Genomic DNA, 144,179 nt, shown 5'->3' on the forward strand with positions numbered 1-144,179 from the left:
TGCACTGCGGATACCCTTCTCTCCTCTCACCTCACTTCACTCACACACACTGACTAGCATGCATTAGGGAGAGAGATTAACAAGAGCAAGACTCAATTGCACAATGGGAGAGTATGTTGTATTATGAGAGATATTCACTTACATACATAGCCATAAGTATTCACACTCACTTAAACTGTGGCCGACCGAGCACTTTTAGGCTCATAAGAAGTCTACTACTATTACAATGACTACTTTCATAATATATCCATGAAGTACATCACTTAGGACTTCATTCTAACTTGCTACCACACGCTCTTGAAGCGGAAATCGCCATAAATACTCCGTCACACCATTATTACGGGAGCCCGTCCAAGTTATAGCTTTGGATACTATTGCTTCATATCTTGAATGTATGACTCTTTGGTGTATCTACCGTGACTCCTCGATGTAAGATAATGGCGGTAGCTCTTGTTAACCCTAGAATTGGGTTAACAACATGGCAGCTACAAGTTTTTATCTTGCATTGGCTTCTTTCCCCGTCTTTTTTGAGAGAGAACCATCACGACGAACCATCTCTTCTTGTCTCCATCTAGACATTGAGAAATCTCCCTTTGCCCCTTTGGCAAGGAGCATTTTAATGGGACAATAGAGTAAAGATACAACAGAGATAAGTTAGCACTCCCACAATGGAAAGTTATATTTGCGGCGGCTCAAAGACAAGACCCAACATGACACGTTTTGGCAAAGCTCTTGGAGTGAACATATTTGGTACCACTATCGAGGACTAGCCTAGGGATTAGCTCCATTTTTCTATCTATTCCAAGCGATTGAAACTACCCAATATTACTTCAATGTTGATTAGGAGGTCACACTCCAAAAAAGATACGATTCTGGACCCGTTGGATGTGTTTATTTGTGTGTTTGATTTTGATTTAAAGTATCTTTTGCATTAGGGCATCCTATTTCATCTATTAGTAGGACAAAGCCCTAGTTTGTTTTATTTTCATGAAATTGGAGCCTAAGAGACTTAGATTTCATTACTTTTATCCAAGGATTAGCTTAACAGTTATGATTAAGAGTGAAATCCACTTCAAAAATATGAGCATTAAGCTTCATTAGGTTAAATTAAAGTGAGAATGCCAATTTTTGTTCATGCATTTCACATTTTTTCATAATTTATTCATGCATTATTAGAATTGGTAGATTGCAACCATGCTACACCATCAAAAAATAATTAAAAAACTTAAATAGTTACATAGCAAGCATTAATTAAGATTAGGATCATTAATCTCACCCTATCTAGTTCAAAAAATCAAAAACTCGGGTAGGAGACATGAGCCCACAGTCTTGCATAAAAAGACATAAGCGTCGACACATGAGCCACGATTCTAGACACATGAGCCATAAGCTTGGACATGTGAACCTCCATACGTGAGCTTGGGAACATGAGTCTAGAGGTAGGTATTCCTAATATAGTACGAACCAACTATTACTACCATAAAGACTCATATTGACACACCTACCTATATTATGGAAGTTTTTCTTATTAAACAATTTATACGAGCTACAAATTCCAAGGAAAATTCTCGTCCTTCATAATTATTGGAGAATTAAGTACACTTATTATCCTTGTCATAGGCCCAGCTCCTAGATTTATGTGCCACAGGTAGGCTCATATTATACAAGAGAAGTATGGGAGCCGAGTTCATACCAAAAAAGACATGACCATGCACATGTGAGTCTAGAGGCATGAACCTGGATACATGAGCCAAGAGACGTGAACCTATAGGCATGAGTCTACAGACATGAACCTGTATACGCAAACCTGCTGATGTGATCCTACATACATGAGCTTGGAGACGTGAGTCTAGAGGCGTGAACTTGGAAACTGAGCCTCGCAGCAAAAAAAAACAAATTAAGAAATTTAACTTGAAAAAAAGTTCTATGAAATCATTTTAAGACACCAAAAACACCAGGGAGATTTAATGTGAATATGATTTGGTCTAATTTTTTAGAAACGACAATACAGTCAACTATAGCACATCAAATCACACATCCTCAAACCCACCAAGCTTTACATCCCAACAAACGACCATCACTAAGTATAGTGCTCCCCTATTAAGAAGACTAGAATTCTTCGAATCCACCTCCAACGAGGAGCTTTGGTAAGAAATAAGCAAGGAAACACAAACGTGAGTGGCGAAACAACGAAACCCCTCGAAATAGGAGTCCCCACCACTACCATCCGAACTCTGGATTCACCGACGACTGGCTCTGTTAACAATGCCTTAAATTTAATGAACAAGACATTCAACCGCCCTATTTGTGGGTGCAGCTCTACTGAAGGAGGAGGAGGAATAAGCCCTAGAATCTTAAGGTTTTCTCCCACAAGAAGCATTTAAACCATGTCCAACACTATAATGTTTCAAACATTTGGTGTCGGGTTTATTCTAAGCTGACCGAACAATTGCAGTTATCACAAACGGGACATGCCTCTTTTGTTGTATCACCATGGAAAAATGTTCTTTGGTACACACAATAGTAAGTGCACACAATGCAGCAAGAGTTCCACTCTCCACCAGAGCCCATTATAGAAGTGCCTTTACCGTGAAACCCAGTTTCAGCTCTTCTCCATTTAGACGAGGAATAAGGAACTTGGGGAAGAGTAAAGAACCAATGTGAGGGACTACTTCATCACACAAAGGGATCCACACGAGCATTCACAAAATGTGTCCTCAGCGAGACAGCAACCTCAAAGCCAGGCCGACGATAGACTCACGAGTGTCGAACCGCGAAGTCTAAACTTATAAGGCTAGATATCATATGCCTTGAAACAAAGGATTTCACAAACTACCTGCTTACGTTCCACCACCATCGTGAATACGTAGAAAATATGCTTAGGATGGCATTCAAAATAGTAAGATGAGTTGCAATACACAGAGCACCTAGAGGCTTGGAGAGCTAGGAAAAACCAAGCCCATCCACATCTCAAGGATGATGAGACAAATTTGATGGAGCTCGAGATCATATTCAATACCTAAAAAAGTTTTCGTCATACAAAAGCTCGACATCTAGGCATCGTGCATAAAATCGAGCACAATACCTTGTCGCGCCAAGATATCCCGGATCTCCATCTACCCATGCCAATCATTCCATGGGATCCTAACACTCATTCTCCCAATCAATGGGTGTGGATCACTTCTACCAACTAACTCATGTTGAAGGATTCACACTACTTTTAGAGCCAATGAAGACTTGGCATGCAAAACCTCTACAACCTCTATTACTTTTCATATTCAATGTAACCCAACACATCTCACACACACTATTTCTCTCTCTTATATCCGTAAGGTAACATGGCTTCATTGTCTTGGCATGCAAAACCTCTATAACCTCTATTACTATTCATATTCAATGTAACCCAACAGATCTCTCTCTCTCTCTCTCTCTCTCTCTCTCTCTCATCCATAAGGTAACATGACTTCACTCTCTTGACATAACCATAAGAAACTTTGTCATCTTACTCGTTCGAACATGTACTTATCTTTTGTAAGATGACACAAGGACATATAAAGCAGACTTATCTTGAGTTTAGTGTAAAATAGGAAAACTCTAAGGACTTTATGTACGTACTTGCTTAAGAATAGTAATATTGGTCGTACAACTTTTTGGCTTGGTCAGCCTAGTGTGAAAAACTTGTCGCTTGTGCTCTAAATTCACTTTCTTAGCAAAGGAGCATAACAGAGTGAGGACATGATGGACATACTAATGCATTCATAGATTTAAGAAATTATGACCCTCCAATTAAACAAAAAAAGAGTGTGAGATCTACTTTCAAACCTAAAACACCCAACAATCAAAGCTTGTTTGTACCTCACAAAATAGCTCTCTCATCCTTTTCTTTCCCAAAAACATTAACCCTTCTATTAGTAAAAAAGATTACACCGATTACAACCTTTCAGAGATGAATTGGCTGTAAGAAGAGAGCTTGATGTGTGGCGGTGCTGCTGTTTCCTGCAACATGGCTGGCTACTCTTGCAGGGAGACTACATCCAAGGGGGCAGCAGGACTAGGCACACTAGGGGACGGGAATGCCGAATGATGGCACCCTGCTTTGGTCAAGAAAGGACACTTCCAAGTGCAAAGAAAAGCATACAACCGTTCCTCCATAGCCTGGGAGTTGCCCTCAATGGCAGCAAAGAATATGGACAAGATCAGTCCAGAGAGCGCTCTATGACCTCTCCTGAGGTGATGTTGCTGAGGCCTCGATTTGCCCACGGTGCTCATGGCCTCTCCTAAAGTTCTCAACACCATGCCCTCCAGATCTGCCATGCCACTGCATTATTGATCAGCTCCCAGCGAGATAATCAGGAGAAGTCGTGAGAAGCCATAAAAATGCTTAAGCCCTTTATGGGCATGCTTGTGCAAGCAAAAGGAAAACCATCTACAAAAATATGAGCCCGCCTCTTGAGCCTGCAGATCAACAAAATCAATAGAATCATCAGTATCAAAACTCAAATGTTTCAAATGAAGAGAATCTTGATATGTACGAAGATGGTGTCATTTTCAGTCGTGTTAATGCATCACAGTGGTTGAAAACGTTGGGCATAGTATATCCTGCACATGTATGGAATGTAGTGACCAAGGTAAGGTGCATTAGGAACAGTCTTTTATTTGTGAAAATATAAATATCTACTTAAAAAGAATTGAGCATGCAGGAGGTAAGGGCTGGATGGAGACCCACACATGCTGAATGCATGATGGGTACAGTCTGCACAGTAAGGTCTAGGACAAACTAGGCCTTCAATGAAGCGTTCACAAACATATGCCAGGAGGAAAGAGACTGTGGTGCATCTTGCGGCTTGCCAATCACCTTCAAAAACTGGTCATTCACCTCACACAGGCAGAGGAAAGACAATGGAAGAAGTTCATGTTGGGTCTGTAAGCTACTGTGAAGCGTTTCGTTCAACAGTTAACAGAGGCAAGGTGGTGGTACTCTATGGTCCACGTAGTTGCGAAGACCTAATATCACATATGGACTGTTCTGACTTCCTCCACACCATAGGCGCTTCAAAAGAAGCATTGCACCGATAACCCCTTGCTTCCTAGATCTCCACCACGCCAGGATTTTCCCTACGAGATGATCAGCAGCCTCAAGCATGGCAAATTTTGTAGGTACCATGTCATGAGACCACCCTCTATGTGACACCACACCCAGACACATTCCACCTCAGGGTCAGACGACCATTTTTTATCTTAAGGCGATCCATGAGTTTGGATGCCCTCATGTTCGTCACCGGACGAGATCTTCCCTCTCTACCGTGTCTTGATTGTCCATCACTATCTTCTTGGCACACTTCACAATTTCCACCTATTTTTCCTTATGTTTTGTTTACATTGTAGGGGATGCCCTATGCATCTTCCACCACAGTACTCACATATTGTATGACATCGGTCTCATAAGCCACTTCAGCCCCCTCAACGCGTTAATAACCTCTCTTTTCTTGAGCTGCGAATCACAGAGACAAAAATCACAGAAAAAAAAGGGTTTTGATGGCAATTGTTTAATTTCCCCTTTAATCCACCCTGACGGTGACTCCACCCTCCAACAACAGTAACAGCACTAATAACAGAGTGACCAGGCCCAACAAATGGAGTGAAAACCTCAATGGCCTTGTTACTATAAACAGATGGGGATGCCATCAATGGCCTTGTTACTATGGAGAAGCCCAGTGGTGACCCACATTTGGGTGCCTTAGCTAGCGTGAAAGATTCTTTCAGTACAGGAGCATCATGACAATGAAATTGGACGTCTCAAGGCTCTATATGAGAAGGAGATGGAGGAAATCAGAGTCTTCAAGGACAAACACATGGCTGCGATTGAAGGAACCAAGGCATTCCATGCTGATGCCTTCGCCATAATAGCCAAAAGTTGGTCCAAGAAGGTGGAACTACTGTGAGACTACTTGATGGGGTCTCCTGATCTTATGCCACACACCAACACTTATGCATCCCACTACCACCTATTGGGGCTGACTACACATACTTCAGCTTCACCATCTCTTGCACATCCTGGCCACCCACCCCTGAACCCCATCTCCACTCACAAAATCCTAGCCCCCTTTCTTGCAAAACTCTTCAACAGGGCTTTATGTGAAGACCATCCATAATGCAAGAGACCCCACTGATCTCACCAACTACACGACCATTATGATAGGCCAGATGATGGCCAAGATCTATGGGGCAGTTTTGAAGGCTGAGATCAACCTTTTGGCAGAGAGACAGGGGCAAAGAGCCACAGGCCAGGCAAGCTTTAGGAGAAACTACTCATACAGAGACTCAGGGAAGAAGATCTGCCGATTATGCCACACAGAGGTTGAGACAGAGGAGCATTACATATGTTGTTGCCTAGTATACTATGAGATATGCGGGAGATTTCACTGTCTGTTCCATGAGGGATTTGGCCCACTCTCCAAGATCATCAACTTCCCCAACCAGCCTTGCCTATGGCTCTTCCTGCTCGAGCTCCGCAGACACAAGGACACTTTCTTGAGAGAGCTTCGGCCCCAACCACCCCGACCCTCACCCATCAGCCAATCATCACCCCAGCTTCTTCCAGACCCACGAGAAGGACACCCACCCCCATCCAACTGCTTGAGTCGTGGGGGCCTTCTGATCCTTGAAAGAAGGTCTCTATATAAAGCGACTTATAGCAGCTCCTACATTCATGGCGAGTTTTGGCCTCGGGTGTTAAGTTCGCCAAGAACCATAAGCCTTTGTATGCACCTGAGCATAATGGGTCCAGGGATCGGTAAAGGACAAGGGACTAGACAGCCCACCTCCTAGCTTCATCTTTAGTAGACATTTTATCTCTCTCTCTCTCTCTCTCTCTCTCTCTCTCTCTCTCCAAGATCATGGACTTCCCAGAGCAGCAGTGCCTAGGGCTCTTCTTGCTTGAGCTCCATAGACACAAGGACACTTTCTTTAGAGAGCATCGGCCTCAACCACCCCGACCCCTCCCTCACTAGCTTCTTTTGGACCTAGGAGGTGGAGGCCACCCATATAGTGGATCTTGTGGACCCATCTCGCGTTGCTCTGGACCCACCTTGCCTGAGAGGAGTTACCTCGGACTAGGCCTTTGCATTTCAACGTGCCCATCGCCCGCGCCCCCTGGATGTCGGCCACAATCCCCTCATATTCTCCAGATCCAGGACATGCTCCACCGCCATTGAGCTACCTTTCCACATGACGTAGCTGTGGGAGATCTATCGGCCATACTCATTAGCCCCAAGCTTGACATTTTAGAGAGTGGTATACCATCTATTGGGGGATGATGCTCCTCGTGTTCCATGTTCCTAGTATTCCATGATGAGATTCCATGGACAGTTTTGTATCACCCTAGTGAGATAGCTTTGTTTTGTTTCTATTTTATTTTCCGTTCCATGATGAGATATGCCATGGACATTATTGTATCACTTTGGTCTTATAGGCCCATTGAGTACTTAGTAGACGCTTAATCTTAATCTCTCTCTCTCTCTCTCTCTCTCTCTCTCTCTCTCTCTCTCTCTGCGCCATGGCGTGACCCTTAGCCCCACTGCTGATCGCGCCTCGCGCAGGTGGCCATCTTCTCTCTTCGCGCTGCCCACTTAGCTCCACACTGCTCTTCGCCATGTTCTCTCTTTTCGCCCTGCCCCACTTCGCTTCACACTGCTCTTCGCACTACCCACTTCGCTCCGTCTACTCTTTGCTCTTTCCTGCCTCTGTGCGCTGGGCCCTTCCGCCTCCCATATCCCACCTGCCCTTAGATCAGGCCCGCAAGGCAGCAACATAGTCTGAACAGCAGGAGAGCCCTTCAGTCCAAGGGTTACCATGGCAGGAGCATCACCCAAGGGGAAGACTCACGGAACAACCCTGGATGGCCGTACACGTGGTGAGCATGGCGGGAAGTACTCCGTCGTATGGACCTACCTCGAAGCGGCACCGGACAGCAAGCAAAAGAAAGCAATAGAGGTGTTGCGGGACATCTAAAAGACCCACCACGAAAACAACCTCAAGGGGGCCCAAAAGACCACAGAAGACGCCATGGCAACGATGTGCACCAAGCTTGGCGGAGCGGAAAGACGAAGTTTATGAGGAGATGCGAGCGCATTTTGCCTCGTGGAAAGCAGATATTGAAGAGTGCTTGCATGAGTGCAACAAGGTCATTGCGGAGTTGCGGGACGAAGTGGTCACTTACAAGAAGGAGATCGAGCTCCTTGAGGGGGAGGAAGGAGAAATCAAAAAGGTCATGCCTGCACACGTCACTAAGGACCTTGAAGACATCAAAACACATGTAGCAAAGGAGATCAAAACATGGGTGGTGGTGGCCAAGAAGGCCCAAGAGGAGGTGCAAGCCACCGACGAGCAAGGAGTTCATCAATGCGGCCATGGAGGAGGAGAGGAAGAGGAAGATCCGCGCACCTCACGTGCAAGTGGTGGGATGGAAGGAGAAGGATAGCCCATTAGAGAATGCCAAGGGCATTTGCGGGCGTATGGGAGTGGCCGACACCTCTATTATTGTCGGTGAATGAAGAGTAGGGAAAGACATTGCCAAGGAGCGGCCACTTATCCTCAAGTTCGTGGACCTAGAGACACGGTGAGGGTTTCTCTCCAAGAGGAGAGCACTCAAGGTAGACAAAATCTACCTTGAGGACGATCTCACACCAGCCCAAGTAGCACATCGGAGGAAATGTATGCTACAGATTCTAGAGGCCCGCAAGGCAGGCAAGTGGGCGGTTTACCGGATGGTCATGTGATCATCACAGAGAGGCGCCCATGACGGGGCGCAGCCTATGAGACACACCTGAGATTTGCAGTGTGGAACTGCAATGGGGCGATGAGGACAGATGTGGGGATGTAGGAGACTTTCAGAGGCAGAGACATTGTACTTTATACGGAGACACACCAGGGCACCCGCTTACCAAAGGTCAGAGGCTACAGGTGGGATTCCACTTGCCGCCCTCAGGCAAGGTCACGTGGAGGTACTAGAGGATCTGGAGGGGTTGCTGTCCTTTACAAGGAGGAGCTACAGCATGTCGTGCAGGTCATGAGGAGAGATGAGGAGGCCTTTTTCATGTGGATCCGCATACAATCTGATCGGCCACGTGATATTTATGTTGCCATATGCTACTTCATGCCCAAAGGCTCCACCTACGCCACCCATGCAGAGGGCAAGTCACCATACCTCCCACTTTATAGGATGTCATGCACTATTCTAACATTGGAGATGTACTGTTGGCAGGTGACTTCAACGTACGTACGAAACAGCATTTGGTGCCCTTTTTTGAGAGTGATGAGCCCATGTACAGAGATCTAGCACCAGAGGAGTTGGGACTTGACAGGACTTCCCAGGACATGGAGGATTCAGATTATGGAGATCATCTGCTAGAGCTAGGAGGAGCACACGGATTGGCTATACTCATGGCCTCGCTCGATGGCCAGGTTCAGGAGCCTTCACATGCTTTTCACATAAGCATGCACACAGCAGGCGGCCAAGAGCGTGCTCCATGACAGACAGACCCGGTGTGAGTATAGTGCTGGGACCATTATCTCTCATACCGGACATACAGTCTTTTACAGTCTCACCTCACCCCATCATTGTAGCTGGCTGCTGCTGATCATGCATACCTTTCCTTCAGCATTGCATGCCGCTTTGATCCAATGCCACCACCAAGCAGCCCCCAGAGACACCCCCGATACCACTTCACCAGAGAGACGGCATCTGGCTACGGCAACCACTTGTACAGTGCTCTGCAGGACATGTACCGCTGGAGGACTTCACGACACAGTTCGCCTCGACACTCCACACGTCAGCTGCCATGTACTTCCCTCACACTCAGCCATTCATCACAGCTCCAATCAAGAATGTCCCACAGAAAGGCTGGTATGATGATGAATGCCAGGAAACCCGTGGCCGCCTCATCCAAGAGGAAGCACAGGGGATCTGTACACATTGCCAGGCGCGTGACCTTTCGCCGCCTCGTGCGAAGGAAGAAGCAAGCCTACCTGGCGAAGTTGGAGCATGAGTTGTACCATCTTTTCTTGGGACAAGACAGCAAGGAGGCGTGGCAAGTTTTCCAGACACCCAGAGCCCAGACACCTATTACTTCACCGGAGACATGGCATGCTTATGCTACCTCGCTCTACCAGATACCCGGACAGCCACCTCTCCCCTGACCACCAAAGAGCCGACTAACCTCCTCCACCTTCTTCCTAGTCGGCATGATCCGCGACGCCATTGACAGGTTGCAGAATGGTCGAGCCCAGGATCATGATGGATTAGTGGCAGAGCACCTTTCGCATGCGAGGGATGTGCTTGCGCCACTCTTAGCCCACCTGTTCAATCGGGCCCTTTGCGAAGGTTTGCGAAGGTTTCCCCGCCAGTTGGTCAGAAAATACTATAGTACCGATCCTAAAAGCGGGTGATCCTACGGTTCCGAGTAACTATAGGACCATCATGGTTGGCCACGTGCTAGCCAAGCTCTATGGATCGGTACTAGAGCATGAGTTGAGCAAATGGGCAGACACATCAGCATCGGGCACATGGACAGGCGAGGTTCAAGAGGGGATACTCTATCCTGGATCACATCTTCACGCTTCGGGCCATCATCGAGGAGGGCAGAGCTCATGGGAGGAGAGTATATTGTTGCTTTGTGGATTTCCGCAAGGCCTTTGGCACAGTACCACGAGGGAGGCTGATGCAAAGGCTGCAGGACATGGGGGTGCCCGATAAGATGAGATGGGGAGTCTTAGCATTGTATGAGTCAGTCAGAGGCCGGGTCTAGGCTCCGGGAGGGATGTCAGAGGAGATCACCAGCACTATTGGGGTGAAGCAGGGTTGCCCGCTATCACCCACACTCTTTGGGCTATACATTGATGAGATCTCCGACTACATTGATAGACTAGGAGGACCTGGAGTTGGCTTGGGAGGAGTGTTGATCCCTCTGTTGCTCTATGCCGACGGCATTGTACTTATCTCAGCTACACCAGAGGGGCTGCAGAGACACCTGCATGCATTACAGACCTTCTGCTAGGATAGGGACCTTACAATGAACCTTGGGAAGACCAAGGTAATGGTGTTTAACCTCTCAGCAGTGGGCCGACCGGTTGCCTCAGTTCACCTATGGTGGGGAGACAGTACAGAGGTCAAGAGATATGTCTACCTAGGGGTCACTTTTGCTGGACCGCACTTTACGAGAGGGCGGTGGAGGACAAATTGACTAGAGGATATGCTGCACTCGGAGCCCTGGAGAGCCAGCGTGCACACATCCAGTTTCATGAGCCTCGGAAGAAGCTCTGGTTTTTTGACACATTGGTTAAACCAGCCCTTTTGTACAACGCTCCCATCTGGGGGCCGAGTCTCTATCATAGATGGAGGAGTGGATCTACAACAGAGCAGCCAGCCTCAAGTGGAGGGGAGTTTTGTGATTGGTGGGAGCAGATGGAGAGACCACTAGTGATGATGATCTCCCGCATGATCAAGAGTAAATCATCAGTACCACATGAGATAGTCCGGGCAGAGATGGGAACCCCACCAATCGTAGCCGAGGCCCTCTTCCAGACAGTCACTTTCATACATAGGCTATGGAGCCTCTCCAGGAACAGATACTCTAGACTCGCGCTAGAGTCATCCACACAGATGAGGAGCACTACATATGTCGGTGCCCAGTGTACTACGAGATTTGGGGGCGCTTTCACTGCCTCTTCCGAGATGGATTTGGGTCATTGTCCAGAGTGATGGACTACTCAAACCAGCGTTGCCTTGGGCTTTTTCTCCTCAAGCTGCACAGACACGGAGACCACATCCTACGCTCCAAACAAGGGAGATATGTCTAAGACGCAAGCCAGCGCACCCTTACCGACTTCTTCAAAGCAGCAACGACCCCGCGCACCGTTGACCACGAGTCAACTGGGCCCACAGCCACCTCGAGGAGTCAGCCTGGACATAGTTAGAGAGCTATGTAGAGCACGGTGTCCACAACCCGCCTGACCACGATCCCAGCCGAGACATTATCAAAGGATACAAGCGATATTGGCACGACATCTTGCGGCACGACCTCGGCACTTCAGCCTATCTATGTTGGATCAACCTATGCGAGACATTATGGGATGAGTCTATCTCAACTGCTTCCCATAGCCTACCATTTTTCCAGTTCCACACTTTTATCAGATATGCCTTTTTCTGGAAGTTGTATTAGGCCACTAGTTCCTCTTTGGCCACATGTTATAGCTAGTTGTTTTTCAGTTAATGCTTTTCATTTTCTACTCAGGAAATTTAGTTTCCTTGAGTTTTGGATGTATTGGTACTTTTGTCTCATAGGCCACTTTGGCCTCTTGTAGACGTTAATATATCTTTCCTTTCCTTTCTCACTTTTGACCCAGATGCCCCTACTCAATAGACCAAGAAGCGTGCACTGACAATGCATATGCAACAGGTGCCACCCCACCTCCTCCTAGATAAAGAGATCCAAGTGCAGCACTCGAGACCCAGTGGTCCAAGGAGATGCTCCACCCAACAACTTCAGATCCTTTTGAGATGCAAGAGTTCCCCTCACCACAATGGAGAGCCTCCATACAATCATAGATCCACCAGAGATACAAGAGTGCCCCTCCATAGTGGATGATAGAATGTGCAACGGAAGAAGGGAAAGTGGAAACACAGGAGAGAGAGAGAGTGAGAGAGAGAGATGGAGAGGAAACAAAAGTGAGAACCTGCTCTCAATATCATCATCAAAAGGAATACATGTCCCAAGCAAGAGGGGAGAAAACCTCGTATGTGAGGGACTGCAAACAATGCTAAGCAAGCAATGAAGAATGAGGGAGGCAAGCCAGCTATATATATGCCCATATGAAGGCAGCCGACTAGGGAAAAACGTCCTCCGCGACTAGGGAAAAAAGCCCAAGACTCCATAAAATGGGAAATAATATGGAAAAGAGTCAATCTGCTCCAACTCTGTACCAAGAGTAGCCAAATACTGTACAAAAGCATCCTCTGAAAAGGTCAGCATCGCAAGATGTAAAGACTCTGTAGAAAAGATGGGGTCCATCTGCTCAAACTCCGTACCATGAGTTGCCCAATGCTATACATAAGCACACTCCACTAAGGTGGGCATCGCTAGATGAAAGGACTCCACATCCCCCTCTGAAAACTGATGTTATCGGACTGGTACAAGCCCAACTTGATTCTGATCCAAATCCAAGAAACTCTCGAAGTACCACTGTGCCCCAGGCACGGTTAGCAACCACAAATCCAAAGCATCCCACTGGGTCCAAAATTCCATCCTCCAAAACAACAAATCTGCAGAACTGGCAGGGGGAGGGGCATCCTAGAAGCATCACAAAGAGAGGCAAAGGTAGACTCCTCACAATGAGGAAGGGAAGCAAGAATATAAAGTGCAACGATAACAAGATCCTAAGAATCAGCAACAAACAAGTCATCCATTTGAAAAGAATCACACCTCAAAGGCAAAACACTCTCCTTGTTCTGCAAACACTGCAAAGAACACAGGCTCGGACAAAATAAACTCTGCTCAGGATCTCTGAAAAGATCACTGCTCTCCTCCAAAATCTATAAACTCCTGTCACAGAAGAAGGTCTCCACAGATACAAAACAGCTCCCGAAACTGATCCTCAAGTGAAGTAGCTAGAGATGGGTCCCCTCTGAGTGTAGAAAACTCTTGTGGGAAGTAAAACGCAGCCAAAACACTGCTGTCCAACAAAAAACAGCACTCCACCGCCAACAGAAGGCAAGGCACATGAAGAAACCGGGAAACCGTGTAGGCCAGGAACAAAACACAGGTATAGATGCTCCAAAATCAGCAAAACACTAACTGAAATCAGAAATTCAGTATCCTCCTCAAGTACCAAATTTCCTCCAAAGCCAAAATCCAAACAAAACACCCCCTCTGCAAGTGATTTGTGTCCACTGGAGAAGAAAACGCAGCGAAACAAGGGCTACAAACCTGAAAATTCAGGCCAGCCAGTGTCCACACCTTCTATGAGGAAAAACGCTGAAGAGAAGGTACCTTCGGGTCCAACGAATGAAGCCCAAGTGAAGGTAGAGCTACTAGCAGAAATCAGTCCAAAAAAATGCAGCAACCATGGCTGCAAATCTGAAAACGCAGAGGTATTCGGGGCAGTAGAAAGGGCAAATTTTGGAAACACATAAGAAATAGTTACACCCAAGCCTCCAATCAGCAAATCGGCATCAGAAAACCCGTAGGAGAAAAAACGCAGCATATAGGCTGCTGCTGTCCCGCACAGAATAGGCGGCCAGCACTATAGGCTGAAGAAAACGCTGAAAAACTGCTTGTAGAAACCACCTGTAGAAAAACGAAGCACACTAGGTGCTGCTACCCTGGAAATAGGTGTGAAAGGGGTTCTCAGAGGTCAAACTCATGAAGAAAGACCACGGGCTGCTGAGAAGAAGAGCCGAGATGAAACCAGGCGACCAGCAACAACCTGAGAGAAAAAAACGCAGATCTGTCCATCTACAGAAAAACACAGCCAGGAGGGAGAGGAGGGAACATCCAACACTGTAGATCACCGCCACTCTGATTCCATGATAGAATGTGCAGTGGAAGAAGGGAAAGTGGAAACACATGAGAGAGAGTGAGAGAGAGAGATGGAGAGGAAACACAAGTGAAAACCTGCTCTCAATATCATCATCAAAAGGAATACATGTCCCGAGTAAGAAGGGAGAAACCCTCGTATGTGAGGGACTGCAGCAAACAATGCTAAGCAAGCAGTGAAGATGAGGGAAGCAAGCCAGCTATATATATGCCCATATGAAGGCCGTTGACTAGGGAAAAAGGTCCTCCATGACTAGGGAAAAAAGCTCAAGACTCCATAAAATGGGGAATAATATGGGAAAACATATGTGAGGGATGACCAGCCCCTCAAGCTAACATGGTCAGCCTTAAAGGCTAAAATAGGACACCAAACAAGAAGCCAGCAAGAAGGGGATGATGTCTAACAGTGGAGAGCCTCCATAAAATCAAAGATGTCAAGGACCCACTTTGATCCCCTCACACTGTATGATTGTACCACATGCACTTACAAGACTTGTTTTTTCTCTCAGCTCTAATTGGATTTTTATCAGGATTCTGTCACTTCATGGACACATTGTAACAATTTTGGTCTCATAGACCCATTGGTCTTTTGTAGACGTTAACAGAACTTTCTTTCTTTCTCTTTTGAGATTCATGGGAGGTTTTGGTCTCTCCAGAGAGAGGGGTTTGGCCCCCTCAAGCAGGTGGTACACTACATACACCAGAGATGAATGGGCCTTTATTTGCTAGACTTGTATCAGCACTGAGAGGCCTTACTGCGGCTACAAACAGAGATGAATGGGCCTTTATTTGCTAGACTTGTATCAGCACTGAGAGGCCTTACTGAGGCTACAAACAAGACACTAAGCCTAGGAGGATACCACTCAGCCATTCATCACTGACTTTCTCAGACCTCCTCAAGGGAATGTAGCAGATTCTCAGCCCCATCGCCACTCGAGAGGATTGCCATAGGTGGGACACCACCGCCCCTGAAACCCAGACCCCTGGGCACCACATACGTGGAGTTATCTGAGATCAAGCACAGAGCCAAACGTCCCCGTCCTGGAAGACATGGACCCTCTTCCCCACTAGCTTCACATGTGCGAGCTCCTCCAGCGCCATAGAGCTGCTTCACCCCATGTAGTGGACATTGCCTCCGTGTATATCGTCATAGATAAGGATGACATAGGATGAGCACCGTTGGTCGTACCCGACCTTCTCATGGTACAAGTAGGACCCATGTAGTACCCGGTTCTAGTTTTTCTTTGGCAATTTTTTTTATATGCATGTTTATGATCTTCAGTTTACACATGGAACCTTTGTAAAACTTTTTGGTCTCACACCCCCATTGGGTCATTAGTAGACGTTAATAAGATCCCTCTCTCTCTCTCTCTCCCTCTCTCACGAAAGACACGTGTGTATTGCTGATTTGTGGATTTCCACAAAGCATTTGACTCTAGTTTGACTCCGGTTGCCTCCACCCCACCAAAGCCCCCCCCCCCCCCCCCCCCCCCCCCCCCCCCCGATCCGATTGGATAGGACACATGCAGGACCTCCAGTTCTCACATAATATAATATGGGGTGTGATGGCAGTATATGAGGCAGTAATGGGCCGAGTACGTGCACCCGGTGGACTCTCCAGAGATATATGTAGCACTAATGGGGTTAAGTGCGTTTGCCCACTCTAACCTACACTCTTCGGTCTATACATTGATGACATTGCACTTTTTGAAACCTTCAGTTTTTTTAGTGAGGGACAAAACCTTTTGGAAGAAAACCTTCAAAACCTCAAAACATTTCTTATGACAAATGACCTACATTCCCCCTACCTCGACCTCTCAAGCAATGAGATTTACCGGATCATCCAGTTAGATCCACTCAGACTATACATTCTTCAAACATGGGTGTTGCTGTTAAAGATTGGTAAAAAGTGTGAGTTCTTCACAGATCACTTCTTGAGACTCTCCGAGGATGGATTCTGGGAGACATACGAATACACAGGTCACATGCTATGCGTATCGCGATTGGCCAGCTCAGGGTATCCTCCCACGCCTCATAATAGAGGCTGGCAAAGTCCAGAATATCCCACAAGAGGAGAGTACATGCAGAGTATGCACCACAGGTGCAGTAGAGGATGCGGCCCATTATATTTTAGCTGTTCGACGACACAGGGATGTAGTGTTGAGGAAGCATGCTGAGAGATGAGCCCATCCCTAACAGAACACATCTGAGAGAGCCATCACAGATTTCTTTGCGGTACACACATCCGCATCAAAGTCCACCGCCCATGCCACTGCCTCAACTCCAACTTCAAAGCTCACCACCCATACCCACACTCCGGTCCACGCCCCAGAGTTCTTAACGAGAGAGAACGATCCATTCTATGAGCTTGACGCCTTCCTTTCAGTTCTTCCATGGCTTTGTATATCCATGGTACCATTGTATTACTTACTGTCTCATAGACCCTAGAGGTCTTCCATACATGTATCTCTCTCTCTCTCTCTCTCTCTCTCTCTCTCTCTCTCTCTCTGCCGCCCGCTGTTCGCTATTGCTGCCCGCTAGCCCCTCCGCTCACACTGTGCGCCCGCTGTCCATCACCCCCTGTTTCGCCTCGCCCGTTGTGCCCAGCACACCCCGCCATCTCTCTCTTTCCGTCTCTCTGTTCACCACCCGTTGTTCGCTACTACCGCCTAGTAGCCCCTCCGCCTCGCTGCCCTGCTGGCGCTATGCTGGCCGGTCTGCCTGTCCGGTAGCCCCTGTGCCTGGCTTTTCCCAACCACCCTTCCTCATGCCCCCAAGGCAGCAACATAACTCTCTCTCTCTCTCTCTCTCTCCTCCCTGGGCTGCAGAGTAATCTCGAGGAATGGCCCCGAGTCTCCAAGAGAAACTGGAGGCCCTCGAGACGGCAATGAAGGCACTAATCAAGGAGAACAAGAAGACATCCGATTCCAACCTCAATGAGGTGGAGAACAAACTACACCGGCACATCATGGCCCTCGAAGCACGGGTCACGGACCTTGAACAAGAGAACATAGCACTCAAGGAGGAGGTGAGTGCATTGAAAGTGGAACTGGTAGCCGTCAAGAACACCGAGAAGGAAGAAGGGGAGATCAATGACAACACTCTCACGGCCATCAAAGAAGAGATCTCCAAGGAGATCACAAAGGACATGGAGGGAAAACTCGAAGCCAAGCAGTTAGGATGGGTTGAGGTGGTGAAGAAGAACATCCGTAAAGAAGCGAGGGAGGAGACTCAAAGGGAAGAACATCAAATCATTCACACCACCATTGAGGAGGAGAAGACGAGGCATGCCCGCCGCCTCAACATTCGAGTCACAGGTATAGCTGAGACACCCAACTCCACTCCCGAGAAAGATGGACAGCTTCTATGCATGAAGCTAGGCTACAAGGAAGAGGACCCTCTCCCCTTTACCAAAGCATGGAGAGCCGGGAAAGACTCAACACGCAAGCGAGCCCTCATCCTACAGTTTGCAAGAGAGACGGAGAGGGTCACCTTCATGAGGAAGAGGGTCATACTACGAGGCTTAGAGGGAGCTCCTATTTTCTTGGATGATGATCTCACAAGGATGCAGCTAGAGCATAGGAGAGCTAGCATGCCACGAGTCTTACACGCGAGGAGAGAAGGCAAGAAGGCCTTCTATCGAGATGGTCGGGTCATCATTGATGGCCGGCCCATGGATTAGCGGTTTGGGGCCTATGGGACACAGACCAGGCCACTGACAGAGATACACATGGCAGTATGGAACTGTAATGGTTCACTATGGGTGCAGCCTGGACGACTGGAGCATGTTATGGTGAGGAAAGACATCATACTTCTAACAGAGACACATCAGAGCCCAGAGAGAGGGCTACCTCGAGTAGAGGGATTCCAATGGGAGTCAGCATACAGGAGGACCACACGCCAGGGCCGACCAAACCCATGGCACGGTCCAAAATGACTAATAGACCATATCATCTTATCGGGACCATATTAAGCATACATCCTACTTAGCAGAGTGCCAAGTCTACATAAGATATCTCCTTGCCATCTATTTTTGGCCACCAACCAATGTCTAAACTAGGAACTAACGAGTGTCTAGGTACCTACCACACATAGCATAGCTACTCCTGGACCTTATAAAATAGAGCACATCCATCACCAAAAGCAACAACATGAGGATGGAGCATTTGAATAAATTATTTTCCAAAAGTATACACATTAGAATCCCCAAACCTTTACATAAATTAAGTACGATGCACACCATTGTGCCGATCCACAAAACAGGGGATATGCTCGATCCGAGCAACTACAGGACGGTTATGGTTGGCCACGTGTTGGCCAAACTCTATGGTGCAGTGTTGGAGCAAGAGCTTAGGTTATATACTGAGCGAGCAGGTTTACACTCATCAGGGCAGGCAGGCTTCAGGAGAGCTTTCTCTACCATTGACCATGTATTCACTTTGAGATGTATGATTGATCAGCCCAGAGTGAGGAAGAGAAAGCTCTATTATTGCTTTGTGGATTTCCGCAAGGCATTTGACACAGTACCACGAGAGAGGCTCTTTCAGCGCCTACAGTCTCTTGGCATACCAGAATATATGACATGGGGCATCTATGCATTATATGAGCAGGTTTTTGGGCGAGTCAGATGCCCAGGAGGTATGTCCGAGACTATTGCTAGCACCCTTGGTGTGAAGCAAGGATGCCCACTTTCCCCCACGCTATTTGAGTTATACATTGATGAGGTGGCTGACTTCATTACACGAGGAGGCGGAGATGGAGTTGATCTAGCACGTACCTCAGTACATATTATGCTTTATGCTGATGATATTGTATTAGTGTGTGAGTCTTCAGGAGGTCTACTACAGCATCTACATGCACTCGATGATTTCTGCACACAGAGGGGTCTTACTGTGAACCTTGGGAAAACCAAGGTTATGGTCTTTCATACATCGAGACAGGGCAGGAGTCAGCTGACATTCACTCTCGCATAGGACGCCAGGTGGAGGTGGTGACATCATACGTGTACCTAGGGGTTACCTTCTCTGCAGCAACCACACGCTTCACCATTGGTTCAACAGCGAGAGCTAGATTGACACGGGGATATGCAGCATTGGCTATGCTAGAGAGACAGTGCCACCAGGCGCATTTTCAGGAGCCCCGGACGAAGGGGTGACTATTTGACACATTAGTCACACCGGCACTGATGTATAGAGCAGCGGTATGGGCGCCAAGCCTTGCTACCCATTGGTGGACACAGATAGAGAGAGACCACAGGCCCTCATGATGGCACGCATGATACGCAGCAAACTGTTAGTACCTCATGACATTATCCGAGCAGAGTTTGTTGCGCCTCCTATGATGGCAGAGGCCATATTCCAGACTATATGCCTACTAGACAGAATCAGAGAGATGCCACAGGACAGATTGTCATACAGAGCTTTTGAGGCATCTAGACAGCTGGCTGAGGCAGGAGACAGAGGATCATGGTATGCACAGGTCACACATTGGTTCTCACAGCATGGCCTAGACATGGATCATCTACCACCATTCCTATATGACAGGGATGCACCACATATCCGTCTTTCTCATAGTGAGAGGAACAGAGTATTGAGACAGGATCTATGGCAGCTCTATACACGAGAGACATGGATATCGCCTACACAGCCTCTTCCACTGAAGATGCTATACTACAGAGATCACTTCATGAGTATCACTGATGATGGATTTATAGAGAGGCCTAGATACATGGAGGGCTTTTTACCACACGGCTCCCGAGTAGCTATTGGTCAGCTTAGAGTCTCATCACATCGATTGGAGATCGAGACTGGTAGAGCAGCACGGATCCCCCGAGAGGAGAGGGTATGCAGATTGTGCAGAGAGGAGGTGGAGAGTGAGGAGCATTATGTATGCAGAGCATATACAGCCATCAAAGAGAGAGATCCCATTTTATTCAGAGAGCCACATTCCCAACGCCAGATCTTTGAGGCAGCAGACCAACGCATACTGGGGAGATTCATTCTAGACATACAGCGTCACAGAGAGACATCATTACAGGCTCAGACAGCTCTAGAGGGGGGACGACAGAGTCCAAACACAAATTACTACATTTTTTCAGAGATCCACCCCACTCCCAGCCCCTACACAGCAGGGAATTACTCTCCAGAGAGCAGAGACACTCAGAGCCCGCAGGAGACAGAGGACACCTGGCTTTCGGACACCACGCCTATACCACAGAGAGATGACAAAGATCAGAGCTCAGTTTCACAGAGAGGGTGCGGAGCGACTGCCTCGCTTCAGAGTAGACCCAGGCATGTTCTTCAAGGAGCTGTGGACACCCCCTTCATTGATGTATACCATTTTATACCTCCAGTATGGTACAGGATGGAGCTAGCTAGGTTGCATATCATGATTGTATACTCCATGCATATAGCTTTGCATTCTCCTAGTAGTAGAGCTCCATCGCCTCCCCCACTCATTGTACTTATTGCACACCCAGATTCAGCTTTTTAGTTCAATACTTTTTCATTTTGTTGGGATGACAGAGGATACCCCACACAGATACACTGATTTGTCTCATAGACCGAGTTCGGTCTTTTGGAAGACGTTAATAAAATCTCTCTCTCTCTCTCTCTCTCTCTCTCTCTCTCTCTCTCTCTCTCACCTCCATAGCGTACCCCCCCCCCCTCGCTATATTCCAGTTCCAGTTTCATTTTCTAGGTGCCGGTAGTATCATCTTTATTTTTCATTTTCTGGGTTTTTTTATCCAGACATTGTATCAGATCCACCATGATGTAACTTTTGGTCTCATAGGTCATTATGGCCTTTTGAAGACGTTAATATAACATTTCATTTCATTTCATTTCTCTCTCTCTCTCTCTCTCACGCTCACGCTTGACAGAGATCGCCTCCCACGACTAGCCTAGAGTCCTCTATCCAATTATACTGCGGGGAGCGATTGAGACGAGCTGGACTGCCCTCCTCCTCAACAACATGACCACCACCATTACCAACACATGCATGGTACTATGAGGTAGTCGAGTGGTTTCATGCACATGGCATACAGATGGACTGTCTCGCCCCGTTTCAGTACAGCCTGGATTCCCCCTACCTTGATCTCTCGCGCTGCACATACACCAGACATGGGTGTCTCCATCCAAGGTTGCATTCAAACGCCGTTTGGATCTAATCCAAACGTTCGGAATGATTGAAACGTTCACTAACGTTTGGAAACGTTAGTGAACGTGGGTCCTTGGGATTTTGATTAATGTAGGTTAAAAAAACCCACGCACGTCAACATCAAGTTTTTTTTTCCCTGTTTCTTATGTGCGTGCGGCTCTCTCTCTCTCTCTCTCTCTCTCTCTTCGGTGGCGGGCGCTCGTGGGCTGGTCGTGCTACGCTCATTGCCCAAGTCACTCAGAGTCACTCTCTCTCTCTCTCTCTCTCTCTCTCTCTCTCTCTCTCTCTCTCTAATGAAGAGTAGAGGTAGAGCTGTTATTGCAGATTTCAGGACAACCAAACATGGTAGTAATGAAGAGTAGCTGCTAGAGAAATCCTTCATGTTATCTAGGATTCTCCTACGGTCATGTAGGGAATTTGAACTATTTTTAGTTTTATCTCTATTTTCATTTTGTTGCCCCCGAAGTGGAATGTAATCACATGGATGTATCTGAATAGTCCTATAGGTCAGATGTGGCCTCTAAAGGGCGTTAATATAGTTTTCTTTCTTTCTTTCTTTCTCTCTCTCTCCCGCAACTCTCTCTCTCTCTCTCTCTCTCTCTCTCTAATGTGCCATCTGCATTTTTTGTATCACATATAGTTGTTTATCATCCTAGGGTTTTCATTAATCTTTTGCTTGTGCCTAAGTGCACCCCGAAGTGGATTGTAATGACTGTGAGGTACCGGTTTTTGGTCCCATATGCCTTCAAGGCATTCCATGGACGTTAATATGACTTTCTTTCTTTCTTTCTCTCCCGCAAGTCTGTCTCTCTCTCTCTCCCGCAAGTCTGTCTCTCTCTCTCCAACAAGTCTCTCTCTCTCCCCCCCCCCACAAGGCTCTCTCTGTTGCACCTCCCCGGACCCCTACACATAGGCTGAAATTTTATTCGCATTGTGCTTGAATTTTGAAATATAAAGTTTGTATAGTATTAGTAAGTGCTTTAATGTTCATTGATGAATCTTCAAACTTCATATTTCAAAAGTTTTTAAGTAAACTATAAATTTTGTATACATATATACTGGGGTCAACATTCACTACGTTTGGAATCTTTGCAGCACGTTTACGAAACGTATAGTTCACTACGTTTGGAACCACCTTGTCTCCATCAAAGATTGGTAAGAAGTGTGAGTTCTACAGAGATCACTTCTTGAGACTCTACAAGGATGGATTCTTTGAGATCCCGGGATAGTATATCCATGGTACCACTGTATTACTTACGGTCTCATAGACCCTAGAGGTCTTCAATACTGGGACATCTACCACATGCTCATGAGCAAAGATGCAACCACTGCTTGGCGACGACTCACAGAGCCACGCCCCCCCACCCCGATTACTGATCCTCAACGTTGGCAGAGTTATGCAGAAGGGCTTTATGATGTTCCATACCAGCCACTCATCCCTCGCCCCACCGAGACTCCACCGACCTCATCGGTTTTCTTTACTACCAATATGGTATCTCAAGCTATACATAGATTCCAACATGGGAAAGCTGAGGATCACACCAGCTTACAAGGTGAGCATTTCATTTATGCAGCTGACACACTCTCTCCTTTTATTGCTTACCTCTTTAACAGGGCTCTGGTAGAAGGTTTCCCGGCTAAGTCACGATGCACACCATTGTACCGATCCACAAAGCTGGGGACATGTTGGACCCCGGTAATTACAGGACTATCATGATTGGTCATACCTTGGCCAAACTCTATGGGGCTATCTTGGAGGCAGAATTGAGCACACACGCTGAGAGGGAGGGGCTTCGTGCCCCTGGTCAGGCAGGTTTTCGGTGAGCCTTCTCTACGATTGATCACATTTTCACCCTGAGATGCCTGATTGACCAAACTCGGGCACGGAGACAGAGACTCTATTGTTGTTTTGTGGACTTCCGCAAAGCCTTCGACACAGTCCCGAGAGAGCGCCTCTTCCACCGCTTACAGACACTGGGCATACCCCCCGACATGATGTGGGGGATTTACAGATTATATGAGCAAGTGTTTGGACAAGTTAGATGCCCAGGGGGGCTATGAGATATGATTGCCAGCACCATTGGTGTGAAGCAAGGCTGCCCTCTCTCCCCGACACTCTTTGGCTTATACATCGACGAGGTAGCAGACTACACATTACATGGAGGAGGCTCTGGGATTGACATCTCAGGTACGACTGTACACATTCTATTATATGCTCATGATATCATTCTTGTGTCGGATACTCGGACAGGGCTACAAAGGCATCTACAGGCCCTAGATACTTTCTGTGCGGAGCGAGGACTCACGGTGAACCTTGGGAAAACCAAGGTTATGGTCTTTCATACATCAGCAGCAGTCAGATGCCAGACTATCCTTACACTAGCCCGGCGACAGGTAGAGGTGGTGGGCTCATATGTATACCTTGGGGTCACATTTACCAGCTCATCAGGGAGATTCTCTATGGCACAGGCAGCCAGAGACAGAGTGACACGAGGGTACGCAGCAGCAATTTTGGAACGCCACTGTCACCAGGCACACTTCCAAGAGCCCCGTACTAAGGGGTGGCTATTTGATACACTAGTTTCACCAGCATTGATGTATGCAGCAGCAGTATGGGCACCAGGTTTGGCTACATCCTCATGGACACAGATAGAGCGCCCTCAGATTTTGATGCTCTCACGGATGATCCGCAGCAAACCTTCAGTACCACATGATATCCTTCGAGCGGAGTTTGCTGTACCACCTATGTTAGTAGAGGCCATGTTCCAGACTATATCTTTTATACACAGGATGCGGGAGCTCCCACTAAATCGGGTATCTCGGGCTGCTTTTGAGGCATCCAGACAGCTTGCTGAGGAGGGACATACCTGGTCATGGTACTCCCAGGTGGTACAGTGGATATCATCACACAGGATTGATATTGACAGATCACCACCCTTACAGTATGACCTAGCTGCACCACACAGACACCTCTCTCAGACAGAGAGGAATAGAGTCATGAGACATGACATTTGGCAGGGCCACATATAGGAGACTTGGCTATCTCCCAGTCAGCAACTCCCGACGAAGATGCTCTACTACAGAGACCACTTCTTGAGCACCTCCACAGACAGCTTCATCCAGCGACCACGATACTTGGAGGTCCACTTATCACATGGAGCCAGAGTAGCCATTGGGCGACTAAGGGTCTCATCACACCAACTAGAGATCGAGACTGGGAGAGCAGCACGCATCTCTCCAGCAGAGCGCATTTGCAGATTATGCCAGACGGGGGTAGAGACAGAGGAGCATTTTGTTTGCCAATGTGGTGCTTTGCAGGAGATCAGGGCATGCTATCCTGAGGTTTTCAGAGGGACCACATCACTTAGACAGATCTGGGAGAGATCGGACCAGAGACAGCTAGGCAAACTACTACTAGCACTACAGAGACACAGGGAGATCTTACTTCAGACACCCGCACATCATAGCGGAGGAAGACAGTCCCAGTTGACTGACTTCTTCCAGAGATTGGCACCAGTAGCCCAGCCACACACATTGGGAGTGACATCTCAACGAGCGGAGGAGATTCGAGCTAGGTGACAACCCAGACTAGCTAGCTACCAGACACCACGGCTACACCACAGAGAGATCGCGACCATCCGGTCTCGACACCAGCAGCAGGAGGTCTAGGAGCAACTGGCACATTTTCGCTCTAATCCAGGACGCATGTCCAGACATTTACGGCATCCTCAGATCGGATGTATGACATATTGTACCCAGACTATGGGACTGGATGGAGTTAGGAGTAGATAACATATCATACTTGTATCACCCCTTCAGCATATAGAGATGCATTAGTAGCCCTAGTACTCCATCCACACCCTCTCGTTTGTACACCAATATTGAGTCCCCTATGGTCGTGTTGTCATACTTGTACATTTTATTCTCACTCCACATTTTCCTCTTGATGACTTGGAGGAACATCATTGTACTACTTGTTTGTCTCATAGGCCAATTTTGGCCTTTTGCAGATGTTAATATTTCTTTCTTTCTTTCTCTCTCTCTCTCTCTCTCTCTCTCTCTCTCTCTCTCACGCTTGACAGAGATCACCTCCCACGACTAGCACTAGAGTCCTCTATGCAATTATACTGCGGCGAGAGGGAGAGGGAGAGGGAGCGACTGAGACGAGCTGGATTGCCCTCCTCCTCAACAACATGGCCACCACCATTACCAACACATGCATGGTACTCTGAGGTAGTCGAGTGGTTTCATGCACATGGCATATAGATGGACTGTCTCCCCCCATTTCAGTATAGCCTAGATTCCCCCTACCTTGATCTCTCACAACAAAAGATCAACCGGATCATCAAGTTAGATCTACTCAGGCTGCACATACACCAGACACGGGTGTCTCCGTCAGAGATTGGTAAGAAGTGTGAGTTCTACAAAGATCACTTCTTAAGACTCTCCGAGGATGGATTCTTTGAGATCCCGAGATGCATACAGATACACATGTCACATGCTATGTATATCACGATCAGCCAGCTCAGGGTATCCTCCCACCGCCTCAAAGTAGAGACTGGCAGAGCTGAGGATATCCCACATGAGGAGAGGACATGCATAGTATGCACCACAGGAGCAGTAGAGGATGAGGCCCATTATATGTTCAGATGCCCGGCTTACTACAAGATACGGGGGAGATTCCACTGCCTCTTCCGAGAGGGATTCGGACCACTCACACGGAGTACAAAATGTACAAAATATTTTTGAAACGTTTCATAAGTTTCAAAAAGGAACACGTCTTATTACAAATATGATCAACTTATCCAGTAGTGTAAAGTAATCGAATCATACTACCTTACTTAGTGTCAACAAAACTCAATGATGGCTCTTGTGGAATGGACTTTAGCAGCATGGAAGAACCTTGAAAGATCATGATCTGCACCTCTGATCCAAACTTCTGTAACTGTAACAGGCCTCACCACAAACATGTACATAAGACTTTTTCTAACTTGAACAAGCTTGTACATATTATAGGAGAACTTTCTAAATGGCTTCTCCTTTTCTTTGGCAAAACATAAGAGGAAACAAACCTGATCATCATTAAGCTTGGAGAAACCAAACTTCTTTGTCCAGAGGCCTTCTGCCTCCTCTGCAGCAGGCAGGACAAGGTGCTCAACTTGAAGCACGCCAAGAAGCCGCTCAATACTTAACATCAGCATTTGGAAAAAGCCCTGGAAACCATGTTACGAAAAGAAAGCCCGGCTTACTTCCCACTCATATAACAACATACATATATACGTCCATAAGTGTGCGCGTGTGTGTCTATGTGTCTCCATACATACATACATATATGTATATGCATACATCCATAAATGCATATATGTATGCACATACATACAGACTTTTCTTTTCTTTTTTGTAGCACTGCACATACATACATACAGAGACACTCATATAAACATACATGTATACACACATGTGAGCATGCATGCGTACCCACTCCTCTCTCTCTCTCTCTCTCTCTCTCTCTCTCTCTCTTAGAAAACAGGAGGAGGATCAGAGCCATCATTTCCCACCAGCACAGGATTCTCTCCCGCCGGCTCAGCTTTACTACATTGGGTACCATGATGCAACGCCCTATGCGGGATATTCTAGGGTGATGTGAGAGCTTGACGCTCTTTGTATTGGGATCAGCTTTGGCATTTCAGCTCTTGTTCCTATCTTTTAATTTTAGTACCCACAATGATGTATTCCATGGACATGATGTAATCTTTTGGTCTCATAGGTCATTTTGGCCTTTTGTAGACGTTAATATAACTCTCTCTCTCTCTCTCTCTCTCAAAACAGAATTACAACCCCACTACATCAGTTTGGTATTAGAATAGAATTAAGAGAAATAGAATTGATTATTCAAAGACGGCTAGGAAATAACAAATAAAAATACATTAACATTTGAGAATTAAAGAACAAAAACTGTAATGTGTTGTATGAGGATAGATCCACGTTTTGAGGCAAGGCATGGACTTTTAAGGGAGAACCTTCAACTTCCATCCATCCATCACAACAAATACATTAGAACATGTAGGTTGTAAGTGGTAACTGCACATTATGCATGCAAATCTTTGCTTGTTATCCCAGTAACAAAAGATATAAGAGCTATATAAACTCAAGTTAATCAAGTGTATGATGGTAAGTATATCAATAAAATATATGTATTGATACGTAAAGTCTATTATGTATCCTAGATTTAAAATATTAATACATATATGGAAAAGAATGAATTTAGGGTTTTCCTCTATTCATGCTAATTCTCTATTAACCTGCTAATTGCTAAAATTAGGGTTATAGGACAGCACATCAGAGAAACGACAAGCTCTGCAAAAAGTACCCTGTTCATTATCAGCTTGTTAATTTTCGGCATCTTTTTTCTACATTTTTTAAGTGTAATCATGGCTTCTCCACAAATCAGTTGGATATATCTGGGAAGCAGGCAAAGAAGTGGAGGCTAAAAATAATGAACAACAGGAACAAAAATTGAGGCTTGAGAGAGGTAAAGCTCTGAGTTGTTTTCCATCCTGTGTATGCTGTCAAGCACTCGTATTCACTGATGAGCACCCTGTGCATGCCATCTGGCGACCTGTACCAGATTTCTGGCAACCATAGCTACAAGCTATTTGTAATATTTGCTCCATATTTGTAAAGTTAGGCATATTTGGGAAGAAGCAGGCAGAGAGGTAGAGGGTAAAAACAATGAAAAATGGGAATGAGAATTGAGGCATGAGAGAGGTAAAGCTATGGGCTGTTTTCCATCCTGAGTATGCTATCCAGCACTCGTATATGCTGATGAGCACCCTGTGCATGCCATCCGTCTGGCGACCTGTAGCAGCTTTCTAGCAACTTGTACTTAAAGTTGGTAGCTTATATCTGCAATATTTGCTCCGTATTTGCAGCTCAGGTGCCCTATATTTGCTTGTGGGCATTCTATGTTGGTTGTTGGCTCCCTTGTGGATGGGCTACCCTGTAACAACTAGCTGGTATTTGTGGGCTTTCTATATTTCCTGCCTGATACTTGTAAATGTTGGTGGGCCAGTAGTTTTTGATGTGTTGATCAATTGATTGATTATCTGACATCTATTTCAAATTTCCATTGTATTGTTGATCAAGTGATTGATTGAGTCAGGGATACACCACACCCATTACTTGTGCCACCCATACCCCACACGTAGCACCAATCCCCCTCGACATACAAAAGTAGCCACCCCATGCTAACTCTTCACATCAGCCCACTCACTGGCCTTTGTCATGACAAAACTGTTCTTCTTTCCCAAATTAAGCTTGCTCTCGTCGGTGGAGTTTATGCAGTTTCTGCTCTACATGGTTCTGGCACTTTTCCATACATTAAGTTTCAACACATGAAACTTTGATCATCTGTTCTGCCCACTCTTGGCTAACTACAACATTGCCAAAATTGTCTAAGCTTGCTACAGCATTGCCAACACCGTATTGGCTAACTTTTTTCACTACCACAATGTCCTGAAATATGCAGTTTGAGTGCCCTTTAACCATCCCAAGTTCGCCTCGGTTGGCAGAAATTGCGACCCAAATGGGCCTACCTAGCTTGTCTATCAAGATGACAAGATTGCTACAATTCTGTCCGGGTTTTCACCCTAGGGTTCCGCCCACCTCTTCTCAGTCCAATCCAGCTTTGCCCAATCGGGTTAAGAGATAATTTTATTTACATGTACTGATTTATCTAGCATACGTATTAAAATTTATATTTCAATTCATATGCGTGCCACTCCGTGCACTCTCCCAGTCAAAAGTTCCAAAAGGAAGAGTAAAATTGACAGGAAACTGATATACTTACTTACCATCATACACACTTGAAAATTTTAAGTTTATACAGCTCTTATATTTTGATAATTGTACAATTTTCAGTTAACGGGCAAATTTATGTATTAATATTTTTTAATCCAGCACACCTATTAGGAATTACTAAAGTAATATTTATATGTCAATACATATATCACATATACTTATATACTTATGTAGATACTTTATATACACGCATTCAAATACTAATGTATATACTTTATACGCCCACAATTATATACATACATACATTCTCTCTCTCTCTCTCTCTCTCTCTCTCTCTCTCTCTCTCTCTCTCTCTCTCTCTCTCGCTCTCTCTCTCTCTCTCTCTCTCGGCAATCCAACCACAAAGTCCATAGAAATATCCTCCATGGCAGTGACTAAAGCTTACCAATAGCTTTCTTGGTGTCTGGCTTTAACTTCTGTGACATCCTTTGTACTTCTCTATTTTTTTACCAATATTTGGGGACGCTAATATTGGGACATCATGTTGGCATTTATGTGTTAAAGGTTGATCCTTGTAAATGATGTGAGCTTGGGGCCATTTCTTGGTGCAGTGTGTGTCACGGCACGAGGATGTGGTGTATGGGATGCTACATGATGTTATGCAAGTGCTAACATGATTTAATGTAGGTGAAGAGGACTCAGATTGAAGCAATGGATGCGGCTGATAGCTCGGGAAAGCTAGCATGGAAAACACCTCTTAGGATTGTTATTGTGAAAGCTTTGTAAATGATGTAAATATTTAAGCCTAAGGTCTTTGTTTTAGTTGATACACTTTAGTAGTTGTAGTGAGTCGTGCATTTCAAACTTGGAAAGTGTAAGCATGAGGTACAAGTGTACCTACCCATTTAGCACGTAATGAGATGTCTCATATATGATACACTTTCCTCATGCAAATGTACACGACATGCCCAAGCACTATGGGACTCTTAATAATAAAGATTCCAAATGCTCACGCATATTGGGCATATGCGTGGGGGGGGGGGGGATTTAACCCATTGATTGTGTTCATGTTTAATTTTAATCTCTCTTAATCTTGCATGCACGGCTTGTGTTATGGCCACCAACATCTTTCTTTCTCCATTTATGTTTAATTAATTATCTTTATGGGTTATGTGCTGCTTAATCAAATTAGCTTATGCATTTTGGGAATTAAACTTTGGGAAAGATTCACGGGCTGTATCATTGGTATTAGAGCTTGGGGTAGAAGGCTTGATTAAGAGCTTGAGAGAGTTTCATTAATTAATTATTAAGGGAGGATTAATTGTGGCTATAATTAACATCGATTTGGAATCCCCAACCCTCATGGTGGTGGCGGCAGCAAGCAAGGAAGTCTAAGCACAAGAGCAAAGCGCAGATTTTTCATCAGAATAAGAAAAGCAAAGCGAGTCTCTTTGCAGAAAAAAAAAATTTACAGAAATACAAAGCATGTCACAACTTCCGACGGACTTGGCAGAACCATACATTCTGATGCACATCCTACTTCACTGAAGGCCAAAATAAAAAATGACATAACTTCTCCAATGCCGAGCCCTCCCACCAATGCCGAGCCCTCCCACAGTGTCGTGAAATAGGAACATCATGTGCCACCCTTGGCGACCCAAAGTCAATCCTTTAGTACAACCACCCATCTCGAATGGTGTACTTTGAAGCTGCAAGGCTCCTTGAAGTTTGGTACCTCAGCATACATTGCCTTCATCGTCTGCATGAAATCATCACTATGGCAACTCTCCACGGTATGCACTGGATGTGGCCTTCAATTCAACATGCTGGCTACTACCACATTCTTCTTACCAGGCAATTAATCAATCTAAAAGGTAAACTGAGGGAGAAATTGTCAGAATACGCAGCGGAGATGATGACCAGATCTGGGAACGCGAGCAAAACGCAATGCAGAAAATAACAGCACAAGCGAGAGAGAGATAGAGGAGCGTAACTCTGCTCTATATACACAAAGAAGATCCCGGGAATGATACGAGGATGTGGCAAGGGCTGTGGGGCCATTTTATATGGCCCCCAAGTGGTAGTCGGCCTGCTCCAAAGGCAGCCGACTGGACCATATATCCCACGACCAACACAAATCAGCAGTCGGCCAGATATACCTAGTCGGCCAACGTCTGAAAAAGGTCCACGACCTGTCAAAGACAATCGGCCACCTCCAGAACAAACAGATGCAGTCGGCTATCAACAAGGACCTCAGGCCTCCAGAACAAACAGATGCAGTCAACTATCAACAAGGACCTCCTGAGGTGGCCGATTGTCTTTGACAGGTCGTGGACCTTTTTCAGATGCTGGCCGACTAGGTGTATCTGGCCGACTGCTGATTTGTGTTGGTCGTGGGATATATGGTCCAGTTGGCTGCCTTTGGAGCACGCCGACTACCACTTGGGGGCCATGTAAAATGGCCCCACAGCCCTTGCCACATCATTGTATCATTCCCGGGATCTTCTTTGTGTATATAGAGTAGAGTTACACACCTCTATCTCTCTCTCTCGTGCTGTTATTTTCTACATTGCGTTTTGCTCTCGTGTTCCCAGATCTGGTCATCATCTCCGCTGCGTATTCTGACATGGTATCAGAGCCTAGGCTCTAGATAGTTCTTGGGATTCGTGTGAGCAAGAGGGGGACTGTTGTGTTGCTGATTGGTGGACTGTACGGGACTATTTGGGAAGAGGAGAAGCAAGAGGACAGCGGGCTGATTTGCTGGACAGCCACTTGCAGGTGTTAGTTCTTCTTTGTTCCCACCCACCAACCCTTCCTTTTTCAGAGTACATCCCCGCAATGGCAGATCTGTTTGAGATGGCCAAGAGGCATGTGAAGATCCCGGCACTCCCCACGTTCCCCGTGGACCGTTAGTTGGACGGGAACAACTACGGCATATGGAAGGTTATGATGGAATCTGTTCTGGAGTCTTACGACCTCGCTGATTTCGTCGTTGTTGGGGTTCCACGGCCGGAAGTAGAGGAAGGGGAGTTACCGTCGATCCGAAAGGACCGGGAGGCACAGGCACAGATGTGGGATCGTGTCAACGCCAGGGTCCGTTCGTTTATCTTCCTCAATTGCACACCACAGGTAATCAATCATGTAAAGCATATGACGCTGGCCAAAGGTATATGGTAGCATTTGGCCTCTCTTTACAACAGGGTATCGCCCATGAAGAGGATTTCCTTGGAAGTACAGATGCAGGTTATGAGCCCTGCAAAGTCGTCGACGATGCGGGAGCATATTAACAAGCTGCAGGCTCTTCAGCAGGAAGTTCTTCAAGCTAGGAAGGAGATATTATCAGAGGACATGGCCATAACGTTGCTGTCACACTTGCCCTCTCAGTACTCAGCTTTCTACTCGTCTTTGATTACCAGTGGCAGGCTTAGCACCATCACGTGGGAGGAGCTTGTGCCCATGGTCTTGGACTAGGAGGAACGATTCACGAACCCTCCTCAGGGTGGAGGTTTGGAGGCCTTAACTAGCCAACGGTCGAAAGGCCGTAACATGGGCAAAGGGAAGGCTTCATTGGAGAAGTCTTTTGAGAAGAAGTCCGTTAAACCGCGAGAAACTAAAGGCAAAGAGGACCTGTAATGATTGTAGCAAGAAAGGCCACTATTGGAGGCAGTGTCCCAAGCGGAAGACCGAGAAGGGTGAAGATTCCTCAGCAGCAATCATGAAGACTCCGGCTTTTGTGCACCTGGAGGTGATGGCCACCGATGTTTCATTTTCTTCAGGCAGGGAGGAGATTGGAGGATTCTCCGCAGCGGATACTCGGGAGTGGATTCTAGACAGTGGTGCTTCCAGGCACATGACTCCTTCCCGTTCAGATTTACAGAATCTCTGCAAGTATTCTGGTCACATTCTTACTGGGGATACATCCACTATCCCAGTTCACAGTGAGGGCAGGATGGAGATAGTTCCCGATGGCAGAGGGGGGAAGCATTCCTCCCAGGTGTTGTATGTTCCGTCACTTGGTTTTCATTTGTTGTCAGTGCATCAGGTTTGCAAGACTGGCATAATCCAAGGCACCTTCTAGCCATAGATCACACGCTCGAAATCGCCAACCTTCCAACACCCTCCCTCGATTCGAGCTCCGCAAGCCACCGAGGCGCGAGGGGGTCGCCCAAGACCACACACGCCCGGGCTCTGATGCCATGTCATAATGCGCAGCGGAAGACTAACGCACATAGGAGACGCATCACCATCAAGCTCCACGAACACCCCCAACGGGCACTGCAGCATCCCTCCACCGGGCTCCCATCGCCTGGTGAGATGAATCCCAAAACACCGGCCGGAGGAGATGACTATGACAAGGTGCCACTCTATCCTATATATGGCTCTTAACCTTCCCATGCTTCCACTTATGGGATAATCCAAGGCACCTTCTAGCCATAGATCACACGCTCGAAATCGCCAACCTTCCAACAGAAATGCCACCATTGTAACTAGCAGGGAGACAAGTCTTGCTGAGATTGTGTCAGCAAATATCTAAGAGACTAATGATCCGAACGTATGCGGAGCTTTGCGGATATCCACAAAGCAGCAACATACATGCTGTTTCTGTGCCCTCACCTACTCTATGATGCCATGTGTAAGAGAGAGAGAGAGAGAGAGAGAGAGAGAGAGCGAATGAAAGAAAGAAAGTTATATTTACGTCTTACGAAAGGCCCAACGGGCCTATGAGAAAAAATATGATTACAAGTATCCATGGAATTGTTAGAAGTCATCTCCTGTCTTTACCTAGACACCAGGGCCTCTGTTGTGGGTGTGCCTGCCCATTGTAGGTGTTTTCTCATTTTCCTCACTCCCCGTATGTCACGTGCACACCAGTCAGGTGTACAGTGACATGGCTTCATTCTAGCATCATTAGCATCATCAGATTCATCAGGTATTTTTACCAGCATTTATCAGGAATTATTCAGGCATTTTTATGCATTTTTGGGGTAGCCGACTACCATTTATGGTACTTTATTGATATTTTTATGGAGACATGGAACTGGCCGACTGCATGAGTGCTGGCCGACCAGCCCTCTCTCACCCATATAAATACAGGCACCCTCATTCATTCAGTCAACAGGCTCAGCAGGAAGCGCATCATCATCTTCATGCGTTTTCAGCCTGGCATCATCAGCATACAGTAGCAGCATCATCATAGTACCCCTTCAGCCCATGGTGCTCTAACGCATCATCATCAGCAGCATAATCAGTAAACGCAGCCTCCTCTGGAGCATCATGCGTTTCAGCCATCATCATCAGCAGCAGCATTCAACGCATCTCCATCAGCATCTTCATCAGTAAACGCATCATCCTCAGCATCTTCATCAGCAAACGCAGCCAGTTCAGCCCTACAGGTCTGCGTTTCATCATCCATTCAGCATTCAGCTTCTGTTCCAAAGCCTCCCTTCAGTGTTTCCTTCCCAGGAGATGAGGGAAAGAGTGGACAACAGTTCAGCCCGCATTTACAGCATATATTCAGCAGTACAGATCCATTTGGATCTCATTGTAACCGCATTCATTCATTTAATATAGCTGCACTGCATTGACACAAACTTGTCTATCTCTTTGTATATCTGTTTGTCTCTTAAACATCATTAAGTGCAGTTAAGTGTAGACTAAGGTTGTGATTACTACGGTCTCATCCCTCACATGTTACATTGGTATCAGAGCGTTACAGGGTAACCAGCCTTAGAGCATGATTCCATCAGTCATTCAGTCAGTCATCAGTTTTATCGCTTCCGCACAGTTAAACCCAGTTCTGAAAATTTTGCAAGCCACCCTTAGGGATTTTCCCTTAGGTCTGCATCAGTAACCCATCCATCTGCATTCTTGCACAGCATATAGGGTTGCACATGGCTTGCATAGTCATCATCATAGCGTCATCCTAGCAGTCAGTCCTGCATACATGTTACCCATGAACTCTCAGGGAAGAATGACATCCATCATCAAAGGAGCACATAAGTTTTGGCTTCAACTGGCAGCAGGGAGTTTCTCTTCCACAGAAGACGGAAGTTTGCTCCAACATTCGCCTCAGGAGGTTCAGAGCTTCAGGTACGACGGAGATGGTAGGTGAAAGGTTTCCAGGAACAGGTCAGGGGTGACTCAGGTAGTTGCCATCCAGTTCCCACAGTATATAGCGTCTTGGCTCAAGGATTTCACTCCTGCAGACGGCCTCAGTCCCAGCAGAAGACAGAAGGGGGCAGTGGTTCGGAGGAGAAGGATCGCAGACGAGTCGAAGGTTGCCAGGTATCCACCCAGCAACAGTTTAGCAGCGGGGAATGTCATGTGCACACCAGTCAGGTGTACAGTGACATGGCTTCATTCTAGCATCATTAGCATCATCAGATTCATCAGGTATTTTTACCAGCATTTATCAGGAATTATTCAGGCATTTTTATGCATTTTTGGGGCAGCCGACTACCATTTATGGTACTTTATTGATATTTTTATGGAGACATGAACTGGCCGACTGCATGAGTGCTGGCCGACCAGCCCTCTCTCACCCATATAAATACAGGCACCCTCATTCATTCAGTCAACAGGCTCAGCAGGAAGCGCATCATCATCTTCATGCGTTTTCAGCCTGGCATCATCAGCATACAGTAGCAGCATCATCATAGTACCCCTTCAGCCCATGGTGCTCTAACGCATCATCATCAGCAGCATAATCAGTAAACGCAGCCTCCTCTGGAGCATCATGCGTTTCAGCCATCATCATCAGCAGCAGCATTCAACGCATCTCCATCAGCATCTTCATCAGTAAACGCATCATCCTCAGCATCTTCATCAGCAAACGCAGCCAGTTCAGCCCTACAGGTCTGCGTTTCATCATCCATTCAGCATTCAGCTTCTGTTCCAAAGCCTCCCTTCAGTGTTTCCTTCCCAGGAGACAAGGGAAAGAGTGGACAGCAGTTCAGCCCGCATTTACAGCATATATTCAGCAGTACAGATCCATTTGGATCTCATTGTAACCGCATTCATTCATTTAATATAGCTGCACTGCATTGACACAAACTTGTCTATCTCTTTGTATATCTGTTTGTCTCTTAAACATCATTAAGTGCAGTTAAGTGTAGACTAAGGTTGTGTTTACGACGGTCTTAACCCCTCACATGTCACACCGTATTTTTCCCCGGTATTTCCCATTTTTTCTGTGGCTTGGGTGGCAGCCCTGAGGTGGCAGGATGTCTTAGCATGTGGCCGACTGCAGCTGTATGCGTTTACTGATGCTGGTCGATTGTGCAGTACTGGCCGACTGGTTTATTACTAGTCGTGGTGGACATGCTCCTATCGGCTGCCTTTGGAGCAGGCCGACTACTACTTGGGGGCCATATAAAATGGCCCCACACCCCTTGCCACTTCTGTATCTTATCTTCGGGATCTTCTTTGTGTATATAGAGCAGAGTTACACGCCTCTATCTCTCTCCTTCTCTTGTGCTGTTTTTCTGCACTGTGTTTGCTCGTGTTCCCAGATTTGGTCATCATCTCCGCTGCATATTCTGACATGGTAGCAGAGCCCTAGGCTCTTGATAGATCTTGGGAGTTGTGTGAGCAAGAGGGGCACTATTGCTGATTGGTGGACTGTTCGGGACTGTTCGCGAAGAAGAGAAGCAAGAGTATGGCGAGCTGATTTGCTGGACAGCCACTTGCTAGTTAAGTTCTTCTTTGTTCCCACCCACCCACCCTTTTTCAGTTACATCCCCGCAATGGCAGATCTGCTTGAGATGGCTGAGAGACATGTGACTGACACTCCCCACGTTCCCAGTGGACCGTCAATTGGACGGGAACAACTACAGCATATGGAAGGTTATGATGGAATCTGTTCTGGAGTCCTATGACCTTGCTGATTTCATCGTTGTTGGGGTTCCAAGGCCGGAAGTAGGGGAAGGGGAGTTACCGTCGATTCGTAAGGACCGGGAGACACATGCACAGTTGTGGGATCGTGTCAACGCGAGGGTCCGTTCATTTATCTTCCTCAACTGCACACCGCAAGTAATCAATCATGTAAAGCATATGACGTTGGCCAGAGGTATATGGCAGCATTTGGCTTCTCTTTATAACAGGGTATCGCCCATGAAGAGGATTTCCTTGGAAGTACACATGCGGGTTATGAGTCCTGCAAAGTCGTCGACAATGCGGGAGCACATTAACAAGCTGCAGGCTCTTCAACAGGAAGTTCTTCAAGTTGGGAAGGAGATATCATCGAAGGACATGGCCATAACGTTGCAGTCGCATTTGCCCTCTCAGTACTCATCATTCTACTCGTCTTTGATTACCAGTGGCAAGCTCAGCACCATCACATGGGAGGAGCTTGTGCCCATGGCATTGGACCAGGAGGAACGATTCTCGAACCCTCCACAGGGCGGAGGTTCGGAGGCCTTAACTGGCCAATGGTCGAACGGCCGTAACAAGGGCAAAGGGAAGGCCGTGCATCAGGTTTGCAAGACTAGCGTACGGGTGGAGTTTGATGAGCATTTTGTTGCTCTCCGGGACAAGGCAACAGGCCAGGTAGTTTGGGAAGGTGGAGTGGAGAAAGGAGTTTACAAACTTTCAGCACTCTCTCTCCCAGGTCCTCAGTTATGTGATGAGTGGCAGTATGGTAATGGCCACTTAAGTGTGGATACGCTGCAGGTGCAGGTTTTCCAGGACCAGATGGAGGATAGCTTGCTAGTTGATGGCAACAATTGGCAAGAACTTTCCAGTACTGATGTTGGTAGTTCTTGTGTTCGTCAGTCAAAGGAAACTTTATAGGTAACCTATGCTCTGATGTCTCGTAGTATTCGGGACAAGAAACTCCTGTAGATGAAGATGTTCTTTCCACACAGACCTCTTGGAAAGCCAGGCGGGTGGCAGTTGATTACTTGCAGAAGGAGGTGTATCCTCCAGGCTTTGTGGTTCCGGATTCAAAGGGGGTGGTTGACAGGTTTCAGAAGGCCTTGCATGGTCTTCAGCAGGTTTCCAGGACTTGGCTTCCCACCGTAACAGGTGTTGATCCTTGTGAACAGTGTGATGCCTCTTTGACTCAGAAGCAGAATGGTTCATTGATTTGGTTGATGGATACCACATTGGACGGGAGCTTCCTGATGAGGCTGTTGTGCTCATGGTTGCAAATGACTCTTTGGGAGGCAGGATTGCGTATCTTGTGGTTTCTGCAGCATGCGAAGGATCTTGGTCTCTTTTACACAAGAGGGGGTTTGATGGATGGAGTCCAACTCCATGGTTGGAGTGAGTCAGATTGGGGAGGAGATCCAGACACGAGGAGATCTACTTCAGGCCCAGGAGCAGTTTTATGAAGCAGTACGAGGCAGTCATCTTTTGCCTTGTCGTCGACAGAGGCAGAGTACCGGGCTGCTTGTGGTGCTGCTTGTGAGGTGGTGAGGTTGCAGAGGTTGCATGGCAGGATTGGGCTTCCACTGGAGGAACCCACGGTCATGCAGAGGCACTTTGTTCGTGAAAAGTTCGTTGTTGATGACATCTTGCTAGAGTTCTGTTTGACGGAGGACAGTATGGTGGACCTCGTCACGAAGTCGCTATCTCAGGATTTGCTCAGGTGGCACCCCAGCTTCCTGTGGTTGGTTTCACAGCCAGGAGCTGAGAGGGGGTGTTAGAAGTCATCTCCTGTCTTTAGGGCCTCTGTTGTGGGTGTGCCCACCCATTGTAGGTGTTTTCTCATTTTTCCTCACTCCCCGTATTTTTCCCCGGTTTTTCCCATTTTTTCTGTGGCTTGGGTGGCAGCCCTGAGGTGGCAGGATGTCTTAGCATGTGGCCGACTGCAGCTGTATGCGTCTACTGATGCTAGCCGACTGTACACAGTTCTGGCCGACTAGTTTATTACTAGTCGTGGTGGACATGCTCCTATCTCGGCTGCCTTTGGAGCAGGCCGACTACTGCTTGGGGGCCATATAAAATGGCCCCTCACCCCTTGCCACTTTTGTATCTTATCTTCGGGATCTTCTTTGTGTATATAGAGCAGAGTTACACGCCTCTATCTCTCTCCTTCTCTTGTGCTGTTTTTCTACACTGTGTTTGCTCTTGTGTTCCCAGATTTGGTCATCATCTCCGCTGCATATTCTGACAGGAATATCATCATCATGGAAAAGTAAAACGAAACCGAAACCTAGTAACTCAAGCTGAGTCCTAGGTAAATGCACAGAACAAACGCAATAAAGTATACAAGAATGATCATAATGCACTCTATCCCAAATCTATGGAGGGGAGGGGTCCATGGAGGAGACCATAATCGGGCAAGAAAGGATGGCCGAAAGATCTGAAATTGTGAAGGGAGGCTGAGAAGTAGAGGCCTCCATCGTGCATCGGTGACGTGTTAAGGATCACATCAATCTGGGCTTGATGGACTGGTGGTGGTCATGGTCCAGGGGGCCGAGGTCATCTCGCAGCTCGGAGCACTATGGCTCACGATAAGAATGACCCCTATGCTCTTGGATACTATCCTAGTCTGATGAAGTGCCGGATCTGTTGGTGGAGTAGGTACAACATGCTGGGGCTGGAAGAAGCCAGTGATCTTGAGTTGGGCTCAACTAGCTCGTGAGGTCTATGCTCGAGGAGGCTCTCTGTGTCGTCATAGCTCCAGCAAGAACAAGCCCAGGCATCTCTGGTCTGGATAATCCATGATCTGGCTAATAGGACCAAACCCCTCTCTAAAAAGGGAATGGTAACTCCCTCTGATCTCATAGTAGACTGAGCATCAGCATGCATAATGCTCCTCAGACTTCACCTCTCTGCAACATAATCTGCAAATCCTGTCCTCCGTGGGTATCCTCGCTGCTTTGCCTGCCTGGATCTCTAGGATATGGGATGAAACTCCGACCTAGCCAATGGCAATCCTCATGGCATGAGACATAAAGATATCCATGTAGCCTGGACTCTGTATGATCTCATCCTCAGTGAGCCCAAGGATATGATCCCGATAATACTGCATTTTAATGGGCAAGGGACCTGCCGGGTAATCCAAGTGTCCCTAATGTGTGCCTCAAGCAGATCATATCGAAGCACCCAGTTACGGTCCACGTGGGAAATCCTGAGGTATGGTGATTCTGGGTCATACTAGTAAGGAGGGAGCTGGTTAATCTAAAGCCCATGTGCCATAAACCATGTGATAATGGAGCCATACCAAGATTAGTGTGTGCCTCTCGCAGAAATCGCCTGTGAAGACTCCAGGGCTAGGCGAGGGAGTCATGTGGAGCGACTGGCTCGCTTCAGAGCAGACCCGGGCATGTTCTTCAGGGAGTTGTGGACACCCCCTTCATTGATGTATACCATTTTATACCCCCAGTATGGTACAGGATGGAGCTAGCTAGGTTGCATATCATGATTGTATACTCCATGCATATAGCTTTGCATTCTCCTAGTAGTAGAGCTCCATCCCCTCCCCCACTCATTGTACTTATTGCACACCTAGATTCAGCTTTTTAGTTTAGTACTTTTTCATTTTGTTGGGATGACAGAGGATACCCCACACAGGTACACTGATTTGTCTCATAGGCCGAGTTCGGTCTTTTGGAAGACGTTAATAAAATCTTTCTTTCTTTCTTTCTTTCTCTCTCATAAACCATGTGATAACGGAGCCATACCAAGATGAGTGTGTGCCTCTCGCAGAAATCGCCTGTGAAGACTCCAGGGCTAGGCGAGGGAGTCATGTGGAGTCCAACTCTCTCTCTCTCTCTCTCTCTCTCTCTCATTAGAGAGAGAGACCCACCATCTTCAGTGGACATCCCTCACTCCGCCAAATCATGGAGTCCGCAGACCAGGGCAGATTTGGCCAGTTCTTGCTAGAGACACAACACCACAGAGAGACACTGCTATGGACTCATACCACAGGGAGAGGTGGGCGACAGCTCCAGCTCACTGATTTCTTCTAGAGATCTATCCCAGTGCCTACCCTGACATAGGAGGGGGTTACACTTCAGCGCGCTGCTGCGGACCTCCGAGCCAGACGGAGACCGAGAGCACCAGGCTACTAGACTCCCAGACTACATCAGAGGGAGATCACAGAGATACGGGCTCGACATCAGCACCATATCCAGGAGCGGCTAGCTCACTTACACTCGCACCCGGAGATCATGCTCCGAGGTATCTTTGCCTCGCCATCGCCTATGTATCACATATTACACCCCCATTATGGTACTAGTTGGAGCTAGACAGATTTGCATTGCATTCTTGCATACTCTGCGCATATAGGTTGCATATTGAGCCTCTAGCAATAGTGCTCCATCCATCACACACCCCCACTAGCTCAGTACTTTCATAGTTTATTTCATGTTCATTTTGTCCTTTTTTTTCTGGACATCCAGAAGACATGGACAGTTGTACATTGATTTGTCTCATAGGTCGAGTTCGGCCTCTAGTAGACATTAACACAGCTTTCTTTCTTTCTTTCTCTCTCTCTCTCTATATATACATATAGGCAACTGTCTGGAAGAGTGCCTCTATAACCATGGGGGATGCAGCAAACTCTGCTCGAATGATATGATGTATCATGCGGGACAGATGGTTTGCTGCGAATCATCCATGATAGCATGAGGATCAAAGGCCAGTCAATCCGCTTCCAGTCTGCCATGGATAATCCCGGTGCCCAAAACGGGACTGCATACATCATCGCCAGAGTCTATCAATGGGTGATACAAGAAGGCTAGAGATGTCAATAGTCTCCTGTAAGGATGAGGCTGCTTGATGGCAGGCCAGGATCTCCTGAATCCGGGACTGATGAGCTGGGGGTAGTCGGGGTCCGACGAGATGAGGGCGTCTAGCTCTCTGGAGTATGTGTACCCTCTAAGACCATAAATATAAATGAACAAGTCAATAATATTACTATCATATTATAGTTTCTCTTCATAAATAATATTGGCCTGAACCTGAGCGCACATCAGAGATGCCAGCTTTTTCCATATATAGCAGGCAGTGACTATTGAAGCACACGTGCTTTTTCACTCAAAAACAGGCCGTTTTGGAGCTTTTTGAGGGGTGCACATTTGAGATGCTTTTTTGGGACGAAGTATGCCTTTTTTGGGACGAAGTATGCCTTTTTTGGGACGAAGTATGCCTTTTTTGGCATGTGGCCACACTATACACACAGATTTCTGAAGTCGACCAGAGATGGTGCTTTTCAACGCCCTGCAACTGCATGCTTTTGAGTTTCCTTTTGTGGATCTCTTCCCTCATCAACTCTCGCCTGCCATAAGTATTTCACCCCACTATCTACTGCTTATACACTCTCTACAGGTCCTTTTTTTTTTTCCTGAACTGATCCATGGCTGAGTATAGGGACACCTCAAATATGGCCTGATTCACTAGTAAGGAGTGATAGTGTGTGTGAAAATAGGGGATAATATTTCTAATTTAACAGTAAATTCAACTATATTCAGATATTTAATGCATAATGATTAAAATACATGGTAAGTAATTATACAAATTAATATAAAAACCTTAACCACATATGTGTGTGTGCCTTCATGCATACGTGTGCGCGTGCGAGTGTGTGTACATACATACATACATACATGCTTGCATACATCAATAGAAGACCGCAGCAAAATAAACTAAGACATGAAGAACCACAAATCCTTCTAGTAGAGATTCATCATGCACAAAAAGACTCGAAGAAATTTGCCTGCCCACGACTAGCAGCACTCGTTGCCACTAGAGGCATTTCTGCAAAGCCTCGCCCAAAAACTCGAATAATTGCAGTTGATACAACTGTTTCCCTGAAATGAATCCAACAGTTTAGATTACATGATTTTGGTTTCATATGACCCTTGAAACAAAAAGCAAATGGCACATCAGTTTCTTCAAAAATGCTTACTTCCACTTAAGAACAGCACAATACATGCCCCGAAAATCTTGATCCCGGATGCTTCGGCTGGTGAACATGTACGAGCAAGTTGATAAGCCAGCATCAAGAAGAATAGTCAGGCTGGCTACAGAAATCGACTGCCTATGAGACGAGCAGGGAGCTGGATGGGCAATCCCTGACAACAGACGCAACCAGGATGGGCGCCTACTAACAGGCAGGAATATTTGTGTAACCAGCCTTGTTTAATCTGATAGGTGCTTAGAACTTTTACCTGTAAACCATGAGAGCAATCAGATCCCGGCCAGATGTTGCATCTACTATTGGATCGAAGCTCTCCTGCAAATAGCCAAAACCAATAAATGTTTAAATAACACAGAATTAAATCAAAACCATGAGATGCTTCAAGAAACCACCAGGAAGATGCTACCGTAAGTATTGTTGCAGCTTCAGATAAGATTCTTCCGTTCTCAGGATTGCCTCTTCTACCATGAAGCAGCTGCCAAGTAAACTCACAGTCTTGAGGTTTCCGCTCTCCTTGCCATTCTTCAAGTTGTTTCTTCTCAAGCACTACACTGCAGATGCTGCTGTGTACAGGTTCGGGTCCCCTTAACACCAACTCTTCTAGAAACTTGTGGATGCGGGTGCAGTCTGCACCACAAAACCACTCTCCTGCAGGCAGCTCCTACAGCCACACTACTCTTTCAGAGGTGAATACAGCTGTTGCTACTATATCTCCACAGAAATGTATAGAGATACAGCCTTTAGAAGGAAGGTAGCAGCCATCCAGCCTTCAATAATAACTAGCACATGTTGTAAACAAGTGAAGTACCTGCAGATCAGCTATACCCTCCTCCTTCATGCAGCCCACATGGTACTCTCTTTCACACTGCAAAAAGATACATAATCAACAATCTTGTTATAATGTCATAGAAGCTTTAACCACCAGAGTGTATTTACAAGGCCCCCCTTCCAAATGATCACAACACTTACTTGGTCACATAGCAAGATAGTCTTTGCACCAAATCCTGATTTCAGAAAATCCCCATTTCTGGATTTGTAGCAGAACCAATCAAATTCATCAATGTAAAAGTATTATAGTACCACCATAACAGAAACATATAATCTGGTTAGGCTAAGCTCTAAGACTTCAAAAAAAGAAAAACCAAAAAAATTACTTGCAGATTACACAGCCTCCAATAGCGTTTTTGGATGCCTTGACCACACGTTGACACCGATCCGAAAGCTTCTCTCTTGTCAAAATACTGAGAAGCCGCCCACACGCTCGTATGCTCTTCTTGTCTGATTGATTTCTGTCATGCTCAACCTTGTCTTCGCAAAGTGGACAGAACCAGTCACCCTCTGGGATGCTAGAAAGCCCAAGGCACTCTGTAAAACATCACTTAACTGTTAAAAGCATAAACCAAAACAAACCTCTTCATTAGGATTGATGAACGAAGTTACAGAAAATGTTTTGATGGGTAAAAGGTGTCTTCAAATCTCTAATAGCTCTCCTCTTCGTATTGCTAAAGAGGCCATCCCCAAATTCTACTAGCTCTCCCTTTGTTTTCCTCAATCGTCAACATAAGAACTCCATTTGTGCTGATGATCATGTTCAAGATGGATGCTCCACTCTCAGAATAATTTATAGCTGATTTTCTTTGATTGCAAGGTCCCCCTTGTCCACATGCCTTCATGATTTCTTGGCAGGAGTAATGCATGTGTCAACCATGCAGACTCATACTTTCGATACCCGTATTTAAGTACATAACTGTCACATGCACTCTGCACTCAGTGCATGGTGACGAGATCGCTCATCATTAGCACTGCAACATTTGTACATTATTAGAACCCAATAGGATGATATTTGTCGTACGCCGTGACCCCATTGTATATCCTCAGTCCAGGATAAGTCAGGCACGAGCTACGTAGGTCATTCCTCAACCTTAGCGGGTCAGTCAATCAGTCAAGTCCCTTAACCCACTTGGAGAGAATCATTCATGCATGTAGAGTCAATAGAAGCCTTAGGGTTTGCATCAAAAAGCACTCTGCATCCTGCATAATATGCATTCATATGCCTGTGCATCATTTAGAACATCCCAGAAGCCTTAGGGAATTTACTAGGATTTATCTGGTATTTTTCCCATATTTTATGGTATTTATTTAGCATTTAATGTCATTTATAAATTAAATATAAACTTTATTAAATAAATGACCAGCCAACTTGACCAGCCCCTAGTTAGTATAAATAGGCTTGCATAGGGCTTAGACATTCATTCAGTCTTCAGAAGCTAGGTGCCTTCATCCTCAGCCTTAGGAGCATCCACGCCTTCAACCCTAGACTAATCCAGCCCTATTGGAGCTTCTGCGTTTGCTTCACCACCCTGGAGATCTTGTGTTTTGCTTCAATCAGTCCCTGCAGTTCAACGCAGCAGTCCAACAGCCACTGCAATCCAACGCAACAATTCAGTACACTACCCAGCAGACCAGCCATACCTACAGATTATAGGCGCCTGCATTTAGAACCTTTTCAGGCCCCAGTTCAGCAGGCATCTCTAAGTTTTGTGCATATACCATAACCAGTAGGTATTCAGTCCAGTCCTACCCTGCGTTTGCAGTTCTACAGCAGTTTACCTTGCATATTCAGCCCTACAGCAGTGCCTCCGCCCTCTGTGCATCATCCATACATGATTCAGTCATTTGGTGAAGGTAACACAGCATTCATAAGCATTTTCAGCATATTTACATAGCTTAGTACAGTCCACTACAGTCCCTTCACAGCCTCAGGTGTGCAGCCCTTCCTCATGCCCTTGGGAAGAGTGCATAAGCTCGAGATTAGTTCATTGAGGTGTTTCTACAGCCGTGTACAATTCAGCCAGGCTTCTGATCCTCCGAGATCTTGCGTTTGGCTTATCTACAGTCCACAGTCATTCTCTCTAAAGTAATAAAGCAAATACTATCTCGTTATCGGGATAGGGGGCCCTTTAGTGGGTAATTTGGGACCCAATCTGGTGTACAGTTCTCATATATCTCTCTCTCATCTCTTTAAAGTTTGAAGAATTAAAATGGATTGCTAAACTCACGAAACTCAGGATACAAAAGACGGTGTGAGCATTTGTGTGACAGGATCTTCCAATACAAAGACTTCGGCTGCATATTACATTGGTATCATATTCAGATTGTCCACACACACCGTATCCTAGCGTGGGGCATCCTTGGATGGTTAGATATTGCGTTCCAGCACGACCACCGACTTCAGCATCATGTCTACAGAAGAGAGTACTCATCAACTAGAAGACGTCTCCCCTGAAGGAGACCATGTCCGCCTACAACAAACACCATAGCTCTTCTTAGAGCTCAGAACCAGCTACTCATGAAGCGTCTCCAACTCTTGGAGGCAGCAGCAGCACGTCCTCCTCCGCCTCCAGCAACACCCGACTACATCTCCCTCTTCTTTCAGATGGAACAACAAAGGAGAGAGGATGAGGCCCGAAGGAAAGAAGAAAAAGCAGAAAGACGGGACTATGAGGAAGCCCAATGCAGGATCGACGAAGACCGACGTCAGGCTGAACTCGTCGCTCGGGAACACCAACATGAGCTTGATCGAGAACGTATGTTACTCGAGCACCAACGGGAAAAGGAGGCCATACACTTGAGGTATCAGCAGCTCTCCTCAGTCTCCCCAGTCATAGGTGTCACCAGCCCGTAGTCCACAACAGCATCAACCACTTTCATTCACAGTCAACCAAACTTCAGTAAGTATGATGGTAAGTGTGATCATTCATCAGTTAACCAATTTATTCATCAGTTTAATGCTCATTTTCCATTAGCTAGGATCACAAACCCCCAAGATAAAGTCCACTTAGCGGCTCCCCATCTCACTGGTGAGGCAGTCACTTGGTGGCAGCATTGGTCTAGTATTCATACACACCAGGCCACAGGTGTCACAGCCTTTGACTGGGACATCTTTGTCCATGACTTGAAGACCAGATTTCTCCCGCCCCAGTACATGACCGGTCTGAAAGATGAGTTCTATGGACTCAGACAGAACGGATCCCCAGTGCTTCAGTTTTCCAGAAAGGTTATTACTTTAGCACATCAATTAGGGCTATCTGTGCAGGTCAAGATGGAGCAATTCATTCGTGGATTGGACTCTAACATTCAGTTCACAGTTCGTAACTTTAAACCAAGTACTCTGACTCTCGCTCAGAATGAAGAAATGAAGATGAACGGAGGCAAGCCCAAGCAGTCATCACAGTCCAATACCAAACCCCAACAGGGGAAGGGTAATTCGTCTTCTAAAGACACTAAGACAGACAACAGTCCTAGCTCTAGTTCAGGGGGTAAGGAATCCAAGCCTAAGAAAACCCCTGAGGAAAAGGCTCAAGCAGGCATTACTGGAGGTTATCTTCCTCCAGAGGAGCGAAGACAGTATCAGTCAAAAAACCGATGTTTTTTCTGTCATACCATTGGGCATGGTAAGAAAGATTGTCCAAAAAGGCAAGCAGAGCAAGCCTCCAAAGAGCCTTCTGCCACAGTTGCCGTAGTATCCCCCGCTCCTCCAAATCCGCCTGCTACCACCAATGCGGTTCAGATCTTATCTTCTATATATTTCATGCCATCCATGGTACTTGATGCTAAGCAGGAGGGTAAGGCAACAACCACACAGAAAAGCCTGATCCGAGCTTATGGACCGACAGTTCATAATCCTTTTTGACATGGACAGTTCTGAGGATGCCATCTCTCTCCCAGTTGGCTACCAACATGAGTTGTACCTTAGTGCCCTATCATTTGGAGGTAGACGGGTTTACACCTGGTCTCTGCACCCACATATCTCAACAAGCACAGCATATTTCTTTTCAAGTTCAAAAGGCCTCATTCCAGCGAGATTTCTTTGTCTCTCCTCTTTTGGGATGTGACATGATCTTAGGAATCCAGTGGTTTCGTCAGTATGAACCTATTCCCAATTGGGGGCAAGACATCTTTATTATCTCTAAAGGTTTTCCTGAGCCTGTCATGATTCGGGGGGATAGGAGCATTCTTGGCGTTCCTATGATTTCTCATCTCCAGGCCCGACGAGCTATGTGCAAGGGAGCAGAAGGAGCATTGATTTATGCTCAGACAGCTTCTATCTCATCGATAACCGCTGTCTCATCATCTTCAGTCCCTCAGTTAGCAAGGATGATCTCCTACCCAGTATCCCACAGTTAGCAGAACCTCCTAGCAAGTTTCCCTCTTGTCATTCCAAGACTTTCAAGGGCAAGCCAGAACAGCAATCAGTTCTCAAACATTTGAAACATGTTCCTTATGGACACATTTTCACAGTCACCACAAACCACCAAGCACTTAAGTGGCTCCCGATGATGCCAAGTGCCCAGTGGAGTGCTCAGCACACTAGACACGGTCAGCTGAAACCAGCCTCTGGTAGAAACCAAAGTGCGGTAGACTAGCAGTCACCTATCCAATTGTAGTCCAGACAATTAAACAAATAAACCAGAGCTAGAGTGCTCCAAAACAAAAAGGAGAACGACACCTGTTGGCCCCAAAGCTTGGCGCCCCTTTCGGTATTTCTTTATTCAATTTCAATGGAAAAGCTTAACTGAATACAACAAAACCAGTCAAGGAAAAGAAACCTGCATGTCCAATCTGGCAACCCTCAAGACCTCTTAGCATAGAGGATACACATACAGATCTGTGTCCCACAAAAGCAACACACTGTTGTCTCCTCTAATCAACCAAGACAATGCAACAGGGAAGCCTTCAACACGCATCTGGCTGTTCCATGATCGTAGCCTCAACTCAGCCAAAGAACAAGTCCACCACCTACCTCTGTTTCCACCCTTCAAACTACCACACCCCTCCTCTCACAAAGGGCCAAAAGAAACAACTCTGAAGCAGTCGTAAGCCAGTGGAAAGAGAGAGAAAGATATTCAGCAGATACATTGCTGTCCCTCAGTCCAAACTTCCTCAACAACACTAACCCTGAGAGTATAGAGTATGATGTCCTGAATTGTAGCCACCCGCCTTTGCTCTCCAGAGCTCACACGAGGGGAAGAGAAGAAGAGAGAGAGAGAGAGAAATTCAGGCTGCGCCTGCTGTCCTGTCAACCGCTTATACCAGTTGTCCTGCACCCGCTGCCCTGTACAAATCTGCACTAGCCGACCTGCGCCAACTGCCCTGTAGCCGACTGTACCAATCGCCCTGCAACCGCCTACGCTAGCTGATCTGCAACAGCCACCTGCGCCAGCTGTCCAACAGCCGCCTGCGCCAGATGACCTGCGCAACCTATACCTGCCGACTTGTACCAGCTGGCCTACACCGACCTGCACCAGCTGTCCTATACCGGCGTGCACAGATCTCTTCAGACGGCTTCCTCTCCACGCAGCCAGCTGCCTTCCCCTTTCCAAAAGCAAGAGAGAGAGAGAAAGAAAGAAAGAAAGAAAGATTTTATTAACGTCTTCCAAAAGACCGAACTCGGCCTATGAGACAAATCGGAGTACCTGTACGGGGTATCCTCTGTCATCCCAACAAAATGAAAAAGTACTGAACAAAAAAAAGCTGAATCTACTAGGAGAATGCAAAGCTATATGCATGGAGTATACGATCATGATATGCAACCTAGCTAGCTCCATCCTGTACCATACTGGGGGTATAAAATGGTATACATCAATGAAGGGGGTGTCCACAGCTCCCTGAAGAACATGCCTGGGTGTGCTCTGAAGCGAGCCAGTCGCTCCGCACCCTCTCTGTGAAACTGAGCTCTGATCTCTGTCATCTCTCTCTGGTATAGGCGTGGTGTCCAAAAGCCAGGTGTCCTCTGACTCCTGCGGGCTCTAAGTGTCTCTGCTCTCTGGAGAGTAATTCCCTGCCGTGTAGGGGCTGGGAGGGGGATGGATCTCTGAAAAAATGTAGTAATCTGTGTCTGTCGCCCCCCCTCTGGAGCTGTCTGAGCCAGTAATAATGTCTCTCTGTGGCGCTGTATGTTTAGAATGTATCTCCCCAGTATGCGCTGGTCTGCTGCCTCAAAGATCTGGCGTAGGGAATGTGGTTCTCTGAATAAAATGGGATATCTCTCTCTGATGGCTGTATATGCTCTGCATCTGCATACATAATGCTCCTCACTCTCCACCTCCTCTCTGCACAATCTGCATACCCTCTCCTCTCGGGGGATCCGTGCTGCTCTGCCAGTCTCAATCTCCAATCGGTGTGATGAAACTCTGAGCTGACCAATAGCCACTCGGGAGGCGTGTGGTAAAAAGCCCTCCATGTATCTAGGCCTCTCTATAAATCCATCATCAGTGATACTCATGAAGTGATCTCTGTAGTATAGCATCTTCGGTGGAAGAGGCTGTGTAGGTGATATCCATGTCTCTCGTGTATAGGGCTGCCATAGATCTTGTCTCAATACTCTGTTCCTCTCACTATGAGAGAGACGGATATGTGGCATCCCTGTCATACTGGAATGGTGGTAGATGATCCATGTCTAGGCCATGCTGTGAGAACCAATGTGTGACCTGTGCATACCATGATCCTCTGTCTCCTGCCTCAGCCAGCTGTCTAGATGCCTCAAAAGCTCTGTATGACAATCTGTCCTGTGGCATCTCTCTGAATCTGTCTAGCAGGCATATAGTCTGAAATATGGCCTCTACCATCATAGGAGGCGCAGCAAACTCTGCTCGGTTAATGTCATGAGGTACTGACGGTTTGCTGCGTATCATGGGTGCCATCATGAGGGCCTGTGGTCTCTCTATCTGTGTCCACCAATGGGTAGCAAGGCCTGGCGCCCATACCGCTGCTCCATACATCAATGCCGGTGTGACTAATGTGTCAAATAGCCACCCCTTCGTCTGGGGCTCCTGAAAATGCGCCTGGTGGCACTGTCTCTCTAGCATAGCCAATGCTGCATATCCCCGTGTCAATCTAGCTCTGGCTGCTGAACCCATGGTGAAGCGTGTGGCTGCTGCAGAGAAGGTACCCCTAGGTACACGTATGATGTCACCACCTCCACCTCGCATCCTGCGAGAGTGAATGGCTGCTGACTCCTGCCCTGTCTCGATGTATGAAAGACCATAACCTTGGTTTTCCCAAGGTTCACAGTAAGACCCCTCTGTGTGGAAAATCATCGAGTGCATGTAGATGCTGCTGTAGACCACCTGGAGACTCAGACACTAATACAATATCATCAGCATAGAGCATAATATGTACTGAGGTACCTGCTAAATCAACTCCATCTCCGCCTCCCTGTGCAATGAAGTCAGCCACCTCATCAATGTATAACCCAAATAGCGTGGGGGAAAGTGGGCATCCTTGCTTCACACCAATGGTGCTAGCAATAGTCTCGGACATACCTCCTGGACATCTGACTCGCCCAAAAACCTGCTCATATAATGCATAGATGCCCCATGATATATCTGCTGGTATGCCAAGAGACTGCAAGCGCTGAAAGAGCCTCTCTCGTGGTACTGTGTCAAATGCCTTGCGGAAATCCACAAAGCACCAATAGAGCTTTCTCTTCCTCACTCTGGCCTGATCAATCATACATCTCAAAGTGAATACATGGTCAGTGGTAGAGAAAGCTCTCCTGAAGCCTGCCTGCCCTGATGAGCGTAAACCTGCTCGCTCAGCATATAAGCTAAGCTCTTGCTCCAGCACTCCACCATAGAGTTTGGCCAGCACGTGGCTAACCATAAACGTCCTGTAGTTGCTCGGATCGAGCATATCCCCTGTTTTGTGAATCGGCACAATGGTGTGCATCGTCCACTCCGCAGTCAAGCCCTCTGCTAGTGCCCTGTTAAACAGGTGTGCAAGAAAAGGAGCTAAAGAATCTACTGCATATATGAGATGCTCACCCTGCAGGCCCATATGGTCGGCGGCCCGTCCATGCTGTAGGCGGCGGATAGCTTCCTGTACCATCGAGTGGGTAAAGAAGCTAGCTGTGGTAGGTCGAGGCTCCTGTGGGCTGAGGTATAGGTGGCTGATGTGGGGCATGGTATAGGCCCTCTGCATATGTGTGCCATGTCTGTGGGTCTACAATAGGTGTCGGGGTCCGAGGCTCTCTGAAGTGCCGCCATGAGACAGGGCTATCTCTACTCATGAAGAAATGAAAGATCTCTAGCTCCTGTATCTCTGTGAAGGCCCACCTTTTGAGGCGAGTAAGTCTCCTCATCTCTCTCCTCAACTCCTGCTCTGTGATGGCTCCCGAGGCTCTCTGTATGCGGAGCCGTGAGTATAGGGCTCTGCACTCGTCATCATACCATCTGTTATGGGGCATAGTCCCAGGTCTCGCAGGCTCTCCTGATGAGTGTACACGATGTGGGAAGCTCTGTAATGCAGCCGTGTGTAGGAGTGATGCCAGCTGGGCTGTAATGGTATCCATAGGTGCCAGGGGATCCATGAGTAGGAGCCCATCCTCTACTCTGCCAGTGTATATGTCTGCCATGTCATGTGTGAAGTAGATGGTAGTGTGTGGCGTCGGTATGTGGGGGGCTGGTGATACTGGTGATCCGGCTAGTGAAAATGCCAAGTATGTATGGTCTGCCCCAATAGGACGAGGTGGAATGGAGAATGAGGTGACAAGCTGTGATGCCTCCAAAGATCCCATAATGTAGTCTACCACCGTGCCTCCGGTCCGTGTATGACCCCCATGTGGGAAGCATGTCAGCCCTCCTGATCCCGGCCACTGTAGCATCCCGTTATAAATAACGAGACGATGCCTGGCTCCCAACTCTAGTAAGTGGTCCCCATAATGTCCTCTGTCTGGTCCAGTGTCCTCTGATGCCCGACTAGCCCCTATCTCCTCTGGATCCACAGGATGGAGGATCTCCATGTCATCATAGTCATACACCTCACACTGTCTGCTCTGTGTGTGGGCATTGAAGTCGCCCGTAAGAAATGGAGTAGCCTCTCCCCAAATTTAACCATAAGAAATTCTAAGGCCCTAAGGCCCTTTTAAGTTTATTAAAACTTATCCCTAGGGGCCACTTATGCCTAGGGGCCACCCAAGGTTAAAACATTAGAATATTAAATCCCTTGGTCCCCCTTCACAGTTGGGGATGTCTACACATGTTACCATTTGTCCGTGCACCAAAGTATGAATCGTGAAATATTTATCTTGCTCACCGACCACCATGTCTACACATGTTACCATTTGTCCGTGCACCAAAGTATGAATCGTGAAATATTTATCTTGCTCACCGACCACCATGCCCACACTTGTGCTGTAACACATTCACAGGGTCATGACATCAACTCTTCCAACAAGTTGGAGGAATGATTAAGTACATCCTTGGTCAGCATAACCCAATAGCAGATGTTCTTAGTAGAAAGACCAGCATCCAGACCAGTCAAGAGTCTACCATTCTCAACATCTCTGGAAAAGACTTAGAAGGTCAGTATGTCGATTCCGCAGAGTTTGGTACTCAACCCAGTTTGGCCCTCAATTTTGAGCCTGGCCATTATTCAGTTCACAGACAGGCATGTAAGTTTAGACGAGATATCCACTTCAAGGAAGGGGATTGGGTCTCTCAGTGCATCATGAAACAAAGATTGAAACAAGTGGGCAAACACTGTCCCAAGCTTTCATTCCATAGTTTTGGCCCTTTTCCAATAGTCAAAAAGTCAAGTGATGTCTCCATGAAGTTAAAATTGCCTACCAGTTGAACAATGCATGATGTTTTCCATGTTTCTTGGCTAAAACCATATGTTGGTCCAGAAGTGTTTGATGTTTCAGATAAACAGCAGCCAGACGCGGTAGACGAAGCAGAAGTTATTGAGCCCGAGCAGATCCTTCTTCATCGTTGGAAGCATGGTTCCGATCAACGGATACGTGAGTTCTATATAAAATTCCCAGATCGAGGTACCCACGAAGCCGTATGGCTAGACGAGGAGTTCTTCCAAGAGTACCCCCAGTTGTTGGCGGACTACTTGGAAGCCATGAACCTGCCGCCAAACTAAGCAAGAGGGAATGTCACATGCACTCTGCACTCAGTGCATGGTGACAAGATGGCTCATCATCAACAGTGCAACATTTGTACATTATTAGAACCCAGTAGCATAATATTTGTCGTACGCCATGACCCCATTGTATATCCTTAGTCCAAGATAAGTCAGGCACGAGCTACGTAGGTCATTACTCAGCCTTAGCGGGTTAGTCAGTCAGTCAAGTCCCTTAACCCACTTGGAGAGAATCATTCATGCATGTAGAGTCAGTAGAAGCCTTAGGGTTTGCATCAAAAAGCACTCTACATCCTGCATAATATGCATTCATATGCCTGTGCATCATTTAGAACATCCCAAAAGCCTTAGGGAATTTACTAGGATTTATCTGGTATTTTTTCCATATTTTATGGTATTTATTTAGCATTTAATGTCATTTATAAATATAAACTTTATTAAATAAATGACCAGCCAACTTGACCAGCCCCTAGTTAGTATAAATAGGCTTGCATAGGGCTTAGACATTCATTCAGTCTTCAGAAGCTAGGCGCCTTCATCCTCAGCCTTAGGAGCATCCACGCCTTCAGCCCTAGACTAATCCAGTCCTATTGGAGCTTCTGCTTTGGCTTCACCACCCTGGAGATCTTGCGTTTTGCTTCAATCAGTCCTTGCAGTTCAACGCAGCAGTCCAATAGCCACTGCAATCCAACGCAACAATTCAGTACACTGCCCAGCAGACCAGCCGTACCTACAGATTATAGCATTCAAAACCTTTTCAGGCCCCAGTTCAGCAAGCATCTCTGCGTTTTGTGCATATACCATATCCAGCAGGTATTCAGTCCAGTCCTACCCTGCGTTTGCAGTTCTACAGCAGTTTACCTTGCGTATTCAGCCCTACAGCAGTGCCTCCGCCCTCTGTGCATCATCCATACATGATTCAGTCATCTGGTGAAGGTAACACACCATTCATAAGCATTTTCAGCATTTTACATAGCTTAGAACAGTCCACTATAGTCCCTTCTCAGCCTCAAGTGTGCAGCCCTTCCTCATGCCCTTGGGAAGAGTGCATATACTCGAGATCAGTTCATTGAGGTATTTCTACACTCGTATACAATTCAGCCAAGCTTCCGATCCTCCGAGATCTTGCGTTTGGCTTATCTACAGTCCACAGTCATTCTCTAATAAGTAATAAAGCAAATACTATCTCGTTATCGGGATAGGGGCCCTTCAGTGGGTAATTTGAGACCCAATCTGGTGTACAGTTCTCATATATCTCTCTCTCATCTCTTTAAAGTTTGAAGTATTAAAATGGATTGCTAAACTCATGAAACTCAGGATACAGAAGACGGTGTGAGCATTTGTGTGATAGGATCTCCAATACAAAGACTTCCGCTGCATATTACGATAACTAAAAAGATGGATTCAGGTTTCAAAAAAAAAAGATTCCCATACTTGCAAAGTATATTAAAATTACATCGTGTAAGCATCCCCATAGCTCCCCTTTTAAGTGGGCCCTAGTTCCTTTCTCTTATTTTCCATCAAAATAGTAAATTCTCTTTCACCTTGTCAATTTTTCTTTCACCTTGCCAATATCACTCCATAGTGTATGGCAAAGTCATAAGGCAGGCTTATGGTGGAGTCTTTCTTGTCTTCTCTTCGTGTGTGGATTCAGCCACCTCCTCATCATGTGGAAACTCATTGTGGCATGGTTGTCAAAACTTGGCGTTGGCAAGGTCCCAACCCCGTTCTCACGTTTTTGCCCAAGAGAAGCCATAGCCAACCCTGTTGAGACGTGTTGGCTGGCAAGTTAGGAAATGCTACATTATTAAGCGTGCATTTGTGAAAATAATGTCCTACCTAGTTGTCAATGGAAACATCGTGACCATCGTTCCAAGTGTAGTTATGTCATTGCCATTGTGGTGCACTTTCGAATAACTTTTTCTCATGTTATAGTCTTGCACAAAATCCTACTTGTGCAAGTGTGTCTATGGAATACAACTAACCCTATGACACGGCATAATGACATGGTGTTGGGATGTGTTTCCATTTTCATTTTTTGCCGTTTTGAAAACATTTGGGGGGTTTCCGCTTCCATTTTGTTGGGACACTTTTGATAGAATGTGCAGCGGAAGAAGGGAAAGTGGAAACACAGGGGAGAGAGTGAGAGAGAAAGATGGAGAGAAAACACACGTGAGAACCAGCTCTCAATATCATCACCAAAAGGAGTACATCCCCCGAGCAAGAGGGGAGAGCCTTGTATGTGAGGGACTGCAGCAAACAAAGCTAGGCAGGCAGTAAGAAATGAGGGAGGCATGCCAGCTATATATATGCCCATATAAAGGCAGCCGATTGGTGATAAAGACCCTCCACGACTGGGAAAATACCCAAGACCATAAAATGGGGAATAAATAGGGGTGACCAACCCCTCAAGGTAACATGGTCAACCCTAGAGGCTAAAATAGGACACCAAATAGGAAGCCAGCAAGAAGGGGATGATGTCTAACACCCCCTCTCAGCACCAGATGCTGAGTGAACTCCAAGAAGCCAGAGACACCGTCCTCGATCAAAGATGAAAGACTGCAAAAATAGGTACCAAGAAAACTCCACAAGCAATCTCATTAGCAACTCAACTATAAAAGCAACAGAACAAGCTGCCAGGTACACCGCTCCTCTAGAAGAAAACAACACGTGCTGCTCCAAATAATGCTTCCAAACCAAAGTGTAAGAACACTCCCCGAAGTCGAATGTCGTGTATCCAACCTAGAGAAGGTATGAAAAACCTCATAACCAACCAGGATCAGATTGATCTTGTATATAATCAATCCTGGGAGAAGCAAAGTGCTTCTCACTAGAAACCTCAAAAGAAATAGAGTCAATCTACTCCAACTCTGTAGCAAGAGTGGCCAAATTCTGTACAAAAGCATTCTTTGAAAACGTCGGCATCACAAGATGTAAAGACTCTGTAGAAAAGATGGGATCCATCTGCTCAAACTTTGTACCATGAGTTGCCCAATGCTGTACATAAGTACACGCCACTAAGGTGGGCATCTCAAGATGAAAGGACTCCACATTCCCCTCTGAAAAAAGATATCGTTGGACTGGTACAAGCCTAACCTGATTCTGATCCAAATCCAAAAAACTCTGGAAGTACCATTGTGTCCCAGGCACGGTTAGCAACCACAAATCCAAAGCATCCCACTGGGTCCACAAAACCATCCTCCAAAACAACAAACCTGCTGAACTGGCAGGGGAAGGAGCATCCTCAGAAGCATCACAAAGAGAGGCAGAGATAGACTCCTCACAATGAGGAAGGGAAGCAGGAATATAAACTGCAGTGGTAGCAAAGTCCTCAAAAGCATCACAAATAGCAGAAGACTGTTCCATAAGTAGAATCAAATCCCAAGAATCAACAACAAATAAATAATCCATGTGAAAGGATCACATCTCACGGGCAAAACACCCTCCTTGTTCTGCAAACACTGCAAAGAACACAAGCTCGGACAAAATAAACTCTGCTCACGATCTATGAAAAGATCACTGCTCTCCTCCAAATCTGTAAACTCCTATCACAGAAGAAAGTCTCCACAGATACAAAACAGCTCCCGAAACTGATCCTCAAATGAAGTAGCTGGAGATAGCCCCCTCTGAGTGTAGAAAACTCCTCTAGGAAGCAAAACGCAGCCAAAACACTGCTATCCAGCAAAAAATAGCACTCCACTGCCAACAGAAGGCAAGGAACATGAAGAAACCGGGAAATCGTGTAGGCCAGGAACAAAGAACAAGTATAGATGCTCCAAAATCAGCAAAACGCTAACTGAAATCTGAAATTCAAAATCCTCCTCAAGTACCAAACTGCCTCCAAAGCCACAATCCAAACAAGAAATCCCCTCTACAAGTGATAGTGTCCACTGGAGAAGAAAACGCAGCCAAACAAGGGCTACAGACCTGAAAATTCAAGTCAACCAGTGTCCACACCTCCTATGAGGAAAAACGCTGAAGAGAAGGTACCTTCGGGTCCAATAGATGAAGCCTAGTTGAAGGTAGAGCTACCAGCAAGATCGGTTCAGAAAAACGCAGCAACCATGGCTGCAAATCTGAAAACGCAGAGGTAAAAGGGGTTGTAGAACGGGCTGAGTATGGAAACGCTGAAGCCTCAGATCAAGAATTGTTGCAAAGAACAAGTACAATCGAGGGGGGCGATGACACATGATAACCAAAAGGGACAGGCGCTAGCCTAGGGCCTAGTAGAAGGCCCTTTGAAGAGGCCAAAAAGGGGAGCCCAGCGAGCTCCAAGAACAAGGCGTGGGAAGGCAAGCCCAAACAAGCCAAAAACGCAGCCTGTTGGGACACAGTGTTGCTGCCCAGACCTTGAAAAACAACCGCCTGAGAACCCTGGAAGGTGCCGCCTGAAGAGCAGGTATGCTGCCCTGAAAAAAACACCCGTCAGTCCGCCTAGTGGCTGCCAACTGACGCCCTGATGAAGAGGGACTGCAGCCCACTGAATTGGGGATGAGTCAGCCCTTGATTGACCTAAAACGCAAGCTTCATCGCGTGAAAACCCAAATCTGTCCACAGGCAGAAAAAAACACAGAAATCAAGAGGTAAAGGAGGGAGCATCCAACGCTGATGATCACCGGCGCTCTAATACCATGATAGAATGTGCAGCAGAAGAAGGGAAAGTGGAAACACAAGAGAGAGAGTGAGAGAGAAAGATGGAGAGGAAACACAGGTGAGAACCTGCTCTCAATATCATCACCAAAAGGAATACATGTCCCGAACAAGAGGGGAGAACCTCGTATGTAAGGGACTGCAGCAAACAAAGCTAGGCAAGCAGTGAGAAATGAGAAATGAGGGAGGCATGCCAGCTATATATATGCCCATATGAAGGCAGCCGACTGGTGATAAAGAACCTCCACGACTGGGAAAATACCCAAGACCGTAAAATGGGGAATAAATATGGGTAAACTATATGTGAGGGGTGACCAGCCCCTCAAGCTAACATGGTCAGCCCTAGAGACTAAAATAGGACACCAAATAGCAAGCTAGCAAGAAGGGGATGATGTCTAACAACTTTGACAGCTATGCATTGTGGTCTTCTCAATCTTTTGTCATACTCCTCTCATATCTCCAGCTTGGAATCGGTGGAAGACCTCAAAGTTTTCTATAGTACTACTTAAAAGTAGCCTAATTTTCATTACTTCCTCTTCAGCTTTGTGGGCTAGCTAGATCTGTAATGCACCTGCACAGTGGCATCAGGATTAGCAGAGCCCTCCGTCCAGGACGGGCTGCTCCAGGAATCTCGGGTCAAGCTCAGTTTTGGGCTTCATCTAGGCACAAGACAGAAGCCATTGGATGCCATACAAGTGTGACACGAGGTGAACAAGTCAGGCAGCAAGCCAACAAGCCGATCAGCCATAAGAAGGTTTGATGGCCTGTGGAAATGGGCGCCAAACAATATAGAGAAAACGCAAAAGCTTGCACAAGTCCTAGATGTAGGATTGTAGTCGACAAAATTACAGCAGCTAAAGCAAACACTTGATAAACAAGAATTGCAAGAAAAATGTGATTTATTGCAATAAAAGCTAATGCATAAAAACCTCTGTTTACAACTCTTGCAGGCTGCAACCAGCAATCATCCTCCTTCCTTCACTTGACTGGGATATGTTGCCTTCAATAAGTGAGATGAAGGATATGCAGCCAGAAGCAGTTATATGCAGCTCAAGGGGGTCTCTAGGAGGCGCGGGTCGACCATATGAGGAGGTGGAGCAAGTTGCTTGGTCAAAGTGGTGATGTAAGCAAGAGACCAGCCAAGCGATGGTGTAAATGGGGCTATTTTTGCAAGGCGGCGTGCCCAATGATGGGAAAATACTCGATAAATCGTAATAAATGCTACATGTTATCTGAAGGCTTCTGCAATGGTCTATATGCAATGGATGAATGCTATGCACTATGCAGAGTGCTTTCTAATGCAAACCCTAAGGTTTCTACCGACTCTACATGCATGAATGCATCTCTTCAAGTGGGTTAAGGGACTTGGACTAACTGATTGACTGACTGGAGGAATGACCTACGTAGCTCGTGCCTGACTTATCCTGGACTGAGGATTACAGTGGCGTCACGGCGTATGACAAATATCATCCTAAAGGGTACTAATAATGTACAATGTTGCACTGATGATGATGAGCCATCTTGTCACCATGCACTACACTGCAGAGTGCATGTGACAAGAACTAAGGTAGAGTGGGACAGGACTGCAACAAACAAGCCCATAAATCTTGCCGGAAAAACACCCACGAAGTAGGTAGAATTGCCAAAGAAGAGGCAGGCTGTTAATGCCACTAGTTGGAGGTGCTCCACACTTGAAGAAGCCCACCAATTGCTGACTGGGACTGAAAACGCAGCCCACATGCCACTAGCAGCACAAAAAAATGCTGATGAAGAAGATGGCGAAAGGAGAGAAAAACGCAGCCACCCACCAAAACGCAGCTGCTATGTTGAAAACGCAGCACCTAGGGTGAAAACGCAGCCACATATCTGAAAATGCAGCCACCTGGATGGAAACACAACAGTAAAACGCAGCCACCAGTAGATGAAGAAAACGCAGCCGCTTGCGACAAAGCAAAAAATGCAGCCTCCCGTTGCTGTATATGCAAGAAAATGCAGGCTTCCTCTTCCAATAGAAAACGCCGACTTCAGCACAGCAGATGAGGGAACGAGACGTGGATGCTAGCACTGAAGCGACTGATACCATGATAAAGGTGCACAATGCGGAAGCAAAAACAAAGGAGAGAGTGGGAGCAAAGGAGAGAGAGAACTTGTTGACGACATCACCTTTATTATAGCATGAGGCTTTTACAATGGCAATAGCCAACAGAGAGTTTTACAATTGTGCTAGGATTGGATGATTCAAGTGATTATGAGGAGGCCCCTTTTATAGTGATGCAAGGAGCTGGCCGATCGCTCCACGACCTACACTTTCACTGCCATGTGCAAGTGTTGCCAATTGCCTTTAAATTTCCTCGTTTGGCTTGGTCTCCCTCTTTCTATCTCACATCCCCCCACCCCCCACCAAACACGCACACACCCCTCCCCGGCATAAAAAGGAACAAGAAAATTATGAATTTAGTTGATGTATAAGAGAATTTAGTAAAACTGAGGTGTAAGTGAGTTATGGGCTAAGGACATGTGTGAAGTGCCCTTGAGGTATCCACTTACCTTTTTCTTTGTATAAAAGCCAATTCCTCCCGGTGTCAGATCTTACAAGGCTACTGGCTAGGTGCAAGTGTTTGATAGTGAAAATAACTGCGAAAGATTGAAAATGCGCAAAATGCAAGGATTCCACTAACCTACCGCTAATCTCTATATTAATTTGTGAGAAAGAGCTCCAAAATACAGAATATTATTCTCAAGTATCATTGCAAATGGAGAAAGAAACAAAGAAAGAAAGTTATATTTATGTCTTACAAAAGGCCTGATGGGCCTTTGAGACAAAAGATGATTACAAGTATCCATGGAATAATTACAAGGTGATCAATTGTAGATAAAGCCCACGTTGATGAAAACGTTGATACATTGATAAAACACTAGATGACTCTGGAGTTACCTGCCTTCAAATGCACGCTTATGAGCTTCAAAGGCTATTTAATGGATGACTGAAGAACTCAAATGATTGATGACTGGAATGGGGAGAGCTGTCACTAGCTTGGATAATTTCCTAGTATGAAAGGGGTTTGGTAGACTACGACGTCTAAATATTTGGAAAGTACAAGCTTTGGGAATCGGGGATTATCGTGGAATACAAAGGATCACACTCCTAAAATTTAGGAGAGTTGCTATTTTTGGTCTGACTCCGATGGAAATTCTGTTCATGTCATTACGTTTGGAATTGAGAAAATACCAAGAGTTGCCAAAGTACCTATGACAAATGGGCTACCAGTTGGGGTATTTTTAAAGGTAAAGATTATTGGAGGACCCATCTCTTAGATTGGGAAATGTGGTAAGAAAGTGGATCAAAGTGAGACAAGTGGTCTCACACTTGTTAGAAAGTGAATCAAGGTGAGACAAGTGGCCTCACACTCGTCACTTTAGCTATTGTATGGCTCTCTACTTGTCATTATGGCCTTCTCTTGCAGTTTTAGCTCATGAGCCCTCTCTCTTCATTTAGGGAGGCTCTCTTGTTGCATACTAGCCTCTATCATGTTGGTTGTTGGCATTCTCGTCAACTACTACTTGTGAAGAGTTCCTACATTCCTTCACTCCCCTTAACAAAAGGTTTGCCTCTTGATGGTTGGGGATTGTCCCTGCACCGGCTAATGTAATGTATTGGCTGAATGGAGGGTTGTATCCATAGTCACAAGGGACGGGGGACGGGGGACGGGGGACGGCCATAAGTAGGGAACGGGGACGGGGGAGGGAACGACACTCAAAAAATACTTTTTTTTTAAATTTTTCTACTCTACACTTATTCTACTTTGGAAGTACATCAAAATGAGCACAAATTTACACTAAAATGGTAAGCTTTTGAGTCATATTAATAATTAAGTAGATACAAAATGAGTCATGACTCAAGAGTCAGGAGTCAAGACTAAGCCTTACGGAGGCAGAATACATGGACGGACTCAAATGAGTCAATGACAAAAAAGTGCTGAAGACTAAAGGCTAGAGGCTAGAGGCTAGAGCTAAGTAGTAAGGCCCATGAATCATGATCCATGAATGATTATCCACGTGAAGTGCTCGCCTCATGGTCATGGGTAGCTTGTGCCAAAGAAGCATCAAGCTCATCCTCAGTCTCATCCTCACTGGCATGCTGCTCCTGCACCTCATCCTCTTGTTGCTCTTCTTGTTGACTCATCTCCCACTCGGTGAAGGAATCTGCCTTCTTGGTCACGCTCTTGCAAAGCATTCGTAAGTTCGCGCTGACAAAGACAAGGTCATTGGCACGCTCTACCCCGAGTCGGTTCCTCTTCCTAGAGGCAATGTGGCTGTAGGTACTCCAAAGTTGCTCCAAGCAAGAGGAGCTAACGGCCTGGCTAAGTATGCGGATGGCAAGCTGCTGCAGCTCCGGTCCATCTGAACCAAAGTCCTCCCACCATAGAGCAGCACCAACTTTGGAGCGGTCAACCTGTGCATCATGACAGCCATAGGAGCCATGAAATGACCTGTACATCGAAAGCTGGTCCCTGATCTTGTGCCTAACCGATGCATCAGGCACAAGACGATCCAAGATGATCCTCCATCCAGCGCTCACCTCCCGGTCGCTATCTTGCTTGTTGCCTTGGAATTCTGGGACCACCACATAAGCTGCTGCATGCAATGGAGAGTAGTAGGAATTCCACCTTCCTAGACACAAGGCATGGATCTCTTCGTATCTGTCTTCGTCAGGCACGAAGTCTTTCAACTTCTCGATCATGCGATCCATGGCCTCGTAGACTTTGCCTATGCATGGTTGCATAGCGTCTACAATCCTCAATAGGTGGACTATGGGCCTCACCATAGCATCTGTGGTCTTCACACGCTGCCACCAAGAGGCGTCATCCGCCCGTAGCCTACACTCTTGGCCAGTGTTTGTATGGGACTCTTGCATGGCGACAAACTCGTCGCTAAGGAAAAGCCCCCTCAAAGCACCGCTACAATCCTTCAACCGGCCCAACATGAGAAAGTTGTAGGCAAACCGGGTGTCGGAATATTTGAGGAGAGAGAGACAGGACCTCTTGTTGAACTCATGCCGAAGTCTTTGGTGGTTGAGGACAAAGGAGACCATGGTGTTGGCCTCCTCAATGAGCGTGCTAATCCATGGTAATGCCCAGATGTCCTTGAGGAGGTTGTTTAGGCAATGAGCCATACAAAAGGACACCGTGACAATTGGAAGGCTCCCCATCCGCAACAAAGCCCACTACATGCTCGGAGCCAACGATCTCCATGGTGGTAGCCCACTCCGCCGCAAGCACATCCGTGCTCTTCCCAGTGCCGGATGCATCATGAGATGAGATAAAGTACATCTCTCCGCGGGAATATGCAACCATGCCGTGAATACTCCTCTTGCGGGTGTCACTCCATCCATCCACAATGAGGGAGACTCCGTTCCTCTCCCATTGCCGCTTTGTGTTGTCGGCTACTTGCTCTACAATGCGCTTCTCCTTCTCGAGCAATGTAGTGCGCAAGCTCTCGGATGAGGAGGGCATATAGGTTGAGCCATACTCCCCAATCTTCTTAACCATGACCTTGAGGTATTCCGACCTATTCAAGAAAGTAATTTACTAATGAGAAGGGGACAGGATGATGAAAACATGAATGATGAATTGGCAATGATCGATTGCACTTACCTATCCGCTTGAAAGGCAATGTGGTCGTGGAAGAAGAAGCGCCATATCCACCTCCTCCTTCAACTTGGGGTTCCAATTCTCCCCAAGTGTAGATTGTCGTCATGGGCCATGTAATGGTTGAGAGGCCGTGGAGATGGAGGGTGCCGGCATCGTGGATGGAGTAACATTCCAACTTGATGGTGAAGGTGATGGTGTGCATGATCCCGATCCACCACATGACTCCATTATAGAGGCTTGAGTTCCTCTCACCATCGTCGCGGGATCCACGGCCACTCGTGGTGTCCTTCTTGTCGCTTTGACCGCCTCAAAGACGCTAAGCTTGTTAAGAAGTTCCCGTCTCTTCTCGGGCGTGACATTCGTGCAAAACCTCACCTCATGCCCACTCTCATGCAAGAGGTGGGCTCGCACTTTGTCGGCGCCACCCGTTCGCCGGTACGGGCAAAGCTTGCATACCCATGGCCAGTTGCTAGTGGTAAGGTACCTTGTGAAGTTCAAGAATTACCCAAATTTGGACACGAAATGGATGGATGAGCCCTATTTTAAGGAGTTCCCGAATCTCCTTTGTCATGTGCATGACATGCTCATGTACATTCTCAGAGCTAATCCAAAAGAGGCAACTAGAAAAAGACCATTAGAACTAGGACATGGAGCACAAGGTGCAGGCCAGTGTGGAGTAAGGCTTGGAGAACAAGAAGAGGATGCTGTCGGTTGCCTGAAAAGGGGTGCTGTCAGCTGATTACAGGAGCTGTCAGCTGTACCACAGAGCAAGGCGTCTGAAACGCATCAGGACATGGCAAGTGGACCAGGCGACTGCAAGCGCATCAAAGGATTATGGTGAAGAGTCCAATCGGCTGGCCGACCAGCAATCGGCCAGCTCTTCTATGCTCCAAAAGGCCTATAAAAAACACATGAGCTCATTGTGTTAGTCATTCACCCCTTTATGGAGTGGATCCTTAGGGGTCCCAGTTAGGGACAGATTTTGGTGATGTTCACCTTTTTTTATGAAGGCAGCCAAGGGCTGTAGATTAGGAGTACCTTTTTGTACTATATGAATATATTGAATTTCCAGCTTCTCTCTCTCTCTCTCTCTCTCTCTCTCTCTCTCTCTCTCTCCGTTCACCCAGTCGCCCCCCTTTTGTCTCTGCTCGCCTGCACCCAGTCGCCGCCCCCGTTTCGTCTCTGCTCGCGTTCACCCAGTCGCCCCCCTTTTGCCTCTGCCCACTTGCACCCAGTCGCCCCCCCCCGTTTCGTCTCTGCTCGCCGTTCACCCAGTCGCCCCCCTTTCGTCTCTGCTCGCCTGCACCCAGTCGCCGCCCCCGTTTCGTCTCTGCTCGCGTTCACCCAGTCGCCCCCCTTTCGCCTCTGCTCGCCTGCACCCAGTCGCCGCCCCCGTTTCGTCTCTGCTCGCGTTCACCCAGTGGCCCCCCTTTCGCCTCTGCTCGCTTGCACCTAGTCGCCCCCCCCCCCCCCCCCCCCCCCCCCCCCCCGTTTCGTCTCCGCTCGCCGTACACCCAGTCGCCCCCCTTTCGTCTCTGCTCGCCTGCACCCAGTTGCCTCCCTTTCCCCACCCACCTTTCCCCACCCGGTACGGGCAAAGCTTGCATACCCATGGCCGGTTGCTAGTGGTAAGGTACCTTGTGAAGTTCAAGAATTACCCAAATTTGGACACAAAATGGATGGATGAGCGCTCTTTTAAGGAGTTCCCGAATCTCCTTTGTCATGTGCATGACATGCTCATGTACATTCTCAGGGCTAATCCAGAAGAGGCAACTAGAAAAAGACCATTAGAACTAGGACATGGAGCACAAGGTGCAGGCCAGTGTGGAGTAAGGCTTGGAGAACAAGAAGAGGATGCTGTCGGTTGCCTGAAAAGGGGTACTATCAGCTGATTACAGGAGCTGTCAGCTGTACCACAGAGCAAGGCGTCTGAAACGCATCAGGACATGGCAAGTGGACCGGGCGACAGCAAGCGCATCAAAGGATTATGGTGAAGAGTCCAATCGGCTGGCCGACCAGCAGTCGGCCAGCTCTTCTATGCTCCAAAAGGCCTATAAAAGACACATAAGCTCATTGTGTTAGTCATTCACCCCTTTATGGAGTGGATCCTTAGGGGTCCCAGTTAGGGACAGATTTTGGTGATGTTCACCTTTTTTTATGAAGGCAGCCAAGGGCTGTAGATTAGGAGTACCTTTTTGTACTATATGAATATATTGAATTTCCAGCTTACCTACCTACCTCTCTCTCTCTCTCTCTCTCTCTCTCTCTCTCTCTCTCCCTCTCTCTCTCTCTCTCTCTCTCTCTCTCTCTCCGTTCACCCAGCCGCCCCCCTTTTGTCTCTGCTCGCTTGCACCCAATCGCCCCCCCCCCGTTTCGTCTCTGCTCGCGTTCACCCAGTCGCCCCCCTTTCGCCTCTACTCGCTTGCACCCAGTCGCCCCCGCGTTTCGTCTCTGCTCGCCGTTCACCCAGTCGCCCCCCTTTCGTCTCTGCTCACCTGCACCCAGTCGCCGCCCCCGTTTCGCCTCTACTCGCGTTCACCCAGTCGCCCCCCTTTCGCCTCTGCTCCCTTGCACCCAGTCGCCCCCCTCCCCCCCCCCCCCCGCCCCCCCCCCCCCCCCCCCCCCGTTTCATCTCCGCTCGCCGTTCACCCAGTCGCCACCTTTCGTCTCTACTCGCCTGCACCCAGTTGCCTCCCTTTCCCCACCCGGTACGGGCAAAGCTTGCATACCCATGGCCGGTTGCTAGTGGTAAGGTACCTTGTGAAGTTCAAGAATTACCCAAATTTGGACACGAAATGGATGGATGAGCCCTATTTTAAGGAGTTCCCGAATCTCCTTTGTCATGTGCATGACATGCTCATGTACATTCTCAGAGCTAATCCAAAAGAGGCAACTAGAAAAAGACCATTAGAACTAGGACATGGAGCACAAGGTGCAGGCCAGTGTGGAGTAAGGCTTGGAGAACAAGAAGAGGATGCTGTCGGTTGCCTGAAAAGGGGTACTGTCGGCTGATTACAGGAGCTGTCAGCTGTACCGGAAAGCAAGGCGTCTGAAACGCATCAAGACATGGCAAGTGGACCAAGCGACTGCAAGCGCATCAAAGGATTATGGTGAAGAGTCCAATCGGCTGGCCGACCAGCAGTCGGCCAGCTCTTCTATGCTCCAAAAGGCCTATAAAAGACACATGAGCTCATTGTGTTAGTCATTCACCCCTTTATGGAGTGGATCCTTAGGGGTCCCAGTTAGCGACAGATTTTGGTGATGTTCACCTTTTTTTATGAAGGCAGCCAAGGGCTGTAGATTAGGAGTACCTTTTTGTACTATATGAATATATTGAATTTCCAGCTTACCTACCTACCTACCTACCTACCTCTCTCTCTCTCTCTCTCTCTCTCTCTCTCTCTCTCTCTCTCTCTCTCTCTCTCTCTCTCTCTCTCTCTCTCTCTCTCTCTCTCTCTCCGTTCACCCAGTCGCCCCCCTTTTGTCTCTGCTCGCCTGCACCCAGTCGCCGCCCCCGTTTCGTCTCTGCTCGCCGTTCACCCAGTCACCCCCCTTTCGCCTCTGCTCGCTTGCACCCAGTCGCAACCCCCCCCCCCCCCCCCCCCCCCCGTTCGTCTCTGCTCGGCCGTTCACCCAGTCGCCCCCCTTTCGTCTCTGCTCGCCTGCACCCAGTCGCCGCCCCCATTTCGTCTCTGCTCGCGTTCACCCAGTCGCCCCCCTTTCGCCTCTGCTCGCTTGCACCCAGTCGCCCCCCCCGTTTCGTCTCCGCTCGCCGTTCACCCAGTCACCCCCCTTTCGTCTCTGCTCGCCTGCACCCAGTTGAGCAAGTGGACCAGGCGACTGCAAGCGCATCAAAGGATTATGGTGAAGAGTCCATCGGCTGGCGGACCCGCAGTCGGCCAGCTCTTCTATGCTCCAAAAGGCCACATGAGCTCATTGTGTTAGTCATTCACCCCTTTATGGAGTGGATCCTTAGGGGTCCCAGTTAGCGACAGATTTTGGTGATGTTCACCTTTTTTTATGAAGGCAGCCAAGGGCTGTAGATTAGGAGTACCTTTTTGTACTATATGAATATATTGAATTTCCAGCTTCTCTCTCTCTCTCTCTCTCTCTCTCTCTCTCTCTCTCTCTCTCTCTCTTCGTTCGTCTCTGCTCGCTTGCACCCAGTCGCTCCCCCCCGTTGCGTCTCCGCTCGCCGTTCACCCAGTCGCCCCCTTTCGTCTCTGCTCGCCTGCACCCAGTTGCCCCCATTTCGTCTCTGCTCGCGTTCACCCAGTCGCCCCCCTTTTGCCTCTACTCGCTTGCACCCAGTCGCCCCCCCCCCCCCCCCCCCCCCCCCCGTTTCGTCTCCGCTCGCCGTTCACCCAGTCGCCCCCTTTCGCCTCTGCTCGCCTGCACCCAGTTGCCTATAAAAGACACATGAGCTCATTGTGTTAGTCATTCACCCCTTTATGGAGTGGATCCTTAGGGGTCCCAGTTAGGGACAGATTTTGGTGATGTTCACCTTTTTTATAAAGTCACCCAGTCGCCCCCCTTTCGTCTATGCTCGCCTGCACCCCGTCCCCCCCCCCCCCCCCCCGCGGCCGTTTCGTCTCCGCTCGCCGTTCACCCAGTCGCCCCCCGTTTCGTCTCTGCTCGCCTACACCCAGTCGCCGCCCCCGTTTCGTCTCTGCTCGCGTTCACCCAGTCGCCCCCCTTTCGCCTCTGCTCGCTTGCACCCCCCCCCCCCCCCCCCGTTTCGTCTCCGCTCGCCGTTCACCCAGTCGCCCCCCTTTCGTCTTTGCTCGCCTGCACCCAGTTGCTTCCATTTGCCCACCCACCTTTGCTCAGGCCCCCAAGGCAGCAACATAACTCTCCCCTGCACCTGTAGCTGAGCATCTTGTAGGTCGCATTTTCTCAGTCTCCCCCAAAGGGGAGAGGGTACCCTTGAGGGGAGACTCGTTCCACTAACAGCCCTCTCCTTCATCAGTAGCAACACATGGGAAGTAAGAAGTCTTTTGCCTCAGTCACCGCTTCACGATTATACCGCCCATTCCTCCACCCGTGAGCAAGCACCATGGGAATCCTACCTCATGCAAGAACTGAAGAAACTTCAGGGAGAATTAGCAGCACTGAAACACGAGACTATCAAAAAAGATGAACAAATCAACGAACTGAAAGTGCAAGTGCAAGCCATGAAGACGAAGCAAGAGGAAGCACGAGAAGGACCCATACCTACAACACTACAAACAGAAACGACAAACCATGTTTCAAAGGTAAATTCAGTTAACTCACAAGATTTTGTTAAAGAAGTCATATCAGCAGTCAAAGAAAAGGAACGAATGGAAAGTAACAAAAAGGTAATCAGAGTCGGTGGTCTTCCTCAAGGCTGGGATAGGACAGACATAGCTCAAGAGCTTCGAGAAGACTACATATTAGATACAGATGTACTTACAGCACAACTGAGCAAAGTAGTCCCCTTCGTGGACTTAGGAGACCCTATCTCTATTATAGTAAAGGGTACATAGGCAAAAGTCTCCTATATGGACAACAATGAGAAAATAGCAGTGATGAAGCAAACAAGGTCTCTCCAAGGGACAAAGGTATGGATAGCTGATGAACTCACCCCGCTACAACTCAAGAACAGATCGGCAGAGCTGAATAAAGTTAAAGAAGCAAGAAAGAATGGCAAATGGGCAATATACAGAGGAGGACAAGCAATCATTAAAGAATTCCGTACTCCACCCCCCTCAAGAGCAAATCCATCCATGGATGAAATATAGCTATTTTTATTTTGAACCTCAATTTCGAACTACATGCAATAGAACCCATTGTAATTTAAACTCTTAAGAGTCTTAAGAGTTCATTTTGAGTTTTTTTTTTTTCAGTTTTATGCCTCTTTGGCATCGATACCCAGAGTGGAATGTAAATGGATGTACCTGATCTGTCCCATAGGTCGGATTCGGCCTCCCGTAGACGTTAATATAACTTTCTTTCCTCTCTCTCTCTCTCTCTCTCTCTCTCTCTCTCTCTCTCTCTCTCTTCATATCTGCGTTTTTGCATCAGCATGAAAGTACACGGATACGAAGCCCAAGGCAAGGAACACAGAATCGGGAAGAGCTCTCAGGAGGTTTGTTGGTGGTGTTCCACAGAGCCAAATAGGTTTGTTGGTGGTGTTCCACAGAGCTAGAGGGGATGGCAGTCCTGTGAGCCAGATAGGTTCTCGGGCAACGTCCCAAGGGAGGTTTATCCTCCAAGGGGTGATGTGAGAGTGCCAGACTCATTTCTCAAGAATGAAGACGAAGACAGTGTTCAGAGTCAGGGCAAGAATGGATTGTGGACTAGATTGAACAGATGAATAGATCTTACTCTGAGATAGAGTGGTTTTGGAGTCCGGGCCGGGTTTTCAGAGAAAAGGGTTTGCCAAGGATGGATGGATGACAGAGGGACTTCAGGAAAAGATTGGGATGATGACAGTCATCCAAAAACAGGCTGGAATCCCGTCATCAAGTTTAGCAAAGGGGGATGTCATGTGCATGACATGCTCATGTACATTCTCAGGGCTAATCCAGAAGAGGCAGCCAGAAAAAGACCATTAGAACTAGGACATGGAGCACAAGGTGCAAGCCAGTGTGGAGTAAGGCTTGGAGAACAAGAAGAGGATGCTGTCGGCTACCTGAAAAGGGGTACTGTCGGCTGATTACAGGCGCTGTCGGCTGTACCAGAGAGCAAGGCGGCTGAAACGCATCAGGACATGGCAAGTGGACCACGCGGCTGCAAGCGCATCAAAGGATTATGGTGAAGAGTCCAGTTGACTGGCCGACCAACAGTCGGCCAGCTCTTCTATGCTCCAAAAGACCTACAAAAGGCACATGAGCTCATTGTGTTAGTCATTCACCCCTTTATGGAGTGGATCCTTAGGGGTCCCAGTTAGGGACAGATTTTGGTGATGTTCACCTTTTCCAAGAGGGCAGCCAAGGGCTGTAGATTAGGAGTACCTTTTTGTACCATATTAATATACTGAATTTCCAGCATATCTCTCTCTCTCTCTCTACTCTCTCTTCATGTCTGCGTTTTGCATCAGCTTGTTTCCAATGGTGTTTAGGGCTGAAAGAAGACCCCCAGAGCTTCCACGTGTTACATTGGTGCTCATGTACATTCTCAGGGCTAATCCAGAAGAGGCAGCCAGAAAAAGGCCATTAGAAGAACTAGGACATGGAGCACAAGGTGCAGGCCAGTGTGGAGTAAGGCTTGGAGAACAAGAAGAGGATGCTGTTGGCTGCCTGAAAAGGGGTACTGATGACAGCTGATTACAGGCGCTGTCGGCTGTGCTAGAGAGCAAGGTGGCTGAAACGCATCAGGACATGGCAAGTGGACCAGGCAGCTGCAAGCGCATCAAAGGATTATGGTGAAGAGTCCAATCGGCTGGCCGACGAGCAGTCGGCCAGCTCTTCTATGCTCCAAAAGGCCTATAAAAGGCACATGAGCTCATTGTGTTAGTCATTCACCCCTTTATGGAGTGGATCCTTAGGGGTCCTAGTTAGGGACAGATTTTGGTGACGTTCACTTTTTTTTATGAAGGCAGCCAAGGGCTGTAGATTAGGAGTACCTTTTTGTACTATATGAATATATTGAATTTCCAGCTTATCTCTCTTTCTCTACTCTCTCTTCATATCTGCGTTTTTGCATCAGCGTGTTTCCAGGAGTGTTTAGGGCTGAAAGAAGACCCCCAGAGCTTCCGCGTGTTACATCCTTAAGGGCTATCTTGATTCTTTTTAGTTATGGGCAATTGATTAGAAGCTAGGGCATGTCACTAACCCCTGACTGATGACATGCGGTACATATCTGGAATATGGATCATATGGAGTCCAAAGGCATGGCATGATGTTTTGGGATCTCTGGGTGGTGCCCATGAGGAGTACAATCACATGGTTTGATGACTCATTGAGAGCAATGGACTATTTCAGTGTCATATGATTTATGGGCAGTGCTTGTAGTTATTCCTGCCAGTAAATCTGCAGTCTAGGAATATTTCAAGAACCTAAGAGAGATTGTATTAGCAGACATGCAAATTTCACATATTGAAGTTTTCGTCCAAGTTGTAGCCAGTTGATATTGTGTTAATTCTTTCTATCTTTCGTGGTGCATATGCCCTGTCAACTACCTTTTGTTTGTAATAATTCTTTCTATTTGTTATTGTAACACACGGAAGCTCTGGGGGTCTTCTTTCAGCCCTAAACACTCCTGGAAACATGCTGATGCAAAACGCAAATATGAAGAGAGAGTAGAGAGAGAGAGATATGGCTGGAAATTCAGTATATTTATATAGTACAAAAAGGTACTCCTAATCTACAGCCCTTGGTTGCCCTCTTGGAAAAGCTGAACATCACCAAAATCTGTCCCTATCTGGGACCCTAAGGATCCACTCCATAAAGGGGTGAATGAATAAAACTATGAGCACACTTTGCTATTTATAGTCTCTTAACCTTAATGGAGAGCTGGCCGACTGCTGTCGGCCAGGTGACTGGACATAAAATCATACAAATGATGTGCCTGTATGCCCTTTTTTTGATTCAGCCGACAGCCCTTTTTGGTCTCAGCCGCGATAGCTCCTATTCTGTTTCTGGTACACCCGACAGGGATCCAATTCCATTCTCTAGTCCAACATTGCTCCTTGTGCTCCAAGTCCTAGCTCTATCTGGTTCATACTCTTTATCTGGCTGCCTCTTCTGGACCAGCACCTGAGAATGTCCATGGCATCTTTCATGCACATAACATCTCCCTCTGCTAAACTTGATGACGGGATTCCAACCTGTTCTTGGATGATTGTCATCATCCCAATCTTTTCCCGAAGTCCCTCTGACATCCATCCATCCCTGGCAAACCCTTTTCTCTGAAAGCCCGGCCCGGTTCTCCAAAACCACTCTGTCTCAGAACAAGATCTATGCATCTGTTCAATCTAGTCCACAATCCATTCTTGCCCCGACTCTGAACACTGTCTTGGTCTTCATTCCTGAGAAATGAGTCTGGTACTCTCACATCACCCCTTGGAGGATAAACCTCCCTTGGGACCGTTGCTCGAGAAGAACCTATCTGGCTCACCGGCGGACTGCCATCCCCTCTGGCTTTGTGGAACACCACCAACAAACCTCCTAGGAGCTCTTCCCGATTCTGTGTTCCTTACCTTGGGCTTCGTATCCGTGTACTTTCCTGTACCTTGGACCTGTACACCATCATATGGGACTGAATCAGTGTTTAGCTTTGCTGAGCCTGATGCTCTGATACCAATGTAACACGTGGAAGCTCTAGGGGTCTTCTTTTAGCCCTAAACACTCTTGGAAACATGCTGATGCAAAACGCAGATATGAAGAGAGTAGAGAGAGAAAGAAAGATGGCTGGAAATTCAGTACATTTATATAGTACGAAAAGGTACTCCTAATCTACAGCCCTTGGCTGCCCTCTTGGAAAAGGTGAACATCACCAAAATCTGTCCCTATCTGGGACCCTAAGGATCCACTCCATAAAGGGGTGAATGAATAAAACTATGAGCACACTTTGCTATTTATAGTCTCTTAACCGTAATGAGAGCTGGCCGACTAGACATAAAATCATACAAATAATGTGCCTGTAGCTACCCTTTTTCTGATTCAGCCGACAGCCCTTTCTAGTCTCGGCCAACAGCTCCTGTTCTATTTCTGGTATAGCCGATAGGAATCCAAGTCCATTCTCCAATCCAACACTGCTCCTTGTGCTCCAAGTCCTAGCTCTATCTGGTTCATACTCTTTATCTGGCTGCCTCTCCTGGGGACTAGCACCTGAGAATGTCCATGGCATCTGTCATGCACATGACAGTTATGATCCCTCAGTGCTAGGCTTCATTATGGCTGAATCTGCCTTGCATCTTTGGAGCTTTGACAGAAACTTAGTACACAGACCTTTGTAAGAGTGTATGCTCTTATGTGTGTGTGTGTGTGGGAGCATATATTGATACCAAGTCCTATACCCACTATTGGGCACTAATGACGTTAGTGGGGATGTCTTAGTATCTAGTCCATACTATGCATGATGGAGTTTATGGTTTATTGTCTTGTGGATGACTACCATGAGGTTATAAATTGCACTTTCTTATAAGGTGAATTTGGGCATGTTCTTGGATTCATCTAGGTATATATTTCAAGAACCTAAGTGATTCGAAGATTTATAAGCATGGGAAGAGCTGTCAACGTCAAGCTTGTGGCCAACGGAGTCACACAAGAGAAATGTGTCAACAAGAATTGTTTGCCATGAAGCAAGAAGCCGAGGAAATGGAAGGAGCGACTCATCAACTGTCATAGGCACACTCTCTCGAGTCTCGAGTGTGATGTGGACATGCTTCTACCCATTAGCCAGCTCAAAGGTCGAGTATGTGACCGGATTCATGTGTTTGTAAGGGCTATTGTGCCAAATCATTGTAATATTATCCGTGCGTATCATGTGCACCCCGCACTTGGATGCCACCTGGACATATCTGTACAGTAGGTGCAAGACTTGGAGTGGAAATTGGTCCCTTGTGAGCCCCATCCCGGGACGAGTCCGCCAGAGTTCCACTCTAAGCATCCAAGGTCAAGTGTGCAAGTCTTGTACATGGTCTTGGTCAGGTGCACACATAAAGTAGTACCAGTTCGTTTGCATGGAGTGTAGGGTGGTACCCTACACTTGAGGTCATGTGGGGCAGCCCATGGGCCATGTCTTTGGCCCATGAAGCCCCATAAGCATGTGTGGCCAGCCCTAGGAGGGCCAGCTTCTACCAAGCGTGGCCAACATGGCAGCCTGCCCAAAGGCTGTAGCCCAGTCGGCCAGCCCCAAGGGCTGCACAGCCAGTTGGCTAGCCCTAAAGGGCCAGTCCAGCAGGTGGCCAGCCTCAAGGGCAGCCTGGACAGCAGGAGCAAAGGCGGCCAGAGCATGCCTATTTTAGGGTGTGATTAAACAGGTAGTGGGCTGATTAATAAACAGGCTGACAGCCAATAGAACTCACCGACCAACATCTTTTTGACTGTATAAGCATGGGCTTGGTAAAGGTCAAAGCATCTCAGATTCACAGAAATGCTGAAGGTATTCAAGGGCTAGGACAGCCAAGGGAATCCCTAATGCAAAGGTGAACTTGAAGGTCAAGAACCAGGTCATCTTCAGGCTGAAGGTTTATAGAAGTCAGTCTTTTTCTCATCATTCAATAAAGCAAATACACCATCCTTGGTGGGGGCCTTGCAGAGGGTATTTGGGACCCAATAGGGTGTACCGTGTCTTTTTTGTGATTCTCCTCTCTTTCTCTCTCCCTCTCTCTTGCACTTTTACTTCCGCTATTCGTTATCTAAAGTATAATCATGTCGGTAAGCTTCCGCATGTTACAGTGGTATAAAAGCTTTGCCTTTTGGTAAGGAGATTCAGCCAAGAAAAAAGAAGAAGATTTTCTTTCTCTTGTGTGGTTGGTTTTCAGACACCGGTTGCACTCCCATCCGGTGTGACTCATGTCCCTTGAAGGACAGTTGGTTTATAGCCTATGGAAGCGACCGGAAACATCTCCCACACACATAGTGGATGGTATTGTTGCGGTCAGGGAAAAACTTGACCACTCCCAGTATGGCGAATTCCGACGATGAGGAGAACACCAAATCCCCGCAGAAACTGTTTCTTAGCGACTGCTTCCAGTTTTGGGAGAAAGGCAGCCCTCCTTCTTCAGTGCACCAACGTTAGGCTGTTCAACCCCACACCTAGCATCCCTCATACATGGCTATGAAAGTCACGCAACAACAGCATGCACACCACCCTAGGGCAATGAACAACGTCGGTGGCTAGGCTTCCATCTCCTAGCCGTTGCTCCCCCAAAAACCCGGCCGGAGGAGATATCTATGACAAGGTGCCACCACACCTTATATATGGCTCTTCGACTTCCCATGCTCTTGCATATGGGATAATCCACCACAACTTCTAGTCATGCGATAACCCAAGAGTAGCTACGAGAATATGTCAAAGTCACGCAACAGCATCATGCACACCACCCTAGGGCATTGAGCAACGTCGGTGACTAGGCTGCCATCTCCTAGCCGTTGCTCTCCCCCAAAAACTCGGCCGGAGGAGATATCTATGACAAGGTGCCACCACACCCTATATATGGCTCTTTGACTTCCCATGCTCTTGCATATGGGATAATCCACCACAACTTCTAGTCATGCGATAACCCAAGAGTAGCTACGAGAATTGCCACCTCCAACAATGGCATCCACATCCACATATGGACTGCCAGGTCCGGGTGGACTGTCTAGCACGCAACAGTGGCTCTCTCTCTCTCTCTCTCTCACACCCGGAGATCATGCTCCGAGGTATTTTTGCCTCGCCATCGCCTATGTATTGAAGGCTTTCAGCAGTTAGGGTTAAAGTTTGGAGGTTCTGCAAACAAAAACGTAGAGAGCAAAGAGAGAGAACACGACTCTTTGTGTATTCAGTTGTGATAAAGTGAAGTACAATAGCCACATAATGAAGTGACCTAAAAGATGTGTTCACATGTCCGGCCATAAAGTGTGCCGGGTGGACCAAAACACTTATAAACTGTTATTAGTGAAACTAAGCTAAACTGGGGAAAAAAACCTCCACTAACTGAAGTAAAAAGTGCCCCAGTAATCTACTGATGATCACTAGCACTCCTCTAGGTGCATACACAGCATAAAACCCAACAAACCCCCCCTGGAGTGATATGTGATCACTGTACATCATCCACCAAAAGGAAACAAATTCAAAGCAGTGCAGAATGCTTCGAATTTCGGACGTGATAATGCCTTGGTGAAGATGTCAGCCACATTCTGATCTATAGGACAGTAGATCAGACTGATATCACCTCCCTGGAGTCTCTCCCGAACAAAATGATAGTGAATCTCAATGTGTTTCGTGTGAGCATGAAACACAGGATTCATGGGCCACAGCAATGGCACTCTGACTATCAGTATAAATAGGTGTAGGCTCCTCCACTGAAATATCCATATCAGTCCTGAGACGACGCAGCCAAACACACTCAACAGTAGTAGTGTAGGCTGCTCTGTACTCTGCCTCACAAGACGAAGTGGCCACTCTGGTTTGTTTCTTGCTTAGCCAAGAAATGCATGAAGAGCCAAGAAAGAAACAATTTCCACTAGTGGAATGTCTGGTATCAAAATCACCAGCCCAATCTGAATCGCTGTAAGCATATAACTGCATGTCACCTCCCTCAGGATAAAGCAATCCAAGAGACAAGGTACCCTGCAAATACCGGAATACACGCTTCACAGCTTGCCAATGTGACAATCGCGGGCTGTGCATGAATCTGCTCAGCTGAGATACGGCATACTGAATATCTAGCCGTGTAGTACACAAGTAAATAAGGCACCCAACAACCTAAGCATATGTAGTGGCATCAAAAGAAATACTGTCATCTTGTAGTGACAGTTTCATCCCAGGCTCCATAGGAGTGCTAATAGGCTTGCAATCCTGAAATTTAAACTTCTCCAGAAGTTTAGCAACATACCGAGATTGCAACAACCCAATGCCTCTGTTATCCTGCACAAACTGTATGCCCAAATAGTAGTGTACGAGCCCCAAATCAGACATGTCAAATGTCTGTTGCAGTATCTCTTTGAAAGCTGCAATTTTGTCATCATTTGATCCCATGAGCAAAAGATCATCTACATAAAGACTGATGACCAGCAGATCTTTCTCTTCTTTCTTTACATACAAAGTGGCTTCTAATGGACTGTTCACAAATCCTTGAGTGAGTAGGAAAGCATCTATCTTTGCATACCAAGCTCGTGGAGCTTGTTTCAAACCATACAAGGCCTTTTTCAGCCTGCATACTTTCCCTTCATGACCATGTTCTGCAAAACCTATGGGCTGATGTACATAAACTTCCTCCTCGAGGTCCCCATGTAGGAAAGCAGCCTTAATGTCCAACTTGGTGAACAACCCAACCACGATGTGCAGCCAATGCAATGACACACCTAAGTGTCGACATACGGGATGTAGGAGCAGATGTCTCCTCATAATCAATGCCCTTCTTCTGTGCATAGCCCTTTGCAACTAGACGGGCTTTGTACCTGTCAATGGATCCATCTGCATGTCTTTTCAACTTATAGACCCACTTAGTACCAATGGCTTTCTTGCCTTTGGGCAGATCAACCAAATCCCATGTTTGATTCCTTTTAATAGAATCAAGCTCATCCTACATGGCTTTATTCCAATGCACATTGTCTCGTGCATCCACAAATGAATCAAGCTCATCATCCTGTAAACTGGCTGCCATAACCATAAAGTCACCCATGCATTCCGTGAAGAGCCAGCTGAACGAATATGAGGTATAATAGACCTCTGTACTGACAATGCAATGAGTGACAAGGCTTGTGCATCTCTGGCATCCCATGTCTTCTGAGCATTTGTTCTTTGAGCAGGCAATGGCTGACCTGGTGCCTGTACCTATTGTCCTTGTCCACGAGCACCCCCTTGGGGAGGAGTCTCTGGAGCCAATGGACCTGGACGTGGTTCATCACCACTAACAAAATCCCAAAGACCTTTTGCCACGAGCACATTTCTCAGCATAAAACTCCACAAGGAGTAGTTCGTGCCGTCCAATTTGTCTTCCTTAGACAAATACGTGAATACATCACTCTGCTGTTGATTTGCCATTATGCCAATGCACAATGTTGTACCTGTGTCAAAAAACCCAATAGCAAGAACCCTGAAAGCAACTGTACTCCACTGAATACAGCTTACCCAAATATGCCTGCACTCTCAATCCTCTGAATGTGCAACACAATGCACCACCAACAAACCTCCTGGGAGTTCTTCCCGTCTTCTCGATCTGTGTTCCTTGCCTTGGGCTTTGAATCCGTGTACTTTCCTGTACCTTGGACCTGTACACCATCATCTGGGACTGAATCAGTGTTTAGCTTGTATATGCAAAGTCTGTTTGGGTGACAATTGATGAGGAAAAAAAGATTCTATCAGTACATACTGCACCGATGACAAGCATGTGAAGTTGCTGAATCTCCAGCAGGTTCTGTGGAAGAGGGCTTGGAGACAATTGTAAGTTTTGGACGTCAAACTTCAGATGGTACAGGTGCAACAACCAAGGTCTCCAGGAATATGGACAGAGGTGACTATATTCAAGTGCAAGGACAGGGGGCATACTTGTTCTCATTGCCCTGAGATGAGAGGATAAAAACTCAGATTGGAGTCAAATTGTAACATAGCTGGTTTGACAGAAGAAGCTTGGAAAGACCTTTTGTGTAAACTCAGATTAGAGTCAACTTGACTTGGATTGGAATCAAATTGTAACCTAGCTGGTTTGGCAGAAGCTTGGAAAGACCTTTATGCGAGACTGGGTTTAGGTGTAATGGCCCTACCTATTTGAAAGGAGTGAAAGGAGTCATACACTACGTGACAATAAGAAAATCTGCTCAATTACATGTGCAGACTTCTATGCCATGAAAATCAAATAAGGGACCAGAAGATAATTCCAGAAAAATGCATGCCTGTATGATAAGCTCCTGGACACGCATCACAAAGAACAAGGTCTCCTCCATCCCCACATTCCGCACAGAGATCATCATTATCTCTAGAAGTCTTATCAGTGGATTCTTCCTGTATCTTAGCTGCAAGCGACTGAGCAAACTTATGCAGAGACTGTCCATCCGATAGATATATACTTGTGTACCTGAGGCCATTCAAAGTAAACAGTTAGTATCTGATCCCACCAATGGGTTTCCTAAAGACATGGAGAACCAAATCAGACTTACGGATTCCGTCGTGACCCCCACCCCGCATGGGCTTCAAAGGATGAACAGCTGATCTGCATATAAAATACCATCACAAATGGAGATCAACAAAAACAACACAGTGAATGAGGTAAAACTACACTCCGAGTAGTCCACCACATAAGCAGATTTCTTACCACTTCATTGCAGCAGCCACAGCAGATCCCATGACCCTCTTTTCTGCCCGTCAAAATACGCTGCATCAGAGCACCTCAAAAGTAAGAGGCTTCAAATATATCTATCACAATCCATCATAAGTTTGAAAAATGAAGAACTGTGAGGTAGATTTAAACCTGTCCTTTAATATAATATGCAACTTCGGACCCATTTGGTAAACCTCCAGGTAAGAAAAGCATCTTGTGCAGGTTCATGTCTCTATAGATAAACATGAAAACAAGGAGAACGGGCTCCCTAAGCCTCATGGACAGTGTCATAAAAACTTATCAGAACACAAAGGACATTGCTAGGCACCTTGTTTGAGATGATGGAGGCGTCTGCACGATCCTTGAACAGTTAGAGTCAGACCGACGCTTGTGATGGCTACTTGTACCTGATGCTTTTAGAGCACAACTGATTCAACTTTAGCCAAGTTTGCATATGTGAAAGATGACTGAGATAGTGACAAGAGATCACAAGCGGCTTTGTTATAATGACCTGCATTTATGAAGTTATCTTTCTTGGCACTCTCATCATCGGGGGTGCTTCTAATGGCTTTGCGAAGAGCACCCACATACTTTCCTTCACTAGCTTGCCAACCGGCTCGCAAGATATCGTGCAATGATTTGCCATTTTCTAAGAAAATGTTCTCACTGGGATGCCTTGCAGTGCTTCCCGCATGCTTCTCAAAGCAAGAAACATTGACCATCTTCAAAGAACAAAAGGAGAAAGGAGAGTGGGGTATGGGTTGGTGGTGGGGGTGGGGGTGGGGATGGACAAACATATAAACATAGGTTAGTATTTTATAATATTACAAGCTATTCAAAAGAAGCTTTGAAGACCCTGAGGTCCCTTACATTTCTGCCCTTGCAAACTCTGCAGTTGCACAAGATCCCACCATTTGTCACCACTCCAGTAAGCATAACCTAATGACAAGTTCCACTGGATAGTCAGGATACTTTCAAACCAAAGCAGAAACATGGCTTTCAAAGAAAAGAAAAATGGCAACTAGATTTTGTGAGTTTTTACTTACTCTACCTCCCTTGTCTTGATATGAAACCTGGCACTCTTCAAGCAAACCCGACAACAAAAGCGCCTTAGCAGTAACCGGCAGTTCTGTCACTGTTCCTTCTTTAGCACCACTCGGTTCTTCTTTGACAGTATCTTCTTTAGGAGTGTTTGGTACAACAGTCTCTTCTTTAAACATTTTGATTTTCGATATAATTCCACTTGGTCTGGGCCATACCGAGAGGTCCCTAGAGGTATCAAATGCCATCTGCCTACCTGACTCTATGACTGGATGCAGGCAAGGGCTTCCATGGGCCATTTGCTGCCTATTGTGAGATGCACATTCCTCTGTTAAAAGGACTCTAGAAGCTTCTGGTGATGTCTGCCAATTAGCATCTATGACTGGATGCAAGCAAGGACTTCCATGGCACACTTGTTGCCTGCTACAAGATGTGATTCCCTCACTGCAAAGGTCTCTAGAGGAATCCGAGGACGTCTGCTGCCAGCCAGCATCTACCCTTGAGTACAAACAAGGGCTTCCATGGAGCCTTTGAGGCCTGCTGCAAGATGCACTCCTGTTGACAAACACTGGAAGCTGGCCGCAATCAGTTTCGAGATCGACATCCTGACCCCTTCTGAACAATAAATATTTTGAGATCCCCTCTTGGCCATGATACATGTCATCTGATTGCTGGCTTTCAGAGTCCAAGGTATCCACACCAGGGTCAAGAACTTGATCAAGTGGCGGGGCTGACAAAGTGCATACAGTGGAATACATGTCACTCTCATTCTCCTCATCAACATCCTTCTCATTTACTTTTTCATCCTTATCATCCCCATCGTCATCACTATCCTCTTCTAATTCATCTTCAAAACCACTTATATCCCCATTTATTAACCTTTGAAAAGAGAACCTGCCTGGACTGGGGCCCGTACCAACCACTCTTTGCACGTCACCCCAAGTGGGGTCCAGTCGATCAAACAGCCTTGCAACACAATGTGATCTCCCTGTGGTTGCTTCTTGAACCCCATATCTTGCTCCATCATACAAATAAGAGTAATTGATTGTTTCCATGTCTTGACCTAGGCTGGGGAAGCTTTTACTATCTTCTGCAGTTTGCAGATCCACTTCAGCCACCTCATTCACACATGTGTGACATACCCGCGTTCTCGACTTCCTCGTCATACCTTGCATATCAGATTCAGTACCTACTGTTCCAATTCCAATGCCAGTTGAGGCCAGCTCTGGCACAGTTGATGTCCTCTGTGGCCCATTGCATCCTTGAAGGCAACTCTTTGAAGAAAACTGTTCATCTAAAATGCATAAACTTTCATTGGGGAACCCCATGGGTATACTGCTTACATCAACGTAGCCATCTGCAGACGAGACATGATTCTGATATGAAAGCAAGGGAACTTTCCGAACAGGTGAAGGAAGGGGTGACCACCTTGCAGGAGGCAAACTAGCTTTGGGACAGTAGATGGCCGCTTGAGCCTCTCCATCCACTAGATGAACTCCAGGAGTAGAAAATTTGAAAGGAATTCTTGTATCCTTAGGCGTTGTGTCCAGAACACCTATTAGTACGGAATCATGAGTCACAGAGCCCCCTTGCATTCTGGCATTCCAAAAAGGTTCTTGCAAAGCAGGTTCATGTGCAGAAGCTATGTTAACCTGTTCTACAAAAGTAATCAGATCTTCGCTTGCATGTGCTGCAGCATCAGTACCAAGTGGTTCACATTCAGTTCTCGTGGTTTCTGAGAGTGAACTATGATTCTCCAAAACTCCAATTAGAATAGGCTTCTTTGTTGGAGGTTCTGCTATGAAATTCATCAGATGGCCTTCCGTGGGAGCCTTCCGTTTCAGGACGATTCGGATTCGCTCTTTCCCATTGGTGTTCTTTGGACTGCATGAATGACCCGTCACATCATCATCAGGTCTCTCTTGCCCTGTTGATTCTGACATTTTTCCGGGATCTTTGCCTCCAAAGCATCCAGTTCCACCATCCTGCTGGCCTGCATCAAGAGCACTGAGGCTACTTTGCTCTTTGCCACAATCCATGTGATCTAATGAAGCATCCTGTTAAGGATGTCTTGACGTGCCCAGATACTCTTGCATAGCCAGAAGGCATACAGTTAATGCCAAGTTGCCAACTCACCAGTAACAAAGCTATCATCTTTTTTTGTGAAAGATAACCAGAAATAGTACAGCGATGTTGCCATCTCACTGCTTAGTGATGAGAATGTTCCAGCTTTTCGTGGGCATTTATTATTCTGCCCCCAACTCACCAGATTAGGGCATGACATACTCAATAACATTACAGATTCATTCCCAGCATTTGCTGGATACTCAGCAAGCCCCAGATGCTAAAGCTGCTGCAAAAAACCCATGAGAACCACACAAAAAATGCAGTAGACTTGGGTGTATTCCTGTTCAGATATCACTGATTGCTTTAGAGGAGGATTTCTGCTGCTGCAAATAGGAAAAAAATTAAATGACACATCAGTAGCTATACAGTCCAGTGACAATGCAATCCAGTGGAAACAGGAGCTGCTGACAGTGTAGAAAAGATCCCATGTTACAAGGGGCTCATTAATGAATAGAAGGAAAGCATAGAAAGCAGCCGACCGAAATGAAACAATCACAAAGCAAATAAGCGAGGATCTGTGATTACCTGACGAAGAGTTTGTGCGGTTTGAGAGGTAACCGGGTTGATCTCTCTGGCGATGGTGAAGCCTCTTGCTTGCCGTGTCTTCTGCCTTTTCCCTCCCTGTGTGTAGGTGTTGAGTGTGATTAGGCTGCCTGTGCACTCTTAGTTTGAACTGCTCGTCTCTCTCTCTCTCTCGGTAAGCCCCCCATAGTACTAGTAGTTTTTGTATGTTTTCTCTCTCCAAGTCTCCCTCGTACTTCAAAAAAATACTCTCCCTTTGGGCGGCCGGGCGAATGTGTGAAGTATCCACACACGCACACACAGAGGCTTGCTTTAGACCCTACAAAGACTTGCTTTAGACCCTACAAAGACTTGTCAACTTTGGCCTACTAGTTTGTTTCCAAGAATATCTCAATGCATCCACCTTTCCAATGCTTAAGGATCACCATGTAGCTTGCAGCTACCAACCTAGGGTGGTCACTCCTAGGTTTAGCGTGACCCCGCACGGTTAGTCCCTAAGATGACTCTGCTTTAGGGTGACCCTCGGTCAGTCATAGGTTTAGGATGACCCGGCAAATATTCTAATGGTTAGTCACTAAGATGACTCTACTTGACCTTGCTACAGAGTTACCATTTACTTAGCTGGGCTTGGAGTTAGCATTGAAAGATATTTCCAGTGCAAGAAATCAAGATTACGACTAAGACTAATGACTCAAATACTTGACAAAAATAGAAAGATAAAGAAACGGTTATAATTGCAATGCTTGCTCTCAAAAATATAAAGTGAAAATTTTCAAAAATGTTCACACGAGCTGCTACTAACTTTCGTGAAAGCTCCTTAATGATCAGACTAACTGCTACTAAATTTCCCAAAAGCCCCTTGGGCTGCTATAGATTACTCCCAAAAGCCCCTTTGGCTGCTATAGATTGTTCCTATCTCAAGCCTCTATGATTGCCTCAACTGTAAGGCATAGTTTTCCATATTTTCCTTCTTCTTTTTAATCATTGACCTCAGTGAGATGGCAATGTGATGGGCTCTCAAATAGTTGATTCATCAAGTTGTCAATGACCATGCATCCACCTTATATGTTGCTCTATCACCAATGCTAGAGTTACTTATTAGTTAATGGATCCCTCATCACCTCCTTGGCTTTGGTGTGGTCTTTTCCTCATTATAGCTCCCTACTATAACCATCCTTCTTCTCCCTGCAATAAATATATCAGGCAACTTGCAGTAGTCCTCCACATCAATAGGTTCATGCTTTCTTATATATAATAAAACATGCAAAAATGGGTTGATGCATTCTTGGATATAATATTGATTAAAACATTTAATTTCAGATTTTTCCTATTATACTCCTCTTGGCTTTCAAAATAGCCATGCCCATGTCTAATGGGCTAGGCATGTTTGTGAAATCAAATCAAGAAGGAGGAGTGTGAGACATCATGTGTTGAAGTAATTACCTTGCTAGGTGGAGTGTGAAGTCTTGTTGGAAAAGGGTTTCCTCAATTTAAATTGTCCGCCTCCAATGGAGTTCTTGACCGTGCTGGGGTAATCTTTGTCTTTGATACTCTTATTTGCATCAGTATTGGTGGGCTCTTAGGGCTATGTTGTTCATGTAATTCCTCTTTCCTAGCAACTTGTGATTTCTCTATAGAGGTATGAGGTTGTTATCTCTTGCTTCTTGATTTCTTAGGGGTATACTTTAGTCGTTGTTATCTCTTGCTTCTTGATTTCTTAGGGGTATACTTTAGTCGTAGAGGTGGAGATCAATGTAGCAAGACACACATAGCAACAAGCAAGGAGAGACACAACGCTCAAAGTAGATTGATGAGAGTATGAGTGAAGTGATATGATAAGGTCACTTACACACACTTATAAGAGTATGTACATCCACTCAGGGGGAAAAACCTCCTAAAGAGGAAAAAAGTGCCTTGGCCCATTATTAGCCTACATCCACACATCACTACCATGTAAATGGTAGTAAAAACCTCCTAAAGAGGAAAAAAGTGCCCCAGTCCATTATTAGCCTATGCCCACACATATAAATGGCTACAAATCTCTCATATAGTGATGTTGTGAACATGTACATGGATCATGTGGTTAATCAATCCTCAAATGGCAATGCAAAAAGCTTTCAACTTTTCTTGTGAAATCTGCCACATGTTGTACATTGCAACCATGATGCGCTGCCAAGACACTCGATCGTAGTCATACGAGATGTGGGTGGAAAGGTCTCATCATAATTTATGCCCTTCTCTTGAGCATAACCCTTTAAAATGAGCTTTGCCTATCGCTACCATCAACTTTACACTTAATCTTATAGACCCACTTCATACCAATCGCCTTTTTACCATAAGACAAGTCTGCTAAATACCAAGTGTCATTTTTGAGGATTAAGTCATACTCATCTTGCATGGCCAGCATCCAATGACCATTTTCCTATGCTTCCTCAAAGGAAGCAGGTTCCTCTTCACTACATATACTAGCAATGAGAGCAGCATGATCCACAAAAGAATAAGATGGCATGATGAGAATCTGCATGTTGTGCTAGGTAAAGGAGTAGCTTATTTACTATCCTACAATGCTTGCACTAGCCATTTTGGCATACTCTTGGATGTTTTCATGGCTACCCTTTCCTCATTGATTGTATCATCCATAATTGCCTCATCAAAAGACTGATCTGTGGGGTGAGATTCGAGCTGTTTTTTTTGTCCGCATGGACTGATTTTACAGCACCTTTTTTGGCATTCATTTGCTCCACATATGGCTGCCCAACATTGTACAAAGGTAGGAGTGTATCAAAGATGTCATGTGAGCATACATTTTGTATAAAAGCATGGGCTGAACTTAGTTCTCAACAAAGACAACATCTCTACTCACCAAAATCTACTTTTGTGGTGGCCGGATAGTAGAGTCTATATTCTTTGCTTTTTGAATTGTATCCCACAAAAATACATTTTAGTGCCTTATTATTCAACTTATTGCATTATTGCTCAGGCACAATAGCATAAGGAAGAACCAAAAACACACATAAGGCTTCTTGCCATTCCAAGCTTCATAAGGATAATTATTTGCAACAAGGACTTGGTGAGACATCTGTTTAGCACATAAGTGGCACACATAACTGCCTCTAACAAAAGAAAATGAGGTAAATCTTAGCCTTTAACCATGCAACATGCCATCTCCATGAGAGATTTATTCTTCCTCTCAGCCACACCATTTTGTTGAGGTGTATAAGATACTCTGCATTGATGTTTCGTGCCTCTTTCGGCCATATATATATGAAACTTCTTTGACATATACTCCCTCCCTTGATCTGTATAAAGGGTGCAAACTTTACATGTAAACACATTTTCATCCATAGAAACGAAGTGCCTAAAGCATTTAAAAACATTTTCAATTATATATACATGAAACTCCTTTGACATATACTTCCTCCCTTGATATGTATGAAGGGTGCCAACTTTACATGCAGACACATTTTCAACCATAGAAACAAAGTGTTTAAAGCATGTAAAAAACTATGACTTTTCCTTCAACGAATACACCCAAGTGTGTCTAGAGTAGTCATTTGCTCCATGGTGTCCTCACGGGACCACATACATTTTACCATGTATAAGCTATAATTTCTGGACAACCCTAACTGATCCATCTTTTGGGAATGGATGTCCATTGCATCTGGTAAAAAATGCACCTCTCACATACATGTTTAACAGGGGCATCAATCTTTTTGCAACTCTGACAACATCTCTTGCCTTTTAAGGCACAACAAACTGCCAAACTTTACATGACTAAATCGGGTATGCCATAGCACGTGTGGCAACTAAATAAGCATTATGTGTCAATCTCTCATACTTGTCTAACCTGTAAAGCCCATGGCTTAGAGTACCAAATACCACAACCATCACTCCGATCATGAACTGTACACTTGTCATATCAACAAATTTGACATTAGGCATGCGCTAGCAATGGCAGCGATAGCAAGTTCTTTTTTATGCTTGGCACAAATAAGACTTTTGAGAGAGTAATTGTCCCACAATTTGCAGCAGTGAGAATAACCTTACCAACTCCTGTTTACTGGATACGAGGAGTTTTTTACATATATGAATGTTCCTCTTTGAGGAGCAGACTTAAGTGAGGAAAATAAATCATGCTGAGAAGCACTGCACTTACTAGCTATTATGAGGAGTAAATTCATAGAATTTAATATTCCCATGTTTCTCATTGTTTATGAATTCTCCTAGATGGGTTTAGATTGGGATGCGTTTCTAAATCTGAGAGATAGTGACTTACTTTCTGCGTATGTGGGTGATTCCCTACATATGTGTGGGAGTATGGTTTGCATCCTCTTGATTTATTGAGTTTCATATGGTTATTTATATTTTTAATTAATTTATTTATTAATTGATTGGTATAGTTGATGCAAGTGCAGATCCTTGAGTTGGATAATGGAAGCGAGCTGGTGGTTATTAGGAAGATTTTGTAACACTTGACTTTGGATATCGGCAGATTATTACTTGAGTTTGTGCAACGCACACCATTTTATTCCATTCTAGATGGCGTTCGTGTTTATTGTCATCGAATATATTTATTTGGACATGTGAAAGCTTCCTTATGGACATTTGATTTTATTACAAAGGTTGTATACATTTATATGGTACCTATTTATAAAGCAAGTTATTTTTTCCTTGAAATCCACATATTTGTAAAAGGGGAGCTATTTTGAGTCCCATAAGCTATTTCAAGTTAATATAATTAAAATACACTAAGAAGAAGCAAGGGCTCACTCTTGTGTGGGGGCAAATTGGACCCAACATTGTATTTTTATCTATACTGTGTCATTTTTTATGCAATTTTATATGGAAGGATCTTTGTCTCCCAAGAGTGGTATCATAGCCTTGGCCGACACAAAATACTTGTACAAGCTTGAAGCAATTGAAGGCAAGTGGAAAAAATTGAAGAAATGTGAACGCAAATTGATTTAATCGAGGGTTTCAAGCATAATGACCAAAAGACAAAAGGAGGTAGAAAACCATTTGTGGTTTCACAAATCCATTGAAAATTCTAAACCCACTTTCTCCATGCTTAATCCTCTTCAAAATCGGGCTGCTTCGTTGGACGTGTTTGGCTAGGCTTAGAGATAGCTAAACCATTCTTACATCGCCCAAAGCTTGATTTTTGTTTCCTTTCCCTTACCAAGGGCTTACAATAGCTGCAAATAAGTTTCCCTCAACCATAATTTTTGTTTTTGCTTTAAACGATGGTTTTTAGGAAAATATAAGCTTTTTAGCTTTGAAGCTCAAAAAGGCTAGAAAATCACCATAAAAGCCTTGTACATGGAGTTTGGTGAAGGATTTGAATGCTGGAATGGCAGCTCTCTAAGAGTTCCAAATCAATCAATCGATCGTAGTATTTAAAAAAATGGATATTTTTCAATAATGTTTTGAGCCCAAATAGCACTTTTGGCCATTTTCAAGCCCAAAAGGCTTAAAAGTTATCCCAAAAATCCCAAAGTTTTACTGTAAGTTTTCTTGTGGTTTTCAAAGTAATTTGCTAGAATTCTTTGCCATTTGCAAGTGTTGAATCAAGTTTCTCCAACTTAACCCAATGGATTCCAACAACGACATAAGCAATGAAGCTGCTAATGTTCGAGATAGTGGATTCTCCAATTCTCCACTTTCACAACCAACCTTTGAAGGCTGAATTTAGTGTTGCCATATATATAGGCAGTGATGTACACACAGGACCGTTGGGGCACTTTTTCCCTCCTTAGGAGCTTTTTTTTCCCCGGCTTGTATATACGCCCATTATTCTAAGGCTAACTTATCTTCGTACATTGACATAATCTAATACACTGTGTGTTGTGTGCATTCTTACTTCTTCTTCTCCAAAGCTGTGTGTGCTTTCCTGCAACCCTAATTCCAACAATTGGTATCAGAGCAGGCATCAGCTCCCAGGGCTACGCCGCTAGCACCCTCCAACTCACGTTCTTTGATTGAGGTGAGCTTTCACGAGCGCTTGCAGGTCCTTGCGTTCTCAGAAATCGCATCTAAGGTCGTTTCGAGCTCCGTTTTTTGCATTAGAAGTTCTATACAGGTGTTTTCGTCATTTTGTGCAGAAATTTCGACAATGTAGTTTTCTGCAAAACAGGCATACGTATTCTATTGTGGACCGTGTTTCATAGCACGAGTTGTTTTCTGTTTAGTCTTTGCTTCATTACAGGTAGCTTTTGCATCAGTTTCAGTCAGTGGGGCCATGGCTGATAATAGCAATGATGTATTTCGCATGTTGTCTGCTGATGACAAATTGGATGGAGACAGCAACTGGCGTTGGTAAAATTATGCTTACTGCTGCAAATGGCAGCGCTTTCACACTTTCAGATGCTTTGTATGTGCCAGGGATAAAGAAGAATCTATTGTCTGTCTCTCTGCGCTTGCTAGACTTGGACTTGTAGTCAAATTTGTGGATGACAGATGTACTGTTCATGATTTGACTTCTGGTGATACGATTATTGCATCTGGCACCTTGTTTCGTGGGCTGTATACGCTCAATTCTTATGACAAGTGTGTGGAAGATTCAGCAAATGCAATTTCTGAGATGAAAAGGCAGTCTCAGATGCAAAACTATGGCATGCTCGTTTTGGTCATCTGAACTTTGCTAGTTTGCTGCGTTTGCAAAAATTTGATATTGTTGCTTCATTTCCCCTCTTGGAGGAACCATTCAAACATGTTTGTGTATTTTGGGCAAAATGCAGTGTTCTGCGTTTCCAAAGGATGGTTCTGTGCGGGCCACTTGCAAATTGCAACTTGTACATAGTGATGTATGTGGGCCTATGCAAACTCCGTCATTTGGTAAACACTTGTACTTCGTGACTTTCATTGATGATTACTCAAGACATGCATGTGTATATCCACTGAAGGCAAAGTCCGAAGTGTTTTTGTGCTTCAAACAGTTTTTGCTTATGGTTGAAAATGTATCCAATTGTACTGTGGGCACCCTCCGTTCTAATCGAGGAGGGGAGTACATGTCTAAAGAGTTTGATGCATTTCTGGCTAGTCGTGGGATAAAACACCAACGTACAGTACCGTATACCCCTCAGCAAAATGGTGTTGCTGAGAGGAAAAATAGGTCACTTATGGAGATGGCACGATGTATGGTCAAGAGCCAAGCTTTGCCACATGCATTTTGGCTTGAAGCTGTCATGTGTGCTGCATATGTACTCAACAGGGTCCCACTAAGGCCTTGCAGTCTGTTACTCCATACGAAGCTTGGCATGGCAGGAAGCCTTCTATTGGTCACTTGCATGTCTTTGGTTGCTTGGCCTATGCTTTAGTGCCTGTGTAACAATGTAGATAATTGGATGATAAGGCTATCAAATGCATTTTTGTTGGTTACAGTGCTGAGAGCAAGGGTTACAGATTGTATCATCCGCAGTCAAAGCGTATCTTGATTAGTCGAGATGTTGTTTTTGTGGAAGATGCTGTACAGCCTTTGTTATCATGTACCAAAGAGATATATGTGAGCTCACGGGATGTATTTGATACGTTGTTGCCTTTGTTTACAGGTGGGAATTCAAATGTAAGTCCTAATGAGGCAGATATTCAGCCTATGCAGATTTCAAACGACATCATAGATCAGCCTATTTCTGATGCAGATTTACAGGATATAATTTATGAGGATAGGGCTCAAAATGAGGAGGCTAGAGGTATGCCAAAATGGCTGGTGCAAACCTTGCGTGATAGTAAAATTGATGCACCCATTTCTAGTCATACTTGTTCAGGTTTTCAGCATGCCTCTATGCATCAGATTGTTATGCTTTGGCTGTGTCTAGTATGTGTGAAGAGGAAGAACCCCTTTCATTTAATGAGAAACAAAAATCACAAAATTGGTTGGCTGCAATGCAAAGTAAATATGATGCTATAATGAAGAATGGTACATGGTCTTTGTGTGATTTGCCTATTGGTAAAAAGGTCATTGGATGTAAGTGGGTTTTTAAGTTGAAACGAATGCCAGATGGCAGTGTTGATCGCTATAAGGCTAGACTTGTTGCAAAGGGTTATGCTCAAGAAAAGGGCATTGATTTGATGAGACCTTTGCTCCCACTTGTCGTATGACTACCATTCGTAGCATTTGTGCATTGGTAGCTCATACTGGTTGGAATGTACATCAGTTGGACATAAAGACTGCGTTCTTGAATGGAGATTTGCATGAGGAGGTGTATGTATCGCAACCTCATGGTTTTATTCAAAGAGGGTAGGAAAACAAAGTGTGCAAGTTGAAAAAGGCTTTGTATGGTTTAAAGCAAGCTCCACGAGCTTGGTATGAAAAGATACATGCATATTTGACTGCACATGGTTTTCAGAATAGTCCAATAGAAAGCACTTTGTATGTTAAACGTGTGGATGATGTACATCTAATCATTGCTCTCTATGTCGATGACATGCTTCTCAAATGAGAGTCATATTGCTGATTTTAAGGCTGATTTGAATGCCTCTTTTGAGATGTCAGATTTGGGGTATTTGCATCATTATTTGGGGATACAATTTAAGCAGTGTGATGGAGGTATTGCTTTGTGTTAGACGAGACATTGTTGCGGAGATTTGGCCTTGAAGACTGCAAACCTATTGCTACCAGGTTTGAAGTTAAGTCTTCATGATGTTGGAGATCACTTTGATGTCACACTCTATCAGACAACTGTTGGTTGCCTCATTTATGTATGCATTACGAGGCCGAACATTCAGTTTGCAGTCTCACAGGTGAGCAAGTTTATGCATAGCCTAGGGTCTCAGCATTAGAAGGTAGTTAAACGCATCTTTCGCTACTTGAGTGGCACCATATATCTTGGGTTGTTTTATCCCAAGGAGGGATCGTTGCCGCCAAATTCACATGCTTTTTCGGACTCAGATTGGGCTGGTTGCTATGACACAAGAGTGTCCACAAGTGGTTTTTGTTTCATGCTCGGTAGCTCATGCATATCTTGGTTGAGCAAGAAGCAACCTACTGTGGCCACTTCTAGTTGTGAAGCTGAGTACAGGGTAGCTTTCACAGCTACGGTTGAGTGTGTGTGTCTCAAACGGCTTATGGTGGTTGGCTGACTTGGGTGTTGGACAGGAGTCTGCCACCTCTATCTACACTGACAGTTAGAGCGCATTGGCAATTGCGAGAAACCCAGTTTTTCATGCTTACGCACAAAGTACATTAAGGTGCATTATCACTATGTCAGGGAGAGACTCTCAATTAGCAGGAGAGATCAGCTTGGCCTATGTGCCAACACAGGACAACCTCGTCGATCTTTTCACAAAGGCGCTTCCTCGTGTGAGAAGTTTGAAGCGTTCCGCAAAGCTTTGGGCTTGCTTCCCTTTGTGGACTGATCTACTTCGAGCATGGCACTTCCCTATACATGAGTGCCAGCTCTCATTCACACCATCACTCCCAGGGGAGATTTGTTGCCATATATATAGGCAATGATGTGTGTGAACACACTTAGGACCGCCGGGGCACTTTTTCCCTCCTTAGGAGGTTTTTTTCCCCGGCTTGTATATATGCCCATTATTCTAGGGCTAACTTATCTTCGTACATTGACACAATCTAATACACTGTGTGTTGTGTGCATTCTTGCTTCTTCTTCTCCAAGCTTTGTGTGCTTTCTTGCAACCCTAATTCCAACATTTAACTCCTCAAACCATTACTTCAAGATGAGCAACAAAAATACCTCTCATTCTCGAGAAATGTCTTGTCGAAAAAAATTATACTCTTGCTTCAGAAGATCCACTCATCACCAAGATCATCAAGGCTAATTTCGATGCTCAATCAACTAAAAAGGACAGTAAGGATAGGTAGAAGGATGCTCGTCTTGTGCTTTCATGGTGGTTAAGTCAGTTGGATGATTACTTCTCTGAAGAGACCCTTTCAGAAGAGATAAGATTAAATGCACTACCAACTATATGGTTGATCGTGCATCACTCTGGTGGAATGTTCTTTGCAATAACCTTGACACGCTTACTATTTGGGAGGAAGTCTAATGCAACCATAGTTTTCTCTCAAAGCTCGTTGTGCATGGGACACTTTATTTGTGTCCGACCGTGAGATGATTCCTCAGTACACCGAGTAGTTTTGGCAAACTCTACTTCAACTTTGCATGCTTGAAGACATGCCTAAAGATACTATTCGACGTCATTATGAATCTGATCTTGAAGAAACTATTCAAGCGGAGGTAAACATGTTCAAGACTACTTCACTTGATGATGCTATTGCTTTGGCTTGTGAGCAGAATGCAAAAGACGTTTAAACAAACCTACTCGAAACTTCAATTCCTCTTTTTTCCAAATAATCGACAAACGTTGGGCTTTAACAAACAATCGACAGTCTTTTCCTCGTCAATACAGTGATCATGTTCTTTTAAGGTCCTAATGTTAATAGGAAGCCTTGGGTAGCACCTAGTAATGCACGCACTACTCCTATTCAAAATATTAATAGGATGCCTTGGGTAGCACCTAGTAATGCACGTACTACTCCTATTCAAAATGTAAAGGTTGTTAATGATGATCAAGGTAATGTAATTCAACCCAAACCTGTTAGTAAATCAAGGCAATTTAATTCAACCCAAACCTATTAGTAAATCAAGGCAATGTAATTCAACCCAAACCTACTAGTCACAACACTAATATTGCCAAAAAGCCTCGCCCTACGTGCTACAAGTGAAATCAACCAAGTCACTTTGTTGCTCGATGTTCGAAGGCCTCTAAACAGCCAGTTGCTCAGCATCACAACATTGAGGAGGTGCTTAACAAAGATGGTGATTATGTTTCAGATTGGTTTCGATGTTAGAAGGCCTCTAAACAGCCAGTTGCTCAGCGTCACAACATTGAGGAGGTGCTTAACAAAGATGGTGATTATGTTTCAGATTGGTTTGAAGATATGCTACACGATGATGGTACACCCCGACCAAAATGATGTGCTAGGTTATCCTATTTCAGCTTATTCATTGCCTAAAATGAAGGGTAAAACTTAGTTTTGTTAAGAAATTGCAATTAGAAAGACACATCCATCTCTCTATAAGGATGTTAAGTATACATTTCAAGGTACACATTATAATGGCACTAAGCAAATTAGATGGTTAGAAATTGCCATTAACCCTTATGAAGAGAAATAAAATTTTTGATTACACCTCTGCACACTAGTGATATCATCTTAAGCATGCCTTTTTTTTGTCATCGGTTTAATCCCCAAATTGACTATAAGGCACACATGATGTGGATCACACATCATAATGAAACTTTAACTCTTCATATAGTGATGCTATGCATGAACTCTATCCATTGTTATCACACACTCAAGAAAACGTGCACTAAGAAAATATGAGAAATCTTACATGGTTTACATGAATAAAATTGAAGTAACCGAGCACAAATTGTCTTAAAGTCAATAAGCTTTTCTAGATCAATTCAAAGATTCTTTTGCAAATGACTTACCCCCAGGACTACCTACATCTCACCCATAAGATCATAGCATTGAGATTATTCCTAGTAGTCAACCACCTCATAGAGCCTCTTATAGATAAAATCAAATCCAACAAAAAGAAATTCAGAGGCAAATAGAATAACTCTTAGACCATGGCCTCATATGACCTATTAGTTTGCCATTTGGATCCCCAGTACTTCTTGTGGAATTCTAGTGTTATGTTGCAATAAGCTATGGTGGATGAAATTCCATCGTGCACACACAGAGAGAGAGAGAGAGAGAGAGAGAGAGAGAGAGAGAGAGAGAATGAACTGTAGAGAGACCAACTCAATAAAGACTCATTAATATTGAACCTCCACTATAAGTACATGTTGTAGTAAGCTATGGTGGATGAAATTCCATCATGTGGTGTAGGAGAGAGAGAGAGAGAGAGAGAGAGAGAGAGAGAGAGAGAGAGAGAGAGAGAGAGAGAGAGAGAGAGAGAATGAACTGTAGAAAGAGAGACATAAATTGCACAAACTCAATCAAGACTCATTGAAGAACCTCCACCAAGTACATACTTTTTTATAGACATAAGGCCTTATCTTTTGACTCAACCAAACCTAGACAATCTCCCTAAGGAAACTTCCTACACACTTGCACACTATCAAATCCAAGCCTGAAAGGCTGTTCACACTCATAAGGAGTGCACTTGTAGTTACACACTTCTACTTCTACAGGCTACCCTTTAACTTCGGAATGTGTACATTGATAAACGACTAGAGAACAGGTGTTGTCTCTAACAAACCCCCCCTACAACAGATATTCGAATACCTAGAGAATGATATAGATCTGGATTCAAAGATGTTCTAGGCTGATACAAATAAGGATACAATAGATGTACTAATTTGGATTCTTAGATGTTCTAGACTGATACAAATTTGAATACAAGAGATGCTTTAAAGCCCTTAGGATTGATACAAATCCTAGTTGAAGGTTGCCTATCAAATGTTAGGCCAAGAGGTTCTTACTACCAAGAGGTCCTTTGGTAGCAAGATTAACCTAAAAGATTTGGAGCATTATTAATTCAAAACACATAAAACAAAAGACGCACATACACACTGATTATTACATCTTGTTTTGGATTTAATCCAGGTAGAGTACCCCACACATATATTTAGCCATATTTTGGGGGACTATACGGGCAGAGAACTCCGATTCTCACACATAAAAACATAAATATTTGGAGAAGATTAGATCCCCCCCTTTAGGGCTAGGGTAGAGGACCTATGAAGAATTCAATGTGTTGTAAAAGGCTTCAAATAAGAAAAGCCTTAAATTTCTTGCACTGTAGAAGGATTAATTAGAAGATTTATGTCCTAATTTTGAAAAGCCCCAAATTTTGGTATATGGCAGGATTTCAAATTTATTGATTTCAAAAGAAGCCCCAATTTTTTGAGATTACAGAGGCTTGAATTTGATGATAATGCTTAAATTTTGTAGAAAGGCCCAAATTTATTGAAATGCAAGAGCTAGAATTAGATTATTTTCACCTTAATTAGTAAGAAACCCCAATTTTTGAATTGTGCAAGTATAGATGACGACTGCTTCAGTGCTTTGAAACACATTCAACAAAGCAGTTAGTGAGAGACAGACTGCACATGTAGTAGAAGCACAGAGATGGGTGACAGCGCGACTGCCTTGTTATTCGAGTTGCTGACATTGAGTTTATTAAAAAAACAGGCTAATGTGATAGCATAGCTACTGCGCAGGGCGGCGTAGAATGCTTAGTGCCAAGAGAAGATGGCAAGGAGCAGTGAGAGGCAACGTTGATCATGAGACAAAGGAGATGTTCACGCCGGCAGCCTGGTGGGAGGATGCAGGGCAGCTCGTTCCCCTCCATTCATTTCATACCACCAAAATGCAAACGATTGGCTGCCCTCCCCCATGGCAGATATACCCCCAAGACAATTGGCTGCTCAGATCTACCACCACCCCAACGTTCATCTTTTTAATAGCTTTTGAAGATCCCAACCAATGGCTACTTGATAATTCATAATAAAGTGCATTTTTCTTTTATTAAATGTAATCAAACAACGAGCAGACAATTCTTGGTAGCTCACCGCCATGTAAATCTCCTTACAGAGTCAACATGCTTGAGAAAAATGAGATCCAAAGGCAATTCAAAGAACTATTAGATAAAGAATTGATTAGACCCAGTAGTTCTCCATTTGGTGTTGTAGTTCTTCTCGTTAAAAACAAGAATAGAACATATCGATTATGTATTGATTATCGTGCACTGAACAAGATTACTATTAAGAATAGATATTCGATACCTCAAGTGGATAACTTTCTAGATAAGCTTAAGGGAGCCCAACTCTTTGACCTAAAGTCTGGTTATCATCAATTCGAATGAACGAAGGAGATATCTTCAAGACTGCCTTCAGAACCCAAACTGGTCATTTTATGAGTTTTAAATTATACCATTCAGTTTAACTTATGCTCTGGCTACTTTTAACAGAATGATAAACATAATATTCTTGAGATATCAAAATTTTATTGTAGTGTTTTTTGATGATATCTTAGTTTTTAGTAAGAATTGTCAAGAGCACGAACAACATTTAGAAAACATGTTCTCACTTCTTCAAGAGAATCAGCTCTATGTAAATTTTGAAAAGAGAAAATTCTTTCAAGAAGAAATTGAATATCTAGGACACATTGTTTTTGCTAATGGTATTCGAGTAGATCCCAAAAAGATCAAAATTATTGCTAATTGTTCTAGACCACATGATATTCACGAACTCTGATCTTTTCTTGGATTATGTAGCTACTACAAGACATTCATTAGAAATTTTGCATACATTGCACATCCTTTGACTGAACTTCTTAAGAAAGCTAGACATTTTGATTGGACTAGCAGACAGGATCATTCCTTTGCTAAACTTAAGAAAGCATTGACCCATGCACCAATTCTTACACTACCAGATTTTCAACAACCATTCTTCGTTGTAGTTACTATAATGCAAGTTGGCAAGGCTTTGGTTTTGTTCTATGCAAGATGGACATCCCATTGCTTATCAAAGTTGTAAGCTTAAGCTAGCAGAAAGAAATTATAGTACATATGATAAAGAACTAGCTGCGGTTGTTCATGCTTTAAGACTTTGGAGACATTATTTAATGGGATCTGAACTCTTGATCAAGATAGACCATCAAAGCATTTGTCATTTGTTGACCCAACCATTGACCTCCGATCAACAAATCAAATGGGCTTCATTTATCCAAAGTTTTCAACCCATGATTCAAAATCAACCAAGCAAAGAAAATGTTGTGTCATATGCCTTAAGTCGACGTCCTAGTGTTCATAACATTTTTGTTATTCAAAGTCAATCATTGACTCCTATGAGAGAATCCTATCATACAGACCCAAATTTTACTAAAGTTTGGACTAAACTTGGAGACAATAATTGGAACCCTATTAGTGATTATTCATGCCATGATGGTTATCTTTTCTTCCAAAAGAGATTGTGTATTACACAACCTTTCAAACAATTCATACAAGAGAAAATGCATCAACCACCATATATGGGTCATCTATGTGTTTCAACTACTCTACAATTGGTATCTAGAGAATTATCTTGGCCTCATCTTAAATAAGATGTAGCAAAATTTGTGGCTAAATGTTCTATTTGTCAGATAATTAAAAGCTACAAAGGTAAAACCCAAGGACTCCTTACTCCTCTATTGATTCTTAATGATACTTGGGAACAAATATCCATGGACTTCATTATAAGTTTGCCTACGACATCGAGTCATAATGATATGATTTGGAATATAGTTGACTATTTAAGTAAGCAAGCATATATTTCTTACCTTGTAACGACTTCTCATCAAGCCGCGAATATATTTATCAAACAAATCTTTGTACATCACAGATTGCCAAAAGTCATTGTTTCTGATAGAGTTTCAAGATTTTATAGTAACTTTTGGATCATGCTATTCTCCAAATTAGGAACTAAAGTAGATTTTTCCACAGCTTTCCATCCGAAAACGAATGGACAAAGTGAGGTTACTAATAGTACTATCTTGGACCTACTCAGAGCCTATGTTTCCAACAACCTAATTCATGGGATAAGTACATTCATTTTCTCCAATTTGCTTACAATAATACTTCTCATTTGGCTATTGGTCGAGCACCTTTCGAAACTGTGTAATGGAAATCCTTTGCCTATTTCAGCAACTAGACTTTCCCATAAAATCAAAGTTGCTGATCAATTCACTATCGATTTTACTAGCATTTTGAATAAGGTTATAACATCTATAACCTTTCTACTCCATATCATAACCAATAAAGAAGCATTTCTCTGCCTTTAGATCCAACTTTGTTCTCACTTCATCAGGAACATGCACATATGCAATACACCCTAACACTTTAAGTGAGACACATCCGGTCTTATGCTTGTAAACTTCTGTTCAAGCGTCATACCATGAACAGCTGTTGTAGTGGGTGTCCTATTCATAATGTACACATCAGTTGCTACTGCTTTTACCCAAAAATAATGTGGTATATTCTTTTCAGCCCATCAAGACACGTGCCACTTCTGCAATGTGCCTGTTTTTTCTTTCTCTGCAACACCATTTTGTTACAGAGTGTGCCTGCATGTAAACTATCTCTTAATTCCATGCTTCCTCAGGAAATTGTTGAACTTATTGGAGAAATATTATCCTCCACCATATGATCTTAGGCATTTTATTTGCATGCCTTTTCCTTCTCGACCAAGGCTTTAAATCTTTGAAAGCAAGCAAACACCTCACTTTTCTCCTTCATGAAGTAAACCCACACTTTCCTAGTGTGGTCTCATCAATGAATGTAACATAATACCTGCAATTGTTGTAATCTTGGTCGGCGGTTCCCATACATCTGAATGTATGACATCTAATGGCCTTGCACTGACATTCTTTTCATGTGGGAAAGCATGTTTGGCTTACTTACCAAGCTGTCATGCTTCACATACTTTGTGCATACCATCAATCTTAAACTTTGACAAACCTACAATAATATTTTGGACAGGCATAGACTTTAGTATATTCACATGACCAATGTGCTTGTGCCATATGTCAATATCTACAATGACACATGTTCTATGCGCAAACATGGCTACCTTGACTTTAGGTATGTTTACATTCAAAGTAAAAATCCTGCCATTTCTGTTACCCTTTACAACCATGCAACACTGTTTTTTAAAGTCTTCCACAAAACATTCTTGAGGATTAAACCTCACTTGTAGACCCTACTCAACCATCTTTCTAACAAAAAAAACGAGGTTCTTTGAAATATTTGAAACATGTACATCTGCCAAGTACTTCATTTTGCCATCCTACATAAACAATAGCACTTTACCTACATGTGTAATGGGATGTGCAATATCATCACCTGTCTCTACATAACCTAGTTTTTCTATTTTTTGCATGTCTCTAAACCACTCAGCATGACTAGTCATGTGGTTAGAGGCGCCAGAATCCACATACCATGTATATTGAGGTCTTGACACATCTTTTGCTATGGAGCTGTGAGCATGTGCTGCATCACAAACAGTTGCTCACTTCTGTCATCAACTCCCTATTTACTAGATGATGCATAGTTGCCTTGTTACAACTTTCCACTTTTAATGTCATTCTGCTTTTTATAGCAGTCCTTTGCCATGTGCCTTGGTTTTCCACAATAATAGCACTCTATGCTACATTCTGATTTCTTTGCCAACCACCTCGGTCTCTATGCAAATAGCACTCTATGCTATTTGCATTCTGATTTCTTTGCCAACCACCTCGGTCTCTATGCAAATAGCACTCTATGCTATTTGCATTCTGATTTCTAGACTAGCCTCTTCCACCTATGTATGATTGCTGCCTGTGCTATTGCTGCTGTGAATCATTAGACTGTTGTTGTCCAAAATTTTGATTTCCTTGTCGACCACCACCTTGGCCTCGACCACGACCTCTACCTCTGCCTCTACCTTTACCTGAAGTAGATTAGAAGGCCTATTCTGATGTGTTCTTGCTTTGTGAAGAAGAGTCATCACTTAAAGACTTTTCTTCTATGATTAGCATAGACACCAAGTCTCGAAAGTTGGGAATATTCTCCCTAACTATGTGGAGGTTTTGAATCGCTTGTACTCTTTGCCAAGCCCATTCAACAGGCACTTACCAAGTCATCATCTTCCACCAATACATTAATAGACCCAAGGGATTTAATAATGCCCTTGATCTTTAAAGCATACTCATTGATAGACATGCTTTTCTTTTCCACAGTATGCAGCTCTTATTTTAGCTGCAATTCCCTTGCCTTTGTGTTGGTCTAAAACATCTACACCAAGTTATGCCACGCAACTGCTAGAGTGTTGGCGTCATGTATATGTCCTATCATCATGTCTGTGACACTAATTGAAAGCCAATAAACGACTTTCCTTGCACCCTAGTTCCAATCCTTGAATGCCTTTATGTCTGTTGGAGTGGCATTCTCTTCAAACAACTCAAGAGACTCCTTATTGTCTCCTTCGACATAGTCCCAAATTCCTTTACTACCCACCATAAGGAAATTGGTCATTCTGAACTTCCAGGCATGGAAGTTGTTCTTGTTTAGCTTCTCACTAACAATTTGATTGATTCCATCACCAGACATGTTTTCCTGCAATAATCAAAAAATTACAAGAGATAATTTTTGTATGCAATAACCTGTAACACAGCAGTATCTTCTGTGATGACTACTATAGTAGTACTTCAGCACAACTTGTAGGTCACCAAATCTGACCAAAGTACATGTACATACACCCAATGTCAACAATATATATGCAAACACCATGTGCACTCCCACAACTCTCACACAAACTGGAGCTCTAATACCATAAAGAGAAAATGGGGGAGAGAGAGAGCTTGAGTTGCTTGCAAGCAAAACACACACACACACACACACACACACACACACACACACACACACACACACACATGCATAAAGAGAATATGGGGGAGAGAGAGAGAGCTTGAGTTGCTCAAGCAAAACACACACACACACACACACACAAGAGAGTGCATGTCACACACACACACACACACACAAGAGAGTGCATGTCACAAGAGGGAGATGGATGGCTGAGCTTTTTTATATCCTCTTCTCTTCTCTATATCCATATAACCAAAAGATAAGAGTACATACATAAAGGGAAAGTACTCTCCTACAACATACAAAGTGGTCAGTTTATAGTGTGAACCCGACTATATGAGTTGGCACTATAACTATGCCATAACTCTAGTAGTCCAAAGTGGCTGTCACATAGCCTGTCATCCACTGGTGGCATATTACCCTTAATCTCACCAACCATGCTAGTAGCATAAGTGCGGAATCTATCACCCAAGTGGGTTATCAATGTTCATCGTAACACTAGTTCAGCTCGATATCTCAACAAGGTGTGGGCAACACATATTCGGATCTACTAAGGGTGTGCTTGCACCTTTGTTTTAAGGCTGTCGTAGGCACCCTATGGTCTCATTAGACAATGGATGTGGTTCTGTCGCCCTAACCACGTGCTTCATTGCTATATTGTCGGCACCAACATAGACCCAAAGCGCAATCCACCACTCAAGATATGGCAAATTGCTATAGGAACCAACCTCACAGATGAGGAGGTATATTCATTATGGGTAGGTGGATACCAGGTGTGGAGAGAAAGAATGCAAAAGGTGTTATGCTCACCCCATCGTGTAGCAGTGGGGCTTCAAGGTTCTTTATAACTACAACTTCACAAGATCAACCATATGGGTCCACTACTAACATAGAGGCTGGTGGCTTAGGCATGTGAAATGCCATAAGAGTCAAGTACCGCACCTCGATATCAAAGGAAGCGGCCAAAAAAATAAAGGATGTTTTGAAAATGAAAGCTATGGTGGTAGAAGAAGTGTAGAGAGTGGAGCACAAGCATGAAGTTTTCAAGATTAAATTGCACAGGGATGATGCACTTGTGGGAAAATATGATGTGCATGTGAAAGATGAATGGTGTTGCACATGTCCAAATTTTGTAGATAGAGAATCTAAGAAGAAGTCATATCTTGCACACAAGCATTTGTACTTCATTTATTTACGTGTGCTAGGCTTAAGCCAAAGCCAAAATATGTTCATCCACCAACCTATTCTATTCGACCTTGACCTTTACAATGCCTTATCTCGTAGGAGAACATACCCTAATTTAGACAATTGAATGCATGGATAATCAGTTGACCTCTAGTATTTTGGGACCTATATAAAACCTCATTGTAGAGGGTTCAATTGTGGAATGTCTATCTCCCCCCCCTCCCTCCTCCCCCTCTTGCTATGGGTTGTGCATTTTCAAGTAGGTCCGGTATTGTAAAATGTTGTCATGTATTGATGAATGGTATTCACGTTGTTGCTGCGAGCATTCATGGGTTTAAAATCTTGCAAGAGAAGAGAAGAAAGAGGGTGAAGGTGCTCCAATACATACTCGCACTTTTCCAAACAAGTTCAAAAGATTCATTTATTGTGGTGTAGAAAATCAAGGAAAGATGCCTTATTAATATTAAAAAGATAAATATTATTTTTTATTTTGTTTGTTGAAAAAGAAGAGTGCACCTCTCCCAATATAGAGACAAGCTCCAAAGCACTTTGTTATATACCATTGCCACCAAGCTTTGTTAGTAGAGTACACCACCCTAAACCCTCCTTCGTTTTGTTTGTGATGGCCTCATCTCAAATGTTAGCATTGAAGTTTTTGTTGTGTGTATCAAGAGGGAGGCCACCAATGTGGAGGTCAAGCAAAAGACCATAGATGGTGCACAAGCATCTGTCTCACATCCTTTCCACTTCCTAGAAATGATGATGCTATTTCCACTTCCTAGAAATGATGATGCTATTTCTCAAGTTAAGGATAAATTAGTGGGCTTAATTTTGCGATATGGCGAGCCCATGGTTTTATTGATGAATCTTTTGAGCATGTCTTGCTAGAGGAAGTGCGGAAGGGTACGAACACCGTTCTCTTACTTTGTGCCTACACCTCGGAGAACAAGCGAGGCCCATAGTAGTAAAGATGATAGTTTTCACATTTTTGTATTTGGAAGTTGTCATGAAATGATATTGGTTTTATTTCAGCTTAAACCAATAACCTCAATGTAGAGGATGTGATGTTGACATGTTTTTCTATGTTCACTCCCTCTGTCTCACTATCGCCCTCTCCCTCTCAAATAATTATGTCATGTTGCTCTCTGCAACTTGCTTCACCCCTCTGTCTCTTCATGGAGGGGGGGTATCTTTTTTGAATCCACTCCCTTGATTCCCAAAAAGTGCTTGCTCGAAATTCTTACCAAAAAACCCCCCCTTCATGTGGATACATCAGCAAGTGTACTGGTTCTAACTAATCCATTACACGCTACAACTCTACGCGAAGTTGCAAGAAAGCTCACCCACCTTAGCCAGCATGCACAAGAGAGCCACCACACTGGACTCTGTGTGGTGGGTATCCCGGATGCCCTCAAAACTTTCAGGAAGACGCACTTTGAAAAGGTGTTCGTAAGGTGGAAAGGAAAAATGGGTGCCACCCTTGATCCTAACCGTGGTTGGCAAATCACACTTGCCGTACATGATAGGGCACCTCTTGTACAGGTATGTAGTAGCATGCCAAGATATTGTGTGTCTCATATTATTGTTATTCTATCATATCGAAATAGTATTCAAATGTTTCTATATTAGGTGGTGGAGAAGTTTGTGTGTGTAATCGGATATGTGATCTCACCACCTCTATGCCCAGAAAATACCGCAGCTCACCCAAATCCTTCATCTCAAACTTTTGCTTCAAAAGCTTCCTGACATTGTGTATGTCAACATCACTATCACCAGTGATAATCAAGTCATCCGCATAGATGACTAATAGCATGATCTATCTATCTGTCTTTTTCACATAAAGTGAAAAATCTACATTGGATATCTGAAATCCAACGGTAACAAGATACTCCTCAATCTTATTTGAACATGCTCTAGGTGCCTACTTCAAGCCATACAAGGCTTTGCGTAACTTGCACACAAAATCTAGGTGTGCATCACTCTCATAACCTGGTGGCTGCATCATGTAAACTTCTTCTTGCAAATCACCATGCAAGAAGGCATTCTTTACATCCATTTGATGTAAAGACCAACCCTTTGTTGCAGCCATAGTAATGATAGCTCTCACGATCACCATTCTTGCAATCGGGCTGAATGTCTCTTCATAGTCAGTGCCATAAATCTATGCATACCCTCTGGTCATCAATCTTGCCTTATACCTACTCGCTGAACCATCAGCGTTGTGCTTGACTTTATACACCCACTTACATCCAATTGCCTTCTTTTCCTTAGGCAAAGGCACTAACTCCCATGTTGCATTTTTATCCAATGCTACCATCTCCTCATTCATGGCATCTTCCCATTTCTTATTTCCAAGTTCCTACTCAAAACAAGTGGGCTTTAATTCTTGTATTGCTTTAACCATGTTATCATAATGATGGGTTGTAAATCCATCATATCTCAACCTATCACAACAAGGTACCTAACCCTCGTAGACTTGTGTACACCTAGATCACTACTAGGTGTCCTCAAAACAGTCCTTGTTCTGCTTACACCAAGAGTAACCACAGATGGAATGCCAAGCTCCTCATCAAGACTCTACTCAGAGCTGCTAGAGTTAACATGCACATATGAGTGACCTACTAAGAGATCAGGCACAAAAGATTGATCTACCTTTTCCTTCCCTTTGTGTGATATATGTGTACCTACATCTGTCCTCAACCTGCCTGACCATGTGCTAACATGGTCATTGGATCCATTGTTAGAGGACTCTCCAAGTCCACTAAGCACATGTGATTGCTACTCTACATATGGTGTAGCATCAGCACTTCTTACATCTGCATCTTCTGTTGCCTTCACTACTGGTGCATACCAGCTACTCATCTCGTCAAAACATCTCTGCTTACTCGCATCTCACGAGTGGTAGGGTTATAACATCTATAACCTCTACTCCATATCATAACCAATAAAGATGTATTTCTCTGCCTTTATATCTAACTTTGTTCTCACTTCATCTCAGGAAAATGCACATATGCAATACACCCTAACACTTTAAGTGAGACACATCCGGTCTTATGCTTGTAAACTTCTGTTCAAGTGTCATACCATGAACAATTGTTGTAGTGGGTGTCCTATTCATAATGTACACATCAGTTTTGCTACCTACTGCTTTTGCCCAAAAATAATGTGGTATATTCTTCTCAGCCCCATCAAGACACGTGCCACTTCTGCAATGTGCCTATTTTTTCTTTCTGTAACACCATTTTGCTACAGAGTGTGCCTCCATGTAAACTATCTCTTGATTCCATGCTTCCTCAGGAAATTGTTGAACTTATTGGAGAAATATTATCCTCCACCATTTGATCTTAGGCATTTTATTTACATGCCTTTTCCTTCTCGACCAAGGCTTTAAATCTTTTAAAGCAAGCAAACACCTCACTTTTCTCCTTCATGAAGTAAACCCACACTTTCCTAGTGTGGTCTCATCAATGAATGTAACATAATACCTGCAATTGTTGTAATCTTGGTCGGCGGTCCCCATACATCTGAATGTATGACATCTAATGGCCTTGCACTGACATTCTTTTCATGTGGGAAAGCATGTTTGGCCTACTTACCAAGCTGTCATGCTTCACATACTTTGTGCATACCATTAATCTTAAACTTTGGTAAACCTGCAATAGTATTTTGGGCAGGCATAGACTTTAGTACATTCACATGACCAATGTGCTTGTGCCATATGTCAATATCTACAATGACACATGTTCCATGCGCAAACATGGCTACCTTTACTTCAGGTATGTTTACATCCAAAGTAAAAATCCTGCCATTTCTATTACCCTTTGCAACCATGCAACACTGTTTTTTAAAGTCTTCCACAAAACATCCTTGAGGATTAAGCCTCACTTGTAGACCCTACTCAACCATCTGTCTAACAGAAACCTCACTTGTAGACCCTACTCAACCATCTGTCTAACAGAAACCAGGTTCTTTGTAATATTTGAAACATGAAGTACATCTGCCAAGTACTTCATTTTGCTATCCTACATAAACAATAGCACTTTACCTACATGTGCAATGGGATGCGCAGTATCATCACCTGTCTCTACATAACCTAGTTTTTCTATTTTTTGCATGTCTCTAAACCACTCAGCATGACTAGTCATGTGGTTAGAGGCGCCAGAATCCACATACCATGTATATTGAGGTCTTGACACATCTTTTGCTATGGAGCTGAGCATGTGCTGCATCACAAACAGTTGCTCACTTTTGTCATCACCTCCCTATTTACTAGATGATGCATAGTTGCCTTGTTACAACTTTCCACTTTTAATGTCATTCTGCTTTTTATAGCAATCCTTTGCCATGTGCCTTGGTTTTCCACAATAATAGCACTCTATGCTATTTACATTCTAATTTCTTAGCCAACCACCTCGGTCTCTATGCAAATAGCACTCTATGCTATTTGCATTCTGATTTCTTTGCCAACCATCTCGGCCTCTTTGGCTCCCCCTACCTCTCTAGACTAGCCTCTTCCACCTATGTATGATTGCTGCCTGCTGCTGCTGCGAATCATTGGACTGTTGTTGTCCAAAATTTTGATTTCCTTGTTTACCACCACCTTGGCCTCAACCACGACCTCAATGTCATAAAATCATTACAAATATGTCATAACTATTTGCATAATCATTAAGATACATCATTTTAAAAATCATTATCTATTCTATCATCCTCATTAAGATCAGTAGCCCCAAAGAGATCTATGTCTATGTACATTTCAGCATCCTCATCATTAAAAGTCCCTTGATGAAGGATGTCCTCATCATCTGTCTTCTTCCTCAACATGTTTTCCAGCTTCATTGGTTTGCATCTCTTCATTTGGATCTTGCTCTAGTTGCTCCTCTTCATTTGCTTGCTCCTCTTCATTGTTGATATCGGCTTGTTCTTGCTGCTCCCCATCACCCTGTGAATCCACATCACCTTGTTGTAGCTTAAATTCTTCAAAAATTTGCTTACTACGGGGGGTGACTTGAACCACAAATAGCCAGCGTGGATCTTTTGGATCTGCTTTAAAGACAACCTGCTCACAATGCTCTGGGCGCACAAAAGTATCTTGCTGATCGGTCCATACCTTTGTGGAGTCCACTTGGATGAGGCCACTCTTGTCTCTACGTACAGTTGCATGTGGCCCATTTGTGATTACCTTGAACCACTTCACATCAAAGATAAACAACTCAAAACTTCTGAAGCCAACCTTTAATATGTCTTGAATGGTTCCAAAGTAATCAAGCATTCCAGTAATTGTGTTATCATCACTTGCACTTACACGACTTTCTTGAACAAACTATGCAGTGACACCACAATCAAAGGTTGCTCTTCTTTGGTCTATTTGTTCTACTCGAAAATGACGTCCATGTGACCAAAACACCCCATATTTGTGATACTACAAATAGCACATAAAGATTGTTGATGGACAAACAAAAACTGAGACATGTAGAGAAAAAAAAGAGAGACATATAGAACTTAAACACTTACATGCCAATCGCATCCTTTTGTAAGCTCCTCCTCCTCCTCTGTTATAGTTAAACCAGCACATTTGGCTTCTAAAATTGTAGCTTCTAGCTATCTACCTGTGGGAAAGTCCGAAAGAGCTTGCATACCTTCTGGATATGGGAGATTTCTTATAGTGCGATTCCTTCTGAAACTTAAACGATCTTGTACTCGCCCTCGCTGTCGCTTGAGAGCTTCATATGTCTCAATCCACTTCTCCATTACATGAGAGTTCAAGATGTAAAATTTGTTGATTTTTTCCCTCAAATTGTTATCCATCTTTCTCTTAATGCCTTGGCTGAGGTACCAATGACTCGCTTGTTAGACTCTTGAGACCATAGTCGAGGTATCTCTGGATCTGCAGAACTTAAATATTCAGTGATGTAAACAAGGGACTCTTGTATCAGCCACCCTTCTGACATACTACCCTCCGGGCGAGCCATTTGGCGAACAAATCCCTTTAATGTCTTCATAAACCTCTCCAAAAAGAACATCCATCTTGAATGGACTGTTCCAGCAACTGCAACCTCATCTACGACATGAACTAGCAGATGCATTTGGATTGTTAATAAACTTGTAGGGAAAAACTTCTCTACTATGCAGACTGCCTCTATGGAGTTTAAACGCGATGTCTCCAAAGTGTCTCTCTTTATCTCTTTTGAAGAAATCCAACGCACCAATGTGCTAATCTTATAGATAGTAGCTCTAATGTCTTTAGTGAGGCAATCTTTTATTGCTATGGGTAGCACAAATTGTAGAAACTTGTGCCAATCTCATGACTCTTGAGGCCACTAATATTATCATCCTTTGTAAATGCACTTTTCAAGCAATGCATACAACCTGTAGGAGTCCGAAACTCTGAAATTGTCCTCTTCACTTGTTGTTCCTCCATCTTACTAAAAACCCATGGGGCTCTTGGAAGTAGCACCTTTCCATTGGGTCTAGTGCGAGCCCACAACTCTTGCATGCAACCTATCTCTTCCAAGTCGTCCCTTTGGCCTTTAGTCTCCTTTTTTCCCGTCATGGTCTTCCACATAATGTCAGCTACATTCTTGAAAATATGCATCGGGTCAAGCAAATGGTTTATAAGGAGATCACCCCAATAGGGGAGTTGGTGAAAGATAGAGAGCCTCTTCATCCCAGGACATGCCAAGTTGCCACATTCCTCCCATTTGATCTTCCTATCGCTTGCCTTCAGTGCACTTGGAGGAGGTCTTCCTAGATTACCATCCCGCAATTCATGATTTTCTAGAAGATACCTAACATGTCCTTGGTAGACATTCTTTCGTAATGCTTTTGAGTATCTTGAATCAAGTCGAGGACCACATACAGGACATGCATTGTAACCCGATATAGACAAACCTGAGCATTCTCCACATGAGAATACCTTCTTGCACAGTTGCAAGTCTTTGGCCACTCTGCTGCTTTGACATGTCCTTCACTTCAATTCCGTTCCACAAGGTGCGTAACTCATCAATAAGTGGTGCCAAATATACATCTATGTTCTTCACCTTGTACTTTCCTAGAACTATTAATGAGAGCAACAAATGACCTTTCTTTTTTGCTAACCATGGCAGAAGATTATAATTCACAAGGCAAACAGGCCATGTGCTCCATGAAGTGCTCCTTAAACCAAAAGGGTTTACACCATCCATTGCTAGGCCAAGACAGAGGTTATGAGGATCTTCCCTAAAAGCCGGCCATTTCTCTTCAATGTGTCTCCATGTGGGTGAATCAGCAGGCACACGCATCACTTCATCTCTGTGGATCGAGTTGTGGCATGCCATGTCATCAAGCTTGCTATAGATTTGCACTTGAACATGCTTTTTATTCTTGGGATGATTGGAAAGTGCCTAAGAACCTTTACCGGGACAGCTTCCCCCTGAACATCTTCTCTGTATCTGTTAGAGCCACAATGGGGACATTCTTGCAAATGCTCATATTCATGGCGGAAGAGGCAACAATCATTGCGAGACAAGCATGAATATTATTGTAATCCATGCCTATGGATTTCAATAACTTCTTGGCATCTGCACGAGATGGAGGCATCTCGTTGCCAGGGGGCAATATCTGGTCTTTCAAAAGCCTGCAAGTATGGCAATATTTGATCATTACTATTAAGATTTAGTCAAATACAAGTTGAAAATTTATCATTTCAACATTAGGTGTAATCTCCAAAAATTCCTTACTTGAAGAGTTCAGTGACACTTGTATTAGACCATCCAAAAATTGACTGTAAATTTAGCATCGTAAGAGATGCATGCAATACAGATATCTTGGCACCATTGTATAGTGGAAGGCGTGCAAGTTTATACATGGCCTCTTCCTCTGGTTCATAATTTGACCGTTGAGAATGTCGTGGTTGATGATCTTCATGTTCATGCTCCTCGAAGAGAGCTTCTTGTTGCTCGATGAAGGCATCCAACATTTCCTCCATTCGACCTTCTTCCATTTCCTGACCTTCTTCCATTCTCTCGGGTGCTGTTAATTGAGCTCCATCTGTCACTCCCTCCTTCGATATTCTCATCCTTTGTTGGGGACGAGAATTCATAGGCGCAATGTTATCAAGATGTGGCTGCACACTTGCTTGGTTGTACGATTGAAACCGTAAATTTTGTAAGCACTCCATTGGAAATATGCCAGCGTCATGAATATGCTGGTTGCAAATCCTTCGTTTTCGAAAGATTTGGTACTTACATCGCATGCATGGACACACTATTCTCTCTTCAAGATTGAGAGGCTCCATCTAGCAAGATAACATGTATATGTAGCTCATTAAATGCAAATCATTATGCATTACATAAAGCATTATGTAAACCATAAAACAGGGCTTCTTTTCCCCAGCCGCCGCCGTGAGGGAGATTTTAAAAATAACATTTAAAGCATCAAACGGGCTTCTTTTCCCTAGCCATTGAGGGAGATTTTAAAAATATTAAAAAAAGCGTCAAACGGGCTTCTTTTCCCCAGCCGTTGAGGGAGATTTTAAAAATAACTTTTAATTAAGCGTCAAACGGGCTTCTTTTCCCCAGCCGCCGTTGAGGGAGATCAAGTATACATTAGCGATGTTTAAGCATATACATTAGCTTATGGATATGTGCTTTAGGCAATTACATTAGAGTATATACATATAGACATAGCGTTCTCATGCATGTCTTAGACATTAGATTTCAAGTCGAAAAAGAGATCGAAACGCCTTGGGTATGCGCCAGGAAGAAAATCTCCTCTCTCTCTCTCCCTCTCTCCCTCTCTCTCTCTCTTTCAAAGTGTGTGTGTGTATAAAGACAAATAAGCACATACATTAATTTCGTATGCACTCACATATATGCTAATATTAGCATATATGTGCATAAAACAACAAGCTTGTATACTCAATTTCAATTAAAAATTACAAATTGAGAACAAATTAAAAAGAACATGCTTGCATACTCAATTTCTATTAAAAATTACAAATTGAGAACAAAAAGAGAAGTAATATTAATAAAACAACATAATTGGTAATATGCTTACCTCTCAAATGTGGATTGGATAGTGCGTGTTCGAAGCAGATCTGTAAGGTAGGACACACGTGGAAGAAACAAACCTACACACACATTGCATACATTAGTAATAGATTCACATACACAAGCTCTCTCACTCTCTACATCTCTCACAACACACATATACAACACACACATCACACATTTAACCTAATCTTCATTTACCTTAATCTCTCCACACACACACACACATAAGAAGATGAGGAAAGAAGGAGAGGCAAAATGCCATAAGAAGATGAGGAGATGGGGAGAGGCAACCGTCCAAGGAGAGAGAGAGAAAGGGAGATCTACACACACATTTCACTAAGTCTCTCCACACACACACACACACACACACAACAACAACAACAACAACAACAATAAGAATGGGGGACCGGAGCCCACTCGATGGTTTGCATCCACAATCTCCTTATCCTTATCTCGAATGGAGGGTGTGGAGGGAGGCAGCCATGGAAGAATGGAGGGGAAGAACTCTCTCTCTCTCGATCTCTCTCCCCGTCACACAGCAAGCAACATTGGAGGTAAGCAATTTGTGTATTTTGCTGCGTTGAAGCTTGTGTGCAAAAGAATTAAAAAAAAAAAATTTTCGTTTTCTGTGTGGAAAGGGCAGCACAGCCCCGCTGTCTGTGAATGGCGTTGAGTGTGGGGGAAGGCAAACAGCAGCCCCGTACCTCACAAGGGGGGGGGGGGGGGGCTTGCCTTGGCCACACGTAGACTGTGTGTAAAGGTGGGGGGGCGAAGACCACTAACCCACGAGCCCCACGGCTGCGTGGAAGAGCCTGGGGGGGCGACTTGCATTGTGTGCGGAAACGCGAAGCAGCAGCCCCACGGCTTACTCCAGCCCCCTCACGACTTGAAGATGCTGTGCCCACGACTGGCATGCTGTGAATGACCGGCGATACCAAACAAGGCTGTATAAGGCTTGAATGCCAGGCGGCGCCGGCAAGCGTGTGGAGAATAAATGGGAAGCTCGCGTCGGCGTTGAGGGCCTGCGCCAGACTCGAACTGTGCTGGAGCCTGCTTTAAGGTGAACACGGCTGTGGAGGAGACGAACTGGCAGGCGTTGACTTGCCTACTCCTACAGGCAGGCCAGGCGGCCCAGCCTTGAAGGCCAGCGAGGCGGGCAGCCAGGCCGGCCAACCAGCCAACCAAGCGGCGGCGGCGCGGCCGGCGGGCGGCCAGCCAGGCCGGCCAGCCAGCCAACCAGGCGGCGGCCAGCGGGCGGCGGCCAACCAATCGGCGGCAGCGGCCAGCTAACGCCAGCCAAGCCAGGGACCCGGCCCGCCAGCAGCAGCCAACCAGCGCTGCAACGGCCAGCAGCAGCAGCAGCACCAACCAGCGCTGCAACGGCCAGGAAAATTAAAAAAAAAAGATGTTTAAAAAAAAGGGTTTAAAAAAAAAACCATTTATTTTTTTAAATATATTTTTAATTATTCATTTTTATGAATAATGAAAATATAGGCGGCCAACCCTTGATACCACATATAAGCATGCCCAGCGAGCTGGCACGGACGACCGGCCAGAATAGGGCCTGTTGTGAACACTCCCCACGGGAGGGCGGCCACGCCCGAAGCAGCGAGGGGCGGCCCGGCCCGTTATTTTATTTTATTATTTATTTTATTTTTTTCATTTTTAAAAAAAATAAAAATAACACCTAAAACAACGGCACACCCCACGAAACCAACCCACACGGCCGTCGTGCCGTGTGGCCGTAGTGCCTGTTTTCAACGAGAGAGACCCACCGCATACGGCCGTTGCGCCGCGTGCTAAGAGAGAGACAAAACCCACGGTCGTAGTGCCGAGTCCTTTGAGAGAGACGTTCTATGGCCATTGTGCCTAGTGAACACGTCTATGGCCATAGCGCCTCGAGTATAACACATGTGGTGATCACACATTTGGTTCAGAGAAACTAAATTTAAGCTGAGCATAGACTTAGTGTTGACCATCAAAGTCACGTAGTTTGACTAGTGTAAATCAAAAACTGAGGTGTGTTTTACTTGGGCTAAGAAAACCGGCAATGGCGTTAGTTGTGCCCAAATTAGACGAAGTGCTTATCACGAGAAATCAAGGTAAGCCTAATTGAGCCGTAGTGCTCATAACCCTTCACAATCTTTTCACAGATGCTAGAAGATTGTGATAAACTTTGGCAAATGAGAACCATGTACAAGCATAGTCTTGATGTGGTTATGCCTCGTGTCCAAACAAGTTGCTTACTGTTTGTAGCAACAAAAGGCCTTGGCCCGTAGAGGCAAGCTGGCCCTTGTTAAAAGTAACACAAAAGTGTCACTACTTGAACCTCGAGATTAGTGACTAGTTTGATTTAGTCACATACATTGCCTGGTAAAAATAATCCCTAAGGTGTGTATTACTTGGGATAAAGGGGCTAGCAGTGTTGCTAGCAGTACTCAATTTGGTTTATCTACGAGTACTAATCTGAGTGATTAGTACACGCCTAGATAATAATAGGAGATTTATGATTGATTTGTACAAATCAAAGGTAAATCTGAAGGGGTATAGTTTTGAGATGTAATGCTCAATGCCCTTATAGATGTTGATCGACGAAGAGAACTGTTCTTAAACTTACTAGCATGGTTTTCTCTTCATTTTATTGCCATGCGTCGACATCCCACTGCTCGAGAGTTTGTGGTGATCTTTCGAGGGAGGAAAGAGCCTTTTTATATGTCACATCAATTGGTTTAATGGTAATTTGATGGTATGGGACATCAAATTCTCACGGAATCGATTGTAGTCTTGCAAAAGCTTGAAGGAGATGGACGGAAGCATACCTTCTATGGATGCAGTTCGACGCCGCGCAAAATAGAGAACAATAGGTTCTCGGCTGTAAAAAGACGAAAGCTTGAAGGAGATGGACGGACGCATACCTTCTCTGGATGCAGTTCGACGCCACGCAAAACAGAGAACAATAGGTTCTCGGCTGTAAAAAACTTACGAGCGTCGGTATATTCATCGGTATATTTGTCGGTATATACGTCAGTATACGCATCAGTATATGCATTAGTATACGCGTCGATATAAGCGTCGGTATATGAACTTTTGAAAATTACCCGCCCGACTTTTTGCCTCCAAGTTTACGATGGGCATACCGACGTTCGACATTTGCGTCGGTATTCTAACGTCGGTATGCCCTAAACCTCTAGTAGTAAGACCTATATTTTTACATAGTCATGATCTTGATCATTCTTGATGAGGAAGAAAATTGGATACATCTATTGGCTACAATGGACACTTGTCCAAGAACCACAAGAACCCAATTTTGTGACAAACATAGAAATGACATAATTACAATCTAAACCATATCTTTTTTAGTCTCAGAACTAAAAGGGGTTGTGAGCCACATAAAAACCACGGAATAACAATACATACAAAGGGAGATGTTATATGTCTTTTAACAAGGACATAGTCATCCCCTACTGTCGACGACTCTAGTGTAGGCTTCTAGTCCCAACTATACCTTGAGATGGGTCAACAATGATGAGAATGATGAGGAAGTTTTAGTAGAATACCAGACACTCCTCAAAGAATTCCACGAAAGTAGAGGGTTGTTTGCAAGATAAGGGTTACCACTTTTGACAGTTGGGCACCCTCAAGGTGACATGAAAACAAGCATCTCCACCACAACTTAAAAGTTCAATCACTCCTGATTACATTTAGAATTTTGTGGCATGGTTTTTGGGGCGCATTGTACATATAGCGGATAATCAAATGGCACACCTTGATCGAAAATTTAGGGCATGTTTCATTGTACAGAAGTTTCGTGTTTGCATTGTCCAACTTCCTTAACTGTAGTATATGTCAATATATAAAATGCTTAGTACTTCTACATCCAGAGTCCAATGATTATCCCAATTTGTACATCAAAAGAGCACATTCAAATAGTTTAACTTTATTTGTTGGGAATTTTTAAAGGTGTATCTTTTTCTTAACAAATATTTTTCCTCCACTTAATTCTATAAAATAACATGTGATTTTCTATTCAAGATCTTGGCAAATGAAAAGGTCATTAAATATCCAATAGTGGAGAAGGTCCACGGATAAATATGCTAAGAATGTGGCCATATCGTTAATTTACAATTTTAACGATTGAATTTCTTTTCATCTTCTATAGAAAATTCACTCAGTTTGCTAGAGGGCCTATATAAGTTTAATAATTTAATTATATAAATTTAATATGACTCTCATTGTATTCCGATTTCTTGTGGATCAAAGTAGTTGTCATGATGATGAATTTAAAATAAACAATTTAAGTGAATTCGAGTAAGGGAAGCCCATTTTCCAGCCATGTTAATGAAAATTTCCCTCTTTGTCTGGCCCAAGTCTAAAAAAAAGACTTCTTATTGGTGTTTCACCAAACCTGGAGAGTATGCCATTGATCAAGTAATTGAGCTATGGTAACATAGTATTAGTCCTACATGTACATGCCACATCATATGGAGGAGAGGCCACATAAGCATCTTGCCATCTCATCAAGACACCTTAACAAGGTTAACTCTGTAAAGTCTACATGGCATGCCATGCCACATGTATACATGTCATTCCACATAATGAAGAATGTCCATGTTATCTTGCCACCTCAACACAATCAACTTGATTGACTACCTCTGCCTCTACATGGCATGCCACATCAGATACATGCATGGAATTGCCACCTCAACACAATCAACTTAATGGACTACCTCTGCCTCTACATGGCATGCCACATCAGATACATGCATGGAATCGCCACCTCACCTTTGAGACATGCCCACGTGGAGGTTTGAAAAAGGCTTTCTAGGCATGTCCAACCAAAGTCTTCTAAACACAATCTAAACAAGATTAGAGAAAACACACAAAGGGGTGAAGGCGCGAGCTCAGCACACAACCATAGCTCGCATCCATTCTTGGTGATTGTTGGAAGAGGTTAACATCTGCTGGAACTCACCGAGGCGAGGGGAAATTTTCATTTAAGTTACCAAGTTTCTTACCAAATTTAATAGTACCTCAGTAGAAGTGATTGAATTATCCCACGATAGTGGTGAGTTTTGGTGGCCCTTTAACTTCCTTAACACAAGGTGATTTTGTTCCTTATAGAAGGTGGTATCACTATATGACCACACATTCTCACCTATAGCATCACATGAATACTTTTTCTTATTCAGCTAGTTGTGATGCATGAGTCATGCTAGTTGCATGTGCTCTCTCTTCAACTAACATCTTTAACTAATGTAACCCTTGTTTGCCGCAAATATTTATTTAGTTTGGCTGCAACACTAGTAGCCATACAAAATTTCTTTGAAAGAGAGCTTGCCCATAGGTGGGGATTCTTTCATGTTCTTCCTCTCTCTCTTTTTTGTTGAGAACCATGCATGGGCATGTTATATAAAAATAGCATACTTGCATGTTAATTTGATTTTTTAACTTGATTATATTCTCTTTGACAAAGAATCCTTGATTTCAATGCTTTCTATGTTTTCTATATATTACCCCCTTGGCCTCGGTATAGATTTTGGTGACCCATTTAGAGGTAATCCATGCATGCTAAAGTGGTTGAGGACTTAAGGGGGCAGGTGGTGGGTTGGGGCTTCATAGGTGGTATCAGAGAAGATCCTTGGTCATAATAGTATTATTCCTTGAAAAAAAATAAAGAGGTTAAGAACCTTGGTTGTTTATCTTTTAGGAAGCATGACTAGGAGACCAAGTGATGTCTTCTTAGTGGAAATATCTCTACAATGAGTGGATGGCTAACTTACTTACGAGGGACCATTTTCACACCATTGGTGAAATCCTGGAGCATGACTTCAATTGAGTTGTTTGGGGATAGTGGTTGATCAAATAAGGGATGTGACCAATGCTCTCTTTGTGTTGTTAAGATCCTCGTATAGGGGGGATGCCCAGATGATTGTCCAAAATGTGACCATTTGTTGTACATGCATATGTTGGATCAAATATTATTATGGTATGACCAATACCCCTTGTGTGTTGTTTAGATCCCCATAGAGGATATAGAGATGCTTGTCCAAAATGTAACCATTTGTTGTACATGCACATGTGCATTCGTGCACACACACACACACATGAGAGAGAGAGAGAGAGAGAGAGAGAGAGAGGGAGGGAGGGAGAGAGAGAGAGAGATAATTTTTTGCTGTCGTCGATGGAATTTTTTTCAGAGTTGATGGAAATTTTTTCCATTGACGAAAATTTTCGATGGAAATAATTTTCGACTTGCTAATTTTTTCGTCCAATAATAAAAGGGAAATTTTCATTCATTTATGGACTGAAATCTCTCTTTTTTTGGATGAAAATTTCACTCTCATGATAGAAATGTTAGTGTGTCTGGAATTTGGATTCCAAAATCCATGTTGTCAACAAAGTGGATTCTAGAATCCAAATTTTCATCAATTTTTCAAAACGACAAGTGTTATTTTTTATGGCTCAAAATCTAACTGTTATAAACTAACAAATGTGTTTTTGCCAAAGACTATAACTCTAAATCGAACTGTTAGATAAAAATGAAGTAAACTAATAAATTATAGTACCTACTACTGTCTGAAATTTGACCGTTTGAATCGTTTGTTTTCTATCTGAATCTAGAGAAATCATTTCTTTCAATCAGCCTCTTCTATGGCCATGGACTCCATATACCTACTTATCTTAACATTAAATATATGCTCTAATTCAATGATTAGATGAAGCGCAATGATTGGAATAAAGTTAGTTAAATTTTTAGAGAAGAAAAAGTACATTTTTATAATTCTAAGTAAAGAAGGTATTTTACATTACACAAACATGTGCATGAATAATAGTAGTTTTAAAGCATATTAGATCTGGTATTGACCTTGTTTTTTCCATTTTGTTATTTGACATGAAAAGTGAAAAATTTTCACCTTTAAATTAGCAATACATACATTTTTTAAAAGAAGTTAAATAAAACTATGCTTATTTTGTAAAATTTCTAAAAAAAATCTCTTCAATGTCTTTAAAAGAGTGTAAAATTGATCAATATTTAGGACGATTGAAAAATCAAGATAGCTTGTTGCAAATGACAACTCATGACTCGTTGTCATTTTTGATGACTCACTATTGTGAGATTTTTCTACAATTTAGGCTAATAACACAATTTATCATCTCAAGATGCTCAAGATGAGAGTAGAGTCAGATTCCAATCCACGCTTATTATAGATCACTAAATGGATCCAACATACACTTTAAGCCTCTACAATCCACCAAGGTTGCAGTTTCTCATCCCACTAAAGGAAGCACTTAATCCTTAACTATACCCTTTGAATACTATTTCTTTTGTTTATATGGTTTCATAAGCTTTTTATATTCAACAGTTGAGGGAGAATTTTGGGAGTTGAATCCTTTGGAAAGTGTTTGCTTTGTGGTTTCGTTTCTCTAGTTTTCCATCTCTTACAATTTGCAGCAGTTAGATAAGTTAACCATAACTTAGTACCGTGTGAGTGTTCGCCAAGCGCTCACAAGCTCACAAACGATCTTGCGCACGTGTAGGATCCTTTGTGAGCTTGTCTCACATGCTAGACTATCAACCACCCTTGGGTAAACTCGGCCAAAAAAGTAAACTCGTCCCCTCTTCTGACTCCAACTTCCCTCATTTGACTCCTTTGACTCCCTTGCTCTGACTCCTCTGACCCCTCCTCTGCCCCTCCTCTTACTCCTCCTCCTCTGACACCTCTATTACTCTATTATGCCTCCTTTGACCCCTTCTATGTGTCCTCCTCCTCTGACCCCTCCTGTGACCCTTCCTCCTTTGACTCCTCTCACTCATCCTCAGTTAGTGTCAATTGAGTGTCAAGACAAGTCAGCTAAAGATGTAGGAGGATAGAAATAAGACATTTGGGCTTAGAAGAAGCCAGTTAGGGTCAAATCTGATAGCCAGAAGTCAGCTAAAGATGTAGGAGGTTAGAAATAATACATTTGGGCTGAGAAGAAGCCAGTTAGGGTCAAATCTGATAGCCAGAAGTCAGTCAGAGTTTTATGAGTTAGAGGATGTCAACAAACAGGGTCAATTGGAGGTTAGCTGATGTTAACCACTCTGGTTAACATTACTTTTGAAGCATGGCTATGCTTATTTTACTCATCTTTTGTAACCGCACAAAGTGCTTAATGTAAAAGAGACATGGGATGACCGAGCATATGGCTTGTGTAATGACGGTCATAAATGAATAGTTGTACATAGAGCTAGGAATACTAGTTTTGGGCCCCCAATTGTAAATGGGTGGCCGGCCATTGTAAACTATGAGCTCTTGTATATAAGACATTTGATGAAACATGAAAAGGGACAATCCCATTAGTCTCATTTGAGTCTTCTCTCTCTCTCTCTCTCTCTCTCTCTCTCTCTCTCTCTCATGAGCTTATGTTATGGTTGTATGCTTGCTTCTTGTGCTTGCATGCTTGATTGTTGGTGTGTGATGCTCTAGCTTCTCTCCTTCTCTCCCATCTCTTTGCTTTCTACCAAGTCCCTCTTGCATGCATGTGGCATGAGGTGAAGGTTGAGCTTTCAATAGCTCCCTCCTTAGCCATTGAATATCTACTTGGGTGACATAAGTAGAGGTGGAGTAAGCCCCTAGCAGCTTCACATCGAGGAGTTAACCCTCATTAGGGTTGGCTAAGTGTAACTCTCCAGACTCGACCCTTGCATGTTGTTCCTCTTCTGTTTTCTCTCTCTCTCCCTCTCTCTCTCTCTCTCTCTCTCTCTCTCTCTCTCTCTCTCTTGTATGTAAGGTAGTATGTTAAGTTTAACAGAGCTGATGTCAGATAAGGGGTTGTAGTCTCTCTCTCTCTCTCTCTCTCTCTCTCTCTCTCTCTCTCTTGTATGCAAGGTAGTATGTTAAGTTTAACAGAGCTGATGTCAGATAAGGGGTTGTAGTGTTGAACCATTGTGGGATCTAAGGTGTTTGAGGGTTTGTAAGTGTTAGAGGACACATAAATGGGAAGTTCCTCTTCTCTTTTCTCTCTCTCTCCCTCTCTCTCTCTCTCTCTCTCTCTCTCTCTCTCTCTCGTATGCAAGGTAGTATGTTAAGTTTAACAGAGCTGATGTCAGATAAGGGGTTGTAGTGTTGAACCATTGTGGGATCTAAGGTGTTTGAGGGTTTGCATGTGTTAGAGGACACATAAGTGGGAAGTTCTGAAGTCAACTGAGCCTTAGGGCAGTTGAATCATATAGGAGTCAACAGGCAGTCAGCAAAGGGGTGTTGACATGACTAGAAAGGTTTTGGAGCAAGAGATTTGAGGGTAAGTTGGGTCTAGAGGAAAATTTGGGAGTCTAGAGATAAGATAGGTTGTCAGCAGCAGTCAGTTGGGGTTAGATAAGGTCAGCAGAGCTGATTAGAGGAGTTCAGTTGAGGAAAAAAAGGAGTGATTGGCTTGAAAAAAGCTCATCGAAAAAGTAAATATATTGATATAGTAGTACAAATAAGAGATTGCTTCAGAAAAGCTCACCAAGACAGGAAAAACGCTCACCATAGGAAGCTCACCAAAAAATATTCCCCGTCGAGGATTAGCACCATGATTCTCTCAATGGAGCGATTTCATTTCTCAAATATTCCTTCTTTTTGGCGCAATTTGGAAAGGTGGACAGTTGCATGAGAACCCCGCAGTGTGAACGAACGGTGATGAAAAGCAAGATTAATTGAGTTGGGAACTGGGAAAGCCGAGTTAGTAAGGTGAAGCTCAAGCCTAATGATTTTTGTAATGGAGTTGGGCGGTTGAACGCTCAGAAGCTCACTTAAGTGAGTTGGGCGGTGAGCTCCGAATTTCAAAGTCCAAGTTTGAAAGCCGCCATGCAGAGAGGCATCTAAATTTAGAAATTAAGACCCGCAAAACCTGTCGACTTCTTGACTTCAGAGGCGTCAGTTGATTATTTATATAAAGGGATGGGTGTGCGTCGTCTCTGCTTGCTATGCTAATCTACCTTCATTAAGCTGCTTCCCCGCTTAATCAGTCCCTTAATCAATATTCCGCCTCTCAGCTTTACTGACCCCTTAACCTCGTATCGCAGCTGATTACGAACATTTGAACTAGTTGGCTCATTTTATGGTTGATTGTTTGCTAACTAATCTCCTTTACCTGCATTGATGTAATAATTAGCTTCTAATTTTGCTGCTTGATCCCCCTTCTTTTGCTCAATCTAGTGCAACATTAGTGGCGTAATTATGGCCCCTAAGCTGCTGCCTATAGCTTCAGCAGAGAGTTCTTCAGAAAGCTCTGGTGGTGTGTCTTGCCTGTCCCACTTAATTGCTAAAAGGCAGCCAATCGTCCGAGTGGTCCATATATTTTCTCCCAAGCTCATCAAGGCAGAACTTCCGGGCTCTTGTGCAGAAGTTCACAGGGAACAAAGCTAGTCAGGTGACTGATGAGGACATAATTAGTGTTAATCATGTTGATTATCAAGGAGCTGATCGACATGAAAGAACACCTGGATTAAAGCAGCACCAGACGAAAAAAGCAAGCCGCAGTGCATTGTCAACTAGTGGTTCATCTACTGCAGTAATCACTACTCAGCATGATTACGAAGAATCACTTGCCCACCATGACTCGTACGAAGCAGAATTCGGTAATCGTGATCACGCAACGGGCTCTAATTATGCTGAATTAGCAAGCAATCAGAGCAATTATTCTCCGAGCGGGCATGATCAATACAGCTCTACTAACTCTTGGTATAGCACTACTAAAGGCAGTTTTGAAGAAGATAACTCACGATTTAGTGAGTTGGATATATTGAGTGGCTTAGACTCAGCTACTCCATATTGATAGAGCTTGATCCTCAGTTTCCACCACTCACGTTGACCTCTGCAAGCTGTGGGTTGCTACCTTGGTGAGCACGCGCGCACACAATCATCCAGTTTTGAGCAGGCTCCCAATTGGTGCTACTTAGCACAGTTAAATGGCGTCCAAAGCACTTGTTATACTCCTCATGGCTTTCATTATGATTTTGAAGGTATGGAATATATTGCAAATTTGTGTATTTAAGCATATGCTTATAGAAGCCTTGCAGCTGGTGGATTGATAGGTACATGTGATAATTGATTCCATGCATGTGCTTTAGAGAGCCGCTTGGACGTACATGCAAACAGCTAATAAGTAATAGAAGCATTTATGATCACAAACATTGTGCTAAATTCTAATTATCCATTGTCTCTAGTATCTATGTCTTATGAGGTAACCTATTCTATGGAGGCGGTTGTGCAATGTGAATCTTACATCTTCAGACATTATTCTCACGAGTAAAATTTCCTAGCAAGGATCTTAACATTGTGCCAAAAGTTTTGACAAAAATTGAGCACCTTCTTCATGCATGGTTCTTCTACAATCCACAGGCAATCAAGGCCTTGTTCACGTTTTTGTTTTTTGTTTTTTGTTTTGTTTTGTTTTGTTTTTCGGGGAGGGGGGGTGGTAACTCCATATCATGCAAAGATGATAGCTCCTTACAAAAGATGATATCATGGATGTGAAAACATGTCCCCAACCCCTACCATCGGATTCTAAACCTTGGTAATAACAAGGTGGGAAGACTTGGCTAGGAGGTTGGCAAGTAGCAATTTATCGACGCACATTGGTTGATATTGGCATCAGTATCAAATTAGCAATAATTATGCAAGGCGATGCAATGGGAATGCCATGGTTTTTTCATTGACATTTTGCAATTTATGCCCAAAGGTTATGCCAATTTTTTTTCAAATCTGCTTGGGAACACTTGGTGGACATTGATTGATGTACTATTGAGGAATGGATTGTTGCCACGGACAAAGGGATGCTTCCGATGTATTATTTTAGGGTTTTCGACAATCTTTTCATTTTTAGAGCAAAGGACAAAACCCTAATTCAGTAGAAGAAGTTTTTGCCTGAAGCAAAATTGGATATAGATTTGGATTACCCACCCCTCAAGCTCTTATTCTAGCCCTTAACCTCTCCATTCGGATACTCGAGTAACCGACTAGCTCGCATTTTATATAAGTTTTCTAGTGTTTTTTACAATTTGAATCCACTTTGATTGAACCAATAATGACTTCATAGTTGGATAGTACACTCTTAGACCATCCTATAGAAATGAATAAATCCCAAATTTGATATCATTCGGGGGTCAAAAGGCCAATTTGCTATCGTTGACTTTTAATGAAGTGGGATAAGATTTTCTTCCTTGACCATTTACACTGGAATGAAGAATCCAAAAAGGTGAATTAGGTGACTTCTCATCTTCATGGTCATGCAAAGATATGGTGGGACAAAGCATTGTGGCACAAAGAGTTTGTTGATATGAAAGAGATAGAGGATTGGGAGAATATGTCCTACTACATATTGCAACATTTTGTACAATTGCTTAACGAAAAGTTTTGGAAGATCAATGTATGAATCTTGTGCTTGGGAATCTCCAAGACTATATCAAAAAGTTTTGCTATATTTCTTTCATTGTCGGTGGCTATAATGAGAAAATGGCAACAAAGACGTTTGTGAATGGATTGAGTATTGATCTCTGTCATGTAGTGCATAGTATGATTGGTGAAGTCAACAACTATATGCTTAGAGAAGTCTTTGCTGAAATCATGGACGACCACATAAAACTCAAGTAAGCAAAAGGTTTGATGCGTTTGAGTACTCAAGGGTACTTGTGTGATGATGAGGATGATGCAAATGGTGTGAGGTCCAATCTACTTTTGGTCTTTGAGCAACCCGGTGTACATGTTTTGTGTAAGATTCCTCCCCCCCCAGCCTCTCATGATGTCCAGTATCTTCCCCTGTAATCAATCCCCTCTTTAGAAATATAAAAGATCTTGTTTCTACCTGTTTTGGCCTAGAGAGAAAATATTCTAGAGAGAGATTATTCAGATTTTAAATATTTTTGGATAGAAAAATACCTCATCTTATTAAAATAAGTTCTTAAGTTCAAAAAGATTTTCAGAAGGTGCATTAGAAATTAAGTATAATCTGTTCAAGAGGCATTATCCTGGGGGTGAAGATTTTTTTGAAATTTTAAATTAAGGTTCCTATGGACCAATAAGATTCATCCAAATGTAGGGAGGAGATAAATGAAGAAATAAAAGAAAAATCTCCCAAAAATGAGTAAATACTCACATAAGATGAAGAGTTGACTAAGGACAAGGTTAATAGTTAAAAAAGGGAGATATTTAGAAGTAATGATGACCTCTGCATGGAGAAATTTCCCTCATGAAGGAGGCGCCTATTTCACATGCTTGAATGAGTTTTAATCTCCCAAATAATGAGATATTTTTATCTCTCCTCTCTCCTGTTTCAACTAGATCCAAAAAGTGAGCAAAACTGACCTAAAAATGGTCAAAAATTGACCAAACTGATCCAGAAAATTCTAGAATCAGTTTGCTTGGATAGAGGCTCACTTTTTCCTGTAAATAGAAGCCTCCCCCTTTGTTGAAGCTTAATAGTGTTTTGCACTGTTACCCTGCCTCTCCCAAGTGCCAAAAATAGTGAATTTTACTCATAATTCATTAGTTTTTGACCTTCCCTCTTCCAAAAGATTGGTGGCCACTCTTGTCTCAAACAAGAGTTGAACCCTCAAACCATCAAGCCAAAGGAAAGCTCTCAAATTATCTATGTAAGTTGGAGATTCTTCTCTTTCCCATTCATTTTATGGTTTTTTTTATGATTTTGTCTTCTCTACATTGCAAATGATGTTATGCCTCATTGCAAAAGGCATTCCCCTCTCTTCTCTAGTAAATCCAACCATTATTTATCCTAGGTGAATGATTAATGAATAAAATCAAGTTTTTCATAATGTTTCTCTTAAATAAGTAGAAAAATGTTACATCAGAATGATTTAAATACTCTTGATGCATTTCTAATTAATTTTAGAGACTTAAAATTGAAAAATGGTCAGCCATACAAAGGAGGTTATGGCGAAATTTTTTAAAAATTTAGAAATAAGTATTATCTTTCATTATTCTAAAAGAGTAATCCTTATGATTTCTATATTCTAAAGTGTCATTTTCATGCATAGAAGATGCATTTTGATTATTTGTATAAAAGAAATTTAGTTTTATTATAAAAGTATTACTTTCATTATAATTGATTTTCATGCATAAAAGTATGCATAAAAGATTATTTTTTATTATAAAAGTGTTACTTTTATTATAATTGATTTTCATGCATAAAAGTATGCATAATTTTTTTTAAATTAAAAAAGTATGATTTTCATCATAAATGATTTTTATGCATAAATGGGTGCATAGAAGATATTTTTTTAAATTAATAGTGTGATTTTCATCATGAAAGATTTTATGCATAAACATATGCATAGAAGATATTTTTTTATTGAAATTGTGATTTTCATCATAAAAGATTTTTATGCATAAACATATGCATAGAAGATATTTTTTTATATTAAAAGTGTGATTTTCATCATAAATGATTTTTATGCATAAATGAGTGCATAGAAGATATTTTTAAAATATTAAAAGTATGATTTTCATCACAAAAGATTTTTATGCATACACATATGCATAGAAGATATTTTTTTATATTAAAAGTGTGATTTTCATCATAAAAGATTTTTATGCATAAACATATGCATAGAAGATATTTTTTAATATTAAAAGTGTGATTTTCATCATAAAAGATTTTTATGCATAAACATATGCATAGAAGATATTTTTTTAATATTAAAAGTGTGATTTTCATCATAAAAGTTTTTTATGCATAAACATATGCATAGAAGATATTTTTTAATATTAAAAGTGTGATTTTCATCATAAAAGATTTTTATTCATAAACATATGCATAGAAGATATTTTTAATATTAAAAGTGTGATTTTCATCATAAAAGATTTTTATGCATAAACATATGCATAGAAGATATTTTTTATATTAAAAGTGTGATTTTGATCATAAAAGATTTTTATGCATAAACATATGCATAGAAGATATATTTTTTATATTAAAAGTGTGATTTTCATCATAAAAGATTTTTATGCATAAACATATGCATAGAAGATATTTTTTATATTAAAAGTGTGATTTTCATCATAAAAGATTTTTATGCATAAACATATGTATAGAAGATATTTTTTAATATTAAAAGTGTGATTTTCAAGATATTTTTTATATTAAAAGTGTGATTTTTATCATAAAAGATTTTTATTCATAAACATATGCATAGAAGATATTTTTTATATTAGAAGTGTGATTTTTATCATAAAAGATTTTTATGCATAAACATATGCATAGAAGATAATTTTTTATATTAAAAGTGTGATTTTTATCATAAAAGATTTTTATGCATAAACATATGTATAGAAGATATTTTTTTAATATTAAAAGTGTGATTTTTATCATAAAAGATTTGTATGCATAAACATATGCATAGAAGATATTTTTTATATTAAAAGTTTATTTTTTATCATAAAAGATTTTTATGCATAAACATATGCATAGAAGATATTTTTTTATATTAAAAGTGTGATTTTCATCATAAAAGATTTTTATGCATAAACATATGCATAGAAGATATTTTTTTAATATTAAAAGTGTGATTTTCATCATAAAAGATTTTTATGCATAAACATATGCATAGAAGATATTTTTTATATTAAAAGTGTGATTTTTATCATAAAATATTTTTATGCACAAACATATGCATAGAAGATATTTTTTTATATATAAAGTGTGATTTTCATCATAAATAATTTTTATGCATAAATGGGTGCATATAGAAGATATTATATATATATATATTAAAAGTGTGTTTTTCATCATAAATGGATTTTATGCATAAATTAGATGCATAAGAGAAATTATTTTATTCTAAAAGTGTAATTCCTACTAAATTGGATTTATGCATGGAAAGATGCATAAAGAATTTATTTTAATCCAAAAGTGTTATCTCATTTAAAATGAATTTATGCATAGGAAGATGCATAAAAGATTGATTTTTATTTCGAAAGTGTTATTCTCCTTAAAATGGAATTTATGCATAAATAGATGCGTAAAGAAATCTTATATAAAAATAAGAATTCTCTTGTATTCTATAAATAGATATGAGCATGTGAAACGAATCAGATAGATGAAAATGAACGAGGAATAGATGGAGATGTATGAATGTGGAATGTGGATATGGATGTATGGATGTGGATGTATGAATGTGAACACGGATGTAAATGTATGATATAGATGTATGGATGTGAATGTGGATGTGGATGTGGATGTAGATGCGGATGTGGATGTATGAATGAAGATGTGAAAATGGATGTATGAATGTGGAATGTGGATATGGATGTATGAATGTGAATGTGGAATGTGGATGTGGATGTGTGAATGTAGAATGTGGAATGTGGATATGGATGTGGATGTGTGAATGTGGAATGTGGAATGTGGATATGGATGTATGAATGTGGAATGTGGATATGAATGTGGAATGTGTATTATCATCTTTGCATGATATGGAGTTACCACCCCCCCTCCCCGAAAAACAAAACAAAACAAAACAAAAAACAAAAAACAAAAACGTGAACAAGGCCTTGATTGCCTGTGGATTGTAGAAGAACCATGCATGAAGAAGGTGCTCAATTTTTGTCAAAACTTTTGGCACAATGTTAAGATCCTTGCTAGGAAATTTTACTCGTGAGAATAATGTCTGAAGATGTAAGATTCACATTGCACAACCGCCTCCATAGAATAGGTTACCTCATAAGACATAGATACTAGAGACAATGGATAATTAGAATTTAGCACAATGTTTGTGATCATAAATGCTTCTATTACTTATTAGCTGTTTGCATGTACGTCCAAGCGGCTCTCTAAAGCACATGCATGGAATCAATTATCACATGTACCTATCAATCCACCAGCTGCAAGGCTTCTATAAGCATATGCTTAAATACACAAATTTGCAATATATTCCATACCTTCAAAATCATAATGAAAGCCATGAGGAGTATAACAAGTGCTTTGGACGCCATTTAACTGTGCTAAGTAGCACCAATTGGGAGCCTGCTCAAAACTGGATGATTGTGTGCGCGCGTGCTCACCAAGGTAGCAACCCACAGCTTGCAGAGGTCAACGTGAGTGGTGGAAACTGAGGATCAAGCTCTATCAATATGGAGTAGCTGAGTCTAAGCCACTCAATATATCCAACTCACTAAATCGTGAGTTATCTTCTTCAAAACTGCCTTTAGTAGTGCTATACCAAGAGTTAGTAGAGCTGTATTGATCATGCCCGCTCGGAGAATAATTGCTCTGATTGCTTGCTAATTCAGCATAATTAGAGCCCGTTGCGTGATCACGATTACCGAATTCTGCTTCGTACGAGTCATGGTGGGCAAGTGATTCTTCGTAATCATGCTGAGTAGTGATTACTGCAGTAGATGAACCACTAGTTGACAATGCACTGCGGCTTGCTTTTTTCGTCTGGTGCTGCTTTAATCCAGGTGTTCTTTCATGTCGATCAGCTCCTTGATAATCAACATGATTAACACTAATTATGTCCTCATCAGTCACCTGACTAGCTTTGTTCCCTGTGAACTTCTGCACAAGAGCCCGGAAGTTCTGCCTTGATGAGCTTGGGAGAAAATATATGGACCACTCGGACGATTGGCTGCCTTTTAGCAATTAAGTGGGACAGGCAAGACACACCACCAGAGCTTTCTGAAGAACTCTCTGCTGAAGCTATAGGCAGCAGCTTAGGGGCCATAATTACGCCACTAATGTTGCACTAGATTGAGCAAAAGAAGGGGGATCAAGCAGCAAAATTAGAAGCTAATTATTACATCAATGCAGGTAAAGGAGATTAGTTAGCAAACAATCAACCTATAAGCTAATGCATAAAAGGAGCCAACTAGCTCAAATGTTCGTAATCAGGTGCGATACGAGGCTAATAGTAAAGCTGAGAGGCGGAATATTGATTAAGGGACTGATTAAGCGGGGAAGCAGCTTAATGAAGGTAGACTAGCATAGCAAGCAGAGATGACGCTGTACAGTGCACAGCCATCCCTTTATATAAATAATCACGATTCACATCAAGTAGGGCAAGACCCATTAGGTTAATGCTCACGAGTCACGACCACCGCCTGTCTTATTAGTCGATTTGAGGGCCTTAAACGTGAAAGCTCATCAGGTTTTGCGGGTCTTGATGTCTAAATTTAGATGCCTCTCTGCATTTGGCGGCCGCTTTCAAACTTGGACTTTGAAATTGGGAACCCATCGTCAACCCTAGTGGCCCACCCACCGCCCAATTAATCTTGGTTTTCATCACCGTTCACACAGCGCGGCAACTATGTCCACCTTTCGAACCTGCGCCAAAAAGAAGGCACATTTGAGAAATTAAAATCCTCCATTGAGAGAATTGTGCTAATCCACGATGGGGAATATTTTGGGAGCTTTTTTGAAGCCAATCTCTTCCCACTTCTGTGTCCTCTCACACTTACAAACCCTCACCTTAGATCCCACAATGATTCAACACTACAGCCCCTTATTTGACATCCAACTGCTGGCCCTGTTTGGCATCCTCCATCTCTCAAAACTCTGTCCGACTCTGACAAACTTCTGGTTGTCAAATTTGACCCTAATTGGCTTCCTCTCAGCCCAAAAGTCTTATTTCTATCCTCCCACACCTTCAGTTGACTTCTCCTGACACTCAGCTGACACTAACTAAGGAGGAGTCAGAGGGGGAAGGGTTAGAAGAGGGGTCAGAGGAGGAGGACTTAGAGGAGAGGTCATAGGAGGAGTCAGAAGAGGGGAGGACTCAGAGGAGTCAGAAGAGGGGAGGACTCAGAGGAGGAGTCAGAAGAGGGGAGGATCGGACTCAGAGGAGGAGTCAGAGGATTGGAGGAGGCAGAATAGACGAGTTAGTGGAGGAGTCAGAGGAGGGGAAAAACTCAGTCAGAGGAGTCAGAGGAGGACTCGGAGGAGGACCGGGTTTACCCAAGGGTGGTCGACAACCCAACTTGTGTCTCACAAGCTCACAAAGGATCCTGTGCGTGCGCAGGTTCCTTTGTGAGCTTAACTTGGCCAGATTTACTTTTCTTGGCCAGGCTTACCCAGCCAAGTGAAGCTCACAAAGGAGCTTGTGAGAGACAAACACTCACACGGTACTAAGTGCAAGTTGACTTATCTAAGTATTGCAAATTGTAAGGGAGGGAAAACTAGAGAAATGGTCAACACCACAAACATTTTCCAAAGGATTTAACTCCCAAAATTGTCCCTCAACTGTTAAATATCATAAACTTGTGAAACCATATAAACAAAAGAAATAGTTTTCAAAGGGTATAGTTAAGGATTAAGTGCTTCCTTTAGTGGGATGAGAAATTGTGGCCTTGGTGGATTGTAGAGGCTTAGAGTAAATGTTGGATCAGGATCTATAATAAGCTATCTTTGCATTGGAATCTAACTCTACTCTCATCTTTGGTTTCTTTGAAGGAGGCATCTTAAGATGATAAATGTTATTAGCCTAAATTGCAGAAAGCTCTCACCAGAATTGCCAAAAAACCTTACCATAGCAAGCTCACCAAAAATCTTACCATAGCAAGCTCACCAAAAATACGCACCCATCCATGACAACTTTTGGAAGACTACTACATTCAAAGTCCATTTGCCAATGTTATGCCTTGTGCATTAAAGTAAATGTGCTAGTCTTTTGCATAGGAATGTAGTGAGAAATTCATATAGAGAAATACAAGTGTCTTGGCATAGTTCATATGTGATTAGAGAACTAAATTCAACTAACTAGGAGTGGGACTATGGCCCCTACCCAAAGGTCATAAAGTAACAAAAATAATTTTGGGTGCACAACCTTGATATAAATTTGGTGAAATTATGTAATGTGAAATATATAAAATTCTCAAAATCTAAACTTTTTAAATTCTACAACCTCTCGAATTCTATAATGTCAAAAAAAATCAAAATCTAAACTTTTTACTTTTTACTTTTTTTTGGGTACGTTTGAAAGTTTGAAGTTATAATTAAACTCTACCCCATAGTGCTATGAGCCCACTTTGTGGCTTGAAATACCTTTATTATTATTTTTTGTGTATTCTTGAAAGTTTGAAGTTATAATTAGACTATACCCCACAGTGCTATGTGAGCCCACTTTGTGGCTTTACATCTTTGAACATACGAAAAGCTCTCTAACACATATGCCTCCACATAACTATTGGTGGTGGGTAGGCATGCAAGCCCAAAATATATTGATCATAGAGCTTCTCTCTCTCTCTCTCTCTCTCTCTCTCTCTCTCTCTCTCTCTCTCTCTCTCTCATGTGTGTGTGTGTGCGCGCGCACGCACGTGCACATGTGCATGTACAACAAATGGTTACCTTTCGGACAATCATCTCTATATCCTCTATGGGGATCTTAACAACACAAACATGGTATTGGCCATCCCATAATGATATTCGATCCAACATATGCATGTACAACAAATGGTCACATTTCGGACAAGCATATGGGCATCCCCCTATACAAGGATCTTAACAACACAAAGACAGCACTCATCACATCCCTTATTTGATCCCTAAACAACTTAGTTGAAGTCATGCTCCAAGATTTCACCAATGGTGTGAAAATGGTCCCTCGTAAGCAGGTCAACCATCCACTTATTTGTAGAGATCTTTCCACTAAGAAGACATCACTTGGTCTGTGAGTCATGCTTCCTAAAGGATAAAAAACCAAGGTTCTTAGCCTCTTTATTCTTTTTCAAGGAATAATACTATTATGACCATGGATCAACTCTGATACCACCTATGAAGCCCAAGCCACCACCTTCCCCCCCTTGAGTCCTTAACCACTTAGCATGCATGGATTGCCTCTAAATGGGTCACCAAAATCTCTACTGGGGCCAAGGGGGTAACTCATAGCACAAGAACGTGCATGGAAACGATTTGGAAAACGTAGGTATTCTTTGTCAAAGAGAATATAATCAAGTAAAAAAATCAAATTAACATGCAAGTATGCTATATTTTATACAACATGTTCATGCAAGGTTCTCATAAAAAACATAGTGCACCCCTCGAGCGTCAAAGGAGAAGCCTCTATGTTCAAAATAATATTTCTCAACATTGTTACTTGTAAGTGCATCTCTAACATGAAGTAACAAACAAATCCTATGTTTAAGAGAGATAAGTCCTTTTACTCACACACATATGAACCCATTTTATTGGACATACATTGTTACTTATGCGTTCATCTCTAATAAGAAGTAACAAACAAATCCTATTTTTAAGAGAAAAATCCTTTTAGTCACACACACACACACTAACCCATTTTATTGGACAAGAAATAAAAGCACTCTTCACTCTCATAGATGAACCTTTGCTTCTCTCATTTAATATAATCTTGGGGAAGCCATACCTTGTGCTATGTTCAATGTAAGGATAATTTGACCTCACTCAATCCCAAATCATTTATTAATGAAAAACGTCTTTCTCTAATTAAAAGAAGAATCTAAAACTTGACCCTTCTTGATGATAGTGCACTTGCCTCCTTGCTCAAGGATAGCAACCATATTGATATCTAGGAAGATACATCAACGTGGCCAAGGAGGCGTGTACACATCCCAATCTCAAGGTGATGGTGATTGCTCACAGAGATAGACCAGGACCATCTAATGTGAATGAAGAATGGGAGGAGGAAGACAAGGATGAGGGGGATGAAGACCTCCTTGAGTTTGGCATTGAGCATGTAACGTCAATTTACCCATACCATCTAGGCTAGATCTAACAGAAGAGGAACTACAAGAAGCTAGCAAGGACAATGAAGAACCGCTCTTTTACACATTTTCTGTGACACTACAACATGTTGAGAGCATAGCAACATTTATTTTGTCAGGATATCGGGGATTCCATTTGATGCTCCCGAGCAAAATTTTGCTGCTCAACAGTGCTTTTAGTAGCAAAATTTCGCTGCCCCATAGTGTTTATAGTAGCGAAATGTTGCTGCTGTGGGCAGCGCCTATAGAGCAACGAAATTTCATTGCTATACTGTAATTTAACTGCTGTACAACAAAAAGCCAGTAAAATTATGCTCCTATTTTCGTTGCATGAAATTTCAAAGAGTTGTTAGATGCTGAATTTTAAAAATACATGTTACATACACATAGAAAATGATGTATAGTTTTAAAAAAACATCCATTATAACCCTTAGAGCCATGTTTTGAGCAAAAAAAAAAACAGTTGAAAACTTTTGAGAAGAGAAACAATGTCAAGATCATGATCTTGAAAGATATGTTTTGAATGAGGAGAAACATATATAGCATACCACCACTTTGGATCAATTCGATCGGCGTGAAATATAACCTAATATCACAAAGCAAAGGGGTTACACTTTTATTATACTACATCAGGATTTAATTTGGGATTGGTTGGGTTACTAACCTATTGACAGTGTTGAGGTATTACAAAACAATATTTCTCATCATTCCAAAACTTGGTGAAATCAATTTGAAAGAACTCATTTGGATATTTCTTCATGGTAGTCTTGAGCACCTTTATATATCACCTTGATCCATTTGACATCAAAGATGAATAGACTAAATTCTCTAAATCCAATCTCAAGAATATCCTAAATATCTCAAGAACTCATTTGGATATTTCTTCATGGTAGGCTTGAGCACCTTTATATATCACCTTGAAGACATCAAAGATGAATAGACTAAATTCTCTAAATCCAATCTCAAGAATATCCAAAACTCAAGATTGCCCTCTATGACATTGGTTTCATGCCTACTAGCTCGACTTTCTTGCTCAAAAGTTTCCCTCTGAACGGGTGTGTGAGGGAACAAGCCCTTAGGCAAGAGGCTATAAAAGAGAGTCTTTAAATGAGTGGGTAGCAGTGAAAAGGTGAGTGGAATCTACTGGGAGAGAATAAAGGGTAGCATGAGAAGATCTAGGATGTGTGGAGATATTATGGGAAAAGTGAAGAGGTGGAGAGAATCAAGCAAAAGGTGTTCCCCCAGCAGATGTAGGGGAGGTGGCACAAATCAAGGAGAGATCAGTGGGATTAGATGCTTGGCATCTTATGGATGTAAACACTATAAATTGAGGCATTGGCCTAATGAGTATTTGTTGGTTTTTGAATATCCATGCCTACATTAAGCTATCAGTTAATTGCTCACTAATCTCATCTTAATCATGATGTCGATTCTTGCATTTGATCCACCATAGCTCATCACTTTGCTTGCATTTTAACTTGGTATTAGAGCCTAGCTTAGGATCCATCCAATTTATGAGCTTATTTATCTTACTAATCACCCTATTAATTAGGATTAAGAGATAATCACTTTTTTAGTCTTTTTCAATAAGCTTTCTCCACCCCCAGCTGGTGGAGGGGCTTGATCTCCCTCCAGCCTCAACCTTAGCCAAAACCCTCTTAGCCCCACCTAGCCATGCTGCCCGCACATGCGCTCATTAAGATGAATGGTGAAATCGCCAATGGGAGCTATTGATTTTCGTGAATTCGTCGGGGCTTCATTTCTGGAGAAAAATTGAGATCTACACTCACACAGAAGGAATTGGTCTAATTTCTCTTGTCTCTAGAGGTTTTCAAGGGTGATCTACATGCTGGTGATCTCATATTTGTGAAATTCCTTGAGGAGAAGTGGCATCAAGCTTTGCATCAAATCTGTAAGTGACTTTGGTAAAATAGAGATTAAGCATTCAATGTTTGGTCAAATCTTTTTTTTCTTAGCTTGATCCTCTACTAGACTAACTACTATTGAGGCCTATGAAATTATTTGAGCTCATTTGAGCTCTAATCACCAGGTTTGGCCTCCTCGTGCACTCTATTTTTTGCACACAAAATAAGAGATTATTTCACTAATCAGTGATTAATCAACATTAATCACTGTATTTTGGTGCAATTGAGGGTTCAAATTTACCATTGGGTATCTAATACAGATTCCTATCACTTCAAATTGCAATTAGGAGATGGTTTGGTCTCCAACCATTTAGTTCAGACCAGCTACACTTGGCTTTATGTAATTTTTGGTAAATTTATGCTGATAAATCTGTTGTAATCATCATTTAACACTAGATTTGAGTTGTAAAAGGGTAGACATTGCCTTGAATATTGAATTGGATCAAGAGTAAGACCCCCTTCACATCATCATGAGCACAGCACAAGAAATAGCTAAATTTAATGAAGAGCAGTTTTATACATGAGCACATCACAAGAAATAGCTAAATTTAATGGAGAGCAGTTTTATACATGATCATAGCACAAGAAATAGCTAAATTTAATGGAGAGCAGTTTTATACATGATCATAGCACAAGAAATAGCTAAATTTAATGGAGAGCAATTTTATACATGGCAAACAAAGACCATGTATTTGTTGATGACGAACATCTGTGGTTGGGGGCTAGTTGAGGGAAGAGATAAATTCCCAGAGGTTATTGGGGAGAATGAGTGGAAGAGAAGGAATGAGAAAGCATTAGGACTATTGCACTCAGTATAAATGATGAAATCATTCACCACATCACAGGGATACAACGGGCTAAAGATGCAAATGAACTCAATAAATTATTTGGCACTCAAGCAAAAAATTCAAAGATAAATCTGCTAAGGAAATTCTACAAACTTGACATGAAGGAAAGTGAACCTCTAACCACACACTTGAACAAATATAAAAGCATTAAGCAACAACTGGCAGCCATTGGTAGAGGATGATGAGGCACTAGCAGTGCTTATGAAGAGTGTGGACAAAGGACAATATGAAAACATTGTGGCAACCTTAAAGAATGTACAAGAATTAAAGCTACATGAGATAGAAGGAGCTCTACTAGAGCAAGAGACCAAGGTCAAAGAGAAGAAAGGGGTGGACCCAACAACTGGAGAGGAAAAAGAATTCTACACCCAAGGAGGATTCTCATGAGGACGAGGACGAGGAAGAGGCAGGGGAGGAGAAAGGACCTTCACTTGCCACAACTGTGGGAAGCCAGGACACATTGCAAGAGACTGCTACACCAAACCCAGTGAAGAAGGATCGAGATCGGCAAACTTCATGGAGACTCCTAAGGAAGTGGAGTCAGATCATCTTTTCTGAGAGAGAAACCCCACAACCCAATGTATCCTGCGTGCTAGGATTATTCACTTGAGGGGAGGTGTTGAAATATACAAGTGAATGGGTGTGTGCGAGAATAAGCTCTTAGCAAGAGGCTGTAAAAGAGAGTATGTAAATGAGTGGGTAGCAGTGAAAAGGTGAGTGAAATCTATTGGGAGAGAATAAAGGGTAGCATGAGACGATCTAGGATGTGTGGAGATATTCTGAGAAAAGTGAAGAGGTGGAGAGAATCAAGCAAAAGGTGTCTCCCCAGATGTAGGGGAGGTGGCACAAATCAAGGAGAGATCAGTGGGATTAGATGCTTGGCATCTTGTGGATGTAAACACTATAAATTGAGGCATTGGCGTAATGAGTATTTACTGGTTTTTGAGTATCCATGCCTACATTAAGCTATCAATTAATTTCTCACTAATCTCATCTTAATCATCACTAATCATCATCTTAATCTCACTAATCATCATCTAATCACTTGATAATGATTCTTGCATTTGATCCACCATAGCTCATCACTTTGCTTGCATTTTAACTAAGTAAAGAATAAACTATGCATAGAAAAAAAATGGAAGTTACTATATGAGCTTACAAATTATGTACCACAAAGAGAAAATGAATAAGTGAATATTTATATACCTGTAATATCTTGTGCCAATCATGTGTCTTAAGGCCACATAATTGTTCCTCTCCTTTCTTTTTGGTCTTTGTGAAGGCACTCTTCAATTAATGCATTACTGCCGTTGGTGTACAAAAAGAGGAAATCACACTTTTCACGTTATTGTGCTCCCTCTTGGCTAATACCCATGGTACTTTTGGTAGGGCTACGTCGCCACTCTGACTTTCAATTGGCCATGCACTTTGAAGGCATCCAATGTTTTGTAAGTTATTCCTTGTATCCTTTGTATCTCTTTTACCAATTAAATGGTCCCAAATATTTGTTGCCACATTCTTGAAGATATGCATGGGATCTAAGAGATGATTGATCTTCATGTCACACCAATATGGAAGTCGAAAGAAGATTGAGTGTCTAGATATCCCATTTGGTGGTGGATTGAGAATGCTTCTCCATGCCTCAAACCAATCTCTACCTCTCATCACAAGTGGTGAGACATCATGTGGCACATACTTAGGATGTGAAGGAGGGAGAAATTGATGATGTTTGTCATACACCACCTTCTTAAGTGTAGAGGGTTCGAAACAAGTGATGGTCCACAAATCGTACATGCATGATGTCCAGAGGTTGCCAAACCTGTTTTACAATTGAGATGATTGAGATAGAGATATAAACTTAAATTTTAAAGGTTAAAGCCTTATGCATATAAGGTTCAAGTAGGTGCCTGAGTGTTGAAATATACAAGTGAATAGGGTGTGTGTGGGAACAAGCTCTTGGATAGAGGCTATAAAAGAGGAGATGTAATTGTGAAAGAACCTGTGAAAAGGTTGGAAGAATCTACTGGGAGAGAATAATGGGTAGCATGAGGGAATTTAGGAGTGTGGAGATATTCTGGGAGATATTCAGGGAAAAGAGAAGAGGTGGAGAGAATCAGGCAAAAGGTGGAGATATTCAGGGAGTAAATCATGGAGAAATCAATGGGATTTGATGCTTGATGTAAACTCTATAAATTGAGGCATAGCCCTAATGATAATTTGCTGGTTTTTGAGTATCCATGCCTACATTAATCTATCTGCTAATTATTCACTAATTACGTGTTAATCATTTACTAATCACTTTCTTAATCATGTTGATTCTAGTGTTTGATCCACCATAGCTCATCATTTTGCTCAAATTTCAACATGGTATCAGAGCCATGCCTAGAATCAACCAGATTTATGAGCCCATTAGTGAATTAATCAGGATTAGTAAGATAATTAGCAAAAAAATCAATTTTTAGTGAGTTTTTTATCTTCCCCTTCACCCCCAGCCAGTGGAGGATCTCTAGCATCTTGCACAGTTAAAATTAGGTTTTGTGCTTCTAACACAAGCTAGCCAACATCATTGGCTTCAAGCCCATCTACTACACGCATCAAACCGCCGACGGCAGCAGCAGCAGATTTTCGCAGAATGAAGGGCGCCGTTTTTTTGAAGGAGAATTGAGATTCCTACTTGCTCAGTTCAAATGTCTTCAATTCCTCTTAGCACAAAGGGTAATCAAGCATGCTCTACAAGCTGGTGAAGACAGAAATCAATTTCATCAAGTCTACAGAGAGATCCAAGCTCTTCATCAAATCTGTAGGTGACAGTTGCATTTGGAATGTGCATGAGAATGAATGCTATACGCATTATATATTGGGCACATTTTATCAGTGTAAAAATGGGAACAGACACTGCCCTTGTCCAGATTAAGGCAAGAGGTAAGACCTCCCGCATAAATTTGGGTTTGCATTGCATAATGATACAAGATAAACATAAAAAGCCCAAAGGAACTGTCAGCAAAACATTGAAACATGTTGCTCACATGGAGCAAAATGACCTAACGGACGAGCTCATGGCCCTAGCCATGAAAGAAGAAGAATATCTCTTCCCAAGAAGAGGATCCACACCAAGAAGAAAAGCTGAAGGAAGACATGGACACGAGAAGAGAAGCTGCCCCGAGAAGACTGAAAGAAGAGACGGACGTGTGGAGAGATGCTGCCACGACAAGAAGACTGAAGAAAAGAGAAGATGTGATGCTCCAAAGAGTGAGGAGCCATGTGAAAATCTCTAAGAGAGAGAGAGAGAGAGGCCCACAACCCAATGTAACCTGCTCCAATAAAGTAAAACCACCTCTGAGCCACCGATGATGTAGGCCACGTGGTAGAGAGATGTATGTGTGAGCACTTTAGTCAAGGTCGCGGGCAACTATAGTAAGCCTTGGACATATAGAGAGAGAGAGTGTCAAGGACTATGAGTTTAGGGATCTGAGGCACTGGTATCAAGTAAGAGAGAAACTTGATATAGGGTCCAGGTGTGCTGAGATAACTTGAGGGGAGGAGTAGACACTGGTCACGGACTACCAAGTAAGGGGAGGCAAACTTGGTATAGGGTCTAGGTGTACTAGGAGTATTCACTTGAGGGGAGGTGTTGAAATATACAAGTGAATAGGGTGTGTGTGGGAACAAGCTCTTGGATAGAGGCTATAAAAGAGGAGATGTAATTGTGAAAGAACCTGTGAAAAGGTTGGAAGAATCTACTGGGAGAGAATAATGGGTAGCATGAGGGAATTTAGGAGTGTGGAGATATTCTGGGAGATATTCAGGGAAAAGAGAAGAGGTGGAGAGAATCAGGCAAAAGGTGGAGATATTCAGGGAGTAAATCATGGAGAAATCAATGGGATTTGATGCTTGATGTAAACTCTATAAATTGAGGCATAGCCCTAATGATAATTTGCTGGTTTTTGAGTATCCATGCCTACATTAATCTATCTGCTAATTATTCACTAATTACGTGTTAATCATTTGCTAATCACTTTCTTAATCATGTTGATTCTAGTGTTTGATCCACCATAGCTCATCATTTTGCTCAAATTTCAACACCGAGCACTCCAAGAAACCGAGATAGTCATGCATCATCCAAAGAAAAACTCCTTTCACCTCCACCTCACGCCTATTTATTGGCCTTGAAATGTCATGTACTTTGATACCTTGCCATAATGTCTCAAGCTTCTCAATCAAAGACTCAAGGTACACATCCATGTTCATCACCTTATACTTACGGTAAAAGGAGAGCAAGCATGATATGACCTTTCTTGATTGCCACCCATGGAGGGAGGTTGTAATTCACCAATACAATAGGCCAAGTAGACCATGATGTGGACTTGAAGCCAAATGGGCTAACACCATCCATGACTAAGCCAAGAAGTAAGTGACGAGGCTCATCTTTAAACTTTGGCCATTGATGCTCCACATGTTGCCGTGCCAGTGAATCAGCTAATGATCCTCATGATGTGGACTTGAAGCCAAATGGGCTAACACCATCCATGCCTAAGCCAAGAAGTAAGTGACGAGGCTCATCTTTAAACTTTGTCCATTGATGCTCCACATGTTGCCGTGCCAGTGAATCAACTAATGATCCTCATAATACCAAGTCGAGCGATGAGTAGCATGCCATGTCATGAGTTTTGCAATCCCCTTACATTTAAACATGTGTTGGATGCGAGGAATGATAGGGAAGTGTCTCAAAAACCTTTCGGGGAACTTTATCTCCTTGTAAATCATCCCTATAGTGGCTGTTCCCACATTGTAGACATTGTGTTATATCTTTATTAACCCCTCTAAATAGCAAGCAATCATTGGGACATGCGTGTATTTTTGTGTAATCCATACCTAGCATAGAGATAATTTTACGACACCCATCTCGTGAGTTTGGTAATAGATTTTGAGGGGGAAGAATCTTCTTGAGAAGCGTACCAAAACATAAGAAATCATATGTCAAAATATTAGAAGGAGAGTATATAGAACATGAAACATTTTCTATTTGAGAGAATAGAATGAGGTGGTCTTACCGAAGAAGACTTGTGACACTTGCATCACACCATCCATAAGTTGTTTGCAAGTTCAATAGTTCCAAGTTTGCTCATAGTGTGGAGTATGAACATCCCTCATATACAAAGGGGTGCTTGCCTCTCTTTGCAAGGTTTCCTCCTCTTGTGACATTGGAGCTTGATCACTATCATCTATGATCTCCCGTCCAAAGAAGTCATTCACCATGTTGTCCATGATAAGATTCTCTTCCTCCTCATGTGGCACTAGTGGAGGCACCTCATTCATTGGTTGGAGAGAAGATGAGTCTCAGCCACCATGCTTTCCATATGAAGCCTTACCATCTTCCGCAATCTACCCGATGTCATCAAATGGTGTGGCATGTTACCAAGCACTCTCCTATGGTTCTCCTCCGTGTCATCATCCGCACTTGGTCATGCCACTGCCTCATGAAGACCATATGTCCAGATATGCTCAATTGTGTCGTATATACTAGCCCTTGCATCGATCACACACACACACAATGAATTTTTTCTCTCAACCATGCCTCAGAACCAACTTTCGACCCTTGATGATCATTGTCAAACATCTTTGACCTAGCCAAAACTGATTTACAGTTCATACAAAACACACAACAACATCCAAAACTGTAAAGAAAAAATTACCCAGGGTTTCGACCCTTGATGATCATTGTCAAACATCTTTGACCTAGCCAAAACTGATTTACAGTTCATACAAAACACACAACAACATCCAAAACTGTAAAGAAAAAATTACCCAGGGTTTCGCTGTTGCATAATGAACATAGCAGCGTTTTTTCGCTGCCTTGCAGAATCTAGCAGTGAAATTTCATTGCTGAGCAGCGACCTACAAAATGTGACTCTCGCCTAAATCACCGCCGATGGGTGTCAATACCTACCTACTTCCCCTATCCTGCACATGCATTAAGAGTGTCAATACCTACTTCACTTCTGCATTAAGAGTAGGGTTTAGGGTACTCACCTCTTTTTTCTCTTGTTCTTCTTGCTTCCTAATTTGTTAATGAGGACTAACTTTTTTTATTTTTTATGTTTCTTTTTTATAGGTTTATTCAAGTGAACAAGGGTTTGGGCATAGCCTCTCAACGGTAAGCCCTCTTTCTTAATTTTGGCTTATGCTTCTTGTCTTTGTGTTTTTGCACCCTTGGGTGCCAGGGATTAGGGTTAGGTCAATAGGCCTCTTGCAATAGGGTAATGCATAGCCCTTATGCAACAGGGCTTATGCATAGCCCTTATGCAACAGGGCTTATGCATAAGTCCTATGCAATAGGTTTATGTATAGCCTTATGCAATAGGGCTTACGCATAAGGCTATGCAATAGGGCTTATGCATAAGCCCTATGCAATAGGTTTATGTATAGCCTTATGCAATAGGTTTATGTATAGCCTTATGCAATAGGGCTTATGCATAAGCCCTCCTATGAAATATGTTTATGCATAGCCTTATACATAGGGCTTATGCAATAGGGCTTATGCATAAGCCCTATGCAATAGGTTTATGCAAACCCTTATGCATAGGGCTTATGCATAAGACCTATGCAATAGGTTTATGCATAGCCTTATGCAATAGGTCTTATGCATAAGCCCTATGTAATAGGTTTATGCATAGCCTTATGCATAGGGCTAATGCAATAGGGCTTATGCATAAGCCCTATGTAATAGGTTTATGCATAAGGCTTATGCAATAGCCTTATGCATATGACCTATGCATAGCCTATAATTTGCATAAGCCTTATGCATAAGATCTATGCATAAGCCTTATGCAATAGGGCCTATTGCATA

General features: G+C 43.6%; 1 protein-coding gene across 5 annotated transcripts; it reads right to left on the reverse strand.

Moving 5' to 3' along the window:
* Positions 1 to 3,878: 3,878 nt before the first annotated feature.
* On the reverse strand, positions 3,879 to 84,660 carry LOC147605756 (uncharacterized). 5 transcript variants are annotated; one of them, XR_015265158.1, is made up of 19 exons: positions 84,277 to 84,660; positions 81,630 to 84,074; positions 81,454 to 81,522; positions 81,095 to 81,305; positions 80,912 to 80,996; positions 80,734 to 80,815; positions 80,578 to 80,637; positions 80,423 to 80,475; positions 80,159 to 80,340; positions 44,574 to 44,784; positions 44,389 to 44,446; positions 44,228 to 44,284; positions 43,826 to 44,080; positions 43,670 to 43,734; positions 43,408 to 43,573; positions 43,216 to 43,309; positions 26,822 to 26,962; positions 26,586 to 26,694; positions 3,879 to 4,455 (listed from the first exon to the last, which is right to left on the reverse strand). XR_015265158.1 is itself a non-coding variant. In XM_086793367.1 (19 exons), exons 2-19 carry the CDS (start codon positions 83,661 to 83,663, stop codon positions 4,350 to 4,352), a joined length of 3,918 nt encoding a protein of 1,305 aa, XP_086649493.1. In that variant the 5' UTR covers positions 83,664 to 84,074; positions 84,277 to 84,660; the 3' UTR covers positions 3,879 to 4,349. The 5 variants fall into 5 exon arrangements, 4 of the variants coding, with proteins under 4 accessions (XP_086649493.1, XP_086649495.1, XP_086649492.1 ...); XM_086793367.1 differs by having other exon boundaries at positions 26,591 to 26,694; positions 43,408 to 43,464; positions 80,912 to 80,990; XM_086793369.1 differs by having other exon boundaries at positions 43,408 to 43,464; positions 80,912 to 80,990.
* Between the last annotated feature and the right edge of the window lie 59,519 nt (positions 84,661 to 144,179).

The sequence above is a fragment of the Cibotium barometz genome, chromosome 59 (assembly GCF_041138505.1).
Source record: "Cibotium barometz isolate CiBa-2024 chromosome 59, ASM4113850v1, whole genome shotgun sequence".
Classification (NCBI taxonomy): domain Eukaryota; kingdom Viridiplantae; phylum Streptophyta; class Polypodiopsida; order Cyatheales; family Cibotiaceae; genus Cibotium; species Cibotium barometz.

Bases quoted from the DNA above. Each gene is read 5' to 3' on its own strand.
- LOC147605756 (XM_086793366.1), bottom strand. From the start codon at position 83,663: ATGGATTGTGGCAAAGAGCAAAGTAGCCTCAGTGCTCTTGATGCAGGC. The intron at 43,735-43,825 runs GTAGCATCTTCC...GGCTATTTGCAG, and splicing joins AAGCTGCAACAATACTTACG to GAGAGCTTCGATCCAATAGT. The intron at 4,456-26,590 runs GTAAGGTAGTAT...GTTGATCTGCAG, and splicing joins TTGAGTTTTGTTGACACTAA to GCTCAAGAGGCGGGCTCATA.